The sequence below is a fragment of the Apium graveolens genome, chromosome 5, assembly GCF_009905375.1.
Source record: "Apium graveolens cultivar Ventura chromosome 5, ASM990537v1, whole genome shotgun sequence".
Classification (NCBI taxonomy): domain Eukaryota; kingdom Viridiplantae; phylum Streptophyta; class Magnoliopsida; order Apiales; family Apiaceae; genus Apium; species Apium graveolens.
In genome coordinates, this window is record NC_133651.1 from 110940055 (window position 1) to 111084233 (window position 144179).

Sequence of the window (144179 nt, forward strand, 5' to 3'; positions counted from 1 at the left end):
CTGGAAAATTTCACGGCCAAATTCCGGCCAACTCAGGGATTGTTGGGTTGTTTTAATTGCATGGTTGTATTCCTGGTGTTGTGTAGATGTGATCTGGAGGTGTTGATGGAGTGAGGACGCCGGGAACGTGTTCTCCGGCGAACCCGACTATTTTCCGGCGACCCCCTGGAAAATTACAGTTTAGTACCTATAGTTTTGAAAACGATGCAGTTTGGTCCCTGTAGTTTACAGACTTTGCAAAAATTGGATTTTTGTTTTAAAAATGTTTAAAAATCATATTTCCTAATTATTTTTATTATAAAAAATCATTTTTAATTTATGAAAATTCTAAAATTTATTATTTTAATTACGAAAATTATTTTTAATTCACAAATAAATCTGAATTAATTAGTTAATTAATTTCAGTTAATTTTTAATTGATTAATTAGTCAATTAATTTGAAAATTAATTGATTAATTGATTTAATTAATTATTAATTGATTTTAATTAGTTATTTAATTAGATTTAATTATTTAAAAATGATTTAAAAATTCTGAAAAATAGTTTCGAGCTTTAAAATATTATTCTAAATTATTTCCAAGGCTCGATAATTATTCTAAAATTATTTCGGAGCCAGAATGGGCCAACCGAACCCTGTTTATTTACCCGAAATTGATCCAACGACCCGTTTTAATTCCGAAAAATGTTTTAAAAATCATTTTAAATACCAAAAAGCCTATTTATGACCCGAGACTTCTTTATAAATAATATATCATTGATTACGTGATGTATTATGTGCTATATGTGACTTGTTAATTGACTATCGGTCTATATATTCGGTGTTTACTTGGTTATTGCATAGATTTCAGTCCGTTAATCGGATTTGGGTAAAACGAAGGGTAGATAGAAGTATGTGTTGAATAAAATCCTGTGAGTTGATGATTGATAGATGCTTATGATATGTGAGCAGAAGAGGCAAGGCGTAGGAAAGGGAAACAGGTAGTTGAGGAGTATGACGATTGTGATTGAAAGCAAGTGCAGGATAGTAAGCTAATATCAGGCAAGTGTTCTGAACTTTCTCGAGATATTGTAATTCTTGATAGTCTTGTTGACATTGCAAGTGCTTTGAAGCACGGAAACCTAAATCCTGATTTCAGTTATTGTTCTTGAGCTATGAACCATATTCTTTCTAAGCCATTGATTATTGTATACCAAAACACGAACCACAAATCTACGATACTACTCCATAAATATATACAAACTAAATACCAGATACTGAACTGGATTACTATATACTCAATCCATGATATCTTATGCTTTGAAAGACCAAATCCTTGAAACCCTGAAACGTTGTTTCTTTTGTTATCCAATTCTTTCATTACCCAGCATTCAAGCTTTGAAAGTACCTTGTTGATCTTTACAAGGATTGAAACCCTTTCATTGTTAAACATTTATTGTTGTTAATGATTTCGGTTATTGTTTACTATTGCATATTCTGTTATTATGTTAGAATTGGATTGTTTTTATAAAATTGTGGACCAGATTCGTGGTCAGACCATATAATGGTCAAGTTAGGCCAATGTGTGCCTTGGATCCAGTAGTTAGAGCAATGATGTGTGCCTTGCTCGGGGTTAGTGCGTGATTGATCAGCAACCTAACCTTGGTTTTAAATTAAAAGTATAATATCCAATTCTAAATGATAATCCATTGTTCACTTGATATCATAACCATATTCACCCGATGATCATTATTCTCAGTTTTGTCATTGTGACTTGCTGAGCTAGTTAGCTCATTTGTGCGATGTTGTTTATATTCTTTCCAGTTAAAAAGGAACCAGTTGGTAAAGAGGATCCCCAGTCCAGCGCGAGAGCTAGGGGTTCAGGTTGAGAAAGCTGAGCTAGTAGGCTTCTTTTGGAATAATTTAAGTTTGTAAAAGTTTGTAATAATGTTTAATACTCAGTTTGAGTTTGAAATAGTTGGGATTTGAACGGTTTGTAATATATTAGTTTGTTTGGCTTGTGTTCATACTTTAACCTGTTGCGGTCCGTGGTGGTTGGTAAGTAGGGTCACTGCATATATTATTATTATCTTTATTATTGTTATAAGCAGGTTATAATTAAGGTGTGTGTGTGGACCCCAAACTTCTGACCCGGGTTTGGAGGGCGCCACAGGTTATAAGTCACTGACACAAGCCTAGGTTGACGGGAATGGGTAGAGGGATAGGATTAGAAGTAAGGCATAGGATGATAGAACGTTGAGAGGTTGAGTGTTTCGGTATATCAGGTATTAGTATAGTTTGCGTCATGGTACGAGATTCTTATATTGCGATATGATTTCAGATAGCAGTGATGGCCGACTCTTTTATTCCCGTATCAGCTGATCACTCAGAGCCTTCAGTTGGAGTGCCATTTTCGGATCCACGTCCTGTTGTTCCACCAGCATTGGTTATTCTACCTCCACCTGTGTTGTAGCCCGTACCACTGCAGGCTATTCCACCTTCAGGCATGAGGCCACCTGTCAGAGGACCCGCACCTGCTGATTCAGGCTTTACTAGTCATTCAGTCACAGGAGTACCTTTCCAGTTCTCTTCCTATCCTGTTCCATATCATCAGTTTGAGGCTTGCCTTATGGAGCAGCGATTCCTACAGGGTCAGATCCAGGAGTTATTGCATATCATGCGTACCAGAGAGATGGGGAGTGGTGAGAGGCGACTCAGGGAGAAGCTTTAGGCATTTCGCAGAACAGCTGCTGTGAGGATTCCTGAGGCTACACATGAGGACATCACCCTTGATTTCCTAGTGGAGTGGGCTAAGTGGATTCTAGAGGAGCTTGAGGAGATAGGAGGTCCAGATTTGCCATGAGTTAGAGATTCTGAGATGGAGATGCTGAGCAGTGTTGTTATGGTTATATAGTATGGACAGTAGTGTGTAGTGTGTATCAGAAGACTTTTGAGTTGCATTTATAGACTAGCAATGCTGACTAGTGAGTAGGTTATTGTACCCTTTTTTCTTTTACTTTCGAAGCATCTTTACACTTGTATTACCTAAAACTTTTGATCTATATATCAGTACCTTTTCCTTTCCAACACTGTCATTTATTTTATTGCACCTGTTTTACCTTACCTTATTTATTGCACCAGTTATACCCTGTGATACCATGTACCCTGTTTTCCATAACTGTTTATATTCTGTAAAGAAGCATGCAATTTACTTAGTTACAATTATTTTCAAAAATAGATATTTCTATTTCACAAAACTTTTCTTTTATACAAAGATTTGATTCAAAAGCTAAATAAATTGATTGATTCTTTACAGAAAATGCCTCCCAAAAGAAATACCCGCACCAACACCCAAAATGAAGAAACCAACAACAATAATAACCAAGATGATACAACCCAGAATGTGAACCCAGGACCTATGGACCCAGCAATAGCCCAGATTCTTCAAATCTTGGCCCAACAAACAGTTCACCTGGCACAACAACAGCAGAGACAGAACAATCCCCAAATAACTTTCAAAACTTTTCAGGCAATAAACCCACCAGAATTCAAGGGTTCCTTAGAGCCAATTGAAGCAAATGTGTGGTTAAAGGAAATAGAGAAGGCTTTTGCCTTGGTAAAAGTGAAAGAGGAGCAGAAGGTTGAATTTGCAAGTTACTATCTGAAAAATGAGGCCACCTATTGGTGGGAAATGGTGAAAACATTGGAAAGTACAGATGTTATTACTTGGGAAAGGTTTAAGGAATTATTTTTAGAAAAGTATTTTCCTCAGTTTGTTCAGGATCAAATGGAGCTGAAGTTTTTAGAATTAAAGCAAGGAAACATATCGGTAGCAGATTATGAGGGGAAGTTTGAGGAATTGTCAAGGTATGTGCCGTCGTATGTTGATACTGATAGAAAGAAAGCTAAGAGATTCCAGCAAGGCTTGAAGCCATGGATCAGAGGGAAGGTAGCTATTTTTGAATTGGATACTTATGCAGGAGTAGTACAGAAGGCTATGATCGCAGAGACAGAGAGTGAGATGTTCCAGAAAGATAAGGAAAGAAAGAAAAGAAAAGTTGAGGGAAGTGAGGGTCAGTCACAAACAGGGAAGTTTCCAAATTTTAAGAAGGGCAAGTTTCAGCCAGGGAGAAATTTTAATTTCAGGAGACAAAATGCAGGAGACGGAGGCCAGGGCAATCGTTCAGCTAATGTGAATCAGCCGAATCAGTTGAGATTAACTTTTCCAGATTGTCAAGTATGTGGAAAGAAGCATGGAGGAGTTTGTAACAAGTTGAATGTGGTATGTTTTAAATGCAACCAGAAAGGGCACTACTCGAGGGAGTGCTGAAATCAGCCAGCAAGAGAGCCAGCAAATAAAGATCAACCTATCCGGAATCCAGCAGTGAAAGTTCCATTCCAGCAAGGCTTGAAGCCATGGATCAGAGGGAAGGTAGCTATTTTTGAATTGGATACTTATGCAGGAGTAGTACAGAAGGCTATGATCGCAGAGACATAGAGTGAGATGTTCCAGGAAGATAAGGAAAGAAAGAAAAGGAAAGTTGAGGGAAGTGAGGGTCAGTCACAAACAGGGAAGTTTCCAAATTTTAAGAAGGGCAAGTTTCAGCCAGGGAGAAATTTTAATTTCAGGAGACAAAATGCAGGAGACGGAGGTCAGGGCAATCGTTCAGCTAATGTGAATCAGCCGAATCAGTTGAGATTAACTTTTCCAGATTGTCAAGTATGTGGAAAGAAGCATGGAGGAGTTTGTAACAAGTTGAATGTGGTATATTTTAAATGCAACCAGAAAGGGCACTACTCGAGGGAGTGCCGAAATCAGCCAGCAAGAAAGCCAGCAAATAAAGATCAACCTATCCGGAATCCAGCAGTGAAAGTTCCAGTCATTGGATTTACATGCTTTAAATGTGGGAAGCCAGGACATATGGCCAGGGATTGCAAGACACCAGCCCCAGTTAGTAATGCATTGAGAATTATGGGATCTACCCCAGCAGTAAATGAGACTCCAAGGGCTAGAGTTTTTGACATGTCGGTGAAGGATGCGATCCAGGATACGGATGTCGTGGCAGGTACGCTTAATGTGAATTCTTTATGTGCCAAAGTGTTAATAGATTCGGGAGCAACTCGATCGTTTGTTTCATAAGATTTTGTTAGTAAATTAAACTGTCTAGTTGAATGCTTAAATGAAATAATGACTGTGGAATTAGCAAATCAAGAACGTGTAACTGTGAACCAAGTTTGTGGAAATTGTGAGATTGAGATTTCTGGTAGTAAGTTTTGTGTAGATTTGATACCATTTAAGTTAGGAGAATTTGATGTGATATTAGGGATGGATTGGTTATCTAAGCATGATGCTCAGATAGATTGTCGAAATAAGAAAGTAATGGTGAAAACGCCAGACGAAAGAATAGTAACGTTCAAAGGTCAGAAATAAGTAAAGAAGTTCTTAACGATGATTCAAGCCAAGAAGTTACTACGGCAAGGATGCGAGCATTTCGTAGCATACGTGATTGACAAAAGTCAGGAGCCAGCAAAACTTGAAGATATCCCAGTAGTGAATGAATTTCCAGACGTATTTCCCGACGAATTGCCAGGACTTCCTCCAGATAGAGAAATTGAATTTGCGATCGACTTAGCACCTGGAACAGAACCAGTATCCAAGGCCCCGTACAGAATGATGCCTGTTGAGATGAAAGAGCTAGCAAAGAAATTGCAGGAATTGTTAGAGAAAGGAGTAATCAGACCCAGCGTATCCCCGTGGGGAGCCCCGATATTGTTTGTCAAGAAGAAAGATGGAAGCATGAGACTGTGCATCGACTACAGGGAGCTCAGCAAGCTGACAATCAAGAACAAGTATCCGTTACCCAGAATTGATGATCTGTTTGACCAATTGAAGGGAGCCAAGTACTTCTCCAAAATTGATTTAAGATCGGGATATCATCAACTAAAGATCAAGCCAGAAGATATACCAAAGACAGCTTTCAGAACAAGGTATGGACATTACAAGTTTTTAGTGATGTCTTTTGGATTGACCAATGCCCCGACAGCGTTTATGGACCTGATGAATAGAATTTTCAAAGAGTATTTGGATAAGTTTGTTATTGTGTTTATAGATGATATTTTAATTTATTCAAAGACGGAGGAGGATCATGCGGAACATTTAAGGACAGCTTTGGAGATTTTAAGGAAAAAGAAGTTATATGCTAAATTGTCGAAGTGTGAGTTTTGGCTACAAGAAGTTCAGTTCTTAGGACACATAGTCAGTAACGAAGGGATCAAAGTGGACCCGGCAAAGATCGAAGCAATTACGAATTGGGAGAGACCGAGAACACCCACTGAGGTAAGAAGTTTTTTGGGATTGGCAGGATATTATCGACGATTCGTTCAGAATTTCTCAAGGATTGCCACACCATTAACAAAGATTACACGAAAGAATGAAAAGTTTATATGGAACGACAAGTGCGAAGAAAGTTTTCAGGAGTTGAAGCGAAGATTAATTACGGCACCTGTTTTGTCACTTCCAGACGATCAAGGGAATTTCGTAATTTATAGCGATGCTTCCTACAAAGGATTAGGATGTGTTCTTATGCAGCACGACAAGGTGATTGCGTATGCGTCAAGGCAATTGAAACCACACGAACAAAAGTATCCTACTCATGACTTGGAGCTAGCAGCTATAGTTTTTTCTTTGAAGATTTGGAGACATTATTTGTATGGAGAAAAGTGTGAGATTTTCACGGATCACAAAAGTTTGAAATATATATTTACCCAGAAGGAACTTAATATGAGGCAAATGAGATGGTTAGAATTGATCAAGGATTATGATTGCTCGATTAATTATCATCCCGATAAGGCGAACGTGGTGGTAGACGCATTAAGTCGGAAGGAAAAGTTAAATGAGTTATCAGTACCTGAAGATATATATAAGGAATTTCAGAAATTGGAATTGGAAATTAGAGTTTGCGAACCTGAGGAAGCGAAAGTGTATAGTATGACTTTCCAGCCGGAGTTGTTGGAGAAAATAAAGAAATGTCAGAAAGATGTAATGGATCAAGATATAAATCGTTTGGTAGGTGAAGAATTATGCACGCAGAAGGATGATCAAGGCATTTTGAGATTTTCATCTAGAATCTGGATTCCACCAGTGACGGAGTTAAAGAATGAAATTTTACAAGAAGCACATAGTTCAAAATATTCCATCCATCCAGGAAGTACCAAAATGTACAGAGATTTAAAGAAGAATTATTGGTGGCCAGATATGAAGAGGGAAATTGTGGAATGGATTAGCAAATGTTATACCTGTCAGAGAGTTAAAGCAGAGCATCAAAGACCAAGCAGATTACTACAGCCATTGGAGATTCCAGAGTGGAAGTGGGAACATATAACCATGGATTTCATAGTTGGATTACCAAGGACAAGGGCTAATCATGATGCCATTTGGGTTATAGTGGATAGACTTACCAAGTCAGCTCATTTTCTGCCTATAAATGAAAGATTTTCGCTCGACAAGTTGGTCCATATGTACCTAAAAGAAATTATAGTTCGTCATGGAGTTCCAGTGTCTATCGTATCTGATCGAGATCCAAGGTTTAATTCAAGATTCTGGAAGAGTTTTCAAGAATTTTTGGGAACAAGACTGAATATGAGTACAGCTTATCACCCCCAAACGGATGGCCAAAGTGAAAGAACGATCCAGACAATCGAGGATATGTTACGTGTTTGTGCTATTGATTTCAAAGGATGTTGGGACTAACATTTACCTCTGGTAGAGTTTGCTTACAACAACAGTTATCATGCCAGCATTGGAATGCCACCCTATGAAGCCCTTTATGGACGCAAATGTAGATCTCCAATATATTGGGACGAAGTAGGAGAACGCAAGATACTTGGACCTGAACTGGTACAGCAGACAAAGGAAGTTGTTGAACTTATCCAGAAAAGATTAATAGATGCTCAAAATCGTCAGAGGAAATATGCAGACCAATTAAGGAAAGACATGGAATTTGAAGAAGGAAGCTTGGTATTACTGAAAGTGTCACCATGGAAAGGACTAACGAGGTTTGGAAAGAAAGGGAAGCTAAGCCCAAGATATGTCGGACCTTTTGAGATCCTAAAGCGCGTTGGCAAAGTAGCTTACGAATTGGCGTTACCTCCGCACATGGAGCACATTCACAATATTTTTCATGTATCGATGCTTAAGAAATATAATCTAGACTCCAGGCATGTAATAGAATATGAGCCAATAGAGCTTCAGGCAGATTTATCATATGTAGAGAGTCCGATTGAGATTCTAGAGGCAAGAGAGAAAGTATTGAGAAATAAAGTGGTAAAGTTAGTAAGAGTATTCTGGAGAAATCCAAAGGTTGAAGAGTCAACCTGGGAATTAGAAAGTGATATGAGAGAAAAGTACCCTCATTTATTTTCTTAGGAGATTCTGAGGACAGAATCCTTTTAAGGGGGAAGGATGTAATATCCGGGATATATCGTGTAATTATTTTTGATATTATTATGTGTGCCCAGTATCTATTCTGTGAGTTAATTGTTAAGTGTTATTTGTACTTGAATATTCAAAAATAATATTAATTGAGTATTTTAATTTTTATATGTCTAAAATAAAATATAGATAATTGTTATATCTTCCTAGTTATTTTTATGTTGATTTATAAATTTATAAGAATAATATGATATTTCTAAAATCTTTTTCCGGGTAATTAAAATCTATTTTATAAAAAAGGGAACCAACCGACGTCAACCGTTGTTACGTTTTTGGAACCCGAAACTCTTCCGAGAACTCCTTCCTAACCTCATTGTAATATTCCGAGCATATTCCATGTTTCGACTTTTTTGATCAGGCTTACGGGTTGTCCGGCGCGGGTCCCGGCGCAGTATTTTCGATACAATATTCATTTCGGTAAATTAATAAAACCCGTATTTTCAATAAACGGGAGCTTTTTATTAAACTATCTCAATTATCACTTCGTAATACGTGTAACCAGGCGCTGAGACCAAGACCGCAGCACAAATTGTACTGATTTGGATAATTATCCCGAAAACCGATACCGTTTGGATCAGTTTTTACAAATAAACTTACTGTTTTATATCCGGAATGATCCAACGGGATACAAATTTTCCGTAATTATAAATAGCCTTTTACCGTATTTTATTTCGTATCAAAATCATTTGCAGATAGTTAATTATATAATTTTCAGAGAAAAGCCCTAATTTCTTAAAACTGTTCTAAGAATCAAACAGCAAAACGAAGGCGTTACCGATCTCTGTTTTTAAAGCTTGAGTAACCAAAATGAAGGATTTGAAGTGTTCTATCAGATTCTGAGCTTTGTTTCACTGCAGAAATCAAGGTTACTTTTCTAAAAATTTATTTATTTTATTAAAAATATGAATTTTTGTTCGGATGATTGTTTGTTTGATTTGATGATTGCATGTTGTAGAGCTTGTTTTCCTGATGATTTTCATATGTCATACGTCTGATTTGGAGTTCAATAACATGTTCAAATTTGAGTTTGATTTTCGAATTTTAAAATTAGGGTTTATAACCCGTATGAATGTTCTTAATTGAAATTTGGGGTTTCTTATTCTGTGATAGATTGATGATGTGTTATAGTGGGTTGTGTTCTCTGTGAAATTTGCAATCTAGCCATATAAGTTTCATGAACCAACGAGGTCTGTAGAGAAGGGAGTTGTGTTTTGAAGTTTTCCGATGTTCGCCGGAAACTGGAAAATTTCACGGCCAAATTCCGGCCAACTCAGGGATTGTTGGGTTGTTTTGATTGCATGGTTGTATTCCTGGTGTTGTGTAGATGTGATCTGGAGGTGTTGATGGAGTGAGGACGCCGGGAACGTGTTCTCCGGCGAACCCGACTATTTTCCGGCGACGCCCTGGAAAATTACAATTTAGTACCTATAGTTTTGAAAACGATGCAGTTTGGTCCCTGTAGTTTACAGACTTTGCAAAAATTGGATTTCTGTTTTAAAAATGTTTAAAAATCATATTTCCTAATTATTTTTATTATAAAAATTCGTTTTTAATTTCTGAAAATTCTAAAAATTATTATTTTAATTCCGAAAATTATTTTTAATTCACAAATAAATCTGAATTAATTAGTTAATTAATTTCAGTTAATTTTTAATTGATTAATTAGTCAATTAATTCGAAAATTAATTGATTTAATTAATTATTAATTGATTTTAATTAGTTATTTAATTAGATTTATTTATTTAAAAATGATTTAAAAATTCTGAAAAATAGTTTCGAGCTTTAAAATATTATTCTAAATTATTTCCAAGGCTCGATAATTATTCTAAAATTATTTCGGAGCCAGAATGGGCCAACCGAACCCTGTTTATTAACCCGAAATTGATCCAACGACCCGTTTTAATTCCGAAAAATATTTTAAAATCATTTTAAATACTGGAAAGCCTATTTATGACTCGAGACTTCTTTATAAATAATATATCATTGATTACGTGATGTATTATGTGCTATATGTGACTTGTTAATTGACTATCGGTCTATATATTCGGTGTTTACTTGGTTATTGCATAGATTTCAATCCGTTAATCGGATTTGGGTAAAACGAAGGGTAGATAGAAGTATGTGTTGAATAGAATCCTGTGTGTTGATGATTGATAGATGCTTATGATATGTGAGCAGAAGAGGCAAGGCGTAGGAAAGGGAAACAGGTAGTTGAGGAGTAAGACGATTGTGATTGAAAGCAAGTGCAGGATAGTAAGCTAATATCAGGCAAGTGTTCTGAACTTTCTCGAGATATTGTAATTCTTGATAGTCTTGTTGACATTGCAAGTGCTTTGAAGCACAGAAACCTAAATCCTGATTTCAGTTATTGATCTTGAGCTATGAACCATATTCTTTTTAAGCCATTGATTATTGTATACCCAAACACGAACCACAAATCTATGATACTACTCCACAAATACATACAAACTAAATACCAGATACTGAACTGGATTACTATATACTCAATCCATGATATCTTATGCTTTGAAAGACCAAATCCTTGAAACCCTGAAACGTTGTTTCTTTTGTTATCCAATTCTTTCATTACCCAGCATTCAAGCTTTGAAAGTACCTTGTTGATCCTTACAAGGATTGAAACCCTTTGATTGTTAAACATTTATTGTTGTTAATGATTTCGGTTACTGTTTACTATTGCATATTATGTTATTATGTTAGAATTGGATTGTTTTTATAAAATTGTGGACCAGATTCGTGGTCAGACCATATAATGGTCAAGTTAGGCCAATGTGTGCCTTGGATCCAGTAGTTAGAGCAATGTTGTGTGCCTTGCTCGGGGTTAGTGCGTGACTGATCAGCAGCCTAACCTTGGTTTTAAATTAAAAGTATAATATCCAATTCTAAATCATAATCCATTGTTCACTTGATATCATAACCATATTCACCTGATGATCATTATTCTCAGTTTTGTCATTGTGACTTGCTGAGCTAGTTAGCTCATTTGTGCGATGTTGTTTATATTCTTTCCATTTAAAAAGGAACCAGTTGGTAAAGAGGATCCCCAGTCCAGCGCGAGAGCTAGGGGTTCAGGTTGAGAAAGCTGAGCTAGTAGGCTTCTTTTGGAATAATTTAAGTTTGTAAAAGTTTGTAATAATGTTTAATACTCAGTTTGAGTTTGAAATAGTTGGGATTTGAACGGTTTGTAATATATTAGTGTGTTTGGCTTATGTGCATACTTTAACCTGTTGCGGTCCGTGGTGGTTGGTAAGTAGGGTCACTGCATATATTATTATTATCTTTATTATTGTTATAAGCAGGTTATAATTAAGGTGTGTGTGTGGACCCCAAACTTCTGACCCGGGTTTGGAGGGCGCCATAATAATGGCAAAGAATATGTAAATTTATTCAGAAACCCTTTTGAGGTGTAATGACTTATAATTGTGGAATAAAATAACTTGTGTTATTTTTGGTATTCATCTCTGAGACTATAATTTGTGGTGTGTGTGTGTATATTGTGGGGTCACAGTACGCAGTAGTTAGTTGACTGTTAAGATTAAGTATTGATAAGGGAAATGGAACTCGTGATAAACCGAATCCCCGACCCCGGATTTGGGGGTGTTACAAAGACCTTGGATATCCAGTATATTTTGGGTGCAAGTAGACCTACAATGGCTAAATGGTTTGAGAATGATATTTCTGAGGGCAAATCATTCAACGTTTATTCAAATGGAGGTTCAGTTTAATTGAACAACAACTCTAATAACCATTGTCTATGATATAATTCATTGAAGTATTGAAATAATAAGTTCAACTAACTTGATTTATCAAGTTAGGAAATCCACATTTGCGGTGGTTCCTCCCAAAGGGAATCGGGGGTTGAGAATGTTATCTACGTGGAAGATACATTCAAATCCCCTCTAGTTTACTAGAGCTTCATGAAAATGAAGAACACATCCACATAACCACAGGAATGCCTTAATTTTGAATCATTCCTCTCGTGAGTACAACTGTTCATTTTAGAACATGAGGCATCTCACTTTTTTGAAAAATACCTTTCACAAATTCAGATTGATGTGGTGCTTGTTAATGAAGAATTAAAGCCCAAACTCATCAAATCTAAAAACATCTCCTCAAGTACACCGAAAAAGCTCATCCAGTCTTCTCTAGAATGTTGGTTATTTACAAAGTCCTCAAATTAATGATACAAATCTTGAATTCATGGTGAATACATATTTCAAAACTGGTGTTCATTATTCTATGGATGATATATTGGAACATCAATCTCTCATTTCAGTCATAATTGGTTAAATTGTGTTTTTCATGTGCCAATCAGTTCACACAGCTTTCAAATACTATGACACTCTGAGCTGCTATTATCTTCTATCCATCAACGACTATCGTTCAGTTGTTGATAATTGTTAGTTCATAAATGGAAAGTCTTCTGGAATAGCCATTTACAAGTCAAATTTTGTATCCAAGCTATCTTATAGCAATTTATAATAGTACGGTCTGCAAATCGTGTGTAATTTACTGAACATAATCATTTTAACACTCCTTGGTCTGAAGGAAAGGAGTGAAAATACTGAGAGTGAGAGATTGCTTTTTAAAGCATGCAAAAGCAGAGGAGTGAATGAGAGGCAGAGCAATTCTTTCAACCCTGCAAGTAAAAGATGAGTTTTCCACCTTAGAAGGTGATGGTGAGTGTGTGAGATGTTTGAGCTAGGGGGAGCCCCTGATACAAGAAAATACATAACATAAGTAAATTATAGATACAACTAGATACTACATGAAGATCTTTTGTGATTACATCAGATGGTTGATGCAAAGTACAAGCCAAGATGTCACACTCTAGCTACACAAGCTTAATTTTATATTTGAGAAAGTCTATCTTCTCCAATCCTAAAAGTGAATCAAATACTATTGAAACTACTATTATTTTAAACCATTGGTGCTAACAAAAAGGGGGAGAAGTAATTTGAGTAGTTTAAGCTTACTGAAGACAGAAGTGAAGCTTACAGAAGACAAAAGTCATAGCTCAAACTGAGGGGGAACAACTCCAAGGAAATAATCTATAGAAGTCACAACTCTAGCTAGGGGGAGTAACTCTAGCTAGAAAAGGAGTAATAAATAAAAAATAAAAATTTTGTAGACTTGTTCAATTAAGGGGGAGAAAGAAGTCTCTAGCTGAGGAGGAGTTGAAGACAACTATGTAAGTCTTTTCTGAAAATAATATCAGAGAAGAAGAAGCAAGGGACATTAAAAATTCACTAGAAGGATAATAGTGCATCAACAAAAGGGGAGTAATGGATTAAGAGAAGATCTTTCCATCACTTAGAAGCTAAGAACTGGATTAAGCTGAAGATATGTAAAAATATTGAATTATCAACAATTTAGTGTCTACTTGAAACTGGACACAAAGTCATCATAGCAACTGCAAGCCAATAAGCAATTACAAAATCCAAGTAAAAGAACAAGCATAACTGCAAGGAAGAAATAAATTTTAGTTGTTAGGTTTCATTAACTACTGAAGTTAATGAGTATCCAATTTTGTCCAATGTATGGCCTAGCAATCCTGAGAAAAGGGTATTTCAAGCTTATCTTCAAAAAGGGACATGAAGGTCATCAGAAAGAAGAAAGTTCTAAACAAACCAGTCTTCAAAATTACAAATCTTCTATTTTAGAGAAGGAGATTGAGGAAAATAACTTAATCATGTATTTTTCCAATAAAGATGAATGCTTTTCCAAGACAAACTTCATCCAAATAAGATCCAAGACGTTGGAAAGTTATATTTTGAACTGATTCTATAGCAGTGTCTGAACACAAGAAAAGAAGTAGTAGCTTGCAACATCCATCTCACTTCATCAATGAATGATATATATTCTTGACATGGAGCTATTCCTAAACTTAGCAGAAACTGGAAATTGTTCTTCAACTGCCAGAAGTCTAAATCTTCAGAGATTTACTGAAAATCTAGTCCGTCAAAGTAAAGGATGAAGGAATCTTTCTTAAAAGGACATATTAGAATTTCAAATTGCAAAGAAATCTGACAGATAAGATTTTCACACATGCTCAGATAGAAGGAACAACTTTCAAAGTAACATATTTCCTTAAAACTATTTCCTTGTACATTTCATTTTTAAGCAGCCTAACATATCACAGTTATGCACGCCTAAGGCTTAATTTATCAGGATGTGTTTTGTTATCATCAAGGGTGTAATTTATGGCTGTTATTCTATCAGTCATAAATTGGGGGATATTGTTAAGAATCAATCCTAAATTTTGATGTTACGCAAAACTAAATTTGTATAATTATGTTAAGACACAATATAACCTCCAAGTGCTAACCATCCTAGTGGATAGCAATTGAAGGACTAGCCCATTAAATGATGTGGTCATTGTAACATCTTTTCTGAGAACTTAATCTATAGATAGAAATGCAATTATTCATTCAGAACTCGTGTTGACTCAATGGATAATCTAGAATAGGATGGCTATATTTAAATATTCGATTTCATGTAATTTAAATTAAGTGAGGTGAATCTTCAACTGCTAAATGAAGAGAAGCATAACTTCTACATACGTTAGCCTATCAACTTCTAACCAAGTGACTATCAATAGCGAAGGAAATCTGTAGTAAAATGACTTCCAATGGCTAAAGATTTCTATGACTAACAGCTATCAATGGCTAATGCATATTATAGCTACTGATAGTGACATGACAGTGATCAAAACCTAGGACTGTCATAACATATGGGCTGATAGGTATCTCAGAAAAGAAGATGAGAAGATAAGATAAACTTTGCATGTGATCTTGGATTCTGAAGAAAAAGAAACTGTCACGCCCCAAACATTTACAAAAGATAATATACGAGTAATTATATTAGTTAACAAAAGGAAGTAAATACATCCGAATCCAAGATCTTAGAGTTTAGGGTTTGAAACAGCCCAACACTATTAACTATTACAACCTGATTTCAATATCGAGTCCTCACACACAAAATCACTAACTACCTGAGCTTGAACATATGAATCAGCATCACAAGTCTTACGCGCTGTCTGCTTGAATCTAACCATATCTGCTAGCTGTAATATCAAGGTAAGCAAGTAGTGAGCCAAATGCTCAACAAGCGCTATAATATACATAAACAAGAATAAAACATTAATAATGGAATTGAAAGATTCAACAATATAGTATCAAGAGATAAACTTTCAGGGTGATGGCATCTTTTATTTGTAACAAAACAATTAAAAACCATTTCTTTATCAAAACCATTTTATGACGCTATGGATTACAGCCGGTGATCAGCCGCAAAGTAATCCCGAACCTCGCTGGGTTCTAGAACATTAATGAGATCCCTAGGCAACTTTTAAGCCTACAAATTAAGAGCGGAAAGGACTTGTGACTCAGTCCAGATCCACTATCTAAATAAAATATTTGTCCCCCTTTGGGACTGGAAATCCAAATTTTAACTTTTTATTTTAAAACCTGATGCCAAGTGACAGTTAATTTCTTAAACAGTGAGCATCTTTATCAAGGGTTCTAGATCAACTTTGAAGCACATGGAATAGGTCCACTAAATTTTAAGTCCATGATCAACTAGACTATACTTTATCAAGGGAATTGCAAGGTTTCTATTCACAAGGAATTTGAAAATGAGATTTAGCAGGGTTATTGGATAGTATGAAGGAACTAAGTCAAACTAGGTTCAAGGTACTGGTTCCAGATAAGACATAGGTATTGAAATATAAAGAAGGTGAGCATCAGTTCAAAGTATAACAGGGTATCATATTTTAGGAGTAAGAATAGGGTTATCAAGCAATCATGAACGATTTTCAAGGGATAGCTGACTTTTAGGTATCAAGATAAGGTTACTGAGTATAACTTGCACAAGGTTCCACATCACAATTACTTGGTATATTAGCATGGTACGACTTTTAAATTACTTGCATAGAAATCTCCAAGCAAAGTTAAACTTGTTAGATATATTTGATAATGTCATGGCTAATATGTTTTATGTTTAGCTTTCAGATCTTACTGAACAGGATAAATCAGTACTTAACTGTTGATCAATACTTATACTGGAAGTCAGGACTTAAGGATATCAGTACGTATGTTATCAGGAGATAATCATCAGAAGATAGATATCAGAACTTAAGTGCTGAAGGACAATCAGATAAGGACAGTAGCTGATTAAAGGAAAGAAGATCAAGATAAACATAAGAATAGATATGCATGAAGAAGGAATTCCGTGAAGAATGGAATACTTGGAAGAAAAGATATCTGATTGATATATTTTAGGAAGCAGAATTATATTCCATATCAATTAGCGATTATCTTGTAACTGTGTAGTATATAAACACAGCCATAGGGTTTACACTATAAGTGTTATCATTATTAGAGAAGATTATTCATTGTAACCCTAGCAGCTCTCGTGATATTTGTTCATCACTGAGAGGTAACAGTTCCATACTGTAACAGAGTTTATTGTTTCAATAAAGTTTGTTTTCTGTTACTTAAGTTCTTAAAGTTCGATTTGAGTGTACTATACACTGTATTCACCCCCTCTACAGTGTGTGTGTGTGACCTAACAATTGGTATCAGAGCCTATCTGTTAACATACATACAGTTAAAGATCCAAACACAATCATGTCGGACATAGAAACTCCAACTAAGCCTACCACAACTGAGGAACCACCAAAGACACAAATTCAGAGTCGGTATGAGACCATCAGAGTTCCCATACTGAGACCATCTGAATATCCCATATGGAAGGTAAGGATGACCATGTTCCTGGAAGCAACAGATCCAGAATACCTTGATAGAATCAAGGAAGGTCCTCACAAACCAACCAAACTCGCAGTTGCAGTTGCAGGTGAAGCAGCAAAGACCGTACCAAAGGAGAAGAGTGACTATACTGCTGAGGACATAGCATCAATTGCTAAGGATGCTAAGGTACGACACTTACTGCATAGTGCTATTGATAATGTAATGTCAAACAGGGTAATCAACTGCAAGACTGCTAAGGAGATATGGGATGCTCTGGAAACAAGGTGTCAGGGAACTGACATAATTAAGAAGAACAGGAAGACAATACTCACTCAAGAGTATGAACACTTTGACTCAAAGACTAATGAGTCATTGAATGATTTATATGATAGATTTTTCAAACTTTTGAATGATTTGTCATTGGTTGATAAAGAGTATGATCTTGAAGATTCAAACCTTAAGTTCCTGTTAGCTCTTCCTGAATGCTGGGATTTGAAGGCAACTACAATAAGAGACAACTACAATCTTGATGAAACAACTCTTGACGAAATCTATGGAATGCTCAAGACTCATGAGCTGGAGATGGAACAAAGAAGCAAGAGGAAAGGAGGAAAGTCAAGGACAGTTGCTCTTAAGGCTGAAGAAGAATTCCCCAAAGCAGCTTCCTCAAAGAAAGACAAGGGTAAAGCTCTTTTCATAAAGTCTGATACTGAGTCATCAAGTTCTGAGAGTGATGATGACTCAGATTCTGAAAGCTTGCCTGAGACTGATGCTGATGAGGAGATGATGAAGCTGTGTGCTCTTATAGTGAAAGGAATCACAAAGATTGCATACAGGAAGTTCAGGAAGGGAAAGAAGTTTTCCAGGAAAGGCATAAGTTCTGATAAGAAGAATTTCAGAAGATCTGAAGGCAGAGGAGGAAAGTCTGACAGAGGAGATTACACCAATGTTAAATGCTATAACTGTGGTGAGAAAGGTCACATATCTCCTGACTGCAAGAAGGTAAAGGGTGACAAAGGCAAGGCTCTTGTCACAAAGCAGAAAAGCTGGACAGACACCTCAGACTCTGAAAGTGAGGAGAACTATGCATTGATGGCAAATGCTGATAAAGAAAGTGTTGAGAGCAGTTCTGAAGCTGCTGAAACAAAGGTAACTCAGACTACTTATGCTTTTCATACTGATGATATTAATGAGTTGAGAAGATATCTTAAAACCATGTTTGTTAGCTATAGAGATCAAACTTTAACATGTGAAAGATTAACTTCTGAAAATCTTGCATATAAGAAAAGAAATGATTTCTTAGAAAAAGAGTTAGTCATGTTCCATCAAACTCAGAAGGATAGAGATGATGCTTTTTATGTTAGGAATGAAGTGCTAAAATTAAATGAATCTCTAAAAACTGAGTTAGAAAAGGAAAGAGAGATTATCAGGACTTGGACTAACTCTGGCAAAACAACTCAAAATTTGCTAAGTAGTGGAAACTGGAAAGAGGGCTTAGGTTATGGAGAAGATAAGAATGATAAAGGAACTGAAGAAATTAAGCCTGTTGTTAAGCAAAAGCCAAAGTTTAAACCTGTTAAGTTTGTAACTGTAAAGTCTGAAAATGAGAAATCAGAAGTTAAAGAGGAATTAACTTCTGACAAACTAAAACAGGAAAAGACAGCTGAAGTAAACATAGGCTTAATGACAAAGAAGCAGCTTAAGCATAAGCTGAAAGATGTCAAGAATGCAAACAAGGTAAAATCACCTAGGAAAAATAGGAATGGAAAGGAAGGTGTGAATAAAAGCAATGATTATAAACCTGTTCCTGATGCTCCTAGGAAAACATGTCATAACTGTGGAAGTTCTAACCATCTGGCTTCTTTTTGCAGGAAGAATAAGAATATTAACTCCTTACCTTCAAAATCAGGAGTTAAGAGTCAGTCTGTTAGATACAAACCACAAAATCCTTATTTTCATTGTGGTAGTTTATGGCATTCCATTTATACTTGTAAGGAATATCATAGTTTGTACTATGATTATTATCAAATAAAACCTTCTTTGAAGAAAGTTTCCATTGTTCCTTCTAGTGTAAATTCTGATTCAAAGTCTGATAGTGTAAGTTCTGATAAGAAAAATGTTAACATAAACTCTGATGCTAAATCTGCTGCAAATGTTAACAAACTTAATAAGGCCAAAGGATCCAAGCAAGTCTGGGTCCTTAAAACTAATAATTAGTGGTCTTTGTGATTGTAGGGAAATAGGAAAAATATTCTAGTTCTGGACAGTGGATGTTCAGGACATATGACTGGAAATAAGGCCCTGCTATCAGACTTTGTGGAGAAAGCTGGCCCAAGTGTTTCTTATGGAGATGGCAACATTGGAAAAACATTGGGATATGGCAATATCAATCTTGGAAATGTCATAATTAAACAAGTAGCTCTGGTCTCAGGACTTAAACACAACCTACTGAGTATAAGTCAAATATGTGACAGAGGTTATCATGTTGATTTCTTTGAAGAACACTGTGAAATTGTGAGTAAATCTAAAGGCAAAGTTGTTCTGAAAGGATACAGGCGTGGTAACATTTATGAAGCTAAGCTTTCAACAAGTACTGATGGTTCTGCAATCTGTCTGATGAGTAGAGCATCAATTGAAGAAAGCTGGAATTGGCATAAGAAACTCTCTCATTTAAATTTCAACAATATAAATGAACTGGTCAAGAAAGATCTTGTGAGAGGATTGCCAAACACAGTATTTGCTCCTGATGGTCTTTGTGATTCATGTCAGAAAGCCAAACAAAGAAAATCTTCATTCAAGAGCAAGACTGAATCATCAATTCTTGAGCCTTATCATCTAATACATGTTGATCTATTTGGTCCAGTAAATGTCATGTCTATTGCAAAGAAGAAGTATGCGTTGGTCATAGTGGATGAGTTCACCAGATACACATGGGTGTATTTCTTGCACATAAAAAGTGAAACTGCATCTATCTTGATTGATCATGTCAAACAGCTGGATAAAATGGTCAAAGATTCTGTGAAAATTTTAAGGAGTGATAATGGCACTGAGTTCAAGAATTTGATAATGGAAGAGTTCTGCAAAAGCCATGGAATAAAGCAGGAATTTTCTGCTCCTGGAACTCCACAGCAAAATGGAGTTGTTGAAAGGAAGAATAGAACTCTCATTGAAGCTGCACGTATAATGCTTGAAGAAGCAAATCTTCCAACCTATTTCTGGGCTGAAGCTGTGCAGACTGCTTGTTTTACTCAAAATGCAACACTCATTAACAAGCATGGAAAAACACCATATGAGATGGTGAAGAAAAAGAAGCCAAATCTGAAATATTTTCATGTATTTGGATGCAAGTGTTTTGTTCTCAAGACTCATCTTGAACAGCTATCAAAGTTTGATCTAAAAGCTGATGAAGGAATCTTTGTTGGATATCCACTTTCCACAAAAGCCTTCAGAGTCTATAATTTGAGAACAAAAGTGGTCATGGAATCTATCAATGTCTCTTTTGATGACAAGAAGATCACTGGTCTTGAAGATTTCATTGACCATGATCAGCTGAGATTTGAAAATGAAGACTCAAATTCTGATACTGAAAATCCTGACAGTTTAAGTCCTGATACTGTAAACTCTGATGGATTAAACTCTGATGTTATTGAAACTGTGGTGACTACGTCAAAGGAAGATGCACCTATGCAGGGGGAGCATACTCAAGATCCTACCACATCTCAAGAAACATCAGAACATACATCTGGCTCTTCAAGTTCTGATTCGTCAAGTTCTGATAAGCCAAGTTCTGATAGTGCTGAAAATCTAAATACTGAAGAATCCAACTCAGAGAGCATAGTTTCAGGGGGAGCATCAGAAAATGAAAATGAAGATAGCATGGATCATGGGGGAGCATCCAATTCTAGAGAAAACCTTCCATCTGCAAGGAAGTGGACAAAATCACATACACCTGATTTGATAATTGGAAATCCTGATGCAAGTGTCAGAACTAGAACAGGTACTTCAAATGAATGTCTTTACAATTCTTTTCTCTCTCAGACTGAGCCAAAGAAAGTGGAAGAAGCTCTTCAAGATGCTGATTGGGTGCAAGCAATGCAGGAAGAGTTGAATGAATTTGAAAGAAACAAAGTCTGGACCCTAGTGCCAAGACCAAAGAATAGATCTGTTGTTGGTACAAAGTGGGTATTCAGAAATAAAACTGACAGTGATGGCATAATTACAAGGAATAAGGCAAGGCTGGTTGCAAAAGGATATTCTCAACAGGAGGGAATTGATTATGATGAAACATTTGCACCAGTTGCTAGGTTAGAAGCCAGAAGGATATTTTTGGCTTATGCTGCTCACAAAACGTTTACTGTCTTTCACATGGATGTGAAAAGTGCTTTTCTCAATGGAGAATTGGAGGAAGAGGTATATGTTGAACAACCTCCAGGTTTTGTAGATACCAAACATCCAGATTATGTCTACAGGCTTGATAAAGCACTTTATGGACTTAAGCAAGCTCCTAGAGCATGGTATGAGACTTTAGCTCAGTTTCTTCTGGAAAGTGGATTCAACAGAGGGACAATAGATAAAACACTGTTCTACCTCAACCATGGAAAGGACTTACTTCTGGTCCAGATTTATGTTGATGATATCATTTTTGGATCTACAAATGACAAACTTTACAAGAAGTTTGCCAAACTAATGCAGTCAAGATATCAGATGAGTATGATGGGGGAACTTAGCTATTTTCTGGGCCTTCAAGTCAAGAAGAATGAGGAAGGCACTTTTATTTGTCAAACCAAGTACACCAGAAACTTGCTGAAGAAATTTGGAATGCAAGATTGTTCAAGTGCATCCACTCCAATGGCCACTGCTACAAAACTGGATAAGGATATCGGTAAATCAGTAGATATTACTGACTACAGAGGTATGATTGGCTCTCTACTCTATCTAACTACTAGTAGACCTGATATCATGTATGCTACCTGTCTTTGTGCAAGATTTCAAGCAGATCCAAGAGAACCTCACTTAACAGCTGTAAAAAGAATCTTTAAGTATCTTAAAGGAACAGCTGCTCTGGGATTATGGTATCCTAGAGAATTAGATTTTAAACTAATAGGTTACTCAGACGCAGATTTTGCAGGGTGCAAAATTGACAGGAAAAGCACAAGTGGAAGCTGCCAATTTCTTGGAGGCAGATTGGTTTCTTGGTATAGCAAGAAACAAAAGTCAATTTCCACATCAACTGCAGAAGCAGAGTATATTGCTGCAGGAAGCTATTGTGCACAGATTCTTTGGATGAAGAATCAGTTAATGGATTATGGGTTAACATATTTCAAAATCCCTATTTACTGTGATAATCAAAGTGCTATTGCTATGACAGGTAATCCAGTTCAACACTCTATGACAAAGCACATCAGCATCAGGTACCACTTCATCAGGGAACATGTGGATGAAGGTACAGTGGAATTGCATTTTGTTCCCACAGATCAACAATTGGCAGATATCTTCACAAAACCACTATGTGAAGCTACTTTTACAAGATTGGTAAATGAACTTGGAATGGTTTCAGGTTCTTTCTCTAAATCTGCTTAGACTTGTTATGTGTTATCAGACTTTATGCTCAGTATTTACAGAATTAATCTCATTGTGTATTCTGTGCTTAATTGATAAATGTTTTTAAGTAATGACTGTTGTCTGATATATATTTCTCAACTCTGATAAGTGATATGTCTGTTTAAGTAATTATTCAATCCTATGAGGATAACTGTGCTAGATACTGACCTAGTAGTCTTCAATAAACAAATGATTCCATGTAAGAAGTAATTATTTCAGTGGAAATCTTATGATACTAGCAAATTCTGATAATTGAGCTTAGTTAAGTTTACTTTGTATATCTTATTACTAAGTCACAAATTAGAATAATGCTACTCATCTGTTAAGTTCTGATACTAGTAAAACTGCTGAATGTACTAAGTGCTGATAAACCTCACTTATCAAAAGAAAAAGCAAAAAGATCAAAGAATAAAATCAGGTACTCCTTTGAGATCTAGAGTACAAATATGGAAGGGACGACCCAAGTGCATTGCTGGTATTAAGTAAATATGCATTAGAAAAGCAAAATATTTTCTTGGAGACTTTTCACACTCTATGATTACTGGAGAAATACTCTGATAATAGCATAAATTCTGATAAACAGTCGTGACTCAGTTACACTGAGAAGCCACTGAAAAATAGAATTTCAAAAGATGCATAAAATTAGCACAAAACAGTTGAGGTGGACTCAAGCATGAACTCATTCATCAGTAGGTTTCAGGATAATGACAGATCTTTAGCAAAATTTTAGTTATGCCTTATTTCTAAGATGTACTGAAGTGAATCAGACTTTACTCTTTGTCTGTTATTTAGCTTAATGCACACACTAATCACTCCATCTGAATGATGAAAATTTCTGTGGTGGTCTATGTTATTTTAGATAAACAGTCATTGTGTCATTATTGCACAAATTCTGAGGACAAGTTCTAGTTACATGTTCTAATGATTAAGTTCTGAAGTCTATAACTCAGAACTTGTATGAGGATTTACTAAGATGGGCATTCCTTTTTCGAGTTAAGAAATTATGTTTTGATGACTGTTAAGTTCTGGTATAGGTCTAAGTTCTGATTTCTCAGTCTAATCCTTTACTTGGCTTATCTGTGAATAAAATTTGATAACAGTCTCAGTTCGAACTAGAATATGTTGAAGTGGAAGATTAATAGTCACTATGATTAGGATTAATGGTATTCGTCCTTGAACAGTCCACTGTTTCTTGTGTCTTGTGCGGTCTAGACCATGATTCCTCTTTCCAATGACTGTTCTTCTTTTTCAAGTCTGGGGAGACGAGGTAGACTTAACTCTACCTGTCAGCATTAAATATCTTTGCGTCTCCTGGCATTCTCTTGCCTATATAAACAACCACTTCACATTAGTCTTCTCATCACACTTTTATCACAAATTCAGTCTTGTTTTTCATTTACTATCACAAATGGCTGAATTTGGCTGGTTCTACAATTACGGTGATGAGACTGTGCATGTCTTTTTGAATGGAATTCCAACTCCCTACCCTATCACCAACATCCCTCACAATCTCTGGATTCAATTTCCAGAGGTTATCAAACGTGATCTGGTGGCCGTTCGAAGAGACCTTCACCTTCGTCGTATCCATCAACAAGAGCGAATCATACGACTCGCCATCTTGTTTGTCGAAGATAGGAAGAGGAAGATGACTTAATCTTGTCTTCTTCCTATTCTTCTTCATCCTCAGCTTTGTCAGGCTTCTTAGCTAGGACTAAGGCTGTTGATGTTAGGTTTAGAATCTTAGGGAAAATCTTGTATAAGTACTGATGTAAATTTCCAATTCATGAATGTATTGTCTTGATATATTAATGAAAATTGTTTTTACTTCAAGATTTGATCTCTGAGTTATTTGTCTTGTGTTGATAAATCCTGATTGATATTCTGATGACCATTTAAATTTTGTTTTTATTTAAGTTCTGATTCTCTGTCAGCACTTATTCATCGAAATTATCTCGGTCATTTTTAACATGATTTATTTTTAAAATATTAATGTTGCAGTGAAAAATAATTCAATCAGTGCTAACGGGTTAAATTTTGAATTAAAATTGTTTCCCTTGATACATGGAACAGTTTTTCCTTGAAACTCGGCAAATGGGTAAGTAATGATTACTGTTTTCTCGAGCCCAGTAACTATCCGTTATTACTGCATGTCTGACAGGTGTACAACGGTAATATTTTTTTGTATAAGTACAGCAGAGAGAAGATTTCTTTAATCTTTTTAATTTCTTCATCTTTTATCTCTCTTCTTACTTTTACTCTCCTTCACTTTACTTTTTCCGTTATTTTCATACAGACATTATATCAAACACCTAACATGCATACTTAATTCTCAATTTTTTCACATGGCACCAAAGGATTTAATCATTGATGGAGCTAAGTTTGTCCCTAACAACTATGCTACAGTTCTTGATCACACTGAAGCTCCATCTGAATTGCACTTTGTGCAAGATCTTCGTGCACATAGTGAGATTGGGTACGCCCTAACTCAGCCTGAATTATTTTCAAGTCAACAAGTTCTGAGGTTCTGGAGGACTGGAGTTTTTGATGATGGTGGTAAACGAGGAACTCCCAGTATTATCTTCCAAGTGGGTGATTCATCCTATGTAGTCACTCCTGGTACAGTACGAAGAGCATTACATCTTCCAGAAAATTGTACTTTCTCTATACCAGAGGAATCAGAACTTCGGGAGTTAATGACTGATTTGGGATATGAAAAGAGTCTGATGAAACTAGGACAATTGAAACGGGTTCATATCAGAAGAGAATGGAGTTTCTTCTTCGATTGCATCATCAAGGCTTTTGGCAACAAGTGTTCAAACTTTGATGCTATCCCAATAATGAGTCAGCACATCGGGTATGCACTTATCAATCAAACTCACTTTGATTTTGCAACTGCTTTAATTGGTTTTATTGGGGATAGGATGACAGAGGATAGAACTGTTGTTTACTTTGCTCGATTCTGTCAACTTATTTATACGTATTGTACTGATGAACTCCAGTTAGTCAGCACTCAAACCCCACCTTTTAAAGTTGCAAAAAGGTACTTTAACGACCTGATAAATGCTGACACAAAGAAATCAATGGTGAGACCATTACAGATTCCTCAGTCTGTGAAACAGATTCTGGTAAATGCTGATCCTGCTACTTACAAATCTGTTTACTCCAATGTTCAACCAACTCACCATAACCAAAATTCATCATTTTCAGTCCCTACAACTCATGGTATATCTCAGCCTACCCTCAGAACTTATCTTAAATCCTATCTCTCCACTTCACAGACTGCTCAACCTTCTTCTTCAGCACCTACTGTGAAGCCTACATCCTCTAAGCCAAAGAGAACAAAGACTGTTCCTCAAACACCTCAAAAGAGGAGGAGGATTACTTTGAGAGATGAATCAGATTCTGAGGAATAGATTCCTTCTTTAGAACCTGTTGTTTATGAAGCTGAGAAAGCAACTTCTCAGAAGGATTCTGATATTGGGGGTTCTAAGCTTCTCAAAAGGCTTAGACGAATGACTGTTCCTGAAACTCCCAAAGAATCCAAATCAACCAAGAAGTACAAGAAACAGAGGGCATAAAGGCCAGTTTCAGATGATGAAGAAGAAGCAGCTAAGGAAGGGAATCATGAATCTCTGATCTCACAAGATAAGGAATTTGCTCCAGTTACTTCTTCTCCATCCACTCCATCTCAGGAAACCGTATCTGACAGGGCTAATTCACCATCTGCGTCTCTTGGTAATCCAGACACAAGTGCTGATATTGCTGATCAACACTTAGTTGTGTCTGAAGTATTTCTTTTAGAAGCTCCAACAGCAAATAATCCTTCCACAACACCTGTTACTGATGCTGTTCAAACTCCAGAGTTATCAACAACACCTTCTCTGCATCAAGATGCTGATGATCAGACTTTAGGTGAGCATCAGGATATGGCTGTTGATCAGAACTTAGTATCAGATCAGCAATTAGAGGATGCTGAAGCCTCCATTGCTACTCACACTGTTGTCTTATCAGAAGATACTGATTCTTTAAGTTCTGATGCTGCAAATGCTGGAGATACTGGTGAAGCTGCTCCAACTGTAGATGCTGATGAAGCAGGTCCTTCAGGACATACTCCTCAACCGACTCTTCCTAAGTCTGAACTGGTAAAGGAGTTTGTTATCAGGGATGCACCAGTACCTTGGAGTGAAACTCCTGCAGGTCAGGAGAGGACTAAGGAATGGAACTCAGTTTCATGTGTTCCAAATGCATTACATCTTGCTGAGCACTTGACTAAAGCTGATGAAATGTTAAATTCTGATGATTTTAACACCCAGCTTTGAGTCACTGCATTGAGTACTAAACATCTACAAGGTCTTCATTCATTCAACTACTCATGCAGAGCTACACAAGATTCAGGAGAACTTTATCAAACAAGAACAAGTTTGGAAAATTGATAAGAAAAAGTTCTTTCAACCTACCATTGACAGGATTGCTTATATTGAGAAAACTCAAGAGAAACAACAAGCTCAGATTGATGCCATCAAGCTTCTCAGCAATCTCAACTTACTGAAATCCAATCCTCAGTGGAATTACTTATCTTTCTTTTACTACCTGCTGATGCGAAAAAGGGGGAGAAGGTAATTAAGTCCAAATGCAAAACCAACAAGACACTGCAAGGAAATGATGATGGAAAAGATGACCAAGGAAACTCTAGAATGGGTAGTGGTCATAGTCAAGGTAGAAGATTCACATCAAGACGAGCTAGTCACAGGACAAGTTCTGATACTGGGAAAAGAATAAGTTCTGCTGCTGGTAAAAGGATAAGTTCTGATGAACTCCTAGATCTTGATGAGGAAATGTCAAGACAGTTATTTCTTCAAGAAAATCCAGGAATGGACTTGGAAAGTTTAAAGGAAGAAGAAGCCAGACTTAAATCAGAGAAAGTCACATCTAAATCTAAAGCTTCTGGTAAAAAGTCACTTCCAAAACATAAAGGCATTGTGATCAAAGAAAGGACACATACTGAAGCAACATTGGCTAGATCACAACCACAGATAGATCCAAGATCCAAGGGTAAAGAAAAGGTTGGTGAACCTATCAAGGTTTATGTACCTCCTGAGGAAGAAGAAATTGCTGATGAAAAAGATGATCTTGCTCTGACTTCAAGAAAAGTTCTTAAAACAACCTCTGACATGGCTCAAGTTGTTCAGAGTCAAGAAATTATAAGTTCTGATATTCAGAAGAAGCAAGTAACCTCTGACAGAGCTCAAGTTAACTTGATATCAGAAAATAGATCAAAGACACTCCTACCAGGATTCACTAAAGCAAAACAGACTCAATCTTTGAAGACTACTGCAAGTGGTTTTGAAGCAAGAGTAGTTACTGGAAAGGAAGCTAGAGATAAAACTGGATTGGAAAGTGCTGATGAAAGAAGAGTACACAACACTACCAATGATCCAACTTCCTTGAGTGAACCAGGTATTGGAGCAACTCCTGAGAGATTGAATCAACTGGAATTTGTACAGATGGTTTACCATACCTACTTGAAAGAATACATCATGTTGTATTTCATGACAGATGGTAGGGTTTATCATATAAGACAAAATGCCATTCCATTGAAGTATTTTGAAGAATTGGAGCATGTACTTTTCTTACTTTAAGTGGATGACAGAATAACAGGGACTGCTGCAAACTACTTAAAAGAACAGATTCAGAGACAGAAAAGGCTTTATTCTGTTAAGTCTGACAGCATATATGTTCCAAAGTACAGAGATCACAATGGTGATATTGTTGATATGAAGCCTAATACTGCACAGATCAGAACGTATCTTGGTATTAAGGGACTTGAATTCAATCTAGAGTCTGACAAAGCTTATGTTATAAGACTAGATCAGGAGTTGAGAAAAGCAAAGATCAATGATCTCAGAGCTGTAATCTTTCAAACTGGTGAAGATACTGCAGAGCTTAAAGATGTTAAAAGGAGAATGATTGATGAACTAAGATATGCTGAGAAATGTTTGTTGAAGAACTATCTCAGAACAACTCCTGACATCAGAGAGATCAGAAAATAAAGAAGCCAAGTCGAAGATCTACAACTGCTTAAATTCTGATATTTATACAGACTAAAGTTGTTATCAGAAGTTGAAATTGGTAAAAAACTTTAAGGACTGTAAGTTGTAGTTATCTAGTCTAATTCTCATGCATTTGTACTTAATGTTTTTGACATCATCGAATATCTGTTAAACCTGTATATTATGTTAATTTACAAGTTGGGGGAGGTTGTTAGATATATTTGATAATGTCATGGCTAATATGTTTTATGTTTAGCTTTCAGATCTTACTGACCAGGATAAATCAGTACTTAACTGTTGATCAGTACTTATACTGGAAGTCAGGACTTAAGGATATCAGTATGTATGTTATCAGGAGATAATCATCAGAAGATAGATATCAGAACTTAAGTGCTGAAGGACAATCAGATAAGGACAGTAGCTGATTAAAGGAAAGAAGATCAAGATAAACATAAGAATAGATATGCATGAAGAAGGAATTCCGTGAAGAATGGAATACTTGGAAGAAAAGATATCTGATTGATATATTTTAGGAAGCAGAATTATATTCCATATCAATTAGCGATTATCTTGTAACTGTGTAGTTTATAAACACAGACATAGGGTTTACACTATAAGTGTTATCATTATTAGAGAAGATTATTCATTGTAACCCTAGCAGCTCTCGTGATATTTGTTCATCACTGAGAGGTAACAGTTCCATACTGTAATAGAGTTTATTGTTTCAATAAAGTTTGTTTTCTGTTACTTAAGTTCTTAAAGTTCGATTTGAGTGTACTATACACTGTATTCACCCCCTCTACAGTGTGTGTGTGACCTAACAAAACTACTTGCAATAGATAATTGAGGGTTCATGGCATATGCATATAATACAAAAGATAGATTTGAAACCATTTGGATCATATCTATAAAGGTGAATTAGAATACTCGCATCATAAATAAAAGTTGGCTAACACTATCTTGCAGTATAAATAAAAAGGTAAGTTGAAACACTTGCCTTGAGAAAGGCTTGACTTGACTGGCAGGTGGGAGCAACTGAAGCTTCACTCGACTTTAATGGCAAGTTTACCCTCGTCTCGAGAGCCTACAAAAAATAATGATATCTTCATTATATTATATACTCACTAACTCAACCTAATTATAAACCGAAATTACGCACATTGGCATTTAGGCTTATATACACATAAACGCTTATAATTACCTTATAAGCATAATAGTTCACATAGACACTCATGTTCACATAGCGCATTTAAGTACATAATAATATATCCATACACACTATATTGCATCACTAGGCTTGGATGATCTCACTTCACTTACTCAAGTCACTTAATTATGCTAAACTAGGCAAAACTCTTAATATCGTCCTCATAACTCGAAGTGACTTTTCTAAACCATCAAGTTCTTATGGACCCTGACTTAGGCCTTACACTCTACTGACCTCATACCATCTTACAACTATGGTGATCAACCTATTCCTCACTCATAAGTGCCCTAAAACTAATGGTTAAGTGATTTTGTTCATTATAGTGATTTCAGGGTGACACCAATGGGTTTATGAGTACAATTGACACACTTACACTTCAATTTTACATCTAAAACTTCTACACTAGACTCTTCTGACCATGAAACAACTCTCAAACTTGGTGTGGCTCAAGGGCCTAGCTTGGGCCTACCTGGGCCTAAGCTTAAAGTCCAATGCTCCCCTGTTTTCTGGACATGAAAGTGTCCTATTTTGTACTAACTTATGACACATGAATCTAACTCAATTCCTATGAACTATGGCTGGAAAAACTCCTCTGACACTCCCTCTAACTAGGGCTAACCAAGGCCTAGTGAGGGCCTACCCATGCCATGATCAAAACTCCTCATTTCTAAGTTGCAACAAAACTGTCCCCTGCTGGACAAATTCTAAATTTTGGTGTGTGCACTTCACTAAATGGTTAGGTTTCTCTAATTTGTTTCTTCTAGACTCAATTATACCCCAAGTATTAACTCCACATGGCTTGGGCCTAACAATGCCTAAGAAATTCTCATTCAAAATCAACACAAAACTCACATGTAAATCTGGAAAAAAAATCAGGATTCTATCCTAGCCTTTCCACCTTAACTCCCACTAACCACGAATTAAATCTCAACCAAGGCAAAATTACTATTATAAGACTCTAAACTAAGGCCTCAACCAATAATGAATATCATCCATGCCCTATAGCACCAACATGCAAAATAAAACTTAACATGCAACTCAAGATGATCACTAAATCAAGTTCGACTAAACAAGAGGGTTATTAGCTCATAAATTCGACTTAAAATACTTAACTACTTCAAAAGATCATGCACACTACCTTTTAACAACTAAGATCAAGCATAATATCAAGGAAACAATTCATTTTAAGCACATATAAGGTCGAATTTAACACAAACTAAGCATGCATGTACATTTTCGAAAAGAAGAGCATATATAACATGATTATACTTGAAAATAATGCCCTATCTCTAACATGAAAAGTAGAATATGACTTTACAACTAAAGATCAGTAGCATGCAAAAGTTTTAAAAGAGTTTTATGTTGGATTTTTAAACGCTGCGGGGCGTGGAAAAACACTTTTACACATATAAAATCCATATAAAAGCATATAAATCGTGAATAAAAATTCGAGGGATCGAATCTAACCTTTTAAAATAATTCGGAGACAACGATCAGAGATCCTTAGCAGTTGCTCCTCAAGTGTGAAGCACTCCACCGGTATCCACCAAGAAAACGATGTTAAGGAGGAGGAAGGAGGTGGAGAGAATTGGGTTTTCCAAACTTTTTGGGTTTTCGGGTTTCGATGGGGTTAGAATAAAATTAGGGTCTATAATAGTGTATTTATAGGCAAAATTTTCAGCTGAAATTTTCCCATAAATAATATTATTATTATCCCAATTATTATTCTCATTAATAATTAAAACACCTTTTAATCATTAATCCTTTTTCTAAACACTTTAGAAATAATTCTCTCTCTTGATTTAATTTCCAAAAATTAAATCCTTTAATTAATAATATTAAGAACTTTTCTTAATTAATTTATAATCAATTAAATCTAATTTAATCAATTATTAAATTTGCCAATTAATTATTTATTTCATAAATAAATAATTATTAGCCATTATTAATTAATTCCTCCACCATTAAATCATTCTCTTTTATGGTGTGACCCTGTAGGTTCAATATTAAGCCGGTAGTAGAAATAAATAACAATAAAACTATTTTATCATTATTTATATAAATTCTCCAATTTATTAAATATGATTAATTAATTAATCACATTTATTCTACATCGTGAGTGATGCTTCTCAACATATCGCGACTATCCGGATAATATGAATTCACTGCTTAGAATACCAAGAACCTGTCAGTGAATAGTTACCGTACAATAAACTCCTTCTACCCTACAATGTTCCGATTAAATACAAGGCATGGATCTCGTGTCAAGCCTATCTAATTCAATCACTTGCTTACCATTTACTATGCGTAGTTCTATGCAAATTAGAAACTCCTTTCTAATTTCATTTACTCTGGCCAGAGATTTCTGAACTAGCATAAGTGGATCAGCCTTGAACATTCGCTTCCTTCACTGGAAGGGGTAGATCCTTTATTGATCATACACTATCTTCGTGTACAAATTCCTATACCCAGAAGAGCCCTAATAATTGTCCCTGGAGACTAAGAACTAAACCAAAGCATAGTTCAGTGTACACAAGATGACTATGATGACCTCAAGTCTACGGATACTTGTACAACTATCACTAGGTGAACAACTGCTGACACGTGAGTGAACTCCATCAGTTGTTTAGCTGTGAGAGTCATGTTCAGTGAACTTATTCCATAATAAGCACCTACATACTAGCTATAGTGTCACCACATAAATGTCTATGAGAACAGACATCCTTCATAATGAAGCAAGCATATTATGTACCGATCTTTGCGGATTATTAATTACCAGTTAATAATCCTATGACCAGGAACTATTTAAGTTTAGAGTTATCATCTTTTTAGGTCTCACTATTATGATCTCATCATAATCCATAAAAAGCTTTACTCTAAACTATGGTATATCTTATTTAAACACTTAAATAGATAAAGCCCGTAATAAAAACAAAACAAGTCTTTATTAATATCAATGAAATCAAAACAGATTACATAAAAGTTATTCCTAAATCCTAATACATGATTGGACTTAGGACATATTCCTTTCAATCTCCCACTTGTACTAAAGCCAATCAATCTGGTATCTAATACCCATCTTGTCTTTATGACGATCAAAGTGACTTTCATAAAGTAGCTTTGTGAGTGGGTCTGCTATATTGTTATGTGTGTCAACTCTAATTCAATATAATACAAGAAATGTTATCACGCTCCCACTAACCCTTTTGTAGACGGATGGTTCATCTACGTTTTTGATAAAATCAAACTCTTTGATTGTCTCATCAAAACGAATGTTCCATTTACGAGAAGCTTGCTTTAAACCACATATGGTTCGCAACAGCTTACACACTAGGTTTTCATTTCTCTTGGAAATAAAACCATCTGGCTATATGCCAGATTATATAGTCGTAGTAAGCAACAATCGCAAGCAAAATCCGAACTGATTTTAACAGGGCTACAGGTAAAAGGCTTCATCGAAGTCAATCCCATTGCCTTTATTTGAATCCTTTTTCCAAAAGCCTGGCCTTAAAGGTCTCCACCTGGCCATCTGCTATAATCTATCTTTTGTATACCGTATACATAGATTCCATTCTGGATTTCATGGCACTATGCCATTTCTCTGAGTCAACACTACTCATAGCCTCATTATAGGTTACAGGGTCGTCATCATCAATGATCGACAACTCTTTGTCATTCTCAATGACAAGGCCATATTACCTCTCAGGTTGGCGAGACACTCTCCCTGATCTATGAATGGGCTGTTCTACAAAAGGTTGTTCAGTCAAAACAGGTGTTTCCACTTGATCCGTAGTAGTTTGTGCTTCTTGAACTTCATCAAGTTCAATTTTTCTCCCACTGTTTCCTTCAAGGATAAACTCCTTTTCCAAGAAGGTAGCATGTCTGGAGATAAACACCCGATGATCGGTGTAAAAGTAATACCCTAAAATCTCTTTAGGATATCCCACAAAACTACATTTTACGGATCGATATTCTAGCTTATCTGGGTCAACTTACTTGACATAAGCTGGACATCCCCAAATCTTAACGTGTTTAAGACTCGGTTTCCTTTCTTTCCATATCTCATACGGAGTTTGAGGAATAGATTTGGAAGGCACCATATTCAGTAAATATGCTGAGGTTTCCAATGCATAACCCCATAGGAATACTGGAAGATTTGCATAGCTCATCATGGACCGAACTATGTCTAACAAAGTTCGATTTCTCCTTTCAGATACTAATCTGGAGGAGTCCACTGGGAGACTATACCATTTACTTAGAGATAATCTAGAAACACTCCATTAAAGTATTCACCACCTCGATCTGATCGAAGAGTTATAATACTATGTTTGGTTTGTTTCTCCACTTCATACTTATATTCTTTGAACTTTTCAAAGGCCTCAGACTTGTGTTTCATCAATACTATATTTGGTTTGTTTCTCCACTTCATACTTATATTCTTTGAACTTTTCAAAGGCCTCAGACTTGTGTTTCATCAAACACATATCTGAATCCAGATCTATCATCTATGAAAGTAATGAAGTATGAAAATCCACCCATGGCCTGCTTAGACATTGGTCCACATACAACTGTGTGTACTATTCCTAGCAAATCTGCAACCATCTCTCCATGTCCACTAAATGGAGACTGCAGTGCCACTATGAAGTGAGATTTTCATCATCCCTTTTCTTTTATTAGTTTGTTCAATCTGAAGTAAATTATGTCACATATATACAGACCATTATTTAAAGTACCACGTCCATAAAGAATATTATCTCTAAGAATAGATCATTCATTATTCTCAATAATAAATGAAAATCCAGCCAAGTCTAACATGGGAATAATATCCCTCACAATCGAGGGAACAAAATAACAATTATTTCAAACAATAGTCTTGCCCGTAGGCCTATGTAAATGAAACGATTCTACATCTACAGCAGCAACTCTTGCTCCATTTCCATCAGTAGAATCACCTCCTCTTCCTCAAGAGTCCTACTTCTCCTTGGTCCCTGCAACAAATTGCAGATATGAGAACCACAGGCGGTATCTAATACCCAAGTAGAAATGACATATTCACTTCTATCATGAACATACCTGAATCAGAAGCGGTAGTCTCACTACCCTTCTTCTTCAATTCTGCAAGGTAAACCTTGCAGTTCCTCTTCCAGTGCCCCACCTTGTTACAGTGAAAGCAAACAACTTTGCTCTCGGGGTCTTCAGCTTTTGGTGGAACCGGCATTTTCTCACCTACTTTCTTCTTCTTGGAAGGGTTCCTCTTCCTTTTCTTAGGATTGGAACCTTCACCAACTAGAAAAACAGAACTCTTCGTAGGGGGAAAATTCGATTCCGCAGTCTTCAACATGTTGTGGAGTTCAGGCAGGCTGACATCCAACTTATTCATGTGAAAGTTCACAACAAACAGCGAGAACGAACTCGGAAGCGATTGCAAGACCAAGTCTTGGCTCAGCTCCCCATCCATGGCAAAACCAAGTTGTCCAAGACGTTCAATCAAATTGATCATCTTAAGTACATGGTCATTCACAGATGATCCCTCAGACATCCTACAACCGAACAACTCCTTCGATATCTCATATCGAGTTGTCCTCCCCGCCACATCATACAACTCTTGTAGATGCATTAGGATAGTGTGAGCATCCATATGCTCATGTTGCTTCTGTAGCTCAATGTTCATGGAAGCTAGCATGATGCATTGAGCAACATTTGCATCATCTATCCACTTACGATACACAACATGTTCATCATTATGTGCATCACTAGCAGGTTCAGTAGGCTTAGGTGAGTCAATCACGTATTCCAGCTTCTCAATCCTGAGAACAATTCTCAAGTTTCGAAGCCAGTCAGCATAATTAGGACCAGTCAATTTGTGAGCATCTAGTATGCTCCTGAGTGATAGTGCAGAAGACATAACGTACAAAGTAAATCTGTAAATGATAAACACATAACAACACTTAACAAATATTCGATTTCATTTCAAAACACTATATGAATCGGGTCTTTATTCATAAGTGGCTCCCACTAGTTTTCCTAATTTATTCAACCCCCTACATGAAAAATTAAGCATTTATAATGCTAGTGGGAATAGGGATCCTACATTCCATTACCCAACCCCGGCTGTGGCACGAAATGCCATGTAATGTTCAATAGGCAGACAACTCTTGTCAATTACATCTAATGTTATTCCCTAATCAAACTTTAGCCTCTTGAATAATTGAGTCACGGCTGTGGCACGACAAACTCAATATTCTAAGTCAAGTCTAACCCAACATTCCGTACAATTGAATCAGTCCCCAAAGGCCCACGGCTGTGGCACGTAACGACCTTTAGATTCTTATTAAATGTACACATCTCTATGTAATAGACAAGTACTTCTTATTTCGAAATCAAAGCCCTCGGCTGTGGCACGAAATGACAATGATTCAAAAATAAGAACTACTTTCTACCATGTTGGAAGGCTATGACCGACACAAGCCCGTTGTATCATTGGCCAATTACTACTTGATATTATTTAATTTTAGAGGGATTATATTACGTCACAATCATAATCATATTATAAAGAGATTCTTCCTTTTAAATTAAATATTTCAAATCAATAATCAATAATTCAGATGATTCTCAGATCGGGTGGAGCATTGTCAAGAGGCGTCACTTAATAACCCTTTCTTACAGATAGAAATCTGTTGTTGACAGAATCATCCTTTCTCTCATATCGAAAATTCATATTCAATTATGTGTTTCATAAACACAAGAATCTCATGATTGTATTCATAATATTATTATTAAGGTTATGAAACAATTTCACTATACTAGGTTGTCTAACAAACGCCTTATGTTCATTTAAGTTCACCTAAATCTATCATCGCATGATAAAATAAGCAAATATCACATATATCAACATGAATAAACATCAAGGTAGGCATGTTATATCATCTAGCACATTCGTCTAAGCATTATACATCTCTATGTATCACATGAAGCATTTGAAAGCAACTAAAACAGTCAAAAACAGCTTAAAAACACTTCATGGAAATATAAACAGTTCAAAACTTTTATATAAACTAAAATTGATCACTCCATTAGATCCGTCTCGGAAAAACGAATCCAACGGTACATTGCACGCCTAAAACGGAGTTACGAAACTCCCAGAAAATCAATTTTAAAATCAACAGAGGGCTGTAACGCATTACAGGAACGCGTTACAAGCCCTGTAACGCATTCCGGTGATGCGTTACACCCCTTTTAAGCCATTAAAGGGTGTAACGCATTCCGTGAATGCGCCACAGGTGTGTAACGCATTCCCGGAATGCGTTACACCCCTATATTTTTTTTTCTCAGCCGCCTGACAGACGTTCTCGATCAGCGTGCCTGTCCTTTTCTGCCGTGTCAGTTCTTCACTTTCTCCGTGCAATCAACAGACATACAGGGGTGTAACACAGCAATACAGATATACATATACATACTAACAAATAATATATATATGATTATTTAATTACGAATTTAATTGTAAGAACTTCAAAAATTCATAATAAAAAATCTATACATCATAAAATAATGAAAAAAATACCCAGACGATCTACAACACTTGTAGAACCCAGATCAACATTCAAAATTATTATGAGAAACGATTTCTCATCAGAAAAAATTAATCCATGATATAACTTGTAAAAATCATAATTAATTCATACAAGCACATAAAATTCTGAAATTTTTACCACAGATCTATATGCATACAACCTATGCTCTGATGCCATTGTTGGATTTTTAAACGCAGCGGGGCGTGGAAAAACACTTTTACACATATAAAATCCATATAAAAGCATATAAATCGTGAATAAAAATTCGAGGGATCGAATCTAACCTTTTTAAATAATTCGGAGACAACGATCAGAGATCCTTAGCAGTTGCTCCTCAAGTGTGAAGCACTCCACCGGTATCCACCAAGAAAACGATGTTAAGGAGGAGGAAGGAGGTGGAGAGAATTGGGTTTTCCAAACTTTTTGGGTTTTCGGGTTTCGATGGGGTTAGAATAAAATTAGGGTCTATAATAGTGTATTTATAGGCAAAATTTTCAGCTGAAATTTTCCCATAAATAATATTATTATTATCCCAATTATTATTCTCATTAATAATTAAAACACCTTTTAATCATTAATCCTTTTTCTAAACACTTTAGAAATAATTCTCTCTCTTGATTTAATTTCCAAAAATTAAATCCTTTAATTAATAATATTAAGAACTTTTCTTAATTATTTTATAATCAATTAAATCTAATTTAATCAATTATTAAATTTGCCAATTAATTATTTATTTCATAAATAAATAATTATTAGCCATTATTAATTAATTCCTCCACCATTAAATCATTCTCTTTTATGGTGTGACCCTGTAGGTTCAATATTAAGCCGGTAGTAGAAATAAATAACAATAAAACTATTTTATCATTATTTATATAAATTCTCCAATTTATTAAATATGATTAATTAATTAATCACATTTATTCTACATCGTGAGTGATGCTTCTCAACATATCGCGACTATCCGGATAATATGAATTCACTGCTTAGAATACCAAGAACCTGTCAGTAAATAGTTACCGTACAATAAACTCCTTCTACCCTACAATGTTCCGATTAAATACAAGGCATGGATCTCGTGTCAAGCCTATCTAATTCAATCACTTGCTTACCATTTACTATGCGTAGTTCTATGCAAATTAGAAACTCCTTTCTAATTTCATTTACTCTGGCCAGAGATTCCTGAACTAGCATAAGTGGATCAGCCTTGAACATTTGCTTCCTTCACTGGAAGGGGTAGATCCTTTATTGATCATACACTATCTTCGTGTACAAATTCCTATACCCAGAAGAGCCCTAATAATTATCCCTGGAGACTAAGAACTAAACCAAAGCATAGTTCGGTGTACACAAGATGACTATGATGTCCTCAAGTCTAAGGATACTTGTACAACTATCACTAGGTGAACAACTGCTGACACGTGAGTGAACTCCATCTGTTGTTCAGCTGTGCGAGTCATGTTCAGTGAACTTATTCCATAATAAGCACCTACATACTAGCTATAGTGTCACCACACAAATGTCTATTGGAACAGACATCCTTCATAATGAAGCAAGCATAGTATGTACCGATCTTTGCGGATTATTAATTACCAGTTAATAATCCTATGACCAGGAACTATTTAAGTTTAGAGTTATTATCTTTTTAGGTCTCACTATTATGATCTCATCATAATCCATAAAAAGCTTTACTCTAAACTATGGTATATCTTATTTAAACACTTAAATAGATAAAGCCCGTAATAAAAACAAAACAAGTCTTGATTAATATCAATGAAATCAAAACAGATTACATAAAAGTTATTCCTAAATCCTAATACATGATTAGACTTAGGACATATTCCTTTCATTTTATTCATGGAAACACTTAGTTTATGCACATAAAAAGTATATCACATAGAGAACTCTTTAATCCACATGAATTAAGAGTTTCTCTTTGGAGATCACATAAAATCAAGACATGCAAGCATTAAACTTCATCTCCTAAGCATGGAACTTCTTGTAAAGTGTATATTATATGAATGGGTAATGGAATTACACTAGAATGGCAAGGATTTGATGAAGAAAAATTGAAGGGAATGGGAGAAGGGGCTTCAGCCGAATGAAGAAAAAGAGAGGGGGAGGAGAGAAAATTTGAGAGTGAAAATGATGAGCTTGAGTGGAGTGTGGTTTTGGGTTAACTCCTCTTTTTATGGTTCATCATGCACTAATTAAATAGTGGAATTTGGAATGTACTAAAGTGCCCTTCTCCAATAACCAAGCAAAAGTGCATGCAAGGGTAGTTTAGTCTTTTGGTGGATAGAAGAAGGTTAGTGGGGTATGAATTGTCTCTTATGCCCTTTTAAATTGAATTGGAGGGTATTTGCATGCATGGGCAACTATGTAATTTGCAATTTAAAATTCAACTAATTTATATAAAACAATTTTTATAAATATAAATGCACCTCCATAAATCATAAAATAAATATCATAAAATAGCTTATGATTTTAGAAATTTAATGATATAAAATTTGAAATTTTATTGTTAAAAGATTTTTAAAATCGATTCTTCATATAAAATGAAGTACTTTTGATTATTATTTAAAACTAAATGATAAGATTTTCTTTAAAAAAAATGTATATAAACTAATACATTAAAGACTTAGTTTATAGACACTCGGTCATATAGATCATCCACATTTATAATTCCACACAATTTAAATTTTAATTATAAACAGACAATTATATATAGATAGGGTTTAGAAATACCGGTCGTAACAGAAACATTTCAATTCCGTGCATGTAATAGAGAGAGATATTCAAGGCTGTATATCAAGATAATATATATCCTCATTGTTCATGCATCACGGGAAAGAAAAAGAAGAAACAACCTTGCTAGACCTCAAATACTATAATATGTATTATCTAGCAAGCTTTATAAATTGATAATATATAAACTAAGTAGCAGATGTGTTTCAATTAAGAAATAAGTTCTTTATTTTCACAGTGCTTTAGAGAGATATCCTCCTCTGAGTGAAACACTGAAAATCACTGTTGTGAGATTACACTTGTAATTGTAATCGATTATTTCTTCAAAAATAAACCTCGGGTGGCAAGTAAAAAAATTGCAATTATTCATTCATAACTCATGTTGGCTCACTGGATAATCTAGAATAGGATAGCTAAGTGTAAATATTCGATGCCATGTAATTGAGATTAAGTGAAGTGAATCTTTAACTACTAAATGAAGAAAAGCATCAACTGTAATATACGTCAGCCTATCAACTGCTAATCAAGTGACTATCAATGGCTAAGGAAATCTGTAGCAGAATGACTTCCAATGGATAATGAGTTCTACGGCTAACAGCTATCAATGACTAATGCAAATTTTAACTACTGATAGTGACGTTACAGTGGTCAAAACCTAGGACTATCACAACACCTGGGCTGATAGGTATCCCAGAAAAGAAGATGAAAAACCAAAACAATTTTTGCATGTGATCTTGGATTCTAAAGAAGAAGAAACATTCCAATTCCGTGCATACAATTTGGAGAGATATTCAAGACGGTATATCAAGATAATATATATCCTCATTGTTCAAGCATCACGGGAAAGAAAATGAATAAATAGCCTTGCTAGACTGCAAAGACTGCAATATGTATTGTCTAGAAAGCTTTGTAACTTGGTAATATATAAACCAAGTAGAAGCAGTGTTTTATTTAAGAAATAAGTTCTTCATTTTCACAATGCTTTAGAAAGATATCCTCCTCTGAGTGAAACACTGAAAATGTTGTGCAAGACATGCATGTTCTATAACAAGACTAAGTCAAATTGACAGCTTTAAGTAAGTTGTATAATAATATAAGTTTGCATTTTGTATTGCGTTACTTGAGTCTGTAATAGTGTCAATAGATTGGACTGAAGTATTTTTCTGTAAACAGTCTCAAGCCTAAGAATAAACTCTGGAAGAAGATCATGAAGATCATGCCTCAGAGAAAGTGTGAAAAAGCTTGGGGTTGAATAAATCTATTTTGAGAAAATCATTCTAAGTCAATAAATCTACAAGTCACAGATCAAGTCATATAAAAAAGTCACTCGAGAACTCCAGAATGACTTATCAGCAAGTCATTTTTGCATTAGAGAACTCAGAGATATCGATAAGCCAAAATAAAGATATGAAGAGTAGAGATATCGACAAGTTAATTCTACATGCAAAGACTTGGAGACCTTGATAATCCAAGCTCATTAGAGAACTCAAAGATCTCGACAAGTCAAGTTTATATTCGAGAACTCATAGATCTCGACAAGTCAAGTTCATATTTGAGAACTCAGAGATCTCGACAAGTGAAGTTCATATTTCAAGAACTCAGAGACCTCGATAAGTTAAAACAGTTGTAGAGAACTAAGAGATCTTGATAAGTCATTATACTCATTGAGATGTCAGTTTTCTATAATTTAAACCGTGGTTCATTGCCAATGGGTTGCCGATCCGCACCTACGTCGGATCCACTATCCGCAGATGCATCCAGGTTTATTAGTCCTGGGTAGGTAAGTGATGTGCTAGATTTGGCAGCGATTACAACACTCTCTCCTAACACCTGTGAAGGAAGTTGATCCATTGAAGGACCTTGAACAGGATATTCTAACCGTAAAATGGTTGAATTCCCTGTTACCGTCAATACTTCCTCGCCAAATAGTACTCTTCTAATTGACTCATTTAAAGCTTCAAGAGCTTGAATATTGGATAAAGTGTTTGACTCGTTACAGGATGCCGTGGCTGACGGGCGAATTTCAATTGACCTACCTTGTTGAGAAGATAGATCTAGTAACTGTGTAGTTGCCTTTTTAGCCAGAGAATCCTTTTGAGAGGATACCTGGAAATTTGCAGTTCTCTCAGGATGTTCATGAAAGAGATATGTCCTAAGTCCAATCATGTATGAGGATTTAGGAATAACTTTTATAATCTGTTTTGATTTCATTGATATTAATAAAAGACTTGTTTTGTTTTTATTGCGGGCTCTATCTATTTAAATGTTTAAATAAGATATACCACAGTTTAGAGTAAAGCTTTTTATAGATTATGATGAGATCATAATAATGAGACCTAAAAGATGATAACTCTAAACTGAAATAATTCCTGGTCGTAGGATTACTAACTGGTAATTAATAATTCGCAAAGATTGGTACATACTATGCTTGCTTCATTATGAAGGATGTCTGTTCTCGTAGACATTTGTGTGGTGACACTATAGCTAGTATGTAGGTGCTTATTATAGAATAAGTTCACTGAACATGACTCACACAGCTGAACAACTGATGGAGTTCACTCACGTGTCAGCAGTTGTTCACATAGTGATAGTTGTACAAGTATCCTTAGACTTGAGGTCATCATAGTCATCTTGTGTACACTGAACTATGCTTTGGTTTAGTTCTTAGTCTCAAGGGACAATTATAAGGGCTCTACTGGGTATAGGAATTTGTACACGAAGATAGTGTATAATCAATAAAAGATCTACCCCTTCCAGTGTAGGAAGAGAATGTTCAATGCTGATCCACTTATGTTAGTTCAGGAATCTCTGGCCAGAGTGAATGAAATTAGAAAGGAGTTTCTAATTTACATTAAATAGAACTAAACATAGTGAATGGGAAAGCAGGTGATTAAATAAGATAGGCTTGACACAAGTTCCGTGCCTTGTATTTAATCGTGATATTGCAGGGTAGAAGAAATTAATTGTATGGTAACTACTCACTGAATAGGTTCTTGGTATTCTAAGAAGTGAATTCGTATTATCCGGATAATCGCGATATGCTGAGAAGTATCCCTCACGATGTAGAATAAATATGATTAATTAATTAATCATATTTAATGAATTAGAGAATTTATATAAATAATGATAAAATAGTTTTATTATTATTTATTTCTACTACCGGCTTAATATTGAACCTACAGCGTCACACCATAAAAGAGAATGATTTAATGGTGTAGAAATTAATTAATAATGGCTGATAATTATTTATTTATGAAATAAATAAATTGGAAAATTTAATAATTGATTAAATGAGATTTAATTGATTATAAATTAATTAAGAAAAAGTTCTTAATATTATTAATTAAGAATTTAATTTTTGGAAATTAAATCAAGTGAGAGAATTATTTCTAAAGTGTTTAGAAAAAGGATTAATAATTAAAAGGTGTTTTAATTATTAGTGAGAATAATAAAGTGTTAATAATAATAATATTTTATGGGAAAATTTTCAGCTGAAAATTTTGCCTATAAATATACTATTATAGACCCTATTTTTGCCTCAACCAAAAAGAGTTACAAAACCCTAATTCTCTCCATCCCCTCCTCATTCATTACATCATTTTCTTGGTGGATACCGGTGAAGTGTTTCACACTTGAGGAACAGCTGCTAAGGATCTCCGTTCATCATTTTTGGATCGCCATTAAAGACCTCCATCTTTCCATTAACGTAAAGCTTCTTAAGGTAAACATATTGAACTACGAATTAAATATTATTTTTCGCATGGATCCTGCGGAGGGTTTCATTTTTTTTTAAGATTTAACTTTACGTTTTCGCTGTGTTTATGTGCTAAAAACCCTTTAATTGAATCAGAGCTACTTGCAAAAAGTTTTTAATTCGTTTATGTGTTTAACTGTTTTCGATATATGAGCATGTACGTGATTCGCCATGATTTGATGTTGATATAATATGCTTATATATGTATGGTTTTGAATATATGATATTCATGTGAGTTGTATAATTATAAGATGATTATGTAATCTGTATATATACTGATATATACATGATTTATGTTTGTTTTAATTATGAGAATAATATTAGATACGGATTCTGAATTGGTTGCTGCAGATTTGCTGAAATCTGGGTCTGGTGTCCGATTTACGCAAACGAATACCCTATTCCATAGGTAAACGAACGTCTGAACAAAACTGATAGCTAAAGCTATCAACAACTTGTCTGTAAGGCGTTTGACGTCGTTTACTGCCCGTAAACAGTGATTCTAGTTTTTCTGATTTGATTCTGATTTTTCTGATTTTTGTCATATTTTTCTTTTTATGATTATATCATGGATAATATGATATGTTAAGATCAGATTATGTGTTTTAACATGCTTTTATGTGTTGTATGAGCATGGTGGATGGTTATGGCCTTTCGACCTTAGTGTAATGGTTTTGGTTTTGCTTTTAAATATGACTTGTATGTCGTCAATCTTTGTAATCATAAATCTCGAATGTAACTCGAGTTATTCTTGTAAGTTCATTAGATTAGTTTTACTTTCAATCATGTAATGTAATTAAAGACTCAAGAAGGCTATCCAATGGAGGTGATACAAAGAAGAAGACGAGGCATACAAGAAGTCTAAACAAAGAAGAAGACTTATGTAATAAGTAGTTGTATTTATTTCCATCAGCATATTAGATTGACCTTGATCTTTATCATGAGCTTGATAAAGATCACATAGGATGGGGCCATAACCAAACACATTTACTTTATTGCACTTTATATTTACTTGTTTATTTAATTTTATATATGAGATATATGCATATGTTTACCATGCGATGATAGATTTAGGTGAACTTAAATCAATATAAGGCGTGCTCTAGAAAATCTAGAATAGGAATTGTTTCTTGCCTTAACAATAAATATTATGAATACGATCATGAGATTCTTGTGTTTATGAAATACGTAATTGAATATGAATTTTCAATATTGAGAGAAAGGATGATTCTGTCAACAACAGATTTCTATCTGTAAGAAAGGGTTATTAAGTGATGCCTCTTGAAAATGCTCCACCCGATCTGGGAATCATCTGATTATCGATTATTGATTTGAAATATTTAATTTAAAAGGAAGAATCTCTTTATAATATGATTATGATTGTAACATAATATAATCCCTCAAAAATTAAATAATATCAAGTAGTAATTGGCCAATGACACAACGGGCTTGTGTTGGTCATAGCCTTCCAACATGGTAGAAAGTGGTTCTTATTTTTAAATCATTGTCGTTTCGTGCTATAGCCGAGGTCTTTGATTTTGAAATAAGAAATACTTGTCTATTACATAGAGATGTATACATTGAATTAGAATCTAAAGGTCGGTACGTGCTACAGTCGTGGGTCGTTGGAGACTGATTCAATTGTACGAAATGTTGGGTTAGACTTGACTTAGAATATTGAGTTTATCATGCCACAGCCGTGACTCAATTATTCAAGAGGCTAAACTTATATTAGGAAATAACATAAGATGTAATTGACAAGAATTGTCTGCCTATTGAACATCACATGACGTTTCGTGCCACAGCCGAGGTTGTGTGATGGAATGTAGGATCCCTATTCCCACTAGCATTATGAATGCTTAATTTTCACTTTGGGGATTGAAAAAAAAATTAGATAAACTAGTGGGAGACACTTATGAATAAAGACCCGATTCATATAGTGTTTTGAAATGAAATTGAATATTTGCTAAGTGTTGTTATGTGTTTATCATTTACAGATTTACTATATTCGTCATGTCTTCTACACTATCACTCCGGAGCATACTAGATGCTCACAAGTTGACTGGTCCTAATTTAGCTGTTTGTTTTCACTGTAACAAGTTGGGGCACTGGAAGAGGAACTGCAAGGTTTACCTTGCAGAATTGAAGAATAAGAAGGGTAGTAAGACTACCGCTTCTGATTCAGGCATGTTCATGATCGAAGTTAATATGTTACTAGGTTAAATTTCTACTTGGGTATTAGATACCACCTGTGGTTCTCATATTTGCAATTCGTTGCAAGGACTTAAGGGAAGTAGGACTCTTGAAAAAGATGAGGTGATTCTACGTATGGGCAATAGAGCAAGGGTTGCGGCCATATCTATAGGATCATTTAGTTTACATATGCCTACAAGCAAGACTATTATTTTGAATAATTGTTATTACATTCCTTCTATTGTGAGGAATATTGTTTCTATTCCTAAGTTGGATGTGAATGGTTTTTCAATGAATGTTCTATCCTTAGAGATAATGTTCTTTTTTGACGTGCCATTTTAAATAATGGTCTGTATGTATGTGACGTAGAGCATGATTTACTTCAGATTGAACAAACTAATAAAAGAAAATGAGATGATGAAAATTTGACCTATTTATGGTACTGTAGGCTAGGTCATATTAGTGAAAATAGACTGCGGACATTGCATAAGGAAGGTTACTTGACCCCTTTGATTTTGAATCATATCCTACATGCGAGTCTTGTCTATTGGGTAAAATGACCAAATCTCCATTTAGTGGACATGGAGAGAGGGCTGCAGATTTTCTAGGATTGGTACATACAGATGTATGTGGACCAATGTCTACGCAAGCCATGGTTGGATTTTCATACTTCATTACTTTCATAGATGATAGATCTAGATTCGGATATGTGTATTTCATGAAACACAAGTCTGAAGCCTTTGAAAAGTTCAAAGAATATAAACATGAAGTGGAGAAACAAACCAAACATAGTATTATAACTCTTCGATCAGATCGAGGTGGTGAATACTTGAATGGAGAGTTTCCAGATTATCTCAAAGAAAATGGTATAGTCTCCCAGTGGACTCCTCCATATACTCCACAGTTAAATGGGGTATCTGAAAGGAGAAATCGAACTTTGTTAGACATGGTTCGGTCCATGATGAGCTATGCGAATCTTCCAGTATTCCTATGGGGTTATGCATTAGAAACCTCAGCATATTTACTGAATAAGGTGCCTTCCAAATCTGTTCCTCAAACACCATATGAGATATGGAAAGAAAGGAAACCGAGTCTTAAACACGTTAAGATTTAGGGATGTCCAGCTTATGTCAAGAAAGTTGACCCAGATAAGCTGGAATCTCGATCCGTAAAATGTAATTTTGTGGGATATCCTAAAGAGACCTTGGGGTATTACTTTTACACCGATCATCGGGTGTTTATCTCCAGACATGCTACCTTCTTGGAAAAGGAGTTTATCCTTGAAGGAAACAGTGGGAACAAAATTGAACTTGATGAAGTTCAAGAAGCACAAACTACTACGGATCAAGTGGAAACACCTGTTCAGACTGAACAACCTTCTATGGAACAGCCCATTCGTAGGACATGGAGAGTGTCTCGCCAACCTGAGAGGTATTATGGCCTTGTCATTGAGAATGACAATGAGTTGTCAATCATTGATGATGACGACCCTGTGACCTATAATGAGGCTATGAGTAGTGTTGATCAGAGAAATGGCACAGTGCCATGAAATCTAAAATGGAATCTATGTATACCAACAAAGTATGGACTCTGGTTGAGGCGCCTGAAGGTGTTAAGCCTATTGGGTGCAAGTGGGTATACAAAAGAAAGATTGGAGCAGATGGCCAGGTGGAGACCTATAAGGCCAGGCTCGTGGCAAAAGGATTCAAACAAAGGAAAGGGATTGACTTTGATGAAACTTTTTCGCCTGTAGCCCTGTTAAAATCAATTCGGATTTTGCTTGCGATTGCTGCTTACTACGACTATGAAATCTGGAAAATGGACGTGAAAACGACCTTCCTCAATGGGAACTTGAGGTGGAAGTGTATGTGACACAACCAGAGGGTTTTCTTTCTAAGGGAAATGAACACCTAGTGTGTAAGCTTCTGCGAACCATATATGGTTTAAGGCAAGCTTCTCGTAGATGAAACATCCGTTTTGATGAGATAATCAAAGAGTTTGGTTTTATTAAAAACATAGATGAACCATGTGTCTACAAGAAGGTTAGTGGGAGCGTGGTAACATTTCTTGTATTGTATGTGGATGACATACTTCTTATAGGAAATGATATACCGATGCTACAATCAGTTAAAGTGGCTATCAAAGAACTTCATTATGAAGGACTTGGGAGAAGCATCCTACATTCTCGGTATGAAGATCTATAGAGATAGATCTAGAAGAATGATAGGTCTTACCCAGGGTACATACATCCAGAAAGTGCTTAAAAGTTTTAACATGGAAAACTCCAAAAGAGGTATCATACCGATGAGCCATGGAGTGTCCCTTTCCGAAAAAATGTCTCCTAAGACACCTGAGGAAAGAGAGCGTATGAGTAAGATTCCTTATGCTTCAGCAATAGAATCTATCATGTACGCGATGTTGTGTACAAGGCATGATGTTGCTTATTCAATTAGTGTGACGAGCAGATATCAGTCCAATCCAGGTGAAGACCACTGGAAAGCAGTGAAAAACATCCTTAAGTACTTGTGAAGGACTCAGGACATTTTTCTTGTTTTTGGTGGTGAATCTGACTTGAAAATAGAGGAGATGTCAACATCGAGAGAGTTGACACACATAATAACGTAGCAGACCCACTCACAAAGCCACTTTCTTAGAGTCACTTTGATCGTCATAAAGACAAGATGGGTATTAGATACCAGAGTGATTGGCTTTAGTACAAGTGGGAGATTGAAAGAGATATGTCCTAAGTCCATTCATGTATGAGGATTTAGGAATAACTTTTATGTAATATGTTTTGATTTCATTGATATTAATAAAAGTCTTGTTTTGTTTTTATTTAGGGCTCTATCTATTTAAATGTTTAAATAAGATATACCACAGTTTAGAGTAAAGTTTTTTATGAATTGTGATGAGATCGTAATAATGAGACCTAAAAGATGATAACTCTAAACTTAAATAGTTCCTGGTCGTAGGATTACTAACTGGTAATTAATAATCCGCAAAGATCGGTACATACTATGCTTGCTTCAATATGAAGGATGTCTGTTCTCATAGACATTTGTGTGGTGACATTATAGATAGTATGTAGGTGCTTATTATAAAATAAGTTTACTGAACATGACTCACACAGCTGAACAACTGATGGAGTTCACTTACGTGTCAGAAGTTGTTCACATAGTGATAGTTGTACAAGTATCCTTAGACTTGAGGTCATCATAGTCATCTTGTGTACACTGAACTATGCTTTGGTTTAGTTCTTAGTCTCAAGGGACAATTATAAGGGCTCTACTGGGTATAGGAATTTGTACACGAAGATAGTGTATGATCAATAAAGGATCTACCCCTTCTAGTATAGGAAGAGAATGTTCAATGCTGATCCACTTATGTTAGTTCAGGAATCTCTGGCCAGAGTGAATGAAATTAGAAAGGAGTTTCTAATTTACATTAAATAGAACTAAGCATAGTGAATGGGAAAGCAAGTGATTAAATAAGATAGGCTTGACACAAGTTCCATGCCTTGTATTTAATCGTGACATTGCAGGGTAGAAGAAATTAATTGTACGGTAACTACTCACTGAATAGGTTCTCGGTATTCTAAGCAGTGAATTCGTATTATCCGGATAGTCACGATATGCTGAGAAGTATCCCTCACGATGTAGAATAAATATGACTAATTAATTAATCATATTTAATGAATTAGAGAATTTATATAAATAATGATAAAATAGTTTTATTATTATTTATTTCTACTACCAGCTTAATATTGAACCAAAGGGTCACACCATAAAAGAGAATAATTTAATGGTGGAGAAATTAATAAATAATGGCTGATAATTATTTATTTATGAAATAAATAAATTGGCAAATTTAATAATTGATTAGATGAGATTTAATTGATTATAAATTCATTAAGAGAATGTTCTTAATATTATTAATTAAGAATTTAATTTTTGGAAATTAAATCAAGTGAGAGAATTATTTCTAAAGTGTTTAGAAAAAGGATTAATAATTAAAAGGTGTTTTAATTATTAGTGAGAATAATAAAGGGTTAATAATAATATTTTATGGGAAAATTTTCAGCTGAAAATTTTGCCTATAAATATATTATTATAGACCCAATTTTTGCCTCAGCCAAAAAGATTTACAAAACCCTAATTCTCTCCATCTCCTCATCCTTCATTACATCGTTTTCTTGGTGGATACCTGTGGAGTGCTTCACACTTGAGGAGCAGCTGCTAAGGATCTCCGTTCATCATTTTTTGGATCGTCATTAAAGACCTCCATATTTCCATTAACGTAAAGCTTCTTAAGGCAAATATACTGAACTACGAATTAAATATTATTTTTCGCATGGATCCTGCGGAGGGTTTCGGTTTTTTTTTAAGATTTAAATTTACGTTTTCGCTGCGTTTATGTGCTAAAAACCCTTCAGTTCACTACTTTGCTTCATAGGAGACAGAGCTGCGGGTTCACTCAAAGTACCTTCCTTATTTGCTGCATCTAGTGCAGTTTCTCCCTCTATTTGCATATGATCCTTATACTCCAGGGTTTGAGCTAGGAGAGATGGTGTTTGGTGTGGCTCTAGAGGGTGGTTATGAATTTGTGGCATGCCAAATTCACTCCCTAACCTATCAACTTGTTCAACAAGTATTTGTGTGTGCTGAGAATCAAGGTGTAATTGATATATGCTAATGAAATCAGAGCATGCTTCAAAAGTACGACTCATTGAAGAAGTACCCGTACCTGAGAAGACTGGTCTATAGACAGAGGTATTAGATTGATTAGACTCAACAGCTTGATGTGGTGGACTAGAAGCTTTAGGTTGAGGTTGAGGAGAATCTTCAGGTTCAGCTTGTTGTTCTTGTTCAACTTCAGCCTCTTCTTGGTCACCATGCTCAGAAATAGATTGATCTGCTTCTACATTCATATTTTCTTCAGCTTCATAATCAATATTTTCCTGTGGTTCATTTTCAGCTTGAGGTTCATCTGCAGTTATAGATGCATCTTCAGCTTCTTCTTCTTTTTCTTCATATTGAGCATTGATAGTGGCAAAGGCATCTATCATGTGGTCTATTAGGAAAGCAACCTCTGAGTTTGGATAGTTCCCTTTCTTGTGTAGCTTTGTGACTACCAGTTAAGATAGGACAGGAGGATCTTGCATTAAGTCACTGTGAGTGGATGTCTTTTGGGCTTCTGACAGTTTTCCATTTAGCACTATCTGAAGAAACCTTGCATATAGGATAAAGTTCTGATGATTTGATTAGTTCTCCAAAATGTGCTCCATGAATAACCTCCTAAAGTTGATGCGAAGATTATTCGCGACATCAACCCCAACAACTTGATTAAAAATAGTGAGTCCATGAAATCTAGCTATCTTGGGAGACAAGTAATGAGACAGTATATTGAAGAATAGATTCCATTCCTTCGGAAGATGACTATTGTTGAAGTGCCTTGGTAAATCATCATTCACTGTCATTGTGCTCCTTATTGCTCTGAAGAAGCTAAGTAGTTCCAAATCTTCTCGAGTGTCATCAAAGTTTGTTAGATTTATTTGATAATATCATGTCTAATATGATTTATGTTTAGTTTTCAGATCTTACTTAAACAGGACAAATCAGTATTTAACTGAAATCAACACTTATACTGAAGTCAGAACTTAAGTCATCAGTACTTAAGGTTCAGGAGATATTTATCAGAAGATAATATCAGGACTTAAAGGAAACGTTCAGATAAGGAAGGCGGCTGATTGAAAGGAAAAGAAGATCAAGACACACGTAAGAAGAGATATGCATGAAGAAGGAATTCTATGAAGAATAGAATACTTGGAAGAAAAGTTATCTTATTGATATATTTTAGGAAGCAGAATTATATTCCATATCAATTAGCGATTATCTTGTAACTGTGTAGTATATAAACACAGACATAGGGTTTACACTATAAGTGTTATCATTATCGAGAAGATTATTCATTGTAACCCTAGCAGCTCTCGTGATATTTGTTCATCACTGAGAGAGGATAGTTCCATACTTTAACAGAGTTTATTATTTTGAATAAAGTCTATTTTCTGTTACTTGTGTTATTAGAATTCGATTTGATTATGCTATACACTGTATTCACCCCCCTCTACAGTGTGTGTGACCTAACAAGTGGTATCAGAGCCTATCTGTTAACACACAAACAGTTTAAGATCCAAAAACAATCATGTCTGAAGTAGAAACTCTAACTAAGCCCACCAAAACTGAAGAACCTCCAAAGACACAAATCCATAGCTGATATGAGGCTATTAGAGTTCCCATATTGAGACCATTTGAATATCCCATATGGAAGGTGAGGATGACTATGTTTCTGGAAGCTACAGATCCAGAATATCTTGATAGAATCAAGGAAGGGCCTCACAAACCAACCAAGCTCGTTGTTGCAGTTGCAGGTGAAGCAGCAAAGTCAGTACCAAAGGAGAAGAGTGACTACACTGCTGAAGATATCGCATCAATTTCTAAGGATGCTAAGGTACGACACTTACTGCATAGTACCATTGATAATGTAATGTCAAACAGGGTAATAAACTGCAAGACTGCAAAGGATATATGGGATGCCTTGGAAACAAGATGTCGGGGAACTGATACGATTAAGAAGAACAGGAAGACAATACTCACTCAAGAGTATGAACACTTTGACTCAAAGGCTAATGAGTCATTGACTGATTTATATGATAGATTTGTCAAACTCTTGAATGATTTGTCACTGGTTGATAAGGAGTATGATCTTGAAGATTCAAACCTTAATTTCCTGTTGGCTCTTCCTGAAAGCTGGGATTTGAAGGTAACAACAATAAGAGACAACTATAATCTTGATGAAACGACTCTTGATGAAATTTATGGGATGCTCAAGACTCATGAACTTGAGATGGAACAAAGAAGCAAGAGGAAAGGAGGAAAGTCAAGGACAGTTGCTCTTAAGGCTAAAGAAGAATCCCCCAAGGCAGCTACCTCAAGGAAAAGCAAGGGTAAAGCTCTCTTCACAAAGTCTGATACTAAGTCATCAAGTTCTGATAGTGTTGATGACTCAGAATCTGAAAGCTTGCCTGAGACGGATGCTGATGAAGAGATGATGAAGCTGTGTGCCCTTATGGTGAAAGGAATCACAAAGATTGCATACAGGAAGTTCAGGAAGGGAAAGAAGTTTTCCAGGAAAGGTGCAAGTTCTAATAAGAAGAATTTCAGAAAATCTGAGGGCAAAGGAGGAAAGTCTGACAGAGGAGATTATACAAATGTCAAATGCTACAACTGTGGTGAGAAAGGCCACATATCTCCTGATTGCAAGAAAGTGAAGAGTGACAAAGGAAAGGCTCTTGTTACAAAGAACAAAAGCTGGACAGACACCTCAGATTCTGAAAGTGAGGAGAATTATGCCTTGATGGAAAATGCTGATATGGCAAGTGCTGAAAGCGGTTCTGAAGCTGCTGAGTTAAAGGTACCTCAAACTAATTATGCCTTTCATACTGATGATATTAATGAGTTGAGAAGATATCTTAAAACCATGTTCATTAGCTATAGAGATCAAACTTTAACATGTGAAAGATTAACTTCTGAAAATCTTGCTTGTAAAAAGAGGAATGATTATTTAGAAAAAGAGTTAGTCATGTTCCATCAAAATCAGAAAGATAGAGATGATGCTTTCTATGTTAGGGATGAAGTGCTTAAAATGAATGAATCTCTAAAAGCTGAGTTAGAAAAGGAAAGAGAGATTATTAGGACTTGGACTAACTCTGGCAGAACAACTCAGAATTTGTTAAGTAGTGAAAACTGGAAAGAGGGCTTAGGTTATGGAGATGATAAGAATGATAAAGGAACTGTAGAAATTAAGCCTATAGTTGTTAATCAAAAATCTAAGTTAAAGCCTGTTAAGTTTGTAGCTGTAAAGTCTGATAATGAGAAATCAGAAGTTAAAAAGGAACTAACTTCTGACAAACTAAAATAGGAAAAGACAACTGAAGTAAACGTATGCTTAATGACAAAAAAGCAGCTTAAGCATAAGCTGAAAGATGTTAAGAATGCAAACAAGGTAAAATCACCTAGGAAAAATAGGAATGGAAAGGAAGGTGTGAATAAAAGCAATGATTATAAGCATGTTCCTGATGCTCCTAGAAAAATGTGTCATAACTGTGGAAGTTCTAACCATCTGGCTTCTTTTTGCAGGAAGAATAAGAACATAAACTCCTTACCTTCAAAGTCAGGAGTTAAGAGTCAGTCTGTTAGATATAAGCCACAAAATCCTTATTTTCATTATGGTAGTTTATGGCATTCCATTTATACTTTTAAGGAATATCATAGTCTGAACTATGATTATTATCAAATAAAACCTTCTTTAAAGAAAGTTAGCATTGTTCCTTCTAGTGTAAGTTCTGATTCAAAGTCTGATAGTGTAAATTCTGATAAGAAAAATGTTCACATAAACTCTGATGCTAAATCCGCTGCAAATGTTAACAAACTTAATAAGGCCAAAGGATCGAAGCAGGTCTGGGTCCTTAAAACTAATCATTAGTGGTCTTTGTGATTGCAGGGCAACATGAAAAACATCCTAGTTCTGGACAGTGGATGTTCAGGACATATGACTGGAAATAAAGCCCTGCTATCAGACTTTGTGGAGAAGGCTGGCCCAAGTGTTTCTTATGGAGATGGCAATATTGGAAAAACATTGGGATATGGCAATATCAATCTTGGGAATGTCATCATTAAAGAAGTAGCTCTGGTCTCAGGACATAAACACAATCTGCTGAGTGTTAGTCAAATCTGTGACAGAGGTTATCATGTGGATTTCTTTGAAGAACACTGTGAAGTTATTAGTAAATCTACAGGAAAAGCTGTTCTGAAAGGATATAGGCATGGTAACATCTATGAAGCCAAGCTTTCAACAAGTACTGATGGATCTGCAATCTTTCTGATGAGTAGAGCATCAATTGAAGAAAGCTGAAATTGGCACAAGAAACTCTCTCATTTAAATTTCAATAATAAAAATGAACTAGTCAAGAAAGATCTTGTGAGAGGACTGCCAAAGTTAGTATTTGCTCCTGATGGCCTTTGTGATTCTTGTCAGAAGGCTAAACAAAGGAAATCCTCATTCAAGAGCAAGACTGAATCATCAATTCTTGATCCTTATCACCTACTACATGTTGATGTATTTGGTCCAGTAAATGTCATGTCTATTGCAAAGAAGAAATATGCTATGGTCATAGTGGATGAGTTAACCAGATACACATGGGTGTATTTCTTGCACACAAAAAGTGAAACTGCATCTATCTTGATTGATCATGTCAGGCAACTGGATAAATTGGTCAAAGATTCTGTGAAGATAATAAGAAGTGATAATGGTACTGAGTTCAGGAATTTGATAATGGAAGAGTTCTGCAAAACCATGGAATCAAGCAGGAATTTTCTGCTCCTGGAACTCCACAGCAAAATGGAGTTTTTGAAAGAAAGAATAGAACTCTCATTGAAGCTGCATGTACAATGCTTGATGAAGCAAAGCTTCCAACCTATTTCTGGGCTGAAGCTGTGCCGACTGCTTGTTTTACTCAGAATGCAACACTCATTAACAAGCAAGGAAAGACACCATATGAGATGGTGAAGAAAAAGAAGCCAAATCTGAAGTATTTTCATGTATTTGGATGCAAATGTTTTGTTCTTAAGAATCACCCTGAACAGCTATCCAAATTTGATCTAAAAGCTGATGAAGGAATCTTTGTTGGATATCCACTTTCCACAAAAGCCTTTAGAGTCTATAACTTGAGAACAAGAGTGGTCATGGAATCTATCAATGTCTCTTTTGATAATAAGAAGATTACTGGACTTGAAGATTTCAATGATCATGATCAGCTATGATTTGAAAATGAAGACTTAAATTCTGATACTGAAAATCCTGACAGTCTAAATCCTAATACTGCAAACTCTGATGGATTAAACTTTGATGTTATTGAAACTGTGGTGACTACGCCAAAGGAAGATGCACATATGCAGGGGGAGCATACTCAAGATACAACCACATCTCAAGAAGCATCAGAACATACAACCGGCTCTTCAAGTTATGATTCGTCAAGTTCTGATAAGCCAAGTTCTAATAGTTCTGAAAACTTAAATTCTGAAAGATCCAACTCAGAGAGCATAGTTTCAGGGGGAACATCAGAAATGTTGATGAAGATAGCATGGATCATGGGGGAGCATCCAGTTCTAGAGAAAATCTTCCATCTGCAAGGAAGTGGATTAAATCACATACACCTGACTTAATAATTGGAAATCCTGATACAGGTGTCAGAACTAGAACAACTACTTTAAGTTGATGTCTTTACAATTCTTTTCTTTCTCAGACTGAACCAAAGAAAGTGGAAGAAGCTCTTCAAGATGTTGATTGGGTACAAGCAATGCAGGAAGAGTTAAATGAATTTGAAAGAAACAAAGTCTGGACCCTAGTGCCAAGACCAAAGAACAGATCTGTTGTTGGTACAAAGTGGGTATTCAGAAACAAAACTGATAATGATGGCATAATTACAGGGAATAAGGCAAGGTTGGTTGCAAAAGGATATTCTCAACCTGAGGGAATTGATTATGATGAAACATTTGCACCAGTTGCTAGATTGGAAGCCATAAGGATATTTTTGGCTTATGCTGCTCACAAAAAATTTACTGTATTTCAAATGGATATAAAAAGTGCTTTTCTCAATGGAGAATTGGAGGACGAAGTATATGTTGAACAACCTCCAGGATTTGTTGATCCCAAATATCCTAATCATGTCTACAGGCTTGATAAAGCACTTTATGGCCTTAAGCAAGCTCCAAGAGCATGGTATGAGACTTTAGCTCAGTTTCTTCTGGAAAGTGGATTTAACAGAGGAACTATAGACAAAACACTGTTCTACCTCAACCATGGAAAGGACTTACTTCTGGTTCAGATATATGTTGATGATATCATCTTTGGTTCTACAAATGACAGACTTTGCAAGAAGTTTGCCAAACTGATGCAGTCAAGATATCAAATGAGTATGATGGGGGAACTTAGCTATTTTCTGGGCCTTCAAGTCAAGCAGAATGAAGAAGGCACTTTTATTTGTCAAACCAAGTACACCAGAAATTTGCTGAAATTTGGAATGCAAGATTGCTCAAGTGCATCCACTCCCATGGCCACTGTAACAAAACTGGATAAGGATACTGGTAAATCAGTAGATATTACTGATTACAGAGGTATGATAGGCTCTCTACTCTATCTAACTGCTAGTAGACCTGATATCATGTATGCTACCTGTCTTTGTGCAAGATTTCAAGCAGATCCAAGAGAACCTCACTTAACAGCTGTGAAAAGAATTTTCAAGTATCTTAAGGGAACAGCTGATCTGGGACTGTGGTATCCCAGAGAATTAGATTTTAAACTAATAGGTTACTCAGATGCAGATTTTGCAGGTTGCAAAATTGACAGGAAAAGCACAAGTGGAAGCTGCCAATTTCTTGGAGGCAGATTGGTTTCTTGGTTTAGCAAGAAACAAAAGTCAATTTCCACTTCAACTGCAGAAGCAGAATACATTGCAGCAGGAAGCTGTTGTGCACAGATTCTTTGGATGAAGAATCAGTTACTGGATTATGGGTTAACATATTTTAAAATCCCTATTTACTGTGATAATCAAAGTGCTATTGCTATGACAGGTAATCCAGTTCAACACTCAATGACAAAGCACATCAGCATTAGGTACCATTTCATAAGGGAACATGTGGATGAAGGTACAGTGGAATTGCACTTTGTTCCAACAGATCAACAACTAGCAGATATCTTCACAAAACCACAGTGCGAAGCTACTTTTACAAGATTGGTAAATGAACTTGGAATGGTTTCAGGTTCTTTCTCTAAATCTGCTTAGCTTTTGTTCTGATGCATCAGACTTTATGATCAGTATTTACAGAAATTACTCTCTTTATGTATTCTGTGCTTAATTGAAAATTGCTTAAGTACTGATTGTTGTTTGATGTGAATTTCTAAACTCTGATAGTGAACTGACTGTTTCTGTGACTATTCAATCCTATGAGGATAACTGTGCTAGATGCTGACCTAGTAGTCTTTAACATACTAGAGATCCCATGTTAGAAGTAATTATTTATGTGGAAATCTATTGACACAAGCAAATTCTGATATGGAGCTTAGTCACGTTTACTTTGTCTATCTTATTACTAAGTCAAAAACTAGAATAATGCTTCTCATCTGTTAAGTTCTGATGTTAGTAAATCTGATGGATGTACTAAGTGCTGATAAACCTCACTCATCAAAAGAAAAAGTAAATGAAAAGGGAATAAAAATCAGGTACTCCTTTGAGATCTAGAGTAAAAATGTGGAAGGGACGACCCAAGTGCATTGCTGGTATTAAGTAATATGCATCAGAAAAGCAAATAATTATTTTTCTTGGTGACTTTTCACACTCTATGAATACTGGAGAAATACTCTGATAATAGCATAAATTCTGATAAGCAGTCGTGACTCACTTACACTGAGAAGCCACTGTAAAATGGAAGTTCAAAAGATGCATAAAATAAGCACAAAACAGTTGAGGTGGCCTCGTGCATGAACTCATTCAAAAGTAAACTTCAGAATAATGACAGATTTTTAGTAAAGTTCTTAGTTATGCCTTATTTCTAAGATGTACTGAAGTGAATCAGACTTTACTCTTTGTCTGATATTTTGCTTAATGCACACACTTACACTCCATATGAATGATGAAAATTACTATGGCGTTCAATGTTGTTTTAGATGAACAGTTTATGTGTCAGATTGCATAAATTCTTAGGACAAGTTTTGATGGAAGTTCTGATAAATAAGTTCTGAAGAACCAAAATCAGAATTTGTGTGAAGAATCACAGAGATAGGCATTCATTTTTTGAGTTAAGAAATCATGTTTTGATGACTGTTAATTCTGATATAAGTCTAAGTGCTGATATTAAATTTTGATCCTCTATTTGACTTATTTGTGGTTAAAATCTGAAACAGTCTTATTTTAAATCAGAATATGTACGGGTGAGATATTAACAGTCAATACAATTAGGGTTAGTGGAACAGGTACATGCACAGTAATATTTACTTGTTTATTGTGCGCATTAAACCTTGTTTTACACTTCCAATGACTGTTTTTCTTCTTCCCATTCTAGGGAGACGAGGTAGAATTATTTCTACCTGTTAGCATTAAATTTCCTTGTTTCTCTTGGCATTCTATTGCCTATATAAACCAACACCTCCAATCAGCCTACACATCATTTCTTTTCTCACATACTCACTCTCTTTTCCTGCATACCAACACAATCATGGTCAACTACAATATGTTTTTAAACTATGAGACCTTCAACATGGAGTTGAGCTGTGAGGACTGGCAGCAGGAATGGCACTTAACTGTCATTCCTGATGAGATTTGGGACTCGGTTCCCCAGGAGGTTCTCACACACCTCCTGTTCTTTTACATGGACTACCATCGCCATCTGTAGCGATTGGAAGAAGAAAGGCTAGAAGCTCTCCATCAATAAGAGCGAATCATTCGACTCGCTATTCTTTTTGTAGAGAGTCGGAAGAAGAATAATTTATTTTCTTCTTCCTGTTTTTCTTCATCGTCAGCTTTGTCCGGCTTCTTAGCCAAGGACAAAAGCTGTTGATGTTGGAGTTTGTAGCTTAGGACAGTCTTGTAATGTTCTGATGTAAATTTCAATTTCATGAATATATTCTCTTAATATATTAATGGAATTTTATATTTTTGCAAGATTTTGTCTCTGAGATGTTTTAAATTCTGCTGCATTTTTAAATCCTGATATATCCATATTCTGATGACCATTTTAATTACTGATATAAATTAAGTTCTGATTTTAAAATATCAGTACTTGTTTACTTGATTTTTTTTGGTCATTCTCACACTTGAATATTTTTACAGAATATTGGTTTTGTAGTGAAAATGATTAAATAAGTGGGAACAGTTTAAATTTTGAATTAAAACAGACTTACCTCAATTAATGGGATTACTTGGTAAGTGGAACGGTTTTTCCTTGAAAAACTGCATGTGATAAGTAATGATTACTGTTTTCCCGTGCCCATTAACTATTCATTATTGCTGCATGTCTGACAGGTGTCCAACAGTTATTTTTTTTAACCATGTATAAGTAAGAGAGAGAGAAGATTATACAATCTTTGATTTACTTTTACACTTTATCTCTCTTTCTTTACTTTTACTCTCTCTCATCTCCTGACGTTGGTTTTCATACAGACATTTTATCAAATACCTTCCAGGCAACCTTAATTCTCAATTTTTTTTCTCATGGCACCTAAGGATTTGATTATAGATGGAGCCAAGTTCGTTTCCAACAACTATGCTACAATCCTAAATCATGATGAAGCTCCATCTGAGTTGCACTTTGTGCAAGCTCTTCTTGCACACAGTGAAATTGGGTATGCATTGACCCAGCCACCAGTCTTTTCAAGCCAACAAGTTCTGACATTTTGGCGGACTGGGTATTTTGATAATGGTGGTGCTACTGGTACTCCTAGCATTGTTTTTGAAGTCAATGATGTTGAACATGTGGTAACTCCTGGAACAGTTCGTAAAGCTCTACATTTACCAGACGACTGTATTTTCTCAACACCGGAGGAACCAGTTCTACAGCAGCTCATGGCCAATTTGGGGTATAAGAAGAGTTTGGCTAAGCTTGGACAGTTGAAACGAGCACATATCAGAAAGGAATGAAGTTTTTTCTTCGAATGCATCACTAAAGCCTTTGGAAATAAGTGTTCCAACTTTGATGCCATTCCAATAATGAGTCAGCACATCGGGTATGCTATTATTAACCAAACTTATTTTAATTTTGCAAGTGTTGTGCTAGGTTTTATAGGGGATAGGATGACAGAGGATAGGAATGTTGTCTACTTTGCTAGATTTTGTCAAATTATATATAATTTATATTGTGCTGATGAACCCCAACCTACCACTGACTTATTTCCACCCTTTAAACTTGCAAACCGGGCTTTTAATGACTTGGTAAATGCTGATCTTAAGAAAACGGTGGTTAGACCTTTACAGATTCCTCAGTCTGTAAAACAAATCCTGGTAAATGCTGATCCTCAAACCTATAGATCTGTTTATCCTGATGTTCAACCTACCACCACATCCCAAACACCACAACAACCATCAGAACATACCACTCATACATCTATACCTCAATCCTCTATCAGAAAACATCTCAAACCTTCACAGATAGCTCAACCTTCATCATCAGCACATACTGTGAAACATTCATCTTCCAAGCCCAAGAGGACAAAGACTGTCCCTCAGACACCACAGAAGAGAAGGAGGATTGTTCTGAGAGATGAGTCTGATAGTGAGGAACAGGTTTCTGCAACAGAACCTGTTGTTAAAGAAACTGAGCAGGTCCCTTCTCAGAAGGATTCTGGAATCGGGGGATCTAAGCTTCTTAAAAGGCTTAGAAGAATGACTTATGCTTAACCTCCCAAGGAATCCCCACCTTCTAAGAGATACAAGAAACAGAGAGCTAAAAGGACAGCTTCAGATCATGAGGAAGCAGCAGCTAAGGAAGGAGATCAGGAATCTCTGATCTCAAAAGAACCAGTATTTGCTGAAGCTACTGCATCTCCCTCTCCATTGTCCCCAACTCAGGAAGCTGCTACAGACAAGGCAAACACACCATCTGTGTCTCCTGTACATGAAACTGTATCTCCTGTAGACCCAGGCACAAGTGCTGAAATTGATATTCACAACCTGGTTGTGCCTGAGGTTCTCTACTTAGAAGCTCCAACAACAATTAATCCATCAACAACACCTTTTACTGATGCTACTCAAACTCCAGAATTATCTACAACACCTTCTCTGCATCTAGATGTTGATGATCAGAATATAGGTGAGCATCAGGATACGGCTGTTGATCAGAACCTGGAAACAGATCAGCACTTAGAGGATGATGTTGAAGCCTCAATTGCTTCTCATACTGTTGTTTTATCAGAAATGATGATTCTGTCAGTTCTGATGCTTCAAATGCTGATAATACTGGTGATGCTGCTATTAATGCAGATGCTGATAAAGCTGGTCCTTCTGGACATGCACCTCAACAAACTGTTCATAAATCTGAACTAGTTAAGAAGTTTGTTACAAGAGCAACACCAGTACCTTGGAGTGAAACTCCTAGAGGACAGGAATGGAATAAGGAATGGAACTCAGTTACCTTTGTTCCATCTGAAAAGATTCTTGCTGAGCACTTGGCAAAAGCTGATGAAATGTTAATTAATGATGATTTCAAGACACAGCTTCGAGTCACTGCATTGAGTACTAGACATCTTCAAGGTCTCCATTCAACAACTCATGCAGAGTTACATAAAATTCAGGAAGAATTGCTCAAGCAAGAAATGACTCAGAAACTTGATAAGAAAAAATTCTTCCAACCTACCTTTGACAGAGTTGCTTACATTGAAAAGACCCAAGAGAAGCAACAGTCTCAGATTAATGATATTTTGAAAAATCAAGCTTCTCAGAAATCTCAACTCGATGAAATCCAAGCCTCGGTGGAATTGCTTGTCTCTCTTCTCTTACCTGTTAATGCCAAAAAGGGGGAGAAAGTAATTAAGTCCAAATGCAAAACTGTTAAGACACTGAAGGGGAAGGATGATAAAAAAGATGACCAGGTAAACTCTGGAATGGGTGGAGGTCTTGGTCAAGGTAGAAGTATCTCATCAAGAAGAGCTGAAATTACAAGTCACAGGACAAGTTCTGATGCTGGAAAAAGAATAACTTCTGCTACTGATAAAAGGATAAGTTCTGATGAACTTTTGGATCTTGATGATGAAATATCAAGACAGCTATTTCTGAAAGAAAATCCAGGAATGGACTTTGAGAGTCTGATGGAAGAAGAAGCTAGACTTAAGTCAGAAAAAGTCAAATCTAAATCTGAAGCTTCTGTTGGTAAAAAGAAACTTCCAAAGGCCAAAGGCATTGTGATAAAAGAAAGAACAAATCCTGAAGCAACCAAGGATAAATCACAATTGCAGATAGATCCAAGGTCCAAGGGCAAAGAGAAAGTTGGTGAACCTATCAAGGTTTATGTGCCTCCCGTGGATGAAGAAATTACTGTTGAAGATGCTGATCTTGCTCTGACTTCAAGAAAAATTTCTAAGACAACCTCTGACATGGCTCAAGTTGTTCAGAGTAAAGATATAGTTAGTTCTGATATCTCAAAAAAGAAAGTAACCTCTGACATAGCTCAAGTTAACTTGATATCAGAAGATAAATCAAAGGAAACCTCTGACATTGCTCATGTTAAACCTTCAAAGTTACTCCTACCAGGATTCACCAAAGCCAAACAGACTCAACCTTTGAAGACTGCATCAAGTGGTTTTGAAGCAAGAGTGGTTACTGGAAAGGAAGCAAGAGATAAATCTGGATTGGGTAGTGCTGATGAAAGAAGAATACAGAACACAACCAATGATCCAACTTCCTTAAGTGAACCAGGTATTGGAGCAACTCCTGAAAGATTGAATCAACTAGAATCTGTACAGATGGTTTACCATACCTACTTGAAAGAACACATCTTGTTATACTTCATGATAGATGGTAGGGTTTATCATATAAAGGAAAATGCCATTCCACTGAAGTATTTTGAAGAATTGGAACATGTATTATTCTTACTTCAAGTGAATGAAAAAATAACAGAAAGTGCTGCAAACTATTTGAAGAGTCAAATTCAGAGACAGAAAAGGCTTTATTCTGTAAAGTCTGACAGCACATATCTTCCAAAGTACAGAGATCACAAGGGTGATATTGTTGAGATGAAGCCTAACTCTGCTAAGATTATAACTACCTTTCTGGGTTACAAGGCTGTGGAATTCAATCTTGAGTCTGACAAGGCATATTTGATCAGACTGGATCAGGACATAAGGAAAGCTAACATTAATGATCTCAAGGCTGCAATCTTTCAAACTGGTGAAGATTCTGCAGAACTTAAAGATGCTAAAAGGAGGATGATTGATGAACTCAGATATGCTGAGAGATGTTTGTTAAAGAACTATCTCAGAACAACTCCTGACATCAGAGAGATCAGAAAGTGAAGCCAAGTCAAGATCTACAACTACTCAAATTCTGATATGAATACAGACTGAAGTTGTTATCAGAAGTTAAAGTTGGTAAAGCTTTAAGGACTGTAAGTTGTAGTTATCTAGTCAAATTCTCATGCATTTATACTTAATGTTTTTGACATCATCGAATATCTGTTAACTTGTATATTATGCTAATTTACAAGTTGGGGGAAATTGTTAGATATATTTGATAATGTCATGTCTAATATGATTTATGTTTAGTTTTCAGATCTTACTTAAACAGGAGAAATCAGTACTTAACTGAAATCAACACTTATACTGATGTCAGAACTTAAGTCATCAGTACTTAAGGTTCAGGAGATATTTATCAGAAGATAATATCAGGACTTAAAGGAAATGTTCAGATAAGGAAGGCGGCTGATTGAAAGGAAAAGAAGATCAAGACAAACGTAAGAAGAGATATGCATGAAGAAGGAATTCTATGAAGAATAGAATACTTAGAAGAAAAGATATCTGATTGATATATTTTAGGAAGCAGAATTATTTCCATATCAATTAGCGATTATCTTGTAACTGTGTAGTATATAAACATAGACATAGGGTTTACATTATAAGTGTTATCATTATCGAGAAGATTATTCATTGTAACCCTAGCAGCTCTCGTGATATTTGTTCATCACTGAGAGAGGACAGTTCCATACTGTAACAGAGTTTATTGTTTTGAATAAAGTCTGTTTTTTGTTACTTGTGTTATTAGAATTTGATTTGATTGTGCTATACACTGTATTCACCCCCCTCTACAGTGTATGTGACCTAACAAAGTTATCTCGAGGTAACTGAAGATGTTCATTGAAATCATCCTCTGTAATTCTGATGGTATCATCATCAATGTCAAAAGAAAAAGCTAATTTTTCATCTTCTGAAGAGTTTATAGCTATTGTGTGTACATGCCTGAGAAGCTCAACATTCAATTTCATGTTAGTCGTTAATGCGAAGCGCACAATTGAGTGTTCGTTTAAAAAACGGATCCAAGTTTCAAAATGTACCATTTTCATGGGATCACGTTCAATAATAGAAACAAAATTTGTTTTTGGAATCTGAATATTATTCGCCATTTAAATAAAATGAGAATAAAGTTTAGATTTAAAACAAATTCAATTGAGCACTTCGAATTATTAAGAGAAATTAATAGACTCTAATTAAACACACTGCAGTTCTAAAGGATTAACCAAACAATGTCTTAAGGAATAAATTTAATTGAGACTAAAACCCTTAAAGGAGTAACCAAACAAGGCCTTAAACAGTTAAACAAAACAAGTATCTCGATCTGCAAAATTAACCGATGAAATCGAGTGATTTTGATATCAAACTACTCCTGATTAACTGGGCTTTACAAAACTGTAAAAATTATAAATTTCAACAGCACTTTGTTAGGGTTTTGATCAACAAAAAAAATTCCTCTCCTGTGATGGTAATGTTGTGTGTATATAGAAGATAACCAACCCGACAGTGTATATATATTAACAGCAAAACAATCTAAAATAATCATAGGAGCTGTGTGGCGATCCCTCTCTGTGGCGACCACTCTCTGTGGCGACACAGAGTACAGGACTTAGAGAAATTCTAAGTCAGGTCTTTGTGGCGACACAGAGTACAAGACTTAGAGAATTCTAAGTCAGGTATATATGGCGACACAGTCTGTGGTGATATAGTCTGGGGCGACACAGAGTACAAGACTTAGAAAAATTTCTAAGTCACAATCCTTTGCTACTAATTTATTTTAAACATCTTTTAAATATTGAGTTATTAAAAAGAATGTTAAAACAATAAATCACAATTATTTTTCACTACTTCTACAAATATTATCATTAAATTGATAACACTATATTTTTGTGAAAAATGATTATGCTGCAATATATTTAATTTTAATGTCAATGAACCCCTTTAAATATTAATTATCTAAAGTCCACTAAGATCAAATTAAATAGATTTATCAATATGAATGTGCTCAGCCATATATATATTTTGTATGTAAGCACAAAAATGATTGAATTACGAGAAATAATTAATGGCATGTAAATTCAAATGTCCTTAATATATAGAATTTAAACAACAAGTGAATTTAACCAGACCAAATTGTAGTTATTGACTTCTAAAATTAATTAGAGATATTTAATATCCCAAGTTCACTAACCAACTTAGAGAAAGTGTTTTCATCAAGTGGTTTGGTGAAGATGTCTGCAATTTGATCTTCTATGGGTACAAAGTGGAACTCCACAGTGCCATTTGTGACATGCTCTCTGATAAAGTGATACTTGACATAATGTGCTTTGTCCTTGAGTGCTAAACTCAATTGTTTGAGATTTCTATTGCACTTATATTGTCACAGAATATTGGAATCTTTGACACCAATAGACCATAATCCCGGAGTTGGTTCCTTATCCATAAGATTTGAGCCAACAGCTTCCAGCAGCTATGTATTCAGCTTCAGCAGTTGATGTGGATACTGAGTGCTGCTTCTTGTTATGCCAAGATACCAATCTTCTTCCAAGAAACTGACAGCTTCCTGATGTACTTTTCCGATCAATCTTACAACCTGCAAAATCTGAATCTGTATAGCCAACTAGGTCAAAACATGTGCCTTTACGGTACCAAATTCAAAGATTTGGAGTTCCCTTAAGGTACCTAAATATTCTTTTAACAGCTGTTAGATGAGATTCTTTTGGTTCAGCTTGAAATCTAGCACATAAGAATGTTGCAAACATGATATATGGTCTACTTGCTGTGAGATAAAGTAATAAACCTATCATACCTCTGTAGCTTGTGATGTCAATTTTCTTACAAGATTTGTCCTGATCAAGCTTGGAGGCTGTTGGAATGGGAGTCTTTGCTGGAGTTGAATCTTCCAGATTATACTTCTTAAGAAGTTCTTTGATGTACTTGGATTGACAAATGAATATACCATCTTTCCTTTGACTCACTTGTAATCCAAGAAAGTAGTTCAACTCTCCCATCATACTCATCTCGTACTTACTCTGCATTAACTTAGAGAATCTCTTGCAAAGATCATCATTAGTAGAACCAAATATAATATCGTCAACATATACTTGAACTAATATCATATCAGATTTATGCACTTTATGAAACGGAGTTTTATCTATGACACCTCTAGTAAAACCATTTTCAAGTAAAAACTCAGAGAGAATGTCATACCATGTCCTTGGAGCTTGCTTAAGACCGTAGAGAGCTTTGAATAGAAAGTATACAAAATCAGCCAGATTAGGATCTTCAAAACCAGGTGGTTGTTCCACATACACTTCTTCTTCTAGCTCTCCATTCAGGAATGCACTCTTCACGTCCATTTGATAAACTTTGAAATCTGAATGTGCTGCGAATGCCAGAAACATCCTAATTGCCTCAAGTCTAGCTACTGGTGCATAGGTTTCATCATTATCAATACACTCTTCTTGAGAGTAACCTTTAGCTACCAGTATGGCTTTGTTTCTCGTTATAATGCCATCTTCATCTAGCTTGTTCCTGAATACCCATTTAGTGCCTATCACTGACTTGTTCTTTGGTCGGGGTACTAACTTCCATACTTTCTACCTCTCAAACTGATTGAGTTCTTCTTGCATTGCAATAACCCAGTCTGGATCTTCCAGTGCCTCATCCACTTTCTTAGGTTCCATTTCTGAAAGAAACCCTGAGAAGTGGCATACATTCTGAGTGGCATGTCTAGTTCTTACTCCTGTGTCAGGATCACCAATGATCAATTCAAAGGGATGGTCTCTGTTCCAAACCCTTTGATGAGGCAGATAAGATCTTGATGCTTCCCCTTGTTCAGCCTGATGTTGAGTGTGAACTGTAGATCCTCTTCCTGCTCCCCTGAGTTGCTGTCACCATGACTGGATGATTCTGATCTGTTTGTAGTGGTTCTTGATGGAGTTCCTGAATGATTATAATGATCAATATTTCCACCATTATCACCACTTGATCCTGAATCAGCTATATGCACAGTTATAGTAATCTCAGGTTCTATTATATCCATAGGATCATCTGTTAGATTCTCAAATTCCAGAGATTCAGAATCCTCTTCTCTTTGCAGGCTTGCCAACTTGGTGTCGTCGAATGTTACATTAAGGCTTTCAATGACCTTCTGATCAGAGATCACATAAATCCTGTAAGCTTTAGATTTCAGAGAGTATCCAAGAAATATGCCTTCTTCTACTTTAGCATCAAACTTTCCTAGATGTTCAATTCCTTCCTTTAGCATAAAGCATTTAGCACCAAACACATGAAAGTATTTCAGTGTTGGTTTTTTGTCAGCCATAATCTCATAAGGAGTCTTATCATGATCTTTGTTAATCATGATACGATTTTGAGTGTAACATGCTGTGTTGACAGCTTCAGCCCAGAAGTAGGTGGGAAGTCTTGATTCACTTAGCATAGTCCTTGCTGCTTCAACCAAGGTACAATTATTCCTTTCTACTACCCCGTTTTGCTGTGGAGTCCTTGGGGCTGAATACTGTCTCGAAATACCTTTCTCCGTACAAAATTCATTTAGAAATGCATTCTTGAATTATGTCCCATTATCTGATCTGATCTTTCTAATAGGTAATTTCGCTTCCAACTCAATCTTCTTTATATGATCCACTATCAGCTGAGGTGCTTCATCCTTGGTTTGTAAAAACAACACCCATCTGTACTTGGAGAAATCAGCGACCATTACTAAAGCATATCTTTTCTTTGATAGTGACAATACATTCACTGAACCAAATAAATCCATGTGAATCAACTGAAGAGGTTCAGTTATACTTGTCATTTCCTTGCTTCTGTGTGACGCCTTTTTTGATTTCCCTTTTTCACATGCTTCACAGAGTCCTTCTTGACAGAATTCTATCTGTGGTAGTCCTCTCACTAGTTCTCTCTTGATCAGAGAGTTCATTGTTTTGAAGTTCAAGTGCGAGAGCTTCTTGTGCCATAGCCAACTTAGTTTTGATGAAGCTTTGCTATAGAAACATCTGCTTACTCCATCACACGTAGACTTCAGGTCAACTACGTATAGATTACCTTTCCTTACTCCCTGTAAAGCAAGCTTCTCATCTTTCCTGTGAGAGATCAAACATCTTTCTGTTCTGAAATTAACATTGTATCCCCTGTCACAAAACTGACTTATGCTCAGAAGATTATGCTTTAATCCTTCTACAAGAGAGATGTTCTCAATGATGACATTGCCAATTATCAAATTGCCATATCCCTTAGTAAATCCTTTGCTGTCATCTCCAAAGGTAACTATAGGGCCAGCTTTCTCAACCGCACCTGTGAGCAGGGACTTTTCTCCTGTCATGTGCCTAGAACACCCACTGTCCAGTATCCACATGATCTTCTCTTTCCTTACCTTACCCTGCAAACATAGATTGATTAAGAAGACTTTGGTACCCAAGCTTTCTTGGGTCCTGAAGGTTTAGGAGTAGAAATAGAAGCAATAATTGAACCCTTAACAGGCTTAGCTTTCACTTTGGCTGGCTCCTTCTCAGTGTTAGTCTCAACAGAGTTGTCAAACTTAGAAATAGGAGTCTCAGTCTTGTCTTGTGTGTGCTTATTACTCATGCTTGTCTTAGTGTTGATGCAAGTGCTAGCAGTTGCATGAAAAACTTTAAAATAATCAGACATGGTAACAAAAGCACATGACATACATCCAACTATACCACAGGGTTCATGAAAACTAGGCATGTTAGGCATGGCAGACATACTGGAAGTTGCAATAGATTCTACTTTACCTTTAGTGCATGTATGTGTAAGATGTGCAGCAGAATTGCAATTATTACAAAGCTTCCCAGATGCAGATGAAGACGATGCAAAATCAGATTTCTTATTAACACCTACTTTGCCATTCCTGTTATTCTTAGTCTTAACCTTAGCATTATCACCAGTCTTAGAGTTGACTATAGGTTCTGGTTTCTTAAGCGTTACAGGTTCTTTTCTATCCACCTTAGTACCTAGGTCAGCTATAGATTTAGCTTTCGTAGCTGGAACCTTAGGGGTCTTAGGGGATTCCTCTACCTTCTCTCTATCTTCAGCAATCAATTCCTTATTGATCAGCAAACTTACTTCATCCAAAGGTTCTGAAACAGACTTAGTGAATATCGGAGATACATCATCCTTAATAACATATGGAACCTTTTCTGAGCCAAACATGTTTATCTCTGATGTGCCACTATGTTTCTTACTGTTCAACTTAGAATAGTCAAGTCCTATTAAAGTCTTAGATTTAAATCTTTGATTATCTATTATCTCCTTCTGAGTCAGAGCTGCATTCTTAAACGCCTGTAACTTCTTTTCTAAGTCAGCAATCTGGGTTCTAAGAATGGCCTCTATGTCTGCATTGCACTTAACCTTATTCTCTAGATACTCATTTTTTTGCTTAAGGTCTTCTAGTCCAACTACAAGCAATTCTAGTTCTTTATTCCTAGAGGTTAAACTCTCAGATTTAAGAACTAATTTATCATTTTCCATTTTATATACAAGCATGCTTGTATGAACATTATACAATTCTAAAGTAAGTTCATGCACGGTAGATTTGTATTCAGATACAGACATTTCTATAGTGGTAAGTTCAGGAACCTGAGATGGTCGTGCTGGTTCCTCTGCAGAGTCTGCCATGAGAGCCAAATTTACATGCTCTTCCTCTTCTTCCGAATCAGTATCATCCCAGCTTTTTTCCTTCAGCAATATAGGCTCTCCCTTTTTCCTTTACCATATAAGCATTCGGCTTCTGTTTCAGCTTCTCATTCTTCCTTTTCAGATCTTCATAAGTTTCCTTCCTTTCATAGGAATCATTTGGTTTAGCTTCCTTGGGCTTTCTGCAATCAGATGCAAAGTGCCCTAACTCATTGCAGTTGTAGCATCTGGTTTTGCTCTTGTCAACCCAGCTTGACTTGTAGCCTCCTTTAGAGCTTGACCCTGACGAGTAGCTTCCTTTCTGAAATCTCTCTGATGAACCTCTTGGTTTGTAGTTGGGCGTTCTTCTGAATCTAACATGACTAAATTTTGCAGCCATGTATGCCATCGATTTGTCCTCCAACTGTTCAAGTTCCTCTTGAGTATAGAACTCACTTTCATCTTCTGGCTCACCATGAGTAATTTCAGCTACGACAATTTCTTTAATTGTTGAGGAGGGTGCAACCTTGTTTTCTTGAGATTCTGGTTCACGAACTACAAGTACAGTGGTTTTTACAAGTGCCGTACTCTTACTGTCAACAGAACCAGGTCCATAGATAATAGCTTTTTGCTCTTGCTCCAGCTCATGTGTTCTTAACTTACCATAGATCACATCCAGGGACATAGTGATAAAATCTGATCTTTCCCTGATTGATGTGTTCTTTTGTTCCAGGTGAACTGGGAGCATCAGCATAAACTTTCTGTTAGAGTCTCGTATGGGGTAGACTTTCCCTTGCAGCTTTAATTCACTTAAGAGTCTTGTATATCTCTCAAAGAGTGAAGACAGTGCTTCTCCGGGTTGAAGTTTGAATGCCTCATAGTGAGTCGTAAGAATATCCATCCTATTTTCTTTGACTTCCTCTGTTCCTTACATCAAAAGCTCAATGGTATCTCACATATCTTTTGCACTATTACTTCCTAGAAGCTGATGACTCATATCCTTATCGGTCGATTCCAAAATTATGAGTTGAAGGCTTGTGTCCAGATTTATCAACTCCTTATCGGTTTCCTTTTATTTAGACGGATCCCTGGGAGTAGATGTGGAAGGAATTCTTACACCAGTTATAGTTTTGGATTCAACAATTACTTCCATCAGAACATAAGGTCCATTCAGTAGTAACCCAATGTAAAGTGGATTCGAAGCTTTCATAAACAACATCATCTTTTTCTTCCATAGGTTGTAATTATCTCTGTCAAATGGAGGAACCTTATGCTTCCAATTCTTTGGTTATTCATTATCTTGGCGGAATTAAATTATTTAAAATTCAAAAAATTTCAAGAAATGAGAATTTTTGAAAATAAAAAATTCAAGAATTTTTCAAGAACTTGTTTCTTTCTCCGGATCTTGATTTGTGTGTCAATCAACAAGCTCTGATACCAATTGTTAGTCCCAAAGTATCATAGAAGGGGGGGTTAAATACGATACCTACAATCTTTTTCGATTCATTTCAAGTTCTTCGTTAAAAGTACAGAATAAAAAATAACACAAAAACAATTCGAGGAATATATTGTTTTATTAATATAAACCTTGAGGTTGCTACAATCTAATCAAAGTATTGATTAGCTACAATAAATTCAGCAGCATAACATTCTGTTTACAAGAATAATAAATGTGAAGCTTTAATGGAGCTCTCGTAAACTTTCTGTGTTTGCTGAAGAAGATAACTAACTGAATAAATTACATTCAATTGCTGCTTTGTAGACTTTCAAAATTCAATGACAGGTGTCCAATTATTGTCCACACAATTCATTAATTTTGCTGCAAACAATTCTGTGAATAACTCATCTATGGCGGCAGCTCTGTGGTGACAAGCTTTCCCATGTGCTTCCTCTGTGGCGACAGCTCTATGATGACAACTCTGTGGCGACAGTTTTGTGGCGATAACTCTATGGTGACAGAGTTGCCTTAGATTATTTTCTCTGTGGTTACCACTTCTGTGGCGACAGGGTTACCTTAGAGCAGTTTCTCTGTGGTTACAGCTTCTCTGGCGACAGCTCTATGGCAACGGAGTTGCCTTAGATTATTTTCTCTGTGGTTACAACTTCTGTGGTGACAGGGTTACCTTAGAGCAGTTTCTCTGTGGTTACAACTTCTGTGGCGACATGGTTACCTTAGAGCAGTTTCTCTGTGGTTACAGCTTCTGTGGCGACAGGTAGAGAGAGCTGTCATGACTTGGAATATTTTGGCTCTGTGTCAAACCACTCTTCAATGTATCAATCATTTTCCTTCTGTTTAATTGAATCAAAATACTTCTTGAATGCTGATGTTTGGTGCACTGGTCTGGTTCACAAACAACTAGTACTGAGAGCATCCTGATTTAATTTGCCTTATGATTCTGAGTTGATACATACTGATGTTTATCCATTACTTCTTTCACTGAACCCTTGAACTTGTAACACTAGAAGTCAATACATGCAACTGATACTTAAAGCCTCTTGATGTCTTATTCTTCATGGCTGCTTGAACATAGTAATGAACTTCTTCCCATGATCTGGAGGAGGACCTAATGAATCAATCACATCATTTGGTTCTTTGTGTTTATCATGTCTTCATCTGAAGGGTTCCTCAGCTTCAAAGTTTAATAATGTTTATCTGTTTTCGTTATCATGTTGAGTTATAAATCCTCGTTTATATGTTACATTACATTATGCTATACAGGACTTGACAGTCACATGCGTTCATTGTATGCAAATGGAATGTGGCAGCCTACTTGCAGGGTTTAGAGAACAAAGAAGCATTTTCATTTCCATGATAAACTGAAGATATTCAAAGATATTGGAAAGAGAAGTGTAGCAGCATGAAATTATACTAGAAATAGTTTGTCTTTTTATCTTGTCTTTTTCTCATGTAACTTGGTCAAATATAAACCAAGTGTAGCAAGTAGAACAAAAACAATTTTTATCTATCCAAGTTAGTAAGCAAGAACAAGAGAAATAGATAAGGCAAGATCTGTAAAGAATTTCTCTATTCTTGTAGTTCAAATTGAAAGCAGCTGAGTATAATTTTGTAACACAGAGTTCTCTACTTAATATATATCTCTGGTGGAAAAGTTCAATCCACCAGAAAGTTTTTAAGTACTTGTATTTAAATACTTTTTTGTAACACCCCCAAATTCAAGGTCGGGAATTCGGGTTGTTACGATCACTTAACATTGTCTAATAAATAATTAATCTTCTTTTCACATCATTACTCAACCTTTTAACCAAACTCACACACACACAGGTTATATGCTCAGAAACATTACTAAATTAACTTTAAAGTATTTAAGTTATTACAGACCAAAGAAAATTATCTCAAAAGAGTGAACGCCGAGAACAGCTCTACATGAGACTGGCTCGGGTCACAAATAGTCGTGGTTCAAGTACTCAAAAGGAAACTATCTCTACTCGTCTACCTGCAGTGGCTGGCGGACGAACAGTCCACGGTACTCACGTGCGTCCCCTACCCGCTTGCGGGTAGTCGTCCTGGTTCGGGCCATGCTGGTAATCTGTTGTGATATGATATTTATAAAAGCAAGAGTGAGCACTAATGCTCAGCAAGATATAGATATCCATTATTTAAATATGATCATTTAGGGAAAAACAACCATTGATCATTGTATATCCAAGGTTTCTAAAAGTTAACCATTGAGCATTGTATATCCAAGGTTTCTAAAAGTTTATATGCTTGTCAATTTTTATGAAAAACTCAACTTTAAATGTATCAGTTTAATCAGTTTATACTCGTACTCATTTCATCTCAAAATCTCAATATGATTCTTGAACCAAGTTTCTCGAATGGATGTGATATATATTCATCAACAACCTTATTTAAAACTCAGCCTTATCGGCCTTCTGCTGTAGGTTTCACAATAATTTATTCAAAGTGGAGGAAAGGGACTATACTGGAATAAACCACATACAGGTGATCAGCCGAATACGAAATTTTCTCTACTAGTAAAAGGAATACAAACCTAGCCGCCTTTGGGCTTATCAAGACATTACACGATGGTTGCCCATTTCCGTGCAAGTCCGAAAGTCAATGGTCACAGAGGCCATATAACTGTATATTGCGCCACTCCGCGCTTGGTCACTACCCAATACGTCTCCGTGCCGGGCATGCCACATTCCAGTCCCAAAACAATTATATCATTTACATAAAATCCTTTGTCGAAGGAACAGATCGTTCTTAGTTGACCTTTAAATAAGATGATTTATTCATCACTTTTAATACAATTGATCCTTGGGAGTTGTCAGAGTTTTGAATTTAAAATCATTTTCAAACCCTTAACCGAAGTAGAGTTTTACATATATTCTTCACTTATTTTTCATTGAGCGAGGAAGCAAAACCTTTATGCTTCTAGACTAAGTTCCCTAAGTTTTTGATAAGATTTAGATGATTGATCTCTTCCGAGAATTTTGAATAATTTAGAAAGTATCCTTGGCAACTATGTCTATTTTTAAATGATTTTTAGAAGTACGGAATATTAAATATTTACGGTCTCATAATATTTTTTAGAAGGGTTCAATGAATTGATAAAAATCTTAATTAAATACTTAAGACAAGATTCGACATCTTATAATTATCCTTCGAATGGTTACATACATTTTAGATAGAGTGAATTGATTTAAAAACTTTTCAATATCTCTTTAAGTATTTTCCGGATATTTTAGTAACTCTTTAGGTATTACTTATAAATAAATAATCCAGTAGGATATCCCTTGAGTGAATATTCGATTATCTCTTTTAGTTATAAATCAAATCTCAATCGTTCGCTTAATATGTATGTTACACGAAAGTACTTTGTTTATTGAAATCGAAATCTTCCGCGTCCGGCTCGTTCCGGGATTAAATCGATTAAAAAATATCTCCGACTCCCACTATCTTGCATTATATTACAATTACGTTTCAATTTCTCATACTCGTATAAAATGAAGTTTGTTTTCGTAAACAATCGCATAATTGGAATGTATTGATATCATAGACAAGCATATATTTTCAAACTGTAAATCATGGCATCAATATCACAACAGTATATATAGCATGGATAATTTGTGTTAGGGTTTCGTAAACTTTCCTCGAGTGCTAGGAGTGGTATGGTCTCGGGGCTTTTGTTGGCGATCTAAAATCAATAACCAACGATCTTAGTTAGTAAGCGATTATCGATTCGCTTCACTAAAACATTTTTATAAAATCAAAAAATTAATATTTCCTTAAAATTATTTTTGGAAAGTCTTCCTTGCTGCATTATTTACTTGTCATAATTTTTCCAAAATTCCAAAATTATTTTTAGCCTTTCAAAATCATCATGCAAGTGGCGTATGTGTAATTGGCTTTTCGTATGAACGTTCTACACTAAAATGGTCATAATTCCTAAACCGTAAATCTCCTCGCGACGATCCACACATGTACAGAAACTAAAAATCAAGATCTACCCAGTAATGTCCAGTGACTCACAAGTTTCTAATATTTACATGGCCGAATACACTGCAGAAGGCAGACCAAATACAATAGGCTCCACATTCCATTCCTACTACTTGTTCTTGACACAATCACTACTTATGACCAACACAACATTTCTTACTTCTCAAGATCCAACTACATACACCTTATATACTTTATCTAGCATCACATACAAGTATCTCAACTCAAAAAATCAAGTACTTAGCAAGAATATGAGCAAAAACAACCTTACACATACACAAACTCTTGGATCTTGACACTACATCATAAATAACTTTTAAACCCACCCTTATAACTTTAAAGAGTTGGAAGTTATACCTTTTTGAGAACTAGGAGGGTTATTAATAAGATTATTAGGGCTTGGTTTGCTTGAAAAACACTTAAAAGGGCTAGATCCTTAAGAAACAAAACCAAGAAAACATGTTAGTCAAAACAGTCCATAAAGTTCTTGAACTTCAAGAATTTGTTTCTCATAAACCATTAAGAATTTGGCCATGAAATCAAAGACATACCTTTACTAGGATTTAAGGAAGCTTTGTGAATTTTTGTAGAATTTTTAATAGAGGGAAGGATGGAGAAGTGAAGTGAGGAAGAGGGCTCTCCCTCATTTTCTGCATAAACAGCTGAGAGAATGAGGGGGATGGGGGGGTTTGGCTTGATTTTTGTTGAAGTGTGGGAGTGTATAAGATGGGTTTGATAGTATGTATATATGGGCATAATAATCAGCAAAAGAAATGGCTTAGTTGACAATTTTAGATGAGTAGAAATGTGGAGGTATGGCCTTGTACCTTCTTGTCTCCCAATTACTATTCACTAACTATTCACTTACTATTCCACTAACTATTCTAGTTAGCTTCTAATTCTCTAGTTACATTTCCTAACTACTAGTTAGCTTGGTTTTTCATGGCCAACTTGCATGGAATTTATTTCTCATTTGATTATATATCGTACACGCGATTGTCGTTCCATTCCTATAGTTTACTCTCATTACTTTTCGTTTCGTAGTAAATTCTTTTATCGCTTAATATCCTTTAACCAATCCTATTCCTTTATCTTGATCATAGTGACACCTTAATATAATGTTTATTCCACATAGTATTCCCGGTTCTACGCCATTCCTTACGGATATGAAAACACGTAGTATAATCGTGAATCTTCAAATTCCGACGGCTTTTACATTCACTTATTTTCCTCGATAAACAAGAATATGATCTCGGATTTCCAAAATTCCACTATTCATATTTGTGATGAACTCCATACGTATTACATAATTAGTTCCAGTTACTATTCACTGAAGTTTTAAAATATTATAAAAATCAGGGTTCTTACAGTCTCCCCCCCCCCCTTAAAAGGATTACGTCCCGGAATCAATCCACAAATAGATGGGGGTACTTTTCTTGCATGTGACTCTCTAATTCCCAAGTCTAACATCGATGTTGTGATGCCTCCATAAGACTCTGACTAGATTGACACTCTTGTTCCGGAGTACTTGCTCTTTTCGGTCAATGATTTCGACTGGCTGCTCAACATAGGACAGATCTGGTTGAAGGTCTACTTGCTCATGCTCCACTATATGTTTGGCATCCGCATTATACTTCCTGAACATGAAAAATATTATGAACCTGCTGAAGATTTGGAGGTAAAGCTAACTCGTATGCCACGGGTCCTATCCGTCTTAGAATCTCGGAAGGTCCAATATAACGGGGGCTCAGCTTCCCCTTCTTCCCAAATCTCATCAATCCTTTCCATGGTGACACTTTCAGAAATACCTGGTCACCCACTTCATACTCTCTGTCCTTCCGTGCCAGATCGGCGTATTTATGTTGTCGATCTTGGGGTGCGGTTATGCATCCTCTAACTAATTGAACTATGTCCCTTGTCCTTTGTACCAAGTCGGGACCTAGTAACTTTCTCTCACCAACTTCATTCCAATACAAGGGCGAACGGCACCTTCGGCCATACAACGCCTCGTATGGGGGCATTCCGATACTCGCATGATAACTATTGTTGTAGGCAAACTCTATCAAAGACAAGTGTTCATCCCAAGAACCCTTAAAATCAATTACACACATTCTCAACATGTCCTCTAATGTCTGAATGGTTCGCTCACTTTGTCCATCTGTTTGCGGATGGTAAGCGGTGCTCATGTTTAGTTTGGTTCCTAAGCATTCCTGAAAGCTCCTCTAAAATCTGGAGTTGAATCGAGGATCTCGGTCAGATACGATAGTTACTGGCACTCCATGTCTTACCACAATTTCCTTAAGGTATAGCTCCGCTAATCTATCCACTGTGTAGGTTTCCTTGATTGGAAGAAAGTGCGCTGACTTGGTTAGTCGGTCTATAATTACCCATATTGCATCACGGTTAGTCTTAGTTCGGGGTAATCCTACCAAAAAATCCATAGCTATCTGCTCTCATTTCCACATCGGAATATCTAAGGGTTACAAGAGTCCGCTTGGTCATTGGTGTTCTACCTTTACTCTCTGACATGTCATATACTTACTGACCCACTCCGCTACATCCTTCTTCATGTTAGGCCACCAGTAGTACTCTTTCAAATCTTGGTACATTTTGGTGCTTCCTGGGTGGACCGTATATCTAGAGCTGTGTCCTTCACGTAAAATTTCATCCTTTAGTTCTTGGACGTTAGGGACCCATCTCCTGTAGGCATGCCTCATAATTCCCTTCTCATCTGGGTCACACTTGGCCTCCTCTCCGCTTACCAGTTCCTTGTTCTCCCTCAACAATATTTCTTGGCATCGCCTAATCTTTTCCAGTAGCTCCGGTTGCATAACCATCTCATACAAGCCTTCGGTCCCTAGCTTAGCGACCTTGACCTTAATCTCTAACTTTTCAAATTCTCTGATCAAATCCTCTGACGTGGTGATCCTTTTCAATCTTTCCTTACGACTAAGGGCATCGGCCACCACATTGGCCTTCCCCGGGTGATAAAGAATTTCTCAGTCGTAGTCCTTAATCAATTCTAACCACCTTCTCTGCCTCATGTTTAGCTCCTTCTGGGTGAAGATATATTTAAGACTCTTGTGGTCAATATAAATCTCACACTTTTCTTCATATTGGTAATGTCTCAACATCTTAAGGGCAAACACTATGGCGGCTAATTCTAAGTCATGGGTGGGGTACCTCATTTCATATTCCTTTAATTGCCTGGATGCATAGGCAATTACCTTACCATGCTACATCAGCACACATCCCAAACCCTTATGGGACGCATCACTATAAATCATAAAGTTCCCTTTATCATCTGGTAGGGCCAGCATTGGGGCCGATACCAACCTTTTCTTCAATTCTTGGAAACTCTCCTCACATTTCTCTGTCAAAACAAACTTTTCTGTTTTCCGAGTAAGTCTAGTCAACGGGCCTGATATCTTGGCGAAATCCTTTACAAACCTTCGGTAATACCTGGCCAGTCCAATAAAGCTTCTTACCTCGGTGGGTGTGGTTGGTTGTTCCCAATTAGCGACAGCTTTTATCTTTGCAGGGTCTACGAAAATTCCTTCCTTACTAATCACATGACCCAAAAACTGAACTTCTTTCAACCAAAATTCACACTTTGAGAATTTGGCGTACAATTTTTCTTTCCGTAAGATTTCCAGTACTATCCTGAGGTGTTCTGCATGTTCCTCCTCCGATCTAGAGTTAATTAGAATATCATCGATGAAGACTATCACACATTCGTCCAGATACTTCTTAAAGACTTTGTTCATCAGATCCATGAAAGTCGCGGGCGCGTTAGTCAAACCAAATGACATAACTAGGAACTCATAATGTCCGTACCTAGTGCGAAATGCAGTCTTAGGTATATCTTCTGGTTTAATCTTAAGTTGATGATAACCTGTCCTAAGGTCAATCTTGGAAAAACACGTTGCATCCTTTAGTTGGTCAAAGAGGTCATCTATTCTTGGCAATGTGTACTTGTTCTTAATGGTCAGCTTGTTCAGCTCTCGATAATCGATGCACAGTCTCATGCTGCCGTCCTTCTTCTTCACAAATAATACGGGTGCACCCCACGGGGATACGCTCGGTCTAATCATTCCTTTATCCAATAGATCTTGCAGTTGATCAGCCAACTCTTTCATTTCGACGGGGGCCATACGATACAGGGCCTTTGATAGTGGTGCCGTGCTGGGAGCTAAATCAATGGAAAATTCTATCTCCCGATCCGGGGGTAGTCCGGGAAGATCCTTGGGAAATACATCCTCAATCTCATTAACTACAGGTATGGTGTGGATCTCAGGGGTTTCTCGTTTGGTATCCACTACGTGAGCCAAGTAGGCCTCACATCCTTGCCTTAAAAGTCTCTTGGTCTGCACCATAGTTAGAAATTTCTTGGTTTGCCATTGCCCCTTAATTATTATACTCTTACCACTAGGTATTTTCAATTTTACTTTCTTCCCCTCGCAATCAATCTGGGCATGGTTTCTAGATAGCCAATCCGTTCCTAATATCACATCAAACTCCCCCAATCGAAAGGAAATTAAATCTACTGGGTATCTCACTCCACCTAATTCTAGGTTGCAGTTAGCATAAACTTGATTTACAGGGATAATCTCTTGATTAGCTATTTCCACTTGCAAAGATTCTTTCAAAGGTTCTACTTTTAAGTTTAATTTTTCATCAAATTCCTTAGATACGAAAGACTTAGTAGCTCCAGAATCAAATAGCACATTGGCGGGATTGGAGTTTAGGAGGAGCGTACATGCTATAACATTGGTGTTCCTTACGACATCTTTTACAGTCATATTAAAGGTCCTGGCAGTCGGCACTCTGTTAGAAGCAGCTACATTACCCCTCGAGCTAGCTGGGGCTGCCGCAGGGCAGTCCTTCCTCATGTGTCCTGTCTTTCCACACTGAAAACACTTAGCCACTTCCTGATTACAAGCTGTGGCATAGTGCCCCACCTTACCACATTTAAAGCATGTCACCGGTTTCTGCATACATTGCCCAGAATGCCTCTTACCACAACTCTTGCATTTTGGCAGAGGAGGTCATGGTTGGCTATGATAAGACATTTCCGTCTGGTTCCCGCTCCGGGCCATACTCACACTCCCTGATCCCCCGAATCCTGTACTGCGGTTGGGTTGGGAGGCCGTCCCCTTGACAAACTTACTAGCGAAGCTCTCCCCTCCCACACTCCTGCTTCGACCATCAAACTTTCATTTCTTTGTTTGCTTCATTTTCTGGATCATTTCACTCCCTGCTTCAGCTATTGTGGCCTTCTGCACTAGGGTGGCATAGTCAGTTATCTCCAGAATTGCAAGCTTGTTCTGAATCCACTGCTTCAATCCCTGTTGAAATCTCTCAGGCTTTTGCTCTTCGGTGCCCACCAGCTGTGGCACAAACCTCGACAATTCTGTGAACTTAGCTTCATATTCCGCTGCGCTCATATTTTCTTATTTCAGCTCTAGGAACTTTCGCTGCATCTGAACCTCCATAAACTTCGGGACATACTTCTTTAAAAACAACTCAGTGAATCTTTCCCAAGTAACAATCCCTTGGGGCTCCATATTTTTCTTGGCTTCCCACCAATAGTTAGCCTCACCCTTTAAGAGATAAGTGGCGAAATTAGTCTTGTGGGCTTCCTCAGTGCCAATTCGCTCAAAGGTCTTTTCTACCTCTTTCAGCCAAGCCCTGGCCTGAACTGGGTTAGCAACACCGTGAAACTCTGGGGGCTTGACCGACTTGAAAGATTTAAATACATTAGTCATGGCTTGCTAGGGTGGTCGTTGCGGTTGCAGGTTTTGTCTCAGAAATTCTACAAAGTGCTCCATAGGGTTCACTGGCACTTCCATCCCCTGAGTATCTTCAGCCTCTAACTTTTCATAGTCCTCATCATCATACTCATTTCGTTCTTCGTTAATTCTTAATGGTGGGGTCTGAGCTCGATGCCCTTGTTCATTATTACTGCCCTGGCCTCCAGATGCAGCCGGGCGAGTTCTTGTTACTATTCTCCTTGGCGGCATTTTCCTGTTACATAAACTTATTTAGGTTATTTTCATTTGCCAATTCTCATACTTCCTGATTCGTTATGACAATATATAATTATGCAGGTATTACTATCCTCCTCAGGGTCAGTCTCCGGGTACTTGAATACCTCCAAGCCCACAATGGGGGCAGGGTCAGCTACCTCGGTCTCAGCTAAAAGGGCCTCATCATGCTCTTTCTCGTACGCCTCTACAGCCTCAGGGTCTGACACATCGGGTTCCTACAAGTCATTTAACACACGCATTACTATCCTTGGATACTTAAATCATACCTAAGGGTTCTTAATGTCAGTGCTACCCTCGTAGCCCGACTACGAACTCTATGTGAGTTCTAGTTCATTGATTCAGTTGATTACCCTAATGTTTCTGAGACTTATAACCTAGGGCTTTAATGCCATTTCTGTAACATCCCCAAATTCAAGGTCGGGAATTCGGGTTGTTACGGTCACTTAATATTATTTAATAAATTATTAATCCTCTTTTCACATCATTACTAGACCTTTTAACCAAACTCACACACACAGGTTATATGCTTAGAAACATTACTAAATTAATGTTAAAGTATTTAAGTTATTACAGACCAAAGGAAATTAACTCAAAAGAGTGAACGCCGAGAACAGCTTTACATGAGAATGGCTCGGGTCACAAATAGTCTTAGTTCAATTACTCAAAAGGAAACTATCTCTACTCGTGTACCTGAGGTGGCTGGCGGACGAACAGTCTACGGTACTCACGTGCGTCTCCTACCCGCTTGCGGGAAGTCATCCTGGTTCGGGCCATGCTGGTAATCTGTTGTGATATGATATTTATAAAAGCAAGAGTGAGCACTAATGCTCAGCAAGATATAGATATCCATTATTTAAATATGATCATTTAGGGAAAAACAACCATTGAGCATTGTATATCCAAGGTTTCTAAAAGTTTATATGCTTGTCAATTTTTATGAAAAACTCAACTTTAAATGTATCAGTTTATACTCGTACTCATTTCATCTCAAAATCTCAATATGATTCTTGAACCAAGATTCTCGAAGGATGTGATATATATTCATCAACAACCTTATTTAAAACTCAGCCTTATCGGCCTTCTGCTGTAGGTTTCACAACAATTTATCCAAAGTGGAGGAAATGGACTATACTGGAATAAACCACGTACCGGTGATCAGCGGAATACGAAATTTTTTCTACTAGTAGAAGGAATACAAACCTAGCCGCCTTTGGGCTTATCAAGATATTACACGATGGTTGCCGATTTCCGTGCAAGTCCGAAAGTCAATGGTCACAGAGACCATATAACTGTATATTGTGCCACTCCGCGCTTGGTCACTACCTGTGCCAGGCTGGCCACATTCCAGTCCCAAAACAATTATATCATTTACATAATATCCTTTGTCAAAGGAATAGATCGTTCTTAGTTGACCTTTAAATAAGATGATTTATTCATCACTTTTAATATAATTGATCCTTGGGAGTTGTCGGAGTTTTGAATTTAAAATCATTTTCAAACCCTTAACCGAAGTAGAGTTTTACATATATTGTTCACTTGTTTTTCATTGAGCGAGGATGCAAAACTTTTATGCTTCTAGACTAAGTTCCCTAAGGTTTTGATAAGTTTTAGATGATTGATCTCTTCCGAGAATTTTGAATAATTTAGAAAGTATCATTGGCAACTATGTCTATTTTTAAATGATTTTTAGAAGTACGGAATATTAAATATTTACTGTCTCATAATATTTTTAAGAAGGGTTCAATGAATTGATAAAAATCTTAATTAAATACTTAAGACAGGATTCGACATCTTATAATTATCCTTCGAATGGTTACATACATTTTAGATAGAGTGAATTGATTTAAAAACTTTTCAATATCTCTTTAAGTATTTTCTGGATATTTTAGTAACTCTTTAGGTATTACTTATAAATAAATAATCCAGTCTTTTAGTTATAAATCAAATTTCAATCGTTCGTTTAATATGTATGTTACGCGAAAGTACTTTGTTTATTGAAATCGAAATCTTCCACGTCCGGCTCGTTCGGGGATTAAATCGATTAAAAAATATCTCTGACTCTCACTATCTTGTATTATATTACAATTACGTTTCAATTTCTCATACTCGTATAAAACGAAGTTTGTTTTCGTAAACAATCGCATAATTGGAATGTATTGATATCACAGACAAGAATTTATTTTCAAACTGTAAATCATGGAATCAATATCACAACAGTATATATAGTATGGATAATTTGTGTTAGGGTTTCGTAAACTTTCCTCGAGTGCTAGGAGTGGTATGGTCTCGGGGCTTTTGTTGGCGATCTAAAATCAATAACCAACGATCTTAGTTAGTACGCGATTATTGATTCGCTTCACTAAAACATTTTAATAAAATTAAAAAATTAATATTTCCTTAAAATTCTTCTTGGAAAGTCTTCCTTGCTTAATTATTTACTTATCATGATTTTTCCAAAATTCCAAAATTATGTTTAGCCTTTCAAAATCATCATGCAAGTGGCCTATGTGTAATTGGCTTTTCGTATGAACGCTCTTCACTAAAACGGTCATAACTCCTAAACTGTAAATCTCCTCATGACGATCGACACATATACAGAAACTAAAAATCAAGATCTACCCAGTCATAGCCAGTGACTCACAAGTTTCAAACATTTACATGGCCGAATACACTGCAGAAGGCAGACCAAGTGCAATGGGCTCCACATTCCATTCCTACCACTTGTTCTTGACACAATCACTACTTATGACCAACACAACACTTCTTACTTCTCAAGATCCACCCACATACACCTTATATACTTTATCTAGCATCACATACAAGCATCACAACTCAAAAACTCAAGTACTTAGCAAGAATATGAGCAAAACAACCTTACACATATACAAACTCCTGGATCTTGACACTACATCATTAATAACTTTTAAACCCACCCTTAAAACTTTAAAGAATTGGAAGTTATACCTTCTTGAGAACTAGGAGGGTTAGTACTAAGATTATTGGGGCTTGGTTTGCTTGAAAAACACTTAGAAGGGCTAGATCCTTAAGAAACAAAACCAAGAAACCATGTTAGTCAAAACAGTCCATAAAGTTCTTGAACTTCAAGAATTTGTTTCTCAGAAACCATTAAGAATTTGGCCATGAAATCGTAGAAATACCTTTACTAGGATGTAAGGAAGCTTTGTGAATTTTGGTAGAATTTTTAATAGAGGGAAGGATGGAGAAGTGAAGTGAGGAAGAGGGCTCTCCCTCCTTTTCTGCATAAACAGCCGAGAGAATGAGGGTGATGGGGGGGGGGGTTTGGCATGATTTTTGTTGAAGTGTGGGAGTGTATAAGATGGGTTTAATAGTGTGTATATATGGGCATAATAATCAGAAAAAGAAATGGCTTAGTTGATAATTTTAGATGAGTAGAAAAGGGGAGGTATGGCCTTGTACCTTCTTGTCTCCCAATTACTATTCACTAACTATTCACTTACTATTCACTTACTTTTCCACTAACTATTCTAGTTAGCTTCTAATTCCCTAGTTACATCTCCTAACTACTAGTTATCTTGGTTTTGCATGGCCAACTTTCATGGAATTAATTTCTCATTCGATTATTTATCGTACACGCGATTGTCATTCCATTCCTATAGTTTACTCGCAAAACATTTCGTTTTGTAGTGAATTCTTTTATCGCTTATTATCCTTTAACCAATCCTATTCCTTTCTCTTGATCATAGAGACACCTTAATATAATGTTTATTCCACATAGTATTCCCGGTTCTACGCCATTCCTTACGGATACGAAAACACATAGTATAATCGTGAATCTTCGAATTCCGACGGCTTTTACATTCACTTATTTTCCTCGATAAACAAGAATATGATCTCGGATTTCCAAAATTCCACTATTCATATTTGTGATGAACTCCATACGTATTACATAATTAGTTCCAGTTACTATTCACTGAAGTTTTAAAATATTACAAAAATCAGGGTTCTTACATTTATGTTTTGATTTCTATACTACTTTAATTCTGCACCATTGCTAAATCAAACACAATTATATATTTATAGAAGAGTTGTTCTTAAAATTAAAAAGAAGCCAGAATTACATTCAACCCCCCTTCTGTAATTATTATTTAGATTTCTTGGGAATAACAATTGGTATCAGTGCAAGTTCTTGAAGAACTAAGAGTTTAAAGATCACAACAACTAACAAGATGAGCAGAAAAGATGTTGGAGCAAAGATTCCATTTCTGGACAAAAACTATCACCATTGGAAGGTGAAGATGCACCTACATCTCATATCTCAATATGAAGAATATGTGGACTGCATTGAAAATGGTCAACATGTCCCTATGAGAGCTGCTATAGGAAATGAACCATCCATCCCAAAGCCTAGAGCAGAATGGTCTGATCCAGATATTGAACAAGTTCATAAGGATAAGAAGGCCATGAACATTTTGTTTAATGGTGTTGATGGTAAAATGTTTGATAACATCATTAACTGCAAAACTGTCAAAGAGGTCTCAGATACAATATAAGTTATTTGTGATGGAACTGAGAAGGTAAGGGAAAATAAAATGCAACTCTTGATTCAGCAATATGAGCATTTCCATATTGAAGAAAGTGAGTCACTCATTGACATTTTCAGTAGATTTCAAAAACTATTGAATGCTCTTAAGTTGCATGGAAGGGTCTATCAAACAAAGGACTCAAACATCAAATTCTTTAGATCTCTGCCAAAGGAATAGAAGTCTATGACTGTCTCATCGAGAAATTCTCAAGATTACAAGGAGTTCACCTTGGATAGACTGTATGGGATTCTAAAGACCTATGAGCTAGAAATAAAGCAAGATGAGAAGCTGGAGAAAGAAAGAAAGGAGGATCCATTCCATTGGTTTCTGAGCAAGGAAAGGAGAAGGAGACAAAGGTTGAAGCTGTTGAATCTGCACCAAACCCTAAAGTTTGTAAAGGCAAGGGAAAAGGGCTAGTAGCTGAACATGAAGACCATCTTAGTCAAGATGACATGGATGACATAGATGAGCATCTTGTTTTTCTATCCAGGAGATTTTTCAAGCTAAAATTCAAGAAGAAGTTTGGAGCAACTAAGTCAAACAGAAACATGGTTGATAAGTCTAAATTCAAATGTTTCAAGTGTGGCTTGGCATGTCATTTTGCTAGTGAATGCAGAAAGTCTGATTCTGGTAAAAAGAAGTTTGAGCCTGTTGATTATAAGCAGACATATTTTGAGTTGCTCAAAAAAAAGGAAAGGGCTTTCATCATACAAGAAAATGACTGGGCTGTAGATGGATTAGAAGAGGATGAAGATACAAGCTATGACAATCTAGCACTCATGGCTAAATCAGATGAAACAGAAGTCAGTTCATCCAGCAATCTGGTAATCACAACTAATCTAGCACATTTATCTAAAGCTGAGTGTAATGATGCTATAAATGATATGTCTACTGAATCATATAATCTGCGTGTCACCCTCAAGTCTCTCACTAAAGAAAACACTAAACTTAAAGAGAACAATCTTTTTTTAAGTGAAAGAAATAATGTGCTAGAGACTCAATTTGTTGAGTTTGAAAAATTGAATATAAGTGCAAGATTGCTAAAGATGAACTAACTGAATTTTTAAAGAAAGAGGAGATTTTAAGAAAGCAGCTTGAATGAAAGCATGAAGTAATTAAGGCATGGAAATCATCTAGAGATATCCATAATCAAATTACTAAAGTTCAAGGTATCTTCTGTGATGAAGCCTGGAAAAAGAGCAAGGAGAAACTAGATTCTAATTTGGTAGAAGGACTTTCAACGAATGTGGATTCGACGGATAATGAATGTTATCCGTCGAAAGACCGAAAGGATTACCCGTCGAAAGACAAGGAATCAAATCCGTTGAGTGAAAGAAAGCCAGTTAGCAAAGCCAAACTAGTTAAACTAAATGAGAAATCTGGATCAGTTTCTAAGAACTTTGTTCCAGGAGAAACAAGTCAAGTGAACAAAAACAAGAGAGTCAATGTAGGACATCTGTCTATGAAGAAATTGAATGACAGATTGGAGAAAATTGAAGTGAGAGCAGAGTCTAAAAAGAAAAACAATAGGAATGGGAAAGTAGGAATTAATAAACATAACAACTACACACCTGATAAATATGCACCAAGAAAAATCTGTGTTAAGTGTGGTAGTGTTAATCATTTGTATGTCAATTGCAAACTTGCTATGCCTGCTCTCATGTCTGCACAACCTTCATTTCCCAGTATGCCTACATTGCTTGTGAATGTTATGCCTGCATATAATTTGAATGCACAGTTTGCTAATATGCTATTTGCACAACATCCTTACTATGCCATTTAACATGCCTTACTGGAATGACATATTTGCAAACAATATGCCTTTTCATGTTAATCATCCTGTGCATGATAATTCTGCAATGATGAATGGTTTCAAGTATTCTTATCAATTGACTAAGGAAGAATTTCAAATGCCTAAGTCAAATGAGAACAAGCCCAAGAAACCTAAGAAAAAGCTAACAAAACAGGACCCAAGGAAACTTGGGTACCAAAATCAACTTGATTTGATTTTTTTGTGTGCAGGGAAACATAAAGAATCTTTGGTATTTGGATAGTGGGTGCTCAAGGCACATGACTGGAGATTCTACTCTGCTTAATGAGTTCAAGGAGAGATCTGGCCCAAGTATTACTTTTGGAGATGACATCAAGGGTTATACTGTGGGATATGGCTTGATTTCAAAAGACAATGTCATCATTGAGGAAGTTGCCCTAGTGGATGGACTCAAACACAATTTGTTGAGTATCAGCCAGCTGTGTGATAAGGGCAACTCAATAACTTTCAATTCTGAAGCCTATGTTATGACCAACAAAAGAAGCAACAAAGTTCTCACTGGAGTGAGAAAAGGAAATGTGTATCTAGCTGACTTCAACTCATCAAATACAGAATCTGTCACTTGTCTATTTAGCAAGGAAAGTCAAGATGACAGTTGGATATGGCACAAGAAGTTGTCCCACCTTAATTTCAAGACTATGAATGAACTGGTCAGGAAATATTTTGTAAGGGGTATTCATCAAGTGGAATTCTAAAAGGATGGACTGTGTGATGCCTGTCAAAAAGGAAAGCAAATCAAGGCATAATTCAAAAAGAAGCTTGATTCAACAATTGAAGAACATTTGCAACTATTGCACATGGATTTATTTGGACCAATCAATGTGTTTTCCATCTCAAGGAAAAGATAATTCCTAGTAATTTTGGATGATTTCTTAAAGTTCTCTTGGACATATTTTCTAAAATCCAAAGATGAAGCTAGTGAAATCATCATCAATCACATAAGGCAAGTTAACAATCATCCTGATCTCAAAGTTAGAAGAATCAGGAGTGACAATAGAACTGAGTTTAAAAACTCTGTGATGAGATAATTTTGTGAAAAAAATGGGATCATGCATCAGTTTTCAGCAGCTAGACCTCCACAACAAAATGGAGTGGTGGAAAGAAAGAACAGATCTCTTATTGAAGCTGCAAGAACAATACTGGAAGAATCAAAGTTACCAACATATTTTTGGGCAGAAGTTATAAACACTGCATGCTACACTTAGAATATTTGTTTGGTTAATCAAGCAAAATGCATGACACCTTACCAATTGTTCATGAATCGGAAGCCAACATTAAACTTTCTTTATGTCTTTGGCTGTAAATGCTATATCTTAAGGAATCAAACTGATTAGCATGGAAAGTTTGATGCCAAAGAAGATGAAGGCATTTTTGTTGGATATCCAGTTGGAAAAGCATATAGAGTCTACAATCTCAGAACCAACATTTTTATGGAATTTATACATGTTGTGTTTGATGATAAAAAGATTGAAGGACTGCAAGATGGAGATTTCCATGAAAGCCTCAAATTTGACAATGTTGAGATGATTTGGGAAGATAGTGATGATGAATATGATCAAGAACAAATATCTAAGGAAAATGCAGAAAAGTCTACAACTAATGAATCACATAATTCAACATCCGTTGAAAGACCAAGTGCATCATCCGTTGAAAGACAATCTGCATCATCCATCGAAAGGTAAAGAACAACATCCGTTGATCCATCAATAGGAGTTGAAAGTCAAGTTAGATCACAATCAGAAAAAACCCCCAACTTCAAGTCCAAGATTCATACACTCAGGGGAGTTTCTGACAATCAAAACTCTGTCACATATCAAGACACAACAATGATGTATCTTCATCAAGAGCTAATCTACCTCAACAGAGAAAATGGACTAGAGATCACCCATCTGAACTAATTATTGGTGATGTATCTTTAAGGGTGCAAACAAGAAAAGCAACTCAAGAAGAATGTCTTTATAGTAACTTTCTATCTCAGGAAGAACCTAAAAAGGTAGAGGATGCTCTATTGGATCCTGATTGGGTTTTAGCTATACAGGAGGAGCTAAACCAATTTGAAAGGAATAAAGTTTAGAAGCTTGTACCCAATCCTAAAGGAAAGAATCCTATTGACACCAAATGGGTATTCGAAAACAAGATGGATGAAAATGGCATAGTGGTCAGGAATAAAGCTAGATTGGTTACCATTATCCGTTGAATTGCACTCAATCTTAGTCGTTGATTTTGACAGTTTTCTTTATTTTTAAACGACTATTTTGGGCTAATTTGTTTGGTTACTTTATTTTACTTTTTAATTTTTGAAAGCTTATTTCTGAGAAAGTATAAAAGCTAATTTTATTTCAATTCTTTACTTTAATTTTTCTCAACACAATTTCTCTAACTTCTTCTTCCCCAAAAGCAAAAACTCTCTTTCTGCAACTAATTTCAATCACAACAATGGCACCAATAATAAAGATCATGTCCTCAACTGGGTACGTTTATGAGAAGAACAACTTTGTGGCTCTGGTAAACAAGCAAATTTTGACATCTGAAGACTATCACAAAATGATGGACTTCATCCAAAACTATAAAATAAGTTATGCCATGCTTGAGTCTCCAACCATTTACTGTGAAGTTGTCGAGGAAATTTGGTCTACAGCAGTGTTCAATTTAAAGGACAAAACCATTACCTTCCCACTCCCAAAGGTAATGAACACCGTATTACCTGTAATGCAATTTAAAAATGTTTTAAATTGCCTGAAAATAACACACTTGATCCACACATAAACACTGATGTGAGTAACATGCTAGTTTCTATATGTTATGCTCTAACTGCCACTAAGTTATGTGAAGTTAGGAGATTGGGCCTTAGAAAAGAATGGTATTTCTTGTGTGATTCTTTTATCAAAGTATTTTCTGTAAAAGTCAGTAATTTTGATGTTTTCACTTATTCACTAGCCAACATGCTCTATATGCTTCTTCGTGATAAGTACTTCAATTTCAGCACTTCTGCCATTTATGAAATATGGAGTAAATTAGGGGATATTAAGAAGAGGTCTAAGAATATCTATTATGCTAGATTCTTCATGATTATAGCTAATTTTGTTTCTGAGAATCTCTCAATTGAGAACCCAACAAAGAAGTTAGATTGTTGGGTCCAAGAGATAAGAGTTATTGCTGATCTTAACAGGGAAAATCACCACAAGGATATTCCCCTTGTTTACATGCCAATCATTGAACAACCTCTGGTAAGTGAGGTAAATATTTCCGTCCCTACTACTTCTCAAACTCTTACTTCTTTGCAATCAACTGTGACAATGACATCTGTGACAGTGACCAAACAGATGCCTACCCAAGCCACAAAACCAAAAATCTCAAAATCCAAGTCAAAGAAAGCCCCCTCTAGTTTCTCTCAAAAGAAGCTAGTTGAAAAATCTACTAAAAACCAAGAGGGTAGTGTGAAGGGAGTAAGTCTGGTGAGGGGCAGGGTGAACGTCAAAGAAGCCCTAAGAATAAGAACGGAGAGGTGAGTGTATCCCAGCCTAGCCACACTGCAGTTTCTCAACAAACTGCAATGCTTAATAAGGATATAAGCTCATTGCTAGTTGCATCCTCCCAAAAGGATGTGACTATTGAACAAAGCTCTCATCCAAGAGCACAAGCCAAAAGGGGTAGGGACACAAGCTCACCCCAAACTTATATCAGAAAGAAGAAATCAAAAACACTTAGGGATATATATAGTGCACATAATGTGCAAACTCCATTCAAAGTTACAGCACTTTCTCAAATTCAGATTGATGTGGTTCCATTAAATATGGAGTCACGGCCAAAACCTTTAGTGATAGAATCACCTCACACACCAAACTCACCCATAAATTCTCTGGATGTGGATATGATTCACACATCAATTCCTGATTCTCCATCTCTAACTCTCATGGAGAAGCCAAAATCTACAGCAAGTAAGCATCATCTTTTAATGATTTGTTGGCTCACTTGCCATTTCTTTCTCATTCTATTGAGAATACTGTGCAAAATCTCAAATCAATCACCAAAGATTCTACAACAGTCTCTACTCCAAACTCTGTCATTTCAAATATCTTAACAAATATTGTTCATCCGTTGACAAGTGATTGTATCTCGACGGATGTGCTTAACAAAAGTCATATATTGACACTTTCAACTACTACTTCGATGGATGTTTCTCATCCGTTGATCATCACTGCACCACTTAAACTTTTAACTAATGTTACAAGTGCAGATGATCTAGTGGTTGTACAATCACTCTTAGGATTGAGGGAAGGGAGTGAACAGAGTGAGAGGCTGAGTTTCTCTCAGGAAAAATGAGAGGAAAAGAGTGAAAATTTTTAAGCTATTTCTTCCAACTTGGTAAAAGTGAGTGAGTGGAGTCCCACCTTAGTAGGTGAAGGTGAGGGTGTGAGCGTGGGAAGCCAAGCGGAGCCCTTGATGCAAGAAAAGAGAGATCATGAGAGAGAAGCATGTATAGAAGAATGGGAAGAGCCCATTGTTAGTGAGTTAATGGATGTCAATGAGGCTGAAAAGTAACAACAATTTCAGCAAGATTATCGAGCTATTTTAGACTCTGTTTCTTATGAAGCTGAGGCATTTACTCAGCCCATTTCAGCATATCAAGTGTTGAATGAACATGACAATGTGGCCACTGAAAGAATTTTAAATTTGATGCACACAACTGCTTTAATACAAAGGGCAAAGGATGCTATCACTGCCATGCCTTCAATATGTACTAGTTAATAGCATTAATATATAGGAAAGTGTAGGCCATGGATTCAAGGCTGACAAATATGGAGAAATCCGTGGCCAAGATACTTGCAAATCAGGAAACTCAGACTAGTCTGCTACAACAGTTGGTGGCTGCACAAACCTCAACCTCTACTCAACTTGATGCTAACAAAAAGGGGGAGAAAGACTCTATCATTCCAGTTAGCCAGGGGAGTCAACAAGTGAGGGGGAGAAAGTGCTCAACATATAAGTTAGCAAGGTGATTGTTCCAGCAATTACTTTCACTAAGCCACCAGCCTTGGACATCATTGATCTGATCAAGATAGTAACTGCTAAGTTGGAATCAAATGACAACTTGAAAAAGATTGATGTAGCAGCAGTTGAGCAAAAGCTAGATGCAAAATGGAAGAAGATTGATGAAGATATCAAGAAGAAGTTTGGTCCAATTGGGAAGCAAGACAAGGTATTTTCTCACTTCTCTCAATTGAGACAAATTTTAGCTAATGAAATGAGCTTAGGGAACATGGAAAGGGTTTAACCCTCAACAATCAAGTCTCCAAAGGCCAGTATGATTTTTAAGCCAAAACGAAACTATCCAATGAACTCAGATAAAAATCCATTGGACCTAATGTATGAAACCTCTAAGCCAGATGAAAAGAAGCTGCTTGGAAGATCTATAGCTTTCTTCGAAGATCCCAGAGACTCAGTGCTAAAGAAAAGGATTGCTAAGATCTACATGTATGGAAAACTAATCTGTGTAGTGGCTGGACATCCACAGTTTGCAAAGGCTAAGAAAGAAGAAAAGGTGAGGCTCAAACAACAACAAAAGCAGGTTGTTTTATAAGCCAAAAACCTAGCCAAGAAGCCTGCAACCAAAGAAGTTGCATTGACTGTTGTGACATCTGAGAGTCTGACTATAGAAAAGCAAGAGAAATCAAAGTAGTCAAAGAAAATAAGGTACAAACTCCCAGCAAAGAGGAAGCTAGATTTCAATGAAGATAAAGAAGACTACATGCCAACCCAATTACAACTTCAAGTCAACCAACCATACCTATAATAAAGGAGGCCGAATTCAAGGTTGATCTCAATATCACCTTTCATGGTGAACCTGTAATTCCCAAGAATGAACCTATAGATTGGGACAGCTTGCCTCTTCCTGATCTAAACATTCCAATCTTTGCCAAACCAAGAAAGACAAAGAAAAGAGCAGTCAAAACAGTCAAGCATGTCAAACTTCAATCTAAGTCAGTGGCCAAATCCAAACCTATTGTCAACAAGGGAGATCAACTCTACATTTATGACATTAAATAATTTTCAGACATAAATCTCTATCTGAGCTAGAAGAAGTTAGAGCCATTGATGCCTACAAGAACCTTCCAGGGAGATTAGTCTTCAGGTATGAGGGTCGAAAAGAGCTAACTTGGACTCTTCACAGGATTCTCAATGAAGATTATTCAACTTTGGTGACTGTCTTCTCCTCAATCAAGAAAAACTTTGGATTCAATATAGTTTCCAAGAAAATGGTACTAAACAAGATTGAGGAGATAAGGAATAGCTGGAGAGGATTAAATGCACTCCCAAGAGTATTGAAAATTCCTTTCACTGGAAATAGGGTGTATTTGAGACCTTACTGGATGATGGAGTTCAAAAATGAAAAGTGCATTAGAAGATTCTTCAGATTGGAAGATCAGCTAAAAAATTCAAGCAAGGAAACTCTTATGGAGATGCAAGGAAAGCTGGATCAAAAAAATGAGGATGAATCTGAATTTTACAGGCAACTCCAAAATCAAATTGAGGAAAACAATGTGAAGCTGGGAAAGAAGTCAAGACAATCAATGAAATGATCTAAATTTGCTCAGTCTAGAGGAGCACCTTGAAAATGATATGTAAGACACTCTACAAATTTCTCTTTATGAGATTTTCAATAAATTGCAACACCTGTAAATTTTATCTACTTTATTTTATTCTCTATTCATAGAGTATTTCGTTATCATCAAGTTTCTCTTAGTTTATGGCTACAATTCCGGTAGACATAAATTGGGGGAGATTGTTAGAAATATGTTGTGAACTTGATGATAACTTGAACAAAACACTTAGCAGATTTTATCTAAGTGAATTTTGTAGCTTTCAACGGATGATCATTTCAACATCCGTTGAAAGAGTAGCTTATGTAACAATAAGATTAGTAGCACATTTATGCATACTTAAATAGCTTAGTGAACTAGATGTTATAGAAGGTTTAAGTCATGTTGTCTACTAGATTGATATGCAAGATAGGTTGGTTAATTGTAAATATTAGATGCCTTGTAATCTTGTATAAATGAAATGGAGTCAACTACCAAGATAACAGTCTCAACGGATGATTCATAAAGCTTCAACGGATTCTCAGATAAAGCTTCAACGGATTATCCACATAGTCTCAACGGATGATCAACCAAAGTTTCAACGGATGATCAACCACAGTTTCAATGGATGATTCAAAAAGCTTCAACGGATTTTCAAATTCAAAAGTGTAGTTGATAGTGACTTGACATCACATGCGTTGATTGTATGCAAATGGAATATGGCAGCCTACTTGCAGGGTTTAGAGAACAAAGAAGCATTATTATGTTAAACTGAAGATATTCAAAGATGCTGGAAAGAGAAGTGAAGCGACATGAAATTAGACTAGAAATGTTTTGTCTTATTTACTTGTCTTTTTATCACGTAACTTGGTAATATATAAATCAAGTGTAGCAAGTAGAATAAAAACAATTTTTATCTATCCAAGTTAGTAAGCAAGAACCAGATAAATAGATTAGGCAAAATCTGTAAAGAATTTCTCTGTTCTTGTAGTTCAACTTGAAAGCAGCTGTGTACAATTTTGTAACATAGAGTTCTTTACTTAATACATATCTCTGGTGCAAAAGTTCAATCCATCAGAAAGTTTTGAAGTACTTGTATTTAAATACTTTGTGTTTTGATTTCTATACTACTTTAATTCCGCACCATTGCTAAATCAAACACAGTTATATATTTATAGAAGAACTGTTCATAAAATTAAAAAGAAGCCAGAATTACATTCAATCCCCCTTCTATAATTCTTGTTTAGATTGCTTGGGAATAACAGTTCCAATCTAAATTGCTAAATTGTTTTTGATGATCATATAATAAATGATTTATTCGTTATTTCAATTTTGAATAAAATGTGAAATGAAGTCTTGATTCAGTTTCCGATTAATGTTGATACTTAATTTGTTGATAGATATCAAAGATGATATTAATATTGATGATTGATGTTGACTTCAGTATGGGATGTTGTAAGCATCAAAGTTCCTATTGATACCAAATTTGATATTATGACATCAAAATGAGTATTAATATCAAGAGTTCAGTTTTGAATAAAGTTTATGATTTTATCTATAATCACCGTTTCATGATTGTTATTTATGATATTTCTGTAACCACTGTTTTACGAGTTTTATTCTCATCATGATTCAAAGTTTTGCTGAAGCATTTCGCTCATAAATGTCAAAAGAATTTTTAATACACCAATTCTGGGATTCCTTAACTAATTTTTCTGATTCAACAATTATGATTTTAATTGTCCTGCTTTATTGCAGATATCGGTTTTTATATCAAAAGATCTTTTACATGTTATAAAACACTTGCTGAGCCTTTCTTTCGCTCATATTTGCCCGTTTATAAATTTAACCTTCAAGTGAGGATTAACTGGCGCTGTTTAGCCGCGTAATTCGAGAAAGCAAAGAAGAAGCTTTTGGAAGGTGGTTGGTCCAGGGTTTGCGGACTAGTGTAAGTTTTATTTTGTAAAGTTATTTATATTATATTATTTAATACTTGTATAGCGTATAATAGGGCCTAGTATACTTCTTTTCAAAGTTATAATAGCGGGTTTAGTATTGAGTTGGAATTTATTGAAAAGAGTTTTACAAGAAACTGAAAAATTTATTTATGGAATTTGGATATCTTATTTCTAGAACTATAACTTTAAAAGATCTTGGATTAGTTTTGGGGTCATAGATGTTAAATATCATCTGCTAGCATTTGTTATTGATTAAACAAGTTGATTTTGATCGAGGTTTCATAGTGACGACCAAATCCTTTGACCCCGGATTTGGGGGCGTTACAGTTATAGTTAAATAAAGCTAGTATATAAATTCAACTTGAATATTATTATAAACTTTATAAACCATTGCATCACATCATAAAACCATACACAAAATAGAAGTCTACCAAAACGTTACAAGCTAGTTGGTTGGTTTTCTAAGTTATGCTATAGTTATGTGTCCATAAGCGGGTCAACAAAAATCCGATCGCCTGAAAATCAGTACACACAATATGTCAACCAAAAGGGTTGAGTGAGGGTGCAAGTGTAAAATATTTTATGTAACATATATGCATGAGTATAATAGAAACTTGAATTTAACGATATAGTTACACTAGCAACACCGGCAACTCTTCCTTATCTCCCCAACAAAAGACTCATAAGTCTATACCTTATCATCTCAATAAAGGTCATGCCGCAATACATGTTAGATACCTTTGTGATGTCATGTCTAACAACGATTTGTGTTTAGTTTTCAGATCTTGACTAACAGGACAAATTAGGACTTAACTGGAAATCAGTTCTTATACTGAAGTCAGAACTTAAGATATCAGAACTTAAGTTATCAGAACTTAAGATATCAGAAGATATTCATCAGGAGATAATATGAGGACTTAAGAAGACTTTTAGATAAGGAAGACGGCTGATTGAAGGAAAAGAAGATTGAGATTAACACAAGAAGAGATATGCATGGAGAAGAATTCTATGAAGAATAGAAGACTTGGAGGAAAAGATAACTAATTGATATATTTTAGAATGCAGACTTATATTCAATATCAATTAGAAGATTATCTTGTAACTGTGTGGTATATAAACACATCATAGGGTTTACACTAGATGTGTTATCATAATCGAGAATATTATTCATTTTAACCCTAGCAGCTCTCGTGATATTTGTTCATCACTGAGAGAGAACGGTTCCATTGTAATACTTTTTTATTAATAAAATTATTCTGTGTTACAACTTGTGTTCTTAATTCGATTTGATTGTAGTATACACTGTATTCAACCCCCTTCTACAGTGTGTGTGACCTAACAAGTGGTATCAGAGCCTATCTGTTAATATATATACAGTAAAGATCCAAAACAATCATGTCTGAAAAAGAAGAAACTCCAACCAAGCCAACCAAAACTGAAGAAACTCCAAAAACTCAAATCCATAGTCGATATGAGACGATTAGGGTTCCCATACTGAAACCTTCTGAGTATCCCATATGGAAAGTGAGGATGACTATGTTTCTGGAAGCTACAGGTCTAGAATACCTTGACAGAATTAATGAAGGACCACATAAGCCAACCAAGCTCTCTGTTGTAGTTGCAGATCAGCCAGCACAGACTGTACCAAAGGAGAAAAGTGAATATACAGCTGAAGATATCTCATCTACTTCCAAGGATGCAAAGGTAATGCATTTGCTGCATAGTGCCATTGATAATGTCATGTCAAACAGGGTAATTAACTACAAGACTACAAAGGAGATATGGGATGCCTTGGAGACAAGATGCCAGGGAACTGATGTAATTAAGAAGAACAGGAGGACTATACTCACTCAAGAGTATGAGCACCTTGACTCAAAACCTGATGAGTCATTAACTTGTTTATATGAAAGATTTTTCAAACTCTTTAATGGTCTGTCACTGGTGGATAAGGAATATGATCTTGAAGATACAAATCTTAAATTCCTTTTAGCTCTTCCTGAAATTTGGGACTTGAAGGCAACTACTATAAGAGACAACTATGCTCTTGATGAAATTTATGGTATGCTCAAAACTCATGAACTTGAGATGGATCAAAGAAGCAAGAGATATGGGAGAAAGTCAAGAACAGTTGCTCTTAAGGCTGAGGAGGAATTCCCCAAAGTAGCTGCCTCAAAGAAAGGCAAAGAAAAGGCTCTCATCACAAAGTCTGATTCAGATTCATCAAGTTCTGATGATGATGATGAGGATTCAGAAACTGAAAGTCTATCTGAGATGGATGATGATGAAGAGATGATGAGATTGTGTGCTCTTATGGTGAAGGGCATCACAAAGATAACTTATAGGAAATTCAAAAAGGGAAAGAAGTTTTCCAGGAAAAGTGGAAGTTCTGATAAGAAGGGATTCAGAAGATCTGAAGGCAAAGCAGGAAAGTCTGATAGAGGAGATTACTCAAATGTCAAATGCTACAATTATGGTGAGAAAGGCCACATATCTCCTGATTACAAGAAAGGAAAAGGTGACAAAGGCAAGGCACTTGTCACAAAGAAGAAAAGATAGACAGACACTTCAGATTCTGAACATGAGGTGAACTATGCCTTGATGGCAAATGCTGATAACAGTTCTGAAGCTGCTGAGTTAAAGGTACCTCAAACCACTTATGCTTTTCATACTGATGATATTACTGAGATGAGATCTTATCTTAAAACCATATTCATTAGCCATAGAGATCAGACTTTAACATGTGATAGGTTAACTTCTGAAAATCTGGCTTTTAAGAAAAGGAATGACTATTTAGAAAAGAGTTAGTTATGTTCCATCAAACTCAGAAAGAAAGAGATGATGCCTTTTATGTTAGAGATGAAATGTTAAAATTGAATCAATCTCTAAAACCTGAGTTAGAAAAGAAAAGAGAGATTATCAGGACTTGGACTAACTCTGGCAGAACAACTCAGAATTTACTAAGTAGTGGAAACTGGAAAGAGGGCTTACGTTATGGAGATGATAAAAGTGAAACAGGATCTGAACAAATTAAGCCAATTATTGTTAAACAGACTAATAAGCCAAAGATAAATCCTGTTAAGTTTGTAGCTAAAACTGTAAAGTTTGATTCTGAAAAGATGAAAAATAATGAGACAGAAGTTAAGGCAGAGTCAACTTCTAATAAGTTAAAACAGGATAAACCAGCTGAAGTTAACATAGGCTTAATGACAAAGAAGCAGCTTAAGTATAAACTGAAAGAGATTAAGAATGTAAACAAGGTAAAGCCACCTAGGAAAAATAGGAATGGAAAGAAAGGTGTGAATAAAAGCAATAATTATATGCCTGTTCCTAATGCTCCTAGAAAGAAATGTTATAACTGTGGAAATTCTAACCATCTGGCTTCTTTTTGCAGGAAGAATAAGAATATAAACTTCTTACCTTCTAAGTCAGGAGTTAAGAGTCAGTCTGTTAGGTTTATGCCACAAAATCCTTGTTTTCATTGTGGTAGTTTATGGCATTCCATTTATACTTGTAAGGAATATCATAGTTTGTACTATGATTATTATCAAATAAAACCTTCTTTAAAGAAAGTTAACATTATTCCTTCTAGTGTAAGTTGTGATGCAAAGTCTAATACTGTAAATTCCGATAAGAAAAATGTTAACATAAACTTTGATGTTAAATCCGCTGCAAATGTTAACGAACTTAATAAGGCCAAAGGATCCAAGTAAGTCTGGGTCCTTAAAACTAATCATTAGTGGTCTTTGTGATTGCAGGGCAACAGGAAAAACATTCTAGTTCTGGACAGTGGATGTTCAAGACATATGACTGGAAATAAAACCCTGCTATCAGACTTTGTGGAGAAAGCTGGCCCAGGAGTTTCTTATGGAGATGGCAACATGGGAAAAACTCTGGGATACGGCAATATCAATCTTGGGAATGTCATCATTAAAAAAGTAGCTCTAGTGTCAGGACTCAAACACAATCTGCTGAGTGTTAGTCAAATCCATGACAGAGATTATCATGTGGATTTCCTTGAAGAACACTGTGAAGTTGTAATCAAATCTACAAGCAAAGTTGTTCTGAAGGGATACAGGCATGGTAACATTTATGAATCCAAGCTTTCAACAGGTTCTGATGGTTCTGCAATATGTCTGTTAAGCAGAGCAGCAATTGAAGAAAGCTGGAATTGGCACAAGAAACTCTCTCATTTAAATTTTAACAATATAAATGAACTAGTCAAGACAGATCTTGTGAGAGGACTACCAAAATCAGTATTTGCTCCTGATGGCCTCTGTGATTTATGTCAAAAGGCAAAACAAATAAAATCTTCATTCAAGAACAAGACTAAATCTTCAATTCTTGAGCCTTATCACCTACTACATGTTGATCTATTTGGTCCAGTGAATGTCATGTCTATTGCAAAGAAGAAATATGCTATGGTCATAGTGGATGAGTTAACCAGATACACATGGGTGTATTTCTTGCACACAAAAAGTGAAACTGCATCTATCTCTATTGATCATGTCAAACAACTGGATAAGTTGGTCAAAGACTCTGTGAAAATTATAAGAAGTGAAAATGGCACTGAGTTCAAGAATATGATTATGAAAGAGTTCTGCAAAGACCATGGAATAAAGCAGGAATTTTCTGCTCCTGGAACTCCACAGCAAAATGGAGTTGTTGAAAGAAAGAATAGAACTCTTATTGAAGCTGCAAGAACTATGCTTGATGAAGCAAAGTTACCAACCTACTTTTGGGCTGAAGCTGTGCAGACTGCTTGTTTTACTCAGAATGCAACACTTATCAACAAGCATGGAAGGACACCATATGAGATGGTGAAGAAAAAGAAGCCAAATCTGAAGTATTTTCATGTATTTGGTTGGAAGTTTTTTGTTCTTAAGACTCATCCTAAACAGCTATCCAAATTTGATCTAAAAGCTGATGAAGGAATCTTTGTTGGATATCCACTTTCCACAAAAGCCTTCAGAGTCCACAATTTAAGAACAAGGGTTGTCGTGGATTCTATCAATGTCTCTTTTGATGATAAAAAGATTATTGGACTTGAAGATATCAATGATCATGATCAGCTGAGATTTGAGAATGAAGTTTTAAATTCTGATTCTGTAAATTATGATAGTCTAAATCCTGATACTGCAAACTCTGATGGGTTAAACTCTGATGTTATTGAAACCGTGGTGACTATGCCAAAGAAAAATACACCTGTGCAGGGGAGCATATTGTAGATCCAACCACATCTCAAGAAGCATCGGAACCTAGAACATGCTCTTCAAGTTCTGATTCATCAAGTTCTGATGGGCCAAGTTCTGATAATTCTGGAAACTCAAATTATGATTCATCAAGTTCTGATGGGCCAAGTTCTTATAATTCTGGAAACTGAAATTCTGAAGGATTCAACTCAAAGAGTTTGACTTCAGGGGGAGCATCAGAAAATGTTGATGGAGATAGCATGGATCATGGGGGAACATCCAGTTCTAGAGATAACCTTCCATCTGCAAGGAAGTGGATTGAAGCACATACACCTGACTTGATTATTGGAGATCATGAAGCAGGTATTAGAACTAGAACAGAAACATCAAATGAATGTCTCTATCATTCTTTTCTTTCTCAGGTTGGACCAAAAAAAGTGGAAGAAGCTCTTCAAGATACTGATTGGGTGCAAGCAATGCAGGAAGAGTTAAATGAATTTGAAAGAAATAAAGTCTGGACCCTAGTGTCAAGACCAAAGAACAGATCTGTTGTTGGTACAAAGTGGGTGTTCAGAAACAAAACTGATAGTGATGGCATAATTACAAGAAATAAAGCAAGGCTGGTTGCAAAAGGATATTCTCAACAGGAGGGAATTGATTATGATGAAATATTTGCACTAGTTGCTAGATTGGAAGCCATAAGGAGATTTTTGGCTTATGCTACTCACAAAAAGTTTACAGTCTTTCAAATGGATGTAAAAAGTGCTTTTCTTAATGGAGAATTGGAAGAAGAAGTATATGTTGAACAACCTCCAGGTTTTTTAGATTCAAAATTTCCTAATCATGTCTACAGACTTGATAAAGCACTTTATGGCCTTAAGCAAGCTCCAAGAGCATGGTATGAGACATTAGCTCAGTTTCTTCTGGAAAGTGGATTTAATAGAGGGACTATTGATAAAACTTTATTCTATCTCAACCATGGAAAGGACTTACTTTTGGTGCAGATATATGTTGATGATATCATTTTTGGTTCTACAAATGACAGACATTTTGTAAAAGGTTTGCCAAGCTAATGCAGTCAAGATATCAAATGAGTATGATGGGAGAACTTAGCTATTTTCTGGGCCTTCAAGTCAAGCAGAATGAATAAGGAACTTTTATTTGTCAATCTAAGTACACCAGAAATTTGCTGAAGAAATTTGGAATGCAAGACTGTTCAAGTGCATCCACTCCCATCGCCACTACAACAAAATTGGATAAGGATACTGGTACATCAGTAGATATTACTGATTACAGAGGTATGATTAGCTCACTACTCTATCTAACTGCAAGTAGACCTGATATTATGTATGCTACCTGTCTTTGTGCAAGATTTCAAGAAGATCCAAGAGAACCTCACTTAACAGCTGCGAAAAGAATTTTCAAGTACCTTAAGGGTACAGCTGATCTAGGATTGTGGTATCCTAGGGAATCAGACTTTAAGCTAATAGGTTACTCAGATGCAAATTTTGCAGGGTGCAAAATTGACAGGAAAAACATAAGTGGAAGCTGCCAATTTCTTGGAGGTAGATTAGTTTCTTGGTTTAGCAAGAAACAAAAGTCAATTTCCACATCAACTGCAGAGGCAGAGTACATTGCTGCAGGAAGCTGTTGTGCTCAAATTCTTTGGATGAAGAATCAGTTACTGGATTATGGGTTGGAATTTTCTAAAATCCCTATTTACTGTGATAATCAAAGTGCTATTGCTATGACAAGTAATCCAGTTCAGCACTCAATGACAAAGCACATCAGCATAAGGTACCACTTCATAAGGGAGCATGTGATGGAAGGTACAGTGAAATTGCACTTTGTTCCAACAGATCAACAACTAGAAGATATCTTCACAAAACCACTGTGTGAAGCTACTTTTACAAGATTGGTAAATGAACTTGGAATGGTTTCAGGTTCTTTCTCTAAATCTGTTTATTTTATGTTTTGATACATCAGACTTTATGATCAGTATTTACAGATATTACTCTCTTTATGTAATATGCGCTTAAATTGAAATTTACCTAAGTGCTGATTGTTGTCTGATATGAATTTCTAAACTCTGATAGTGATATGAATGTTTCTATGACTATTCAATCCAATGAGGATAACTGTGCTAGATGCTGACCTAGTAGTGTCTCATATACTAAAGATCCCATGTTTGAAGTAATTATTTATGTGGAAATCTTTTAACACAAGCAAATTCTGATATTGAGCTTGGTTAGGTTTACTTTGTGTATCTTATTACTAAGTCAAAAAACTAGAATAATGCTTCTTATCTGTTAAGTTCTGATGTTGGTAAATCTCATGGATGTACTAAGTGCTGATAAGCCTCACTTATCAAAAGAAAAAGTAAAGAAAAGAAATAAATATCAGGTACTCCTTTGAGATCTAGAGAAAAATGTATGTGGAAGGGAAGACCCAAATGCATTGCTGGTATTAAGTAATATGTGTGACGGCCTCAACCCCGGGGTCAGGAGTTGACGTCACCAAACACAACAACCAAAATATAAATAACAAGATTATTATTAAAATATACTAACTTGTCCCCAAACCAAGATCCGATCCAGGTTCAAGTATAATTCAGGTTCTCATTATTACAAACTCTTAATTCAACATCTAACACACACTAACTTTATTCAGCAACTCATCAGACCTCATGTTCTGATACAAACTACCTCAGAGGAGCCGAGTACAGTAGGGGAGGGAACATGGGTCGGTCTGACTGATCTTCTAGGCATCTGCGAGATATACATAACAGTTTACAAGGGTGAGCATAATCGCTCAGCAGCACCAACATATGAAAAACGGAATAAAAGTAATAATGTAACAATAATAGGAACAGAGTTGTAATCATGATATCAACATTTTATAATGAAAATCGGAGATAACTGGATATCACTAACTGGCATGCTTTGTCAAAATAACATAGTAGTGTGCTATATAAATACCAGAGTCCAATTTTAGCATGCTAATCACTTTTATAAAACCACTGTATCAACTACTTATGCTCTTATATAAATCACAAATCCCAATCAGATACGTAGCGGATATGTGAAGACAGCTGATCAGGCTATCAACACCAGACGGCTCTAACTGCCATCCCATTTACCTGTTTCGGAACTCAGGGACTAGCTAGGTCTCTGTCCTGTTGGACTAATCGGTTTTATAATGCACGCAACCGAATTAGCCTCTTACGCCACCTCAATAGGCCTACTCTGGCCCCAATGTATCCCATATCTGACCGTTTTATCCAGTTTTCAAAACACTTGTACCTACCTCATTTTCAAAATCATTTATTTAACCAGCACACATATAAAGTCCAGTTCGCAAATCATTTCATTCGAGATAGGTACTTGCGAAGTTACTTTTCCCCAAAATAATTTGAAAATACTGATTTATAACTACAGGGGATACGCAACTTAAAACGTTTCTGTTCCATTACGAAAGTAAAACATTTAGCTATTTATATGCACTGAACCATAAAAGAATGGTCAGGGGTACTTGCCTTGCAACGCTTTACAATACCCTAAGTAGCTTTCACGCTGACTTTGATCCTGGGAAAACTCGACTGGGATCTACAAATACAGAGTACCCTAATTAGTTAAGCCGACATGCTTGATATCCTCAAATCCTAATAACCCAAATCCGAAAACCCGACTCGTATTATTATTATACACATAATCACATAATCACATATCCCGAACATAAATAGGGGTAACACGTAGAACATAATTATGTACATTTACAATATATTTTTAGAAAATTTTGGCAGCATCTTCTTTGTTTATAAGACTACCCGTCGATTCTAGTCGACGTCAACAACTAACAAATCACAAGTCTCGATATTCAACCAATTCCATATTCACGCAATTATTTTGTACAACTCCAATATACGATTTATTTTTTATTTATTTATTAAGATTAGGACTCAGATAATGATCATTACGGTCCACCGTTGACTCACCGAAGTTCATCATCAACGGCGGTAAAATTTACGGGTACCCGATTAATTTCGGGTTTTCATCGTAAATTCTACCAATTATTTTAAAAATCATTTCCAACATGAATAATTAATATCACGAATGTTAATCAATAATTCCCTGCAATAAAGGGAATTAAAATTAAAATTTGCAATAATCCAAACCAACAGAACATGAACGGCCCAACAAGGCCCAAACCTCCAGCCCAACTGAGATGCCCAGCTGAGCAACCCAACTGAGAAACACCACAGAGCAGCAACCACAGTACACACGGCCACGAGCCGTCCACACACACACTCAACACAGTTACACGCAGCACAGCACACACACAACACAACACATATGCACACACAAGGCGCACACACACACATATATATATATGTATACCAACTGAGCAAAAATCGAATCAAGCCAAACTGAAAGATAGCGGCGGCTCACCGGAAAAACAAGCCAGAAAATGACGGTGAAACACAGGGCAAGAGCAGCCGAAGGAGGAAGGAAGAAGACGGGCCGAAAAAGAAAAGAAAAATGAGAAGTAATAGAAGAGAAAGAGAGACAATCGAGAGCACAGCCGAGAGAGACAAAGAGAATTGATGTTTATCCCCCTTAATTGATTACTCACTCTCCTGAAACAACCAACACACGGCACGTGTCCAACTTTGTTGGATACGTGTCGTTTTATTTTTATTTTAGCTGACTGCAGGCCCGACACGTCGTTTTAATCTATTTTTAAGGGTACAATTCGTAAATAAATATTAATCAGAACATCCCCAACATAGGCTTAAGATGTTACAAATATCCCGAAGTTATTTAAATCATAAATTTCAAAATTTTAAAACAATTTTTAAGGTACGCTTTATACCCGCTTTTTAATGAATAACGAAACAACGTGCGGGTGAAACGATTCCCGAAAATTTCCAAAATAATTTAAAAATTCTCAGAATAATACGAACTTGATAAAATATAAGTTTCGTGATTTTTAAAGAATTTCTGAATTAAATATGGATTTTACAAATAAACACACTCAGAAAATTATTTAAAAATAAATAATTAGTGAAATATTGATTTCTCAATTTTATAAAATCCTAAAAATAATTATTGGAATTATAAAATTAGGAAACCAATTTTAAAGACAATCCAAATATTTATGGAATTAAAACTATAATAAAATCACTGTTACAAGTCAAATAAAATCGTACAACTCACTGGTAAATCACACAATTCAATTCCACATATCAAGAAATCATAAATAATTAAATAACAATCAATAACTGCTGCCAAAACCATTACACACATTTTATTTAATTACTTAAACCTTTATTACACTTCCAAATATTAGAATAAAAAGAAAAATACACGAGTCGTTATAATATGCATTAGAAAAGCAAAAAAAAATTTCTTGGTGACTTTTCATATTCTCTGATTACTGGAGAAATACTCTGATAATAGCATAAATTCTGATAAGCAGTCGTGACTCACTTACACTGAGAAGCCACTATAAAAAGGAATTTGAAAAGATGCATAAAATGAGCACAAAACAGTTGAGGTGGATTCATGCATGAACTCATTCTATAGTAGACTTCAGACTAATGACAAATTTTGAACACAGTTCTTAGTTATGTCTTATTTTTAAGATGTACTGAAGTGAATCAGAGTTTACTCTTTGTCTGATATTTAGCTTAATGCACACACTTACACTCCATATGAATGATGAAAATTACTGTGGTGATCAATGTTGTTTTAGATGATCAGTTTAAGTGTCAGTTACATAAATTCTGATGGAAGTTCTGATGATTAAGTTCTGTTGAAACTATATCAGTATTTGTGTAAAGAATTAAAGAAATAAACATTCACTTTTTGAGTACATGAGCCATATTCTGATGACTTTTAAATTATGATAATAATCAAGTTCTGATGCTTACGTGGCAGTATTTATTTACTTGATTTATTTTTGGTCAATACTTGAACGGTTATATTTTATTAGAATATTGGTTTAAGTGAGATAAAGACAGTAATAATCATTTGTTTAGTGGGAACAGTTTTTTTTAAAAAAAATGCATGTGCATAGTAATCATTACTTATTTCCCGTGCCCATTAACTTTTGTCTTAACTACTGCATGGCTGACAGGTGTAACGTATGTTCCACTTCTCAATAACTGCTGTCAAGTGGCGTGTATAAGTAAAAGAGAGAAAAGATTTAAAATCTTTTATTTACATTTCTTTCTATACTCTCTCTCTCTCTCTTTTTCTTATTCTCTCATATTCTCTAACGGTTTTCTATCCAGACATTTTATCAAACACCTTTCAGGCAATCTAAATTCTCACTCATTTTCAGTGGCACCCAAGGATATAATCTTTAATGGAGCAAAGTTCGTCCCCAACAACTATGTTTCCATTCTCACTAAGAGTGAAGCTCCTTCGGAACTTCATTTTATACAGGATTTCTTATCTCATAGTGAAATTGGGTTCGCTTTGACGCAGCCATCCTATTTATCTGGAACTCAAGTTCTGACGTTTTGGTGTACAGGACTCTACGATGATGGTGGTAAGCATGGGACTCCAAGCATCGTGTTTACAGCAAAGGAGGTTGAGTATGTTGTTACTCCGGCAACAGTTCGAAAAGCTCTCCACCTACCTGAAAACTGTCAATTCAGTTCTGCTGTGGAGGAGCCATTGTTACAGCAAATGATGGCTAATCTTGGGTATGAACAGAGTTTGGCTAAGTTGGATCAACTCAAACGCCCATATATTTGAAAGGAATGGAGCTTCTTCTTCGATTGCATCACGAAGACGTTTGCCAACAAGTGCTCAAATTTTGATGCCATTCCTATTCTGACACAACAAATTGGGTATGCACTCTTAAACCAGTCTCATTTTGATTATGCAAAGACCATGTCATGTTTTATAGGTGATAGAATGAAAGAGGACAGGAATGTAGTTTACTTTGCTAGGTTCTGTCAGTTAATCTACAGTCATTGTACTTTAGAAGAATTACAATTAGCAAGTGAACAGATAGAACCATTTAGATTAGCTAAGAGGGCTTTTACTGATCTTTTAACTGCTGACAATAAGAAGGGAGTTTTGAGACCCCTTAAGATTCCTTTATCAGTAAAGCAATCTCTGGTATATGCTGATGCTCCTACCTATTCATTGCTATATCCTGATGTCCAACCCACCAACACACAACATCCATCAACACCTACTACTGTCACTCAACAACCACTCACATCAGAACATGCCAACCAGCCATCAACACATAATCAAGTGAAACATTCTTCTTCTAAATCAAAGAGGATAAAGATTGAACCTCAGACACAACAAAAGAGAAGGAAGATGATTTTGATAGATGAATCTGATGATGAGGCACAGGTTCAACCATCAGAACCTGTTGCTGAAGCAGTTGAGGAAGTGTCTCCTCAGAAAACAAAGGAAACTGGGAGTTCTAGGCCCCTCAAAAGGCTTAGAAAGATAAATTCTAATGACAAAGCTCCCAAAGTCTCTCCACCCTTGAAGAGATTGAAGAAACAAAGAGCTAACAGGGACATAGTTCAGTCAGATTCAGAGGATGTGGAAGCAGTAGCTAAGGAAGGGGATCAGGAATCTTTGATCCCAAATGAGCCAATTGTGATTGAATCCCTTCCATCTACACAACCAGAATTTTTGAAGCCACTGAATCTATACCTCCACTGTCGCCAATAAGCTGAAGAAACTGCTTAAGACAGAGCGCCTACACCTTCTATGTCTCATATTCACTCTCCAGTACATGCTGATAATCCAGGTACAAGTGCTGAAATAGATATTCACAACTTGAATGTGCCTGAGGTTCTGTACTTGGAAGCTCCAACCATTTCTAAACACACTCCACCAGCAACTCTACTTCTAGATGCTGGTTCATGCAGATGAATCTTCTATTGCTTTACATACAGTAATTCTATCACAAGATGTTGATACTGAAGATTCTACAAGTTCTGTTGAAATAAATGTTGAACATACTGGTGAAGCTGCTACAAATGAAAATGCTGATGCAACTGGTCCTTCAGGACATGCACCTCTACAAACAGTTGATAAAGTTGATTTGATTAAAATGTTTGTGAGAGAGGATGCACCAGTACCTTGGAGTGAAACTAATAGAGGAAGGGAATGGATCAAGGAGTGGAACAAAGTTGATTTTGTTCCTACTGCAAATATTCTTGATGAGCACCTGGCTAAAGCTGATGAGATGCTAATGAATGATGACTTCAAAGCACAGCTCAGAGTTACTGCATTGAGTACCAGGAACGTTCAAGGTCAATACTCAATCACTCAAGCCAAGGTGAACAAAATTCAAGAAACACTGATTCAGCAAGACATTAACTTTAAACTGGATAATTGAGGCTATTAAGAAAGCTCAGGAGAAACAGCAAGCCCAGATTGCTAAAGTACTGAAGAATCAAGCTTCTCAACAAGTTCAACTAAATGAAATTCAATCTTCAATGGAATTACTTCTCTCTCTCCTATTACCTGATGATGCCAAAAAGGGGGAGAAAATGATTAAGTCCAAATGCTCTACTGATTTAGCACTGAAAAAAAAGATGATGGAAATGATGACCAGGGAAACTCTGAAAAGGGTAGAGGTTGTAATAACCCCAATTTTTGGAATTTTTGAAACCTTATGAATAGTGATTTTGCTGATTATGCTGAATAAGAAAACTATTCATGCCACACTATGTAGGGGTTCTGTTATTGATATTCTGAAATTTATTAGTACTCTATATGGTATATAAGTGTATGTAAAGATCGTCAGAATCCAAATTCCGAACACTTTGATTTTTCCCGGAAATCTACCAGATACAGAAAGAAGTGAGTATAAGGTAACAGGATAAATAGGATTTAAATTCAAGGATTTTAAGAGGGGATCATAAAAAGGAATATAAAATATTGAGGAAGGTTTAGGGGAACCCAAGTGATAAGATCCCGAATATGATTCCTCAAACGATAAACGAGAACGAAAGTTAAGCGAACCGTATAACAGATCAGCAGTCATTAGGCAAGCAATTAGGAGTTAATCAAGGAGGTTAGGGATGATGATGTCATAAAACCAACAAGAAGAAGACAAGTGTAACAAGATGACCTAAGCTTGATGACCTAAGCATGACAAGTGGGAAGGATTGGTTGGTTGATTGTGAGCCACACATTTTTCACCATGGTAAAAATTTAATTTAATTCCAAGATAAAAGGAAGCAACCAACCAACAAATATCATAACACAAATACAAATTGAAAGTTGACTTTCCCATTTCAAGAAGAAAGCTCTCGGCTAAAACAAACCCAGCAACTTCAAACTGCCGTATCTCCTTCAATACTCACTCAAATGTTGTGTTCTATAGCTCGTTGGAAAGGTATTGAGATTACCTACAACTCTTTTTCACAAGTCTCTTTCAAATAAGTATGGTAAGACCCTCATTTTTATAGTTCTTTAAATCGGACTTTTAGAAACTTCAAAGCCTAACTTTGTGTTCTTGATTTCTTTGGAAAGATCAAGCTTGTAGGAGGCTCCATAAGGCTTCCTAGTAACTTTCCACCCTCCAAGAAAGCTATAAATCTTCACACCCTTTAGTAATAAGTTTGAATATTGAAGTTTGGAGATGGTTTGGATGGATGAGTAGTAATTTGAATGATAAGCATGATTCGAGCTTAATTGTTAAGTAGTTTAGTTGAATTTGAAGATGTTATAATATATGATTGTATTGAGATCCTTGAGCTTATTATGACTGAAATCAGTAGCATTGATGTGTATCTTGAGTTGTTGTTGATTGGTAGTTGGATTGATATGATTTGGAATGCTAAAAATTTGGGAAATCGCGTAAACATAGCCGTCGTAATGTCCGATTTACTTTAGACTGTTTTTGCTCTTAACATTAGGACCCGAGAACTTCCTGCTAGGTTTTTACCATTTCCATGTTCAGATAGTTCATGTTACGAGCTTCGTTTTGATATGTGGTTCGTTTGATTCCGATGTACGGTTTAGGAGAAACGGCCGTTTTAAGTAACGACGTTTCGCGAACGAAACATTACCCCTCGCCTTACTTTGAAACATAGGTTAAAGACCTTAAATGACTAATTGGAGTATGAAACATTTATGTAAAGTGTAATAGGCAGTTGGTAAGACACTCGCGAAGGAATCGCCTTAAAACTCTTAATGGCTAATTTATTAAAAATGGTGGAGCCGAGGGTACTCGAGCGACTTAAGTGAATCGTTAAGCGCGAAAGCGAACGTTAGGACTCTAAATGGTTAAAGTCTAGTTTCTTAAGTGACCGGGGTTTAATTCCGACTTATGTTATTGTTCATAGGTTATCGGACCCACTCTAAGCTTAAGTCTATCCGGGAGCACTCAGGCAAGTTTTCTACCCGTTATACTGTTGTTGTGATGTATATGTGTATATGCATGATCTTGTGATAAATGCATATTTGTTATTAGCAAATTCTTGCGATATATTGTAGCATGTGATATGGTATATATGCATGCCTGTTTCATATTCTTGATTTATATATCTGTTGGTTCAAATGCTTATTCGTTGCATAATACCTATGCTAGAGATAAGCGGTATTTGCGTATACCCTTAGTATAGGGGATCAAAAGGTGAACTTTTTCTAAAACCGGGAGGCGAGGCTCCCGAGTATAATATATATTTATATATATATATTGATATAGTTTTTAAAACTATTAATCGAATAAGGTTTATTCGATAACTTTCTTTTATTTAATGAATATTATTACGAATATTCATTCGAGGGCTTATGACTCCTTTATTTTATTTAATGAATATTATTACGAATATTCATTCGAGGGCTTATGACTTATTTATTTTATTAAATGAATATTATTTTGAATATTCATTCGAGGGCTTATGACTTCTTTATTTTATTAAATGAATATTATTTTGAATATTCATTCGAGGACTTATGACTCCTTTTATTTTATTAAATGAATATTATTTTGAATATTCATTCGAGGACTTATGACTCCTTTTATTTTATTATTTGAATATTATTTGAATATTCATTCGAGGGCTTCTGACTCTTTTATATTATTTATTGAATATTATTTGAATATTCATTCGAGGGCTTATGACTCAGTTTATATTATTTAATGAATATTATTTGAATATTCATTTGAGGATCTATGACTCCCATTATTTGCTGAGATATGTTCTTTATTTTATTAAAGAATAAGGTATCGATAATCAAACTTATCTTTGATTATTCAAATAAAGATAGTACTTTCGTATAAGTATATCTTTGGTTATTTAATACTCATTTCAAGTATAAGTTTTAAAACTTCTACTTCAATTATTTTTATAAAGATTATTCTTTATGGGAATATTATTTAAATAATAATATTCAGATATTTTCTAATATATTGTGACTGATTTATTTCATTAAATCATCATTACTCCAAACACTCTTTAAAGTGTTTTCGATTCTTCAAAATGATTTTTAAAAGTTAGAGCGGATCCCAAAACTCATTTTTATATTTAAGATCTTCCTTTTAAAGGGGATTTAAATACTCGTTCAAAACTTGAGGGATCCGGCTCAGTGGTGTATTTTACATTCGCAACGAGGTTGCTGTTTTGAGAAAACATCTTGATTACTTGCCCATCGTTCGGGAAGTAAGTTCATTTATTTGAGTCGGCATAAGCAACATGGGCTCAGTGGGCGTCCATGAAAGTGTAAGTGGCTCAGTGGGAGTCCATCAAATGCGTAAGTGGTTGAGTGGCAGTCCAGCATAAGGTCCTATTGCGGCCAGGGTGATGACCAGTGGGGAATTCGTCCATCTACTAGTAGAAAAGGTTACTTATTGGTATCTTTGCCTGATCAGCAAGATATCAGGTTTATGCCAAGGTTTTCTCCTTTCCAAATTCATTGGATATTGCAACTCTGTTTATAATTTTCATAACAGAGGTTTTCAAGGAGTGTATGAAATGTATATATATAGGTGTATATATATATCGGGATTTAATGAAGTATCTCGTAACTTCATTATTTATAATGATATTCAAAGATTGAATCTATTCAAATCTTGTCTTGTAGTCTCATCTATGTGATGAACATTTGAACTGATTATAACTTGAACGGTGGTAGTTCAAGTAATATTTGGAAAAGATATAAGTATATTGGGGTATCTTGTTACTTCATATTTTCAACTTATATCAAGTTAATGATTATCTTATGCATATCAAAGATTTTCAGAAAAACGTTGAGACAAGGGTAGATATATGAGATCACCTTGCAACGATATTTTTATACAGTTATAAACTGGAAGTCTGTGTATATTATGCATGGAAGAGGACTTCCAAGATTTTGAAAAGTATATATGTATATATACTGAATATTTTGCGACTTCATCGCATTAAGATATCAAACTTGGTTCATTTCTTTTGACCAAGACTTTCATGAGTACTATGAGAAGGCTCATATATTGTTAATCATTATACATATTATTTTGGTGGGCTTCTTGCTCACCCTTGCTTTCTTCTTTCATCAAACAACAACAGATAGACAAGATGAACAAGACCAAGCTCCCAATTCGCGAGCGGATAGGAAACGTTCCGCAGTTTCCTGTAGGCGTTGATGCCGTTATAGCCGAGGTAGGATCTACCAATAGGCTAGGCTTTCAACTTTTGATGTACCAGACTTATGTATATTTATGAATTGTAATAATGGCAAGGAAATGTAAATTTATTCAGAAACCCTTTTAAGGTGTAATGGCATATAATTGTGGAATAAAGTGACTTGTATTATTTTTTGGATATTCATCTCTGAGACTATAACTTGTGGTGTGTGTGTTTATTGTGGGGTCACAGTACAGAGTAGTTGATTGTTTATTAAGATTGGGTGTTATTAAGGGAAATGGAACTCGTGACAACCCGGATCCCCGACCCCGGATTTGGGGGTGTTATAGAAATGGTATCAGAGCCAAGCGTTATAAACCTCAGAGATGATGTGACGTTAAGATAATAAGTTCACTAAGATAATAAGAACTCTTGCCAAGTTCATAGTCGGACTACCTAACGTAGTACTGACAGTTAAAACCCTTAGTTGAACCCTTATAAATATCGTGATAGAAGCGTAGTTCGTTATCGTATATGGTAGCGGGACTCTGAACCCTGAGGTTGAGGAGCAACAACGCGATGATGTTTTATTACTTATTGGAGATCAGATTATGGATCCGATAGAGCGTCCTAACGCGGGACCGGATGATGTTCATATTGAGGATGTAATGGTTGAGGATGTTGTCCTAGATGAGATTGTTGCTGAGGAGGATCTCGTGGAAGATCCTAACAAGAATGAATAAAGGACCATTGAGGAATTGATGACCATGGTTAGGGAAACTACCAGAGGTAGGATTGGCCGGTCACTACCAGAGGTTCATTCAAGTTCCTAAAGATAGTAGCCCCTTTAACGTGGCTTACTCGTAAGACTGAGAAGTTTGAATGGACAGAGAAATACGAGAACAACTTTCAAGAACTGAAGCAAAGATTGGTGATGGCCCCTATGTTGGCATTACCGGATGGAAAAAAGGAGATTTTGTGGTTTGTATTGACCCTTCGCATAAGGAATTAGGGTGCTCTTATGCAGCACAACAAGGTACTCGCGTACGCGTCAAGAAAATTAAGGGAATATAAAATTCGATATCCCCACCTATGAGCTTGGGCTCATGGCAATAGTTTTGCCCTAAAGATTGGAGGCACTACTTGTATAGAGAGAAGTGCGAGATTTACACAAACCATAGGAGCTCTAGTCCATTTTTACGTAGAAAGAGCTCAATATACGCCAGAGGAGGCGGTTAGAGCTACTCAAGGATTACGATTATGAGATTCTTTATCATTCGGGGAAAGCCAATGTGGTGGCTGATGCCCTTAGTAAAAAGGGGAGACTCAAGATGATAATGTCTTTGAGAGAGTTTATAAGAGATTTTGAGAAAATGGAAATAGAAGTGAAGGTAACCGGAGCCGGTACCGAAAAGCTGTTTGAGATTGCAAGACAGACCAAATTATTGGAAAAGACATATTGTGCCAGAAAAAGTGATGAATGAAGGCAGAGAGCCAACAAATAGATATGAGATTAATACCGAGAAAGATGATAAGGGAATAATGAGGTATTCCTATAGAATTTGGGTTCCAAATGTTTAAGAGCTTAAAGATGAGATCCTAGATGAAAGTCATAGTTCAAGGAATAAGATTTAGGGCAAACCTTGAATGTGATAGTCAGGGAGGACGCCATCAAGATAGAAGGAACACATAACATAATGAAGTGGAAAATGAGGATTTTAACGTATAAGATAACCCCAAGTATGGGAGAAGGATGAAACATTTCATACTGAGAAAATAGAAGTCGAGCAAGATAAGGAGACCCGAGACGGTACTTCTATATGGAAATTCATGGACCTGTCTAAACATAACTTAGACTATTATCCCCAACCACCACCCTGAGGAAACAATGCGGTGAGAAATTCTTTCAGGGCCTTTAAGTCGCTAAGCCCTTAGAGTTCCAAGGAACAAGCCGACCAATCGAGGCAAGAGCCTGGCTAAAGGAAATATAGGAATCATTTAAGAATCTAAATGATGGACGAATCACAAAAGACTATTTTTGTCACTTACCCTCCTAAGAGAAGGGCCACCACTGGTGAAAGACCAAGAAAGGCACGGAGCCAGAGGTTAGAATAAACTGATTAAAGTTCAGTCAATTATTTTCGGGAAAGTAATTCCAAAGGTTATGGAGATAGTGTAAAAGCTTTAGAGTCAGAACAAAGGCGGACGAGTATGATGAAATATGAAGCTAAGTTGTAAAAGTTATCAAGATTCGTTCTGATGACAAGAATCCCAGAACGATGTGATGCTTGAAGTCAATGATTAGTGGGTTCATGAAATAATGATAAGAGAAAGGAAAATAAAAAGAAACTGAAGTGGAAAGGAATATAAAGGCAATAGAGTTTGAGAAAATGATAAGGGAGTTGGGTATGAGGAAACCCTAAAGACTCGTAGCAATAGAAATAGAAAAGTATGTAATCGTCAGGATGAGGGTGATTCACCATGAGTTAAAGTTGATGATTGAAGGAATAAGAGATACATATATTTTATCCCCTGTAAGTTGGGAGGATTTGAGGAAACCTTGAGATAGTTCGAAGGATAAATATTGAGACGCGGATAGACTGAGGAGACAAGGAAGTAAGAAATTAGGAAAATTGGATGAAGGAAGTGACCTTCAAGAATGTGAAGTGTAAGACCGGTGGCTTGATACCCAGGAAGGGAGACGCCAGGTATGAGAGATATCCCAACATTGAGATGACTGTTGAGATAAACAAAAAAAGTAAATACGGAATTATTAAGAAGAATTCACGTTGAACACGACCAATATCTTCCAAAATATCCTTGTTATCGTTACCAAATCAAGCAAGAAAAGTAGATAACCGTAGTTATCTTTTGGAGGCCATATTGATTGACCTCATTTTGAATACAGATGTTATTGTGAAATTAGGCATATACTATCAAGGTGGGAATGATTGAATAAGACACCCTTATCAGGGATATATGACTTGATTTATCCATGGAAGGATGCATGTACCTTTTTAAAGGTGGCATTAAAGATAGAACATCGGTAACTTAAAATGAATCCTAGGGGAATGCATAAAGGTTGGCATTTCACCCTTAATAGGGATAGTATGAGTTTTGACAGTATGAATTGAAAAGGATTAAGGTAATAACAACCTTTAAGTATCAGTGGGGAAATTTTTCAGAAACATATAGACAATGGTTCTAGTATTAGTAAAGGGTATTTCGATATGCCCTGTATCTAGGGAATACAGGAGGAACGATTCAAGGATAACCTTAGAGGTTTTACAAGGAGAAAGGTAATATTCAAAATTCTCAAGAGTAAAAATGTTGATAAAGGAAATATGACGTAATTATAATGATGCTAAGTGGGGCACGTGTTAAACCACGAGAAAGTATGGATCGAACCAGTAAAGGTCGAAATTGTTCAGGGCCATTAGGGCCTAAGATAAAAGATGTTCTAAGTATGATTGAGAGTCAGTCGTTGCAATGTTCACATCTAATGACTAAGGCAATGACTTATGGAAAAAAATGGTGATTTTTTTTTCTTCTCACCAGGACTTAAGAAAAGCATTTTCACATAAGCAGTGATTGAAATGAGGTAGAAAATTTAGTTGGAGGTGGTTAAAATGACATTGATTGTAAGGAAATTTTACTATCAGGAAAGGCCAAAGAGGTGGCCGACACTTTAAATGTAAGAGGATAATTATAGGCGCTCGTGCGAGAGGAATACAGTGATGATGGTTGAAGCCGGGAAGGTTGTATTACGGTTCAGAAGATTGACATTCCTTCTGATGACTGTGCAATACTCAACCGTAATAGTAGTTGGGTAAAGGTTTAATTCGTGTAAGCGCCATGAGCGGGCTATCTATCTTAGAAGGTACTATCTTAAGATAAGCCAGGACCATATTTCAAGAAGGACTAAACGAACCTTTGAGTTAAGTCTTCTATTGAAGGCATATGATTAAGAAGGGTATTAACCTGCTATCGTTGCTTTAATTGAAACTCTTCTGCAATTTTATCTGCTTCATGTCATGAATGTATGCCAGGATCTGGAGTGTTCTTCATGAATTATGAATGGTGATTATGTTAACTCCTTAGAAGAATTCGATAAGGTAGGTATGGACTTTGTATGGTTAGATATGAAGATTTCATGGAAAATGAATGACTACAGTAGGTCAGTGGTAGACCATAGTAATGCTCCAATGAGTCTATGAATAATGAGACAATGACAACTGTGAGAGTTGTACTGTAATGAATGTTGAGATTGAGTACCACTAATCGGGTCATGGTGATGTATAAGTTATCATTGAATAGACTAATTAAGTAGATTATTTACCTATTGAATATTTATTCCTCCTTATCAATAGAGGGTCGTATGACTATACGAGGAAGGTTGCGATGCAAGCATAGAATTCTAGTAACGATGATGTCTAGAATGAGATCCCAGATTCGATTTTCAATGTTGAGGGAGTTTCAAAGGTGATTGTTTATAAGCTCGAGGAAGAGCATGGGTCCATAGAATGATGGACGGAATAGCAAAAATATTTAAGCATATGAAATGCGATGCGATAATACTTGATATTGATATATATACGTATATGATTTGTTCTCCTATGACAAACCTCTATAGTTCAGAGGTAGATTCCAAGCCAGATATTTTGTGGCAGTATATTTTATATATATACAATTCTCTTCAATTCATTCTTTTCTCTCCTTTTCATTTTGTATAAGCTGAGAAGAACAACCCTTCCAGAAGGGGAGGTATTGCCGAATGACTATCTATCTGTGTGATAGAAGCCTAGTAGGATACCACATGTTGTTTAATTGCTTGTCAAGTACTAAAAGCTGGCCACCTTCTGTACTAACTATGTAATGTAACAAGTGTTCATGATCATAGTGATCTCTCAACAAATTCATTTACTTCTATATGATTGATCAAATTTTGGAAAATGGAAACAGCTGAAAAAGGAGTAGTAAAGTTATGGTGGTATTCAGAATGGAAACACATTCGTGATACTAAGGTTGACGTGGTTATTAAAAGGTTATAGAACGCTAACGAGCAAACGTATAACCAGTATAATATTAGGAACGGAAGGTAGTAGCGATTACGAACTGGAAAAGAATGGTTATTAAGAAGCAAAAGCTCTAATGCAAAATGCTATAATGAGAGTCTGTGCAATAGACTTGAAAGAAATTGTAATGATCACTTAACACGGATTGAGTTTTCTTACGACAATAGATCTTATGTCATTATCGAGTTGTCGCCTTATGAGATCCTTGAGGAAAGACAATGTCGATCTCCCTTATGTTAGGATGAAGTTGTAGAGCGCAAGATGCTCGGACCCGCAGTAGTCCAAAGGACCAGGGATATAATAGATCTAATCAGAGGACGGCTGGTAGTAATCCAAGATGGACATAAGAGGTATGCTGATTTGACTCGAAAGGACAAAGAGTATGAAATAGGGGACCTAGTGTTGTTATAGGTATTCCCTTGGAAAGGATTGATGAGGTTTGGAAAGAAAGGAAAGTAAGTCCACGAATTGTTGGACCCTTGGATATACTAAAACATATTGGGAAGTTAGCATACGAGCTAGCCCTACCCCCGAACCTGTAGCAAGTCATAACGTGTTTCACGTATCAATGTTAAGGAAGTGTAATTCGGATGCCAGATAAATAGGGGCATATGAGCGCATAGACATGCAACCAAACGTAACCTATATGGAGCAACCAGGAAGGGTTATAGATTGAAAAAGGAACAAGTGCTTAGGAGAAGGGTTATCAAACTATTCAGAGTTTGATGGAAGAACCACAATGTGGGAAAATTTACTTGAGAGTTAGAAAGTGTAATGCTAAGAAAGTATCCCTATTCATTTTCTATCTGATTCCGGGACGGAATCCTTTTAAGGAGGGGAGACTGTAATAACCCCAATTTTTGGAATTTTTGAAACCCTTATGAATAGTGATTTTGCTGATTATGCTGAATAAGAAAACTTTTCATGCCACACTATGTAGGGGTTCTGTTATTGATATTCTGAGATTTTATTAGTACTCTATATGGTATATAAGTGTATGTAAAGATCGTCAGAATCCAAATTCTGAACACTTTGATTTTTCCCGGAAATCCACCAGATACAGAAAGAAGTGAGTATAAGGTAACAGGATAAATATGATTTAAATTCAAGGATTTTAAGAGGGGATCATAAAAAGGAATATAAAATATTGAGGAAGGTTTAGGGGAACCCAAGTGATAAGATCCCGGATATGATTCCTCAAACGATAAACGAGAAAGAAAGTTAAGCGAACCGTATAACAGATCAGCGGTCATTAGGCAAGCAATTAGGAGTTAATCAAGGAGGTTAGGGATGATGATGTCATCAAACCAACAAGAAGAAGACAAGTGTAATAAGATGACCTAAGCTTGATGACCTAAGCATGACAAGTGGGAAGGATTGGTTGGTTGATTGTGAGCCACACATTTTTCACCATGGTAAAAATTTAATTTAATTCCAAGACAAAAGGAAGCAACCAACCAACAAATATCATAACACAAATACAAATTGAAAGTTGACTTTCCCATTTCAAGAAGAAAGCTCACTCAAATGTTGTGTTCTACAGCTCGTTGGAAAGGTATTAAGATGACCTACAACTCTTGTTCACAAGTCTCTTTCAAATAAGCATGATAACACCCTCATTTTTACAGTTCTTTAAATCGGACTTTTAGAAACTTCAAAGCCTAACTTTGTGTTCTTGATTTCTTTGGAAAGATCAAGCTTGTAGGAGGCTCCATAAGGCTTCCTAGTAACTTTCCACCCTCCAAGAAAGGTATAAATCTTCACACTCTTTAGTAATAAGTTTGAATGTTGAAGTTTGGAGATGGTTTGGATGGATGACTAGTAATTTGAATGATAAGCATGATTCGAGCTTAATTGTTAAGTAATTTAGTTGAATTTGAAGATGTTATAATATATGATTGGATTGAGATCCTTGAGCTTATTATGACTGAAATCAGTAGCATTGATGTGTATCTTGAGTTGTTGTTGATTGGTAGTTGGATTGATATGATTTGGAATGGTAAAAATTTGGGAAATCGCGTAAATATAGCCGTCGTAATGTCTGATTTACTTTAGACTGTTTTTGCTCTTAACATTAGGACCCGAGAACTTCCTGCTAGGTTTTTACCATTTCCATGTTTAGATAGTTCATGTTACGAGCTTCGTTTTGATATGTGGTTCGTTTGATTCCGATGTACGGTTTAGGAGAAACGGCCGTTTTAAGTAACGACGTTTCGCGAACGAAACATTACCCCTCGCCTTACTTTGAAACATAGGTTAAAGACCTTAAATGACTAATTGGAGTATGAAACATTTATGTAAAGTGTAATAGGCAGTTGGTAAGACACTCGCGAATGAATTGCCTTAAAACTCTTAATGGCTAATTTATTAAAAATGGTGGAGCCGAGGGTACTCGACGACTTAAGTGAATCGTTAAGCGCGAAAGCGAACATTAGGACTCTAAATGGTTAAAGTCTAGTTTCTTAAGCGACCGGGGTTTAATTCCGACTTATGTTATTGTTCATAGGTTATCGGACCCACTCTAAGCTTAAGTCTATCCGGGAGCACTCAGGCAAGTTTTCTACCCGTTATACTGTTGTTGTGATGTATATGTGTATATGCATGATCTTGTGATAAATGCATATTTGTTATTAGCAAATTCTTGCGATATATTGTAGCATGTGATATGGTATATATGCATGCCTGTTTCATATTCTTGATTTATATATCTGTTGGTTCAAATGCTTATTCGTTGCATAATACATATGCTAGAGATAAGCGGTATTTGCGTATACCCTTAGTATAGGGGATCAAAAGGTGAACTTTTTCTAAAACCGGGAGGCGAGGCTCCCGAGTATAATATATATTTATATATATATATTGATATAGTTTTTAAAACTATTAATCGAATAAGGTTTATTCGATAACTTTCTTTTATTTAATGAATATTATTACGAATATTCATTCGAGGGCTTATGACTCCTTTATTTTATTTAATGAATATTATTACGAATATTCATTCGAGGGCTTATGACTTATTTATTTTATTAAATGAATATTATTTTGAATATTCATTCGAGGGCTTATGACTTCTTTATTTTATTAAATGAATATTATTTTGAATATTCATTCGAGGACTTATGACTCCTTTTATTTTATTAAATGAATATTATTTTGAATATTCATTCGAGGACTTATGACTCCTTTTATTTTATTATTTGAATATTATTTGAATATTCATTCGAGGGCTTATGACTCTTTTATATTATTTATTGGATATTATTTGAATATTCATTCGAGGGTTTATGACTCAGTTTATATTATTTAATGAATATTATTTGGATATTCATTTGAGGATCTATGACTCCGATTATTTGCTGAGATATGTTCTTTATTTTATTAAAGAATAAGGTGTCGATAATCAAACTTATCTTTGATTATTCAAATAAAGATAGTACTTTCGTATAAGTATATCTTTGGTTATTTAATACTCATTTCAAGTATAAGTTTTAAAACTTCTACTTCAATTATTTTTATAAAGATTATTCTTTATGGGAATATTATTTAAATAATAATATTCAGTCATTTTCTAAATATTCTAGGGACTGATTTACTTCATTAAATCATCATTACTCCAAACACTCTTTAAAGTGTTTTCGATTCTTCAAAATGATTTTTAAAAGTTAGAGCGGATCCCAAAACTCATTTTTATATTTAAGATCTTCCTTTTAAAGGGGATTTAAATACTCGTTCAAAACTTGAGGGATCCGGCTCAGTGGTGTATTTTACATTCGCAACGAGGTTGCTGTTTTGAGAAAACATCTTGATTACTTGCCCATCGTTCGGGAAGTAAGTTCATTTATTTGAGTCGGCATAAGCAACATGGGCTCAGTGGGCGTCCATGAAAGAGTAAGTGGCTCAGTGGGAGTCCATCAAATGCGTAAGTGGCTGAGTGGCAGTCCAGCATAAGGTCCTATTGCGGCCAGGGTGATGACCAGTGGGGAATTCGTCCATCTACTAGTAGAAAAGGTTACTTATTGGTATCTTTTCCTGATCAGCAAGATATCAGGTTTATGCCAAGGTTTTCTCCTTTCCAAATTCATTGGATATTGCAACTCTGTTTATAATTTTCATAACAGAGGTTTTCAAGGAGTGTATGAAATGTATATATATAGGTGTATATATATATATCAGGATTTAATGAAGTATCTCGTAACTTTATTATTTATAATGATATTCAAAGATTAAATCTATTCAAATCTTGTCTTGTAGTCTCATCTATGTGATAAACTTTTGAACTGATTATAATTTGAACGGTGGTAGTTCAAGTAATATTTGGAAAAGATATAAGTATATTGGGGTATCTTGTAACTTCATATTTTCAACTTATATCTAGTTAATGATTATCTTATGCATATCAAAGATTTTCAGAAAAACGTTGAGACAAGGGTAGATATATGAGATCACCTTGCAACGATATTTTTATACAGTTATAAACTGGAACTCTGTGTATATTATGCATGGAAGAGGACTTCCAAGATATTGAAAAGTATATATGTATATATACTGAATATTTTGCGACTTCATCGCATTAAGATATCAAACTTGGTTCATTTCTTTTGACCAAGACTTTCATGAGTACTATGAGAAGGCTCATATATTGTTAATCATTATACATATTATTTTGGTGGGCTTCTTGCTCACCCTTGCTTTCTTCTTTCATCACACAACAACAGATAGACAAGATGAACAAGACCAAGCTCCCAATTCGCGAGCGGATAGGAAACGTTCCACAGTTTCCTGTAGGCGTTGATGCCGTTATAGCCGAGGTAGGATCTACCAATATGCTAGGCTTTCAACTTTTGATGTACCAGACTTATGTATATTTATGAATTGTAATAATGGCAAGGAAATGTAAATTTATTCAGAAACCCTTTTAAGGTGTAATGGCATATAATTGTGGAATAAAGTGACTTGTATTATTTTTTGGATATTCATCTCTGAGACTATAACTTGTGGTGTGTGTGTTTATTGTGGGGTCACAGTACAGAGTAGTTGATTGTTTATTAAGATTGGGTGTTATTAAGGGAAATGGAACTCGTGACAACCCGGATCCCCGACCCCGGATTTGGGGGTGTTACAGAGGTCATGGTCAAGGCAAAGGCTCTTCATCTAGGAAAGCAGGAACTTCTACAAAAAGATCAAGCTCTGATGTTGATAGAAGAATAAGTTCTGATAAGCAAGTTCTGACTAAGCCTGATGTTCTGATACCGGGTGAAAGTCAAGAATCCCAGAAGTTTATGCAGAAACTGAAGTTCAAGGGGAAGGAAACAACAATCTACTATCAAGACCCCAAGTTACAGAAGCTGGATGAAGAAATTTCAAAAAGACTATTTTCCAAAGACAATCCAGGAATGGACTTTGAAAGTCTGAAGGAAGAAGAAGCCAGACTTAAAGCAGAAATTGTCAAATCCAATTCTAAAGCTTCTATTACTGCGAAGAAACCTCCAAACCTAAGGGCATTATGATTAAAGAGAAAATAAACTCTTAGGCAACCAAATCTGAATCCAAAGCCAAATCACAAGTAGAGGTAGATCATAGGTTCAAGGGCAAAGCTAAAGTTGATGAACCTGTAAAGATATATATGCCAATCATGGATCTGGAAGCAAAATCTGATGAAGATACTAGTCTGATTTTGAAAAAGAAGAATATTCAAACAACCTCTGACAGAGCTCATGTTGTTCAAGATCAAGACTTTGTAAATTTTGATATTATAATAAAGCAAGCAACCTCTGACAGAGCTCAAGTTTTCTTGATATCAGAAGATAAAGGAAAGGAAACCTTCAAAAATTCTACTACCTGGGTTTACTAAAGCTCAACAATCTACTCAACCTTTGAAGACTACATCAAGTGGTTTTGAAGCAAGAGTTATTCGAGGGAAGGAAGCTAGAGATAAAACAGGACTGGGTAATGCTGATAAGAGAAGAGTAAACAATTCTACCTTAGATCCTACATCTCTTTCTGAACCAGGAGTAGGGACAACTCCAGAAAGACTAAATCAATTGGAGTCTGTACAAATGGTCTACCACTCTGTGTTAAAAGAAGATATCATGTTATACTTCATGACAGATGGGAGGGTATTCTAGATAAGAAAGGATGTTATTCGTTTGAAGTACTTTGAGGAATTGTAACATGTGTTATTTCTACTTCAAGTGAAAAACATATCAACAGATGGTGCTGCCAGATACATAAGGTCTGATATTGAAAGACAGAAGAAACTTTACTCTATAAAGTCTGACAGGCCATACTATCCTAAGGACAGAGCTCACAATGGAGAACTAGTTGAGATGAAGCCTAATACTGCTAAAATCACTACATTTTTGGGTATTAAGGGACTGGAATTTAATCTAGAGTCTGACAAAGCTTATCTGATCAGATTGGATCAAGAAATTAGGAAAGCAAAGATTAATGATCTCAGGGCTACTATCTTTCAGACAGGAGAAGACATAGTTGAACTTAAAGATGCAAAAAGGATTTTGCAGAATGAACTTGAATATGCTGAGAGGAGTTTGTTAAAGAACTATCTCAGAACAACTCCTGACATTAGAGAGATCACACACTGAAGCCAAGTCAAGAACTACAGCTGATAAATTTTGAAGGATATACAGGTTAAAGCTGATATCAGACTTTAAGGATGGTAAAAGCTCTAAAGACTGTGAGTTGTAGTTATTTAATCAAATTCTCATATGCATTTGTACTTAATGTTTTTGACATCATCAAATATCTATTGAACTTGTATATTATGCTAATTTACAAGTTGGAGGAGATTTTTAGATATATTTGTGATGTCATGTCTAATAATGATTTGTGTTTAGTTTTCAGATCTTGACTAACAAGACAAATCATGACTTAACTGGAAATCAGTACTTATACTGAAGTCAGAACTTAAGATATCAGAACTTAAGTTATCAGAACTTAAGATATCAGAAGATATTCATCAGGAGATAATATCAGGACTTAAGAAGACTTTCAGATAAGGAAGACGGCTGATTGAAGGAAAAGCAGATTGAGATTAACACAAGAAGAGATATGCATGGAGAAGAATTCTATGAAGAGTAGAAGACTTGAAGGAAAAGATAACTAATTAATATATTTTAGGATGCAGACTTATATTCGATATCAATTAGAAGATTATCTTGTAACTGTGTGGTATATAAATACAACATAGGATTTACACTAGATGTGTTATCATAATCGAGAATATTATTCATTGTAACCCTAGCAGCTCGCGTGATATTTGTTCATCACTGAGAGAGAACGTTTCCATTGTAATACTTTTTTATTAATAAGATTATTCTGTGTGACATACTTGTATTCTTAATTCGATTTGATTGTAGTATACACTGTATTCAACCTCCTTCTACAGTGTGTGTGACCTAACAGTATATGAAAACAAATAAGCATCCGCTCCTAACACAAACAACTCCGATTGTGCATGAAAGGAGGCAGACCTCAGGCGCCATACCAAAATCCTCTAGCTCAGTGCTAGCCCGGTGGATATGAAATGCCTCTAATCAGGACCCCACACACAAATCTCATATATGAAAATATAATTCACTAGTTTTTATGATGCCGAATTAATGTAATGCCTACAAGTTAGCCTTACTATTTAAATAGAACCATATCATATTTTAATTATAAAATTTTATTCAACTTTGCAATATAATAATTGTTATAATATATATTAGGGTATTTTCGGTATTTAGCTTATATTGATTTTCTATATAAGTTCACACATATATTATAAATTCCAAGTTGATTGTAATAAAGTTTTGTGTTCGTATTATATTTCTAAAGCTATCATGATATCAAGAGCCAGGTTTCGAGTGATTTGAGTATCAAATTTAGGGATGATCGTGGAAGTTTAGTTGAATCATTAAATAGATAGAGTTACGTTATAAGAACAAAAGTTTCTTGAAAATTAGCAGGAATTTTTTTGCCGAGATCAGCCAACTTATTTTACGATTTTCGGAGTTTCAGCCGTTGGATCATCCTCAAATTTTAACCATACATTCTTTGCATGATTATCTAAATTTTGAATGGTGGAGATCGTATTCGGAGCTCTAAAAATTAATTTTTGATGGTTCTAACATGTTATTGTTTACTTTTAGTTCATTCTTTTCATCATTGTTGATCTTGTATTTGAGTTATTTGATTGATTGGAATTCATAGTACTCGATTTGGAATGTTATAATTGTAGTAATTGGTTTATCTGCTTGAAATTTGATATTACTTTTAAATTTGCAATCAAAATTGAAATTGATTTTTGATCTACTATCGAATTTGATTTTGGATTGGAATTGATTATTTTAAGTTTAGATTTGATTTCAGGTTTGGTTTCTTGATTGAATTTGGATACATTTTAAATTTGGTGTTGAATTTGGATTCAACTTTGTTTCTGATTTGGTTTGAGTGTAGTTTTAGCAATATCTCGACATGTATGTCACATCATCAACAGGTCTTTTGTCAGGTGGTACTTCAAGTTTATTTTCTTCTCTATGGATTCTGGATTCGGGTGCATCTCATCACATGTCTCCTCATTGGTTGTCTTTTATTTCATTTTTGGATGATTCATCTTCATCCATCATGACTGCTGATGACAATCCTATGTCGTTACGAGGTGTTATATATGTAGTTACCCCAATAGTCTGATGTTTATTATATTCCGGATCTCAAGTTAAATCTTGTTTCGGTTAGTAAATTATGTGAATCTGGTTACTTGGTTTCTTTTTCTTCTACTACTTGGTATGTTATGGATCCACATGGCATGCTCCTTTAGGTCATGTTTCTCAATCTCGTTTACAATTTTTAGTTTCAACTGGAGCCTTGGGACAACTAAAAGCTCATGATATTTCTGACTTTAGCAGTTGTAAATTAGCGAAATTTGCTCATTTACCATTTCATAAAGTGTTACGTATTTTCTTGCTCCGTTTGATATTGTGTATTCTGATGTGTGGGACCTTCTCCTATGCCCATAAAAGGAGGATCTAGATATTATGTTTTGTTTATTGATGATTTTACTGATTATACGTGGATTTATCTTATGAGCGTAGGTCTGATTTTTTGGATATTTTTAAAGATTTTAGAGCTTATATAAAAACTCAACATAAAGCCGTCATTAAATGTTTTCATTGTGATTTGGAAGGTGAATACAGTGCTAACGCTTTTTTCACTTGCTTGCTTCTGATGGGACTATCCATCGAACCTCATGTATTGACATTCCACAATAAAACGGTGTTACTAAAAGAAAACATTGTCATCTTGTTGAAATAACTCCCTCATTTTTATTGTCGGCTGATGTTTCAAGTGTATTTTGGGGTGAAGCACTTCTTACTACTGTTTATGTGATTAACCGAATTCCAACTGCTCAAAATTCTGGTTTGTCACCTTTTGAGAATTTATATAATGAAGTGCCTGATTATGCTTCGTTGCGTGTCTTTAGTTGTACCTGCTTTATTCTTAAACCTCAGGTTGAGTGTAGTAAATTATCTTCTAAGTCTACTTTATGTATGTTTTTGGGTTACGATGATACTCAGAAAGGATATCGTTGTTTTGAATCTGTCAGTGGAAAATTGTATCTTTCTCGGCATGTTTACTTTTTGGAGCAAATTCTGTTTTTCTCTGTTCCTGCTAGTTCACATCATATGACACAAGAAGAGCTTCTTCGTATTGATCCTTTTGACACAAATATTAAGAATGCCTCAACCATAAATTCTAATACTTCAGTTCCGGAGGCATCTACATCTCAAACTCCCACATCTCCACCGACTTCTACATCTATATCTCAGACTGAGACGTCTCCACCTACTTCTACAACCATTCAATCATCACCTGAGATTTTAGATTTTCCTCCCACTCAATCGTCCACCGAAAGTTCGACTCCTTCGTCAGTTCGACAATCTACTCGCATATGTAAGTCCACCCAACTGCCTGATTTTTCTTATTCATCTTATTCCCCATCTTTTGCTTCATTCGTTCCTTCGGTTGAACATTTTTCTGAGCCTGCATCATATAGAAAAGCTGTTCATGATACTCTATGGTAGAATGCTATGGCCAAAGAATTTACTGCTTTATATCAAACACATACATGGAATTTAGTCCCATTGCCGCAAGGAAAACATGCAATTGGTTTTCATTGGGTATATAAAATTAAGACAAAATTTGATGGATTTGTTGAGCGTTTTAAGGCTTTTCTTGTTGCTAAAGGTTACTCTCAAGGGTATGGCTTGGACTATGAAGAGACTTTTTTGCTCATGTTGCAAAGATGACGACTATTCGTACTTTGATTGCAGTGGCTTCTGCTTGAAAGTGGAAAATATTTCAGATGGATGTTAAGAAAGCATTCTTGTATGGTGATCTTCATAAGGAAGTTTACACGACCCCTCATCTCGATCTTCCGCATCAACCAGGTTATGTCTGCAGACTTCGTAAATCTATTTATGGTCTTCGTCAATCATCTCGTTGTTGGTTTGAGAAGTTTTCTACTGTACTTTATTCACTTGGTTTTCGTCCTAATAAGCATGATTCTGCTCTTTTTGTATAATCTAGAGTGATGTTCGTATCTTATTATATTTATATGTTGATGATATAAATTATTACTGGTAATGATTGTGATGGTATTGAGTCACTAAAAAGTGAGTTGGCTTGTTATTTTTCTATGAAAGATTTGGGTTGCTCTGTTACATTTTAGGAATTGAAGTTGTTAGCTAACCAAAGGGATATCTTTTGTGTCAATCTAAGTACATTTCTTATTTGCTTGACCGTGCATGTTTTACTGATAACAAAACTGTGGAAACTTCCTTAGAGATGAATGCTAGATATTCTCTATCTGATGGTCTCGCTTTAGCAGATCCTACTTAAAATCGCACGATTGTTGGTAGTCTTGCTTATCTCACTGTTACTTGTCCAAATATTACACATGTTGTACATATAGTTAGCCAATTTGTCACTTTTTCTACTACCGTACATTGGGCTACAGTTTTTCATATTCTCAAGTATCTTCGTGGGACTCAGTTTTAGAGTCTTTTGTTTCCTTCTAACTCATCTTTAGAGTTACGTGCTTATAGTGTGACTGATTGGGCTGGTGATCCCGATGATTGTAAATCCACAACTAGTTTTTATATTTTTCTTCGTGATTCTCTAATTTCATGGAAGAGTAAGAAACAAGATGTTGTTTCGAGATCGTCTTCAAAAGGTGAGTATCGTGCCATGGCTTCCACTACTTGTGAGATTATTTGGTTATGTGGCTTACTTGCAGATTTGGGTGTTAGCCTTCCTAGTTCGACCCCATTATATTGTGATAATAAGAGTGCAATTATATTGCACATAATTCGGTATTTCATGAGCGCACTAAATATATTATGATCGATTGTTATCTTACTCACAATCATCTGCGTAATATCCGGAACATAGCGTGTAATTATTTTTAGCGATAAATGATTATTATCTGATTATTATGTGATTTTTGGTAAATTATCTAATGATTGGTGTTGATATATTGATGTTTATATGTGGTAAAGTCTAGGTATGTTAATTTTATTCTGTCCAGGATAAAATATAGATAGTTAAGGTATTTTTCTGGTAATTTTTGGAGTGTTATATGCTTTTATATTGATTTATGAATTTATTAATTCTATTCTTAATAATTACAAAACTATTTTCTAAAGCCGGGAATCATCCAACCTCAACCATTTTTACGTTTTTACAACCCAAATCTCTTCCGAAAACTCTATCCTAACCTAATCTGGTAATTTCAGACATTTTCCATGTTTTGACTTTTTCGATCCGGATTACGATTGACCTGTGCGCGGCCTATGCAAAATTTTCGATACGATAACCATTTTGATAGAAGTATCTTCATATAAAGTATTTTATAAAAAGCCCGGTTATGATAATTATCCAAAACTTTTGAAGCTTATCCAAAACATGATGATGGTTATCCCAGACGTTATCCGATCGAATCATTTTTGCAGTTACTTAGCGGCTAAGAAACGTATTTTTTTCGATCCAAAGCGATCCAAAACGTACTAATATTCCATAAATATAAATAGCCCTTTTCTTATTTCATTTTACTCGTATATTCATAATCAGGCAGTAAAATCCAGTAAAACACATAGAAAACCCTAATTAAACGTCGCGTTCTTCATAATCAAATGCACAAACAAAGGCGTTACCGAACTTTGATTCATTTCAAACATCAAATTGATCGAATGGCATATATTAAATCGAATCTCTCGAAAAGTTCTTTCTGAATCAATTAACAATTTTAGTGCAGAGATCAAGGTGATTTTCTTATTTAATTATTTTAATTCGAATTATTTAAGAATTAAAATATGAATTTTTGTTCTTGATGTTTTTTGTGTGATTTGACGATAGAATCATGTAGATCTTTTCTTTCTGGTCATTTTGGTATATTATATGTCAAATTTGGAGTTCAATAAAATGTTCAAATTGAGGTTTGATTCTCGGATTTTAAAATATTCAAATTGAGGTTTGCTAGTATTCAAAATAAATCTAGTTTTATATTGCAAGCACTTTAAACTATTCAACCTTGAACCCTGATCATATCCTCGAACTTGAGTTGTACGCTCTATTTCTTGTAAACCACCAACGGTTGATTTCCCATATATTAAACAATGCAAATATAATATGTTAGATATATTTGAGATGTCATGTATAATATGATTCATGTTTAGTTTTCAGATCTTAACAAACAAGACATATCAGGACTTACTGAAATAAGGACTTACTGGAAGTCAGAACTTAATATCAGAACTTAAGGTCATATCAGAACTTAAGTGCGGGAAGACTTTCATATAAGGAAGGAAGCTGATTTACAGTAGAAGATCAAGACTAAAACAAAAGAAGATATGCATGGAAAGAGTTAGAAGACTAGAAGACTTCTAAAAGATATCTAATTGATATATTTTAGGAGACAGAATTGTATTCCATATCAATTAGAAGTTATCTTATAATTGTGTACTATATAAACACAGACTTAGGGTTTACACTATATGTGTTATCATTATCGAGAAGATTATACATTGTAACCTAGCAGCTCTTAGTGATATTTGTTCATCACTGAGAGAGAACAACAGTTCTTATTGTAATAGAGTTTATTCAATATACTTGATCTTTGTTACATACTTGTGTTAAATCGATTTGATTGTGAAAATACTGTATTCAACCCCCTTCTACAGTGTTATATGAACTAACAATTGGTATCAGAGCTTTTCTGTTAACATACATACAGTAAAGATCCAAATAATCATGTCTGAAGAAGCACAAACTCCATCCAAGCCCACCAAAACTGGAGAAACTTAAAAGACTCAAACCCACAGTCGATATGAGACTATTAGGGTTCCCATACTGAGACCTTCTGAGTATCCCATATGGAAAGTAAAGATGGCTATTTTTCTGGAAGCTACAGATCCAGAATACCTTGACAAAATTAATGAAGGAACACATAAGCCTACCAAGCTCTCTGTTGTAGTTGCTGATCAACCAGAAAAGACCATACCAAAGGAGAAAGGTGAGTACACAGCTGAAGACATCTCATCTATTGCCAAGGATGCAAGGGTAAGGCATTTGCTGCATAGTGCCATTGATAATGTCATGTCAAACAGGGTCATTAATTGCAAAACTGCAAAGGAGATATGGGATGCTTTGGAAATGAACTTATGCAATCAAGAAGAACAGGAGGACTATACTCACTCAAGAGTATGAGCACTTTGACTCAAAAGCTGATAAGTCTTTAACTGACTTATATGACAGGTTTGTGAAACTCTTGAATGATCTGTCACTAGTGGACAAGGAATATGATCTTGAATATGCAAATCTAAAATTCCTTTTAGCTCTTCCTGATAATTGGGATTTAAAGTCTACTACCATAAGAGAGAACTATGACCTTACTGAAACTACTCTTGATGAAATTTATGGTATGCTCAAGACTTATGAATTTGAGATGGATCAAAGGAGCAAGAGGCATGGAAGAAAGTCAAGGAAAGTTGCTCTTAAGGATGAGGAGGAATCTCCTAAAATGGCTGCCTCAAAAAGGGGCAAATGAAAGGCTCTCATCATAAAGTCTGATTCAGAGTCATCATATTCTGATGATGATGATTCAGAAACTGAAAGTTTACCTGAAATGGATGCTGATGAAGAGATGATGAAATTGTGTGCTCTTATGGTAAAGGGTATCACAAAGATAGCCTACAGGAAATTCAGAAAAGGCAAGAAGTTTTCCAGGAAAAGTGGAAGTTCTGATAAGAAAGAAGGTAAAGGAAAGTCTGACAGAGGAGCCAACTCAAATGTCAAATGCTACAATTGTGGTGAAAGAGGCCACATATCTCCTGACTGCAAGAAAGGAAAAAGTGACAAAGGCAAGGCACTTGTCACAAAGAAGAAAAGCTGGACAGGCACTTCAGATTCTGAACATGAGGTGAACTATGCCCTGATGGCAAATGCTGACAGCAGCCCTGAGACTGCTGAATTGAAGGTACCTTAAACAACTTATGCTTTTCATAATGATGATATTACTGAGTTGAGATTATATCTTAAAACCATGTTTATTAGTTATAGATATCAGACTTTAACATGTGAAAGATTAACATCTGAAAATCTTGCTTATAAAAAGAGAAATGATTATTTAGAAAAGGAGTTAGTTTTTCTTTATCAAACTAAGAAAGAAAAAGATGATGCTTTATATGTTAGAGATGAAGTGTTAAAATTGAATGAATCTCTAAAAGCTGACTTAGAAAAGGAAAGAGAGATTATTAGAACTTGGACTAACTCTGGCAGAACAACTCAGAATTTATTAAGTAGTGGAAACTGGAAAGAGGGCTTAGGTTATGGAGATGATAAAAGTGAAAAAGGAACTGAACAAATTGAGCCAATTGTTGTTAAACAGACTACTAAGCCAAAGGTAAATCCTGTTAAGTTTGTAGCAAAACCTGTAAAGTCTGATTCTGAAAAGATGAAAGAGTCTGTGACAAAAGTCAAAGATAAGTCCACTTCTAATAAATTAAAACAGGATAAACCAGCTGAAGTCAACATAGGCTTAATGACAAAGAATCAGCTTAAGCTGAAAGAGATTAGCAATGTCAACAAGGTAAAGGAAGCTAGGAAAAATAGAAATGGAAAGGAAGGTGTGAATAAAAGCAATAATTATATGCCTATCCCTAATGCTCCTAGAAAGAAATGTTACAACTGTGGAAAATCTAACCATCTTGCTTCTTTTTGCAGGAAGAATAAGATATAAACTCTTTACCTCCTAGATCAGGAGTTAAGAGTCAATCTGTTAGGTTTAAACCACAAAATTCTTGTTTTCATTATGGTAGTTTATGGCATTCCATTTATATTTGTAAGGAATATCATAGTCTGTACTATGATTATTATCAAATAAAACCTTTTTTGAAGTAAGTTACTTTAATTCCTTCTAGTGTAAAGTCTAATGCAAAGTCTAATATAAGTTCTGATAAACAGCATGTTAGCATAAACTCTGAAATTAAATCCTCTGCAAATGCTAACAAACTTAAAAATGCCAAAGGATCCAAGCAAGTCTGGGTCCTTAAAACTAACCATTAGTGGTCTTTGTGATTGCAGGGCAACAGGAAAAACATCCTAGTTTTGGACAGTGGATGTTCAGGACATATGACTGAAAATAAAGCCCTACTATCAGACTTTGTGGAGAAAGCTGGCCCAGGAGTTTCTTATGGAGATGGCAACATAGGAAAAACTCTATGATATGGCAATATCAATCTTGAGAATGTCATCATTTGTTATGGATAAAAAAGTAATATATATAATTGCTGTATTTAATACTAAGGAACGTGAGCTGCGAAGCTCGATTTGACTGCTCTTGTGTTTCGTGACTCAATCTGCCTTAACAAGATGCCTACGTACCTTGCTGATTGCCAAGGATCAAGTCAAAAAACGTAGTTCTGATTTGTGGGGTGAGACCCCTTATATAGATGTTGAGAGTCCTTGAATTGGACTTGGTATAGGAGACTTGGTGGGCAAGTCTCATAATTAGAATGGACTTTGGAGTCCTAGATAGTAGGAAATTGATTCCTTATCCTTTTAGGTCCCCTTGAGGCCAATCTACAAGGATTTATATCCCCACCAGGACTTATCTTAATAGCTGTTTTCCTCCTTTATTTATTAATTACGAAATTAATAAATAATTAGGGCTTTTGGGCCTTCTTTGTTCCATCAGGCCTGATCAGGTCCATCAGGCCTGATCAATGTGTTGACCTTTTTGGTTTGAATGTCATAGATCTTCTTATTGGGCCTAGCAGCCCACACCTTGCAATATTTAATTATACAATCAGGATTTCTTTATCCCTATCATTTGCCCCCCAACTTTTGGGAAACATTAATTAGGTTTCGCAGAAGTTAAGTCTATTCATTCCCTTACAGGGTTTCGTTTTTGCGTAAAGTGTGGAGCGACCTACACATTTACAATGATTTTTCAGGAATTATCTTAATTTCCAGGAATTTTTCCCTAATTTTCTGGATTTTTCCCTTAATTTCTGGGTTTTTCCCTAATTTTCTGGGATTTATCCTTAATTTCTGGATTTTTCCCTAATTTTCTGGGATTTATCCTTAATTTCTGGATTTTTCCCTAATTTTCTGCCTTAAAATCGATCAGGATGTATAAAAAATCGATCAGGATTCCTGACCGATTTCGATCAGGATCCTGATCGAACTAGCTCAGGAACTAACATTCTGGTCGACGGGATCTTCGATCAGGATCTATGCGGAATCGATCAGGATTCCTGATCGATTTCGATCAGGACTCTGATCGAACTGGCCTTCAAAGTGACACTCTAGTCGACTGAAACATGGGCTTCATCGACCAGAATTACTGATCGATTTCGATCAGGATTCTGATCGAACTAGCTGGCTTTCTACCGTTCTGGATTCTCTTCTGTGTCGATCAGGACTCTGATCGATCTTAGTGGTTTTCTTCCTTCTTGCTCGAATGAGATATCGATCAGGATCCTTTTTGGGGTCGATCAGGACTCTGATCGAACTTAGGGGATTTCTTTCCTTCTGTTCGAATAAAGTATCGATCAGGATCCTGTTTGGCGTCGATCAGGGCTCTGATCGAACTTAATAGGTTTCTTCCCTCTTGATCGATTGAAGTATCGATTAGGATTTTCTTCTTTGTCGATTAGGACTCTGATCGAACCATTTTAAAATTCTGGTCGATTTTTTACCCTTCATTTTCCACAGGAGCTTCTAGATTATTCCTGATATTTCTGGTAGATGGGCTTTTAGGTTGGGCCTGGCTAAATGGGCCTAGAAATGCCTCGTATTCCGAGCTTTTCGCCTATATAAGTGTAGTGTGAAGTGAGAATCCTCACTTCACTTCACATTTCTCATTTTCTCTCATAAATCTCTCTAGAGTTCTCCCTTTGAGAAGGCGATTTCCGGCGACCTCAGCCACCGCAACTCCACCTTTCTTAGGTTTTTCTGGGTTTCAAGCCTTCAATCGAAGCATATCAATGGCGGATCGTGACTTGGCTCGTTTGCAGAAGATGAATGTCTCTAAGAGAGGTACAAACATTCAAATTCAATCTCCATATACTTCCCTACTTGATATGATTAACTCAAGAGGTGATGAATATCCCTTTCTATCTGAGTTAGATTCGTATAACCATGGTAACACCTTTCATGAGTTAGATGGTAGGATAGAGTCCATGAACACCCTGTACACACTTCCACCCCACCTTAGGATCACTCCAGCGGATAGGACTTGTAATTGGGAGGGGGATACTTTGTTTATCTATCGAGGAGTCCTGACCGCGGGTCTTAGGTTCCCATTCCATGAATTTATTCCTCGCTTACTTGCCGATGTACAAATCAACCCTTGTCAACTCCCTCCTAACGCTTGGAGGAACATTATCTGTTTTATGGTCCTTTGTCTTAGAAACAATTTTCCTCTTTCTGTAGCTGTCTTTAGGAAAGTTTTCCAATTCTATAATAGCTCCATGAGTCAACCAGGTTGGGTTTTAATTCGTCAACGGCCCAAAATCCCTCATATCTTTGATAGTAATTCCATAGTTGAGAACAACCCCAAATGGAGGGACGAGTTTGTGAGGCTGACCTGGGCTGGGGGTGATTGGGCCACACTCTTCCGTAGGCCCTTTTGCAAAGTGTCAGATGGGAGTCCAGGTAGCATAAGATTATCTGATGAGGAGGAGGTGGCCTACCAAGCCTTAATTTCAGATGATGGGAAAACAGACACCTGGATCCTCTTAGAGGAGTTTTCCTTGAAGGAAGTCGGTCTCTCTCAGGCCAGTGATAAGGGTAAATTTATAACTGGATAACCATTTTTCCTTCTTTTTAATTGTAATGTTTTATCTCTCCTGCAATTTAATATTCTTTCTATCTTTCTTTTTCAGCTTGCGAGGCCATCAATAATGTCAACAGGCCCAAGGAAGGGGAGTCAGGCCGCCAGAAGAGGGCCAAGCTAAACAGGGACCCCAGGAGCAAACCTGACAGTCCTTCTTTTCTTAAGCCCCATGTCCCGATGGTCAAGCTGGGGGACGATGTGGATCCTCCACTTAAGGCACATTCCTTCAGGCCTAACTGGGGCTTCAGGAGGAGCGATACGGTGGTTGGATCCACCAAACACGCTAAGGATTGGTCGTACCATTCCATCACTCCCCACGACTTTACTGACATTGTTACGGGGAGTGATATCGAGACCATTGAGCTTCTGGGTTCTCAAGCCCAAGCTACGGTAACTTTCTTTTTTCTTTTTTTTTTTGAATCCCAACTTTCTCGTATTTCAACGAACTTGTGCTAACTCATACATATTTCTTTGTAGAGTAATACCTACTTCCAGGCGGCCCTCCATCAGGCTAGGTCCTGGAAGGGTAACTCAGATGGGTTTGAGAAGGAGATGAAGAAATGGGAGGAGAGAGCCAAGGTCTTGGAGAAGAAGTTGGACACGAAGAAAGAGGAGCTGGCTAAGGCTCATTCCGAGCTGGTGAAACTTAGGAGCGATAAGGATAAGCTCATTGATGACTACATGGATTCTGACAAGTTTAAGAATCTCATGGAGATTCATGATGAGGGTCTTTATTCCCTACAGTTTACTCAGGGATGGGATGCGGCCGTAAAGGCGGTTTCTGAGAAGCACCCGGGCTTAGTCGACCCTAAAGACTTTATAAGTCCTGAGCAGGCTGAGTCGGAGGACAGCATAGATGCCCTCTTCAACTCCCCTCAGCCAGATGATCGCATCTTGGATCCTAACACTGCTTCTCCTCCCGCTTCTCCTGCGAAGGATGCTGAAGGCGCTGATAAGGAGCAAGAGAATGAAGGCTCTCGCATTGAGGAGTAGTTTTTTTATTTTGTAATTTTATCCTTAACTTATGTCTGGACTTTTTTTTGTATTAAAACTTATTACCCTCCGGGGTTATTTTATATGCTACTCTCCCTATTCGCATCTCTCTCCTTTATTTTTCCGATACTTTAATATGCATTCAAACTTGACCTAATGGGCCATACAAGTATTATCACAACTCAAACATCCATAGGTTGAAATAATTTCGAACTCTTCAATTTCAAGTCTGGTTTTCCAAAACCTTACATAATATGGGTTCAACCCTGATCAATAATAGCTAGAAAATAAAAATCCTACGCAAACGAAGCTTCAAGGTGCTTTTAAACCTACTTGTCACAATGACAAGTGAGAATCGTACTTCGACTATCTTACACGTAGTAAACCTTCAGGTTTTGCGCGTGCCAGGTTCTCGGGACTTCAAAACCAACCATAGTCTCCAGCTTGTAGGTTCCTCTACCCTGAACGCTCTTGACTTTGTACGGCCCTTCCCAATTTGGGGCAAGTTTCCCTTTCTGTCCTACCCCAGAAGCTTCTATCTTCCTCAAGACTAGGTCACCTTATTTAAAGAACCTTTCTTTAACCCTTAAGTTGTAGTAGAATGAAGCCTTCTTCTGATACTCTACTATCTTTGCATGTGCTTCATCTCGCACTTCATCGATTAAGTCTAGAGCCAACCTTTGTCCTTCCTCATTTTCCTCAGCATTGAAAGCCTGAATCCTTGGAGAGGAATATGATATCTCCACTGGAACTACTGCTTCTGCCCCATACGCCAACATGAAGGGAGTTGCTCCTGTCATGACTCTACAGGTAGTCCTATAGGCCCATAATATGGGAAGTATCTCATCCACCCAATTATTTCTTGACTTCTCGATCCTCTTCTTTAGTCCATCCAGGATTATTCGATTTGCTACTTCCGCTTGCCCATTGGCTTGTGGGTGAGCCACGGAGGTGAACCATAACTCAATTTCATTTTCTTCACAATACTTCTTGAATTCCTCGTTGTTAAACTGCGTTCCATTGTCGATGACTAGGACACGGGGAATTCCATATCGGCACATAATGTTTTCCCACAGGAATTGTGCAACCTGTTTAGTTGTGATTTTGGCCAAGGGTTTGGCTTCAATCCACTTAGTGAAATAATCAATGGCTACAATCAGAAACTTCCTTTATGTCGTGGCCATAGGGAAGGGCCCTAGAATATCCATCCCCCACATAGCAAAGGGAATAGGCGAGTTGATAGATGTCAGCATCTCGAAAGGTTGTCTAACAACAGGTGCATGCTTCTGACAGCGGTCACACTTCTTCACATATTCTTTGGCATCAGCCATCATTTCCGGCCAATAAAAGCCTAGACGAGTTATCTTATAAGCCAAGGCCCTGCCCCCCAAGTGTTGTCCACAAATACCTTCATGCACTTCTTCAAGCGCCAAGCGTGCCTCATCGGGCCTGAGACACCTCAAGTAGAGAACTACGAAAGATCTTTTGTAAAGAATCCCATCTATCAAAGAGTACCTTAGTGCTCGAACAGTTAACTTCTGTGCTTCAGTAGCATCACTTGGCAACCAACCGGTTTGAATGTGAGCCTTGAGAGGATCAATCCATGACGTCCCCAGGCCTATGGGAGCCACAAGCTTAACATCTATGCTTCGTGTCTTCAAAACACGGAAGTACACACTTCCCGAACTTTCTTCTATCTCAGATGAAGCAAACTTTGATAGCGCATCTGCCTTAGCATTTTCTTCCCTTGGAATGTGTTTAACATGGTATTCATTAAATTGGGTCATTACAGCCCTTACTAGGCGGACATACTTAGCCATCGTATCATCCCTTGCCTCAAATTCTCCCTTTACCTGGGATATGATCAGCTTCGAGTCTCCCCGGACCTTTAAGTTTTTGACTCTAAGTGTCCCAGCTAGACCAAGGCCAGCTATCAGGGCTTCATATTCTGCCTCATTGTTTGTGGTTGGGAAGTCTAGCTTCATAGCATACTCAATTAAGAACCCATCAGGGCTTTGCAAAACCAATCCTGCTCCACTGGAGTTTATTTTTTATGCTCCATCAAAATAGAGAACCCAATATTCTTTATCATCCTTCTCTTTGCCTCCATTATCGACTCCCTTGTCTTGAGGTATGGCATCTTCCTGCCCCCCGACTTCTTGGTTGGGTATGGTACATTCCACCACGAAGTCAGCTAGTGCCTGGGCTTTTATTGCCGTACGTGGCTTATACTTGAGATCGAACTCTCCCAGCTCTATCGTCCACTTAATCAATCTCCCACTTGCCTTGGGACTGTGAATGATATTTCTCAGGGGCTGATTTGTTAGCACCTCAATCTGGTGAGCCTGAAAATAAGGACGCAGCTTTCTCGAAGCCATTACCAAGGCTAAAGCGAATTTCTTAATAGTTGAATAATTCAACTCAGCACCATGCAAAATTTTGCTGACATAGTATACGGGTTTCTGAACTTTCAGTTCCTCCTTGACCAACACCGCACTCAAGGCGCTCTCTGAAATAGCCAAGTACAAGAATAAAACTTCATTCAAAGATGGTTTGGCCAACAACGGGGCATGAGTCATATACTTCTTTAACTCTTCGAATGCCTTCTGGTTTTCCTCATTCCATACAAAGTCCTTGATGTTCTTTAGTGACTTGAAGAATGATAGGCACTTGTCTCCTGACTTGGAGACGAATCGTCCTAGCGCAGCAACCCTTCCGGTGAGTTTCTGAACATCCTTGACAGTTTTTGGTGGTTCCATGTCCAGGATCGCCTTTATTTTGTCGGGGTTAGCCTCAATTCCTCTCTTTGAGACCATCAATCCCAAGAATTTCCCAGATCCTACTCCGAAAGCACACTTCGTAGGATTCAACATCATCTTGTGGTACCTCAGGACCTCAAAAGCTTCCCTCAAATGGGTTATATGATCAGTCTTTACTAGACTCTTGACTAATATGTCATCAACATAGACTTCCATAGTTTTTCCAATAAAGTCCTTAAAAATTTTATTCACCAACCTTTGATAAGTGGCTCCTGCATTCTTGAGACCAAACGCCATAACAAGATAACAATAAACACCAAAGTCAGTGATGAATGATACCTTTGGAATGTCATCCTTATGCATTTTGATCTGGTTGTATCCGCTAAATCCATCCATGAAACTCAGCATCTCATGCCCAGCAGTGGCATCAATCAAAATATCAATCCTTGGCAGAAACAGTCTTTAGGGCATGCATCATTCAGATCAGTAAAGTCTATACACATCCTCCACTTCCCATTAGCCTTCCTCACCATTACAGGGTTTGCTAACCACTCCGGAAATTGGATCTCCTCAATGAAACCAGCCTCTAAGAGCTTTTCTACTTCCTATTTTATAGCCTCTTGTCTTTCCGGGGTATAATTTCTTTTCTTTTGTTTCACTGTCTTCCGGCTTGGATCCACGTTTAACCTGTGAGTAATCAATTCTGGGTCTATGCCTGGCATATCAGCTGCTGACCATGCAAACAAATCACTATTTTCTTGCAAAAATTTCACCAACTTCCCTCTAAGGAGCTCCTCTAATGTGGCTCCAATGAAAGTCACCCTCTCAGGATTCTCGGGGTCTAAAGGAACCGAAACCAAGTCTTCTGCTGGCTTTCCTCTCTTCTCGTCATTTTCTCGGACATCCATATCTTCAATAGGAAGAACCTGCCCCCCGACTCCATCTGCCCTCAAAGAGGCCATATAACAGCTTCTAGCCATTTTTTGATCTCCTCTCTCTTCTCCAATCCCGTTTCGGGTGGGAAACTTCATAACTGAATGGTAGGAAGAGGGGACTGCCTTAAAGGCATGTATCCCTGTTCTCCCCATGATAGCATTATAAGTTGAACTAGCCTTTACTACCACGAAATCCAACATCTGCGTTGCTTGTCTTGGTTCCGTACCTATGGTGGTTGGCAGTTTGATTATCCCTTCCACAGGACATTCTACTCCAGCAAATCCATCTATTGGCATGTCGGTTGGTGTCAACTGGGAATTGTTATACCCCATCCTTAGAAAGGCGTCGTGGAGCAATATATCCACAGAAGCACCATTATCCACAAAAACCCTCTTAACCGGGCTATTTCCTATTATTGGTGTTATGACCAACGGGTTGTCATGAGGAAACTTTACGCCCTCTAGGTCAGAATCATCAAAAGCCAATGTTACTTCTGTCCTGGCCCTCTTCGGGGCTTCTCCAATAATATGCATAACATCTCTAGTATATGTCTTTCTTAAAGTTTTGGACAATCCAGCAGCAGTTGGACCTCCAAAGATCGTGTTTATCACAGGTCCTCGAGGGCGTCGCGGTCCTCCAAAGATTGCATTTATAACCG